The 133,186-nt window shown below is 51.4% G+C and overlaps 6 protein-coding genes and 1 long non-coding RNA gene across 19 annotated transcripts; 2 read left to right on the top strand and 5 right to left on the bottom strand.

The window, feature by feature from the left end:
* Positions 1-24,367: 24,367 nt before the first annotated feature.
* On the bottom strand, positions 24,368-30,016 carry HEXIM2 (HEXIM P-TEFb complex subunit 2). The gene is given in 3 exon segments (XM_015542734.2): positions 24,368-25,385; positions 28,024-28,137; positions 29,822-30,016. Coding segments are annotated over 3 exon segments (1,104 nt in total). The 3' UTR covers positions 24,368-24,590.
* A 6,780-nt stretch (positions 30,017-36,796) lies between these two features.
* On the bottom strand, positions 36,797-39,069 carry HEXIM1 (HEXIM P-TEFb complex subunit 1). The gene has a single exon (XM_007093843.3). It carries the CDS (start codon positions 38,263-38,265, stop codon positions 37,186-37,188), a length of 1,080 nt encoding a protein of 359 aa, XP_007093905.1. The 5' UTR covers positions 38,266-39,069; the 3' UTR covers positions 36,797-37,185.
* A 3,581-nt stretch (positions 39,070-42,650) lies between these two features.
* On the bottom strand, positions 42,651-49,091 carry ACBD4 (acyl-CoA binding domain containing 4). Of its 10 annotated transcripts, none has more exons than XM_007093839.3 (10): positions 49,011-49,091; positions 48,492-48,888; positions 48,106-48,226; positions 47,950-48,034; positions 47,569-47,689; positions 47,231-47,320; positions 46,847-46,956; positions 46,680-46,758; positions 45,963-46,093; positions 42,651-43,534 (listed from the first exon to the last, which is right to left on the bottom strand). In XM_007093839.3, exons 2-10 carry the CDS (start codon positions 48,577-48,579, stop codon positions 43,409-43,411), a joined length of 951 nt encoding a protein of 316 aa, XP_007093901.2. In that variant the 5' UTR covers positions 48,580-48,888; positions 49,011-49,091; the 3' UTR covers positions 42,651-43,408. The 10 variants fall into 10 exon arrangements, with proteins under 10 accessions (XP_007093901.2, XP_007093902.2, XP_042822983.1 ...); XM_007093840.3 differs by having other exon boundaries at positions 42,651-43,531; XM_042967049.1 differs by having other exon boundaries at positions 46,680-46,755.
* Positions 49,092-50,760: 1,669 nt separating this feature from the next.
* On the top strand, positions 50,761-68,701 carry PLCD3 (phospholipase C delta 3). Of its 3 annotated transcripts, none has more exons than XM_042967340.1 (15): positions 50,761-51,017; positions 59,538-59,699; positions 59,818-60,046; positions 60,334-60,463; positions 61,426-61,654; positions 62,111-62,312; positions 62,495-62,639; positions 63,905-64,057; positions 65,201-65,335; positions 65,439-65,589; positions 66,296-66,412; positions 67,018-67,184; positions 67,424-67,559; positions 67,635-67,784; positions 67,964-68,701. In XM_042967340.1, exons 1-15 carry the CDS (start codon positions 50,879-50,881, stop codon positions 68,050-68,052), a joined length of 2,334 nt encoding a protein of 777 aa, XP_042823274.1. In that variant the 5' UTR covers positions 50,761-50,878; the 3' UTR covers positions 68,053-68,701. The 3 variants fall into 3 exon arrangements, with proteins under 3 accessions (XP_042823274.1, XP_042823273.1, XP_042823275.1); XM_042967339.1 differs by having other exon boundaries at positions 65,427-65,589; XM_042967341.1 differs by lacking the exon at positions 50,761-51,017 and adding an exon at positions 54,298-54,565 and having other exon boundaries at positions 65,427-65,589.
* Positions 68,702-70,946: 2,245 nt separating this feature from the next.
* Positions 70,947-104,737, bottom strand: NMT1 (N-myristoyltransferase 1). Its single transcript, XM_007093832.3, has 13 exons — positions 104,645-104,737; positions 104,351-104,528; positions 92,989-93,097; positions 90,330-90,474; positions 83,168-83,286; positions 82,492-82,583; positions 81,504-81,620; positions 80,521-80,691; positions 79,607-79,715; positions 76,911-77,081; positions 76,119-76,286; positions 74,997-75,134; positions 70,947-74,332 (listed from the first exon to the last, which is right to left on the bottom strand). Exons 2-13 carry the CDS (start codon positions 104,479-104,481, stop codon positions 74,312-74,314), a joined length of 1,491 nt encoding a protein of 496 aa, XP_007093894.2. The 5' UTR covers positions 104,482-104,528; positions 104,645-104,737; the 3' UTR covers positions 70,947-74,311.
* Positions 104,738-104,875: 138 nt separating this feature from the next.
* DCAKD (dephospho-CoA kinase domain containing) lies at positions 104,876-131,808 on the top strand. 2 transcript variants are annotated; one of them, XM_007093830.3, is made up of 5 exons: positions 104,876-104,929; positions 122,585-122,817; positions 123,457-123,660; positions 127,109-127,196; positions 130,549-131,808. In XM_007093830.3, exons 2-5 carry the CDS (start codon positions 122,706-122,708, stop codon positions 130,838-130,840), a joined length of 696 nt encoding a protein of 231 aa, XP_007093892.1. In that variant the 5' UTR covers positions 104,876-104,929; positions 122,585-122,705; the 3' UTR covers positions 130,841-131,808. The 2 variants fall into 2 exon arrangements, with proteins under 2 accessions (XP_007093892.1, XP_042823776.1); XM_042967842.1 differs by lacking the exon at positions 104,876-104,929 and adding an exon at positions 111,743-111,828.
* LOC122233772 lies at positions 109,983-111,679 on the bottom strand. Its single transcript, XR_006211494.1, has 3 exons — positions 111,421-111,679; positions 111,208-111,344; positions 109,983-110,361 (listed from the first exon to the last, which is right to left on the bottom strand). It is a non-coding gene; the product is annotated as an uncharacterized LOC122233772 (long non-coding RNA).
* Positions 131,809-133,186: the final 1,378 nt, after the last annotated feature.

Here is a 133,186-nt window from a genome sequence, read left to right as displayed (position 1 = left end):
TGTCTCCCTCTCTCTCTGCTCCTCCCCCACTCATGCTCTGTCTCTCTCTGTCTCAGAAATAAATAAACATTTTTTTAAAAATTGTTTTTAATTTTTTTAAGATAATACATACATGTGCTCAGTTTACAAGAAAAGCAGTTTTAATGCATCTTTCCAGAAAAGTTTAGGGCATATACAAGCAGAGTGTGTGTGTGTGTGTGTGTGTGTGTGTGTGTGTGTGTGTGTTTGATACACAGTCTACAATTTGGCACCTTGATATTTTCACGAAATCGACACAGTCCTCCATCATATGGGTGTGTCACAATCTATTTCACTAGTTCCCTCCTAGTGGGTAGTTCGGTTATGTCAGTCAAACAATGGTGCCTGCAGGAAATATCTCGGTACATATATTTGTCTGCACTTGTGTGTGTAGCCGTAAGACAAGTTTATCAATATGACAATGCTGAGTCAAAGGTTCTGCACTTTTTAAAACTTTATCTATTTATTTTGAAAGAGAAAGAGAGAGAATGTGTGCCCGGATGCGGGGCTCGATCCCACAAACCATGAGATCGTGACCTGAGCTGAAATCAAGAGTCAGATGCTCAAATGACTGAGCCACCCGGGCACCCCAAAGGTTATGCACTTTTAAATTTGGGGTTGATTTTTGGGAATTTGGATAGATTTGGAATTGCCTTCCAAAAAGTTTGCACCAATTTGCAACCCCCAACAATGGAGGACAGTGCCCGTTTTCCCACATCCTCACTCTATTATATTATAGGTATTATAAGACCTTTTGATGTTTGGTGAGGCCTATTTGAAAGTCTTTGTCATAGGCCGGTAATGATCTGTCTTTTTCTCCAAGGCAGAGACTGTATATTTTCTATCCCTATACCTCCAGTGTAGGATCTAAACCATGAATGAAAGGAAACAGGATTGCATTTTGGTGGGGATGAAGGGAAGGGGTAGAACGTTAGAGCTAAGCAGGAAGTCTGTTTTTTTTAATGTTTATTTATTAATTTTGAGAGGGGAGGGAGGGGCAGAGAGAGAGAGAGAGAGAGAGAGAGAGAGAGAGAATCCCAAGCAGACTCCACGCTGTCTGTGCAGATGTGGGACTGGATCCCATGAACCATGAGATCATGACCTGAGCTGAAATCAAGAGTTGGACATTCAAATGACTGAGCCACCCAGGCAGCCCTAGGAAGCCTGTCCTTAAGGATCACTCTCATTTCCAGGCCTCAGTCAAGCCTCTGCCCCAAACCCAACAGCCCTCCTCTGGCAGGAGCCTCCCAGATTTTGAGATCTGAGATGGAAGGCCTAAATTCCTGAAACAGCTCTCATTTAGCTCTCCTGCATCCCAGGGATGGGCATCATCATCTCTGAGACCCCTAAAGACTAGAAATAAGGGGTGCCTAGATGGCTCAGTTGATTAAGCATCTGATTCTTGATTTCAACTCAGGTCATGAACTCACAATTTGTGAGTTCAAGCCCCACATAGGGCTCTGTGCTGACAGCACGGAGCCTGCTTGGGATTCTGTCTTTCCTCTCTCTCTCTCTGCCCTTTGCCCCACTCTCAAAAATAAATAAATATAAATAAAAAACATTGAAAAAAAAATTTAAAAAGGGGCGCCTGGGTGGCGCAGTCGGTTAGGCGTCCGACTTCAGCCAGGTCACGATCTCGCGGTCCGTGAGTTCGAGCCCCGCGTCAGGCTCTGGGCTGATGGCTCGGAGCCTGGAGCCTGTTTCCGATTCTGTGTCTCCCTCTCTCTCTGCCCCTCCCCCGTTCATGCTCTGTCTCTCTCTGTCCCAAAAATAAATAAAAAACATTGAAAAAAAAATAAATAAATAAACTTAAAAAAAAAAAAAAAAAAAGCTGGAGGGGTGCCTGGGTGGCTCAGTCAGTTGAGTGGCCGACTTCGGCTCAGGTCATGATCTCGCGGTCCGGGAGTTCGAGCCCCGCGTCGGGCTCTGTGCTGACAGCTCGGAGCCTTGAACCTGTTTCGGATTCTGTGTCTCCCTCTCTCTGACCCTCCCCCGTTCATGCTCTGTCTCTCTCTGTCTCAAAAATAAATAAACGTAAAAAAAAAAAAAAAAAAAAGCTGGAAATAAGTCAGGTGTTCAGCTATAGGGGTCAGTGAAACCAGCAATCCAATAGACCTTTCTGCAATGATGAAAATGTCTCATTCTATCGGTGCTGTCCAGTATGACAGCCACTGGCCATATGTAGCTATACTGAGCTCTTGAAATGTGGCTAGTGCAACTGAGGGAATGAATTTCAAATTTGACTTAATTGTAATTAAGTTCAGTGTAAATAGCCACATGTAGCTACTATACTGGACAGTGAAGGGTTAAATAAACGTAGTATATCTCCACAATGGGAAAATATGCAGCTGTAGAAGAAGGAAAGGAAGGAGAAGGAGAAGGAGAAGGAGAAGGAGAAGGAGAAGGAGAAGGAGAAGGAGAAGGAGAAGGAGAAGGAGAAGGAGAAGGAGAAGGAGAAGGAGAAGGAAGAGAGGAGCAGGAGGCGGCTGTCAGATATTGATATGGAAAGATCTCCAGGATATTTTGAAGCAAAAAGACAGTGCAAAACAGCATATATGCCGTGCTGTCTTTTGTGTAAGAAAGGGAGGTGGAGATAAGAATAAATGTTTGTATTTGCTTGAATTTACATGAGCAGGTAACAAAAGTAGTAACCTATAAGGTGCTGGGAAACAGGGTGGACCAGGCAGACGTGGGAGCAAGACTTCCCAATACATTTTTCTAAACTGTTTTGGTTTTTGAACCATATGCATTTATTCTCTATTCAAAAGTTTAAGTAGGGGCACCTGGGTGGCTTAGTCACTTAAGCGTCCGACTCTTGGTTTGGGCTCGGGTCATGATCTCACGGTTTAGGAGTTCGAGCCCCACAACCGGGCTCTGTGCTGATGGTACAGAGCCTGGCTGGGATTCTCTCTCTCTCTCCTTTCTCTGTCTAATCCCTCCCTTGCTTGTGTGCTCGCTCTCTCTCTCTCTCTCTCTCTCAAAATAAATAAATAACTTTAAAATTTTCCCTAAAAAAGTTAAGGGAAAATAAAAGCAAGTTGCTTATTGGCAACTTGTGTTAGATGAGGGAAATAATCCCACTGTCCTGTCTATGTGACCTCCCAGAGGACAGCCCAGGGGAAAGGGATGGGCAACACTTCATGAGCCATGCCCTAGGTGACACAAGTGCCCAAACCTGGTAAAGCATCAGAATCGGAATCTCAGCAGATGTGCCTTTTATGGTCCACCAGTAACTCTCCAGCAGACACTGAACTATCCTTGTCAACACCTCCCAGTGAAGAGAGGACAAGTCCTTAGTACCAGGCGCATGTCCCTTCCCTGGAGACAGCAATGCCTAAAGACTGGAAATAAGCCAGGTGTTCACAGATTCAATGGTCACAGATGTCTTCTGAGCATCAGCACCATGGTAGGGGCTGTCCACATGTCATTCAAAGCTGAACAGCAGCCCTGCAAGGCAGGCCTACTGCTCTGCTCTCTGAGCTCAGTGTCCTCTTAAAGGACTGATTTGTCCAAGGTCACACAGCTGGTAAATGTGAACCACAGGGCCAGGATCTGAACCCAGTCATACAACCCCTGAGCCTCAGCTTTCTCATTATGAAAAAATGACAATAGGACCTCATAGAATTGTTTTAAATATTAAATAAAATTTCAACTTAAGAGCCAACAGAGACTTTTATTTCCAACAATATGGTGGACTATATGTCCAGAGAAACGCTTCTAGTACAAAGCAACTAGAAATGCTAGATAAAAGATTAAAAGCTGTGTGTGTGAGTGTGTGCATGTATGATATTTTCAATGCAAGGCCAAGGTTGCAAGAAAAGAAAATCCTCAAAGGCACAAATCCAAAATGGAAGACAAAACCTGGGGCCTCATAAGGTAGGAGGTTGGAGCAGACATAATCCACTCCTCTCAAAAGTCAAGGGTGCCCAGAAGGTAAAATCTTTGGGTAAATGTGAGAAGCAAACAAAAACAAAAACAAAAACAAAAACAAAAACAAAAAAGCAAAAAAACCTACCCTGCTGAGAGAGACAGTAGGATTCTTGCCTGCCTTAATTTATCAAGAATATATAACCATTCTACAGTTATATGCACCTAATAACATATCTTCAAAATCATAAAGCAGAAATAGTGGGAAAAATAGACAAGTCCACCAATATAAAGAAAGATTTAAATGACCTCCCTCTGGAATTAGTAGTTTAAGCAGACAAAAAAGATCAGTAAGTACATAGCAGATTTGAACTGACAGGCTTACTTTAAGTGAATACTTTGAATTCTCCAGTCAACAATTATTGGCAAACACACTTTTGCTTTCAGCCACACATTTACAAAAGTGACCACGTAGTAGATCACAAGGCAAGTTCTGACCAATTCCAAACAATCATACAGACCTCACTATCTGACAGCAATTAAATTAAAAATCAATAATCAAAAGACAGCATAAAAGACAAACCCATGTATTTGCAAATGTCAAAATGCACTTCTAAATAATTCATGGATTGAAGAACTCCTATCAGAAATTGGAAAATATTTGGAATAGAAGATCAAAAATATTATGTATAAAGCCCTTAACACATAGGGCCCTAAAAATGGCAGTGAGGATGATGATGTTAAAGATGCAACAACAGTTTACAGAGTGAGAGGTGTCTGCAAGACAAACTTGGCTTTGTCTGTAAGACAAACTTGGCAGTGGTTAATTCTGAGTTCAAAGGAGGGGTAAAGACTGAAGATCTGCGTTTGGAGGTAACCACTGAGTCTGAGAAGAAGGGTCCCAGAGGATGAGTTACAAACAACCTGTGAGTGGGATTATTCTGGTCCCATTTTCCTAATGAGGCCACCGAGGCTGCCAGTGGTGAGGCAACTCAAGTCATCCGGTTAGAAAGTGGCACACCCAGGATTCAAATCCAAGTTGGCTGTCTTACTTTCATGCTGCCCCTGAGGGAGGGAGGTGGGGACAAGCTTTTTGGTTAACACCAGTCTGCCAAGAAGATATTTGGTCCCCTCTCGAGCTTTGGGGTGTCTGGTGGAGTGAGCTGAGAGGCCACAAACCACAACTGTCGCCTTCATTGGTTGGTTGGTCGATCTGTCTCTCTGTCTCAGCCAGCTCTGCTTGCTCACCCAAAAGTGAAAATGTGTGCTTTCATGTTTGAAACCCACACAAACTAGGGCAGATGAGGCCCTATCCAACCAGCGGCCAAAGGCCAAAGGGAATGGGGCGCACAGGTACCCAGAGATGCTGAGCAGAAAGAGAGGGTGGGCTGAGGGAGCCACTTGCAGCACCCAGGCCCACCAGGGCTAGGGGGCATCTACAATGGGGAACAGAGCCTGTACCTGGCACACAGTAAGTGTTGAATGAATGCTGACTAAAGGAGCACTTATGGAAGACCTGCTGAATACCAATCATCGTACTTGGTATCCTTTACTTTGATCCCCATGGTATCACACTGCGGTTGGTGTTACTAGCCCCATTTAAAATAGATATATATATTTATTCATTTTTGAGAGTGAGAGCATGAGCCAGAGAGTCGGGGGGGGGGGGACAGAGGATCTGAAGCGGGCTCTGCGCTGACAGCAGCGAGCCCAATGCGGGGCTCGAACAGATGAACCATGAGATCATGACCTGAGCCCAAGTCAGATGCTTAGCCAACTGAGTCGCCCAGGTGCCCCACCCCATTTTTTGCAGATAGGGAGACTGGGACTCAGAGGGTGACTTGTCCAAGGTCCAGGAAATAGCTGAGCAGAGACAAGAACCCTGGTCTGGGGGCCTAGCTCCCCTGCTGTTTTGCCTATAGCAAGGACAGCCAGTTTTTGAAGATCCCTCTCTCAGCCAGCCAGCTGACCCAGGGGCCACTGTGATAAAAGCCAAGGCATTGGGCAAGCAGCTGAACCTCTTCACTCATTACTCAATGACGATTTATGATGGGCCAACAGTGTCCCAGGCACCAGAACTAGTAGAATAGAATCCTCTAATTCTATGAGATTGGAATTAGACCCAGGCCTGCCTGGGAAGAGCTGACAGCCTACAGTGGGCAACATGAGGGGAGATTCTGTGTGTCAGAGGCTTAGTTAGTGAAGAAACTAATCTTAAACCCACTCATGACATTTGTGGGTCAAGGGCCCGAAGTCAACTGGAGCCCACTTTTAATTCATATGTGTGTGTGTGTATTTAATTCATATATATATATATATATATATATATATATATATATATATATATAATATAACTATTTGTTTTATTTTTTAGAGAGAGAGATCACAAAGGGCAGAGAGAGAGGGGGACAGAGGATCCGAAGCGGGCTCTATGCTGACAGAAGAAAGCCCGATGTGAGACTCAAACTCACAAACCTCCCAGTTTGTGATCATGACCTGAGCTGAATTTGGTGGATGCTTAACTGACTGAGACACCCACGCGCCCCTACATATCATCTATCTATCTATCTATCTATCTATCTATCTATCTATCTCTGTAGCTATCTATAGATATAGATATACATGGATAGATAGATAGATAGATAGATAGATAGATAGGAATTAAATTTTTATGGGTTTTTTATGTTTATTTTTGGATGTTTATTTTTGAGAGAGAGTGTGTGTGCCAAGGAGCAAGGGAAGGGCAGAGAGAGAGGGAGAGAGAGAATCCATAGCAGGCTCTGAACTGTCAGCACAAAGCCTGACATGGGGTTCAAACCCACTAACTGTGAGATCATGACCTGAGCCAAAGTCGGATGCTCAACTGACCGAGCCACCCAGGTGCCCCAATTCATCTATATATTTAAAAGTTATAGGGGCGCCTGGGTGGCTCAGTCGGTTGAGCGTCTGACTTCGGCTCAGGTCACGATCTCCCAGTTTGTGAGTTCGAGCCCTGCGTCGGGCTCTGTGCTGACAGCTCAGAGCCTGGAGCCTGCTTCTGATTCTTTCTCCCTATCTCTCTGCTCCTCCCCTGTTCGTGCTCTGTCTCTCTGTCTCTCTGTCTCTCTCTCTCTCTTTCTCAAAGATAAACATTAAAAAAATTTTTTTAAGTTATAAATCAAGACAACACAGATAAATTTTATCTTCTTACCCCAGTGAGAAAAATATACCTTCAAGAGGACCCAGAAAGCCAGATTCAACTGAACAATTCCAGGACTGGGGTGCCTAGCTGGCTCAGTCAGTAGAGCATACAACTCTTGATCTGGGGGTCGTAAGTTCAAGTCCCACGTTGGACATGGGACTACTTTTAAAAAAATTCTAGGACTATGCACTGGAACATGACACTTCAGGGTGAGTGCCCCCTTCCCTTCCCACTTCAGACTCTGTCCTGCTTAAAGAGGAGCCACAATCACACACACACACACACACACACACACACACACACACACACACACCAGGCTACATATCCAACCCCCATCCATACGCTCATAAACAGAACCCTTATGCACCTGGGCACACCAACTGTACAGTCTGACAGGAGAATAAACCTGGGACATAGCCTGTGCAAGCCCTAGAAACAGGGCTTGGGGCCCTCTGGGAAGGGAACCCCAAGACTGCAGGTACCTAAGGCATGGGCAAGTTCTGTACTATCCAATATGGTAGCCTCTAGCCACATATGGCTATTTAAATTTTGATTTAAATAATTTAAGGGCGCCTGGGTGGCTCAGTCAGTTAAGCATCTGACTTTGGCCCAGGTCATGATCTCACAGTTCGTGTGTGAGTTCGAGCCCCACGTCAGGCTCTGTGCTGACAGCTTGGAGCCTGGAGCCTGCTTCGGATTCTGTATCTCCCCCCCCTCTCTCTCTGCCCCTCCCTAGCTGATGCTCGCACTCTGTCTCTGTCAAAAATAAATAAACTTAAAAAATTTTTAAAAAATAATTTAAAAATAAATAAAATTTAAAAGCAAGTCCCTAAGTTGCAGTGAGCCACATTCCAAGTGCTCAATAGCCACATGTGGCTAGTGGTCACCATATTGGACGGTGCAGACAGAGAACATTTCCATTATTGCAGAAAATGCTACCAGACAGCACTGGTCTAGAAAGTGAGGCAATGCTCCCACTGGGCTCCTTGCCTTCTGGGGAGGGATACAGCTGGAGGAGGCCCAAGCTAGACCCTTTTGCCCAGATGTAAAGGTAGAACTGCCAGAGGATGTCAGGAAGTCTTCACAGAGAGGATGGCATTTGAGCATTTGGCCAAATATGTGGGAAGTGGTGGAAAGGGGGTGGTGAAGGGCCACTGAAATAGAGAAAGCATATGCAAAGGCCCAGTGGCAACAATGATCTGTTGGGAGAAACACAACAGATTTGATATGACTGAAATGCAGAGTGTGGACCTAGAAGGGAGGAGGATGGTAATCTGGAAGCATCCACTGCCAATCCTCAAGGTTCTGGGGCCATGCTAAAGTTATGAGACTCAAGCCTGGTAGCTGATGAGATCAGGTGGAGCAGGAAGGACCAGACCAGCTGGACACATCAGAAAAGAAAAGGCAAAATCGAAGACCAGTTAGAGATTTAAAAACAAAACAACAGACCATGAGAGAGAAGCAGAGGGGAGGGAAGGGAGAGATATCTTCTAGAGGAAAGACATGGCTTTGATGTAAAGGTGAAAAATGGCTGACACTTGGAGTGCAGGTGTCAGAGAAAGGGTGAGTCACAATAAACACAAAGGCGAAGTTACAGATTGGGAGAGAAGTCAATAGTTCCACATGAGATTCCTAGAAGCTGAAAGGCATCCACAGGGCCAGTCCAGACAGGAGAGTGGAGATTCAGGGCTGCACCAAGTTGGTAAAGAAGAAAGGGATGTGGAAGCTACTAGAAGGCTGAGCTCTCCTACGGAGGTGAACAAGTCCGGAGACCTATCTGCGGACCAAAACTGGGAGGATGTCTCCACTGGGGTTTCAGGAAGCCACAGGAAAAACCAGGACTCGCAGATTTTCCCCAGATAAACCACTTCCAGCAGGGCCGGCTCCTAGATCAGCCAGCAGGCACCAGCTAGCATTCGGTCATTTGTTGGTGAGGGAGGATGGGTGGAGCCCGGGGAAGCTTGACTCTGGGAGTTTTCAGGGAGGAGGGTGAGTCTCAGGCCCTGGGAGGAGGTCAACAGGGTAAGGACTATGAAGGCGTTGAGTTGGGCAATTGGGGTGTCCCTAGTGGCCTTCAGAAAAGAATAATGCTTTCATTAGGAACTGCTGAATTTCAAGGGCAAGTGTGGAGTTAAGAGGGAGAGAAGGGGAGAAACAGGGAGGGGCAGAGCCTAAGCCTACCATCCACAGAAAGAAAACACACATGTAATTAATGGTGTCATTCTTAACCTGTGTTGAAAATCTGATTGGAGTTTTTTACCGATAACTCTGGGTCAGTCCTTAGAGATTCAGGAGTTCCTTAAACCCCTTAAGTGGAGACCCCCATTCCTAAGAAAATAATATTGCTTATGTAGTATTTCTACCAGGGATGGGTAGCCTGAATCTGCCCAGAAGGAAACACCAGACACACCCAAAGTGAGGATCACTCAATTAAAAGAAAAGGGGGGGCGGTGCTCTACTCTGAAAAAATGTCACGAAAGATGGAAAAAGCCAAGGAATTGCTCAGATTAGAGCAGCTTAAAGAAACACGACAATTAAATGTAATGTGTGATCCTGGTCTGGATCCTACACTGAAGGGGGAAAATGCTCCCAAGGACCCTGACTGAATCCCTTGATAAAACTGCAATATGGACAGGAGATTAGTTACAAGTATTGTATCAATGTTAAATTTCCCAAAGTTGAAAAGTCTACTGTGGTTATAGAGAGAATGCCCTTGTTCTTAGGAAATACCCACTGAAGTATTTATGAGCAAACGAACATAATGGTTTCCACTCTCGGTTCTGGAGGGAAAAAATACACACACACAGTGAGAAAGGAAGCAAATGGGACAAAATTTTAACAACTGGTGATGGTGTACGGATATTTTGGTATACAGTATATTTTAACAACTGGGTAAGTGGTATGTGCAGGATCTTTGTATAGTTCTTGCAACTCTTCTCTAAGCTTGAAATTTTTCCAAATAAAAAGTTTAAAAAAAACCAAAACCAAAAACAAAAACTCTCTATCGAAACCACAAGCGTCCTGAAGTTAGGGACATAGATCCTGCTCTTGCCCAGCGCTGGTCCTGGATTGGCGCAGGGCAGACCCTCGGCCTAGGTCATGGGTCTACAGGGCAGAATGAGGAACACAGGTGGTGACCGGAAGAGCCGAGGCCGCCGCTTGGGGACATTCCTCGCCCCCGACGTTTTCGGACCGGACAGCTGAGGCAGCCGCGGACCCAAGCCCGGGTGACTGACTCACCCACTGGCGCTCCCTGGGCGGAGGGGGAGCCCCGCCCCGCAGGGAGGGCCCCGGCCAGCAGGTGCCGCTGTTGAGCCGGCCCTGGCAGACCCTGGCAGAAGCTCAGCGGGGACCTGGAGATGGTGAGCCCAAGGGGTGTCTTCCAGAACTCGGCCCACCGGGGTCTATTAGCAGCCTCGCTCATCCTTGCCCGGGTCTAACTTCCCACTCCCAGGCCCTCAGCTTCCCCGCACCCCCTCCCCCACCTTGGATGCCCCAAGGCAACTCCCTTGGATGACGCCTGGTGGAGGAGGGGAGGGGATAAGTAGGAAGAGGCTTCAGTCCTTGGCCCTAGAGTCCGAGTAGCAAACGAATCCTCCCTTTTCTCTGCCCCGTCTCCCTCTTCTCCTCCCCCTCCCCCATTCACTCCCCCCCTCCTCCTCCTCCTCCTCCCCCTCACCCCTCCTCCTCCTCCCCCATCCCTCCTCATACTCCTCCCCCTCTCCTCCTCCTCCCCCTCCTCCTCCTCTTCTTCCTCCTCCTGCTCTAGAGCAGCCCCAGGCTTTCAAAACAAACACACCCCTCCCCAGCCCATCCCCAGCCTGCCTGGGCCTTTCTCCAGTTGTTGCTCCTAGACTCCAGTTCCTTCTGCTGGGTCCAGGGATCTGGATGGAGATGGCCAGGGGGTAACAGGGTGCTGAGGACAGTAGGAGAGGCCCCGTGGTGTTATTTCTTCCTGTGTAGAAAGGAGTTGCTCTTGGGGTGCCTGGCTGACTCAGTGGGAGGAGGGTGAGGCTCTTGATCTGGGGGTGGTGAGTTCGAGCCCCACGTGGGGTGTAGAGATTACTAAAATGAATTTTTAAAACTTAAAAAAGAAAAAAAAACAGTTGCTTGCACAGCCCCGCTACAGTCGAGTGGACAGCGGTGGGGCGGCAAGGGGAGTCTTCCCCGCCTGGGATGGTAGAACTAGCCCTTTACTCCAGCTCTCTCCGGGCCTTCCCAGACTCAGGATGAAAGGGGCCTAGAGAGGTCATTTTGCCCGTCCCCCTGGGCCCAAGAAGGACTATAACTGTGTGAAGGTCTCTCAATCCTACATGTTGACTAATTTCTTCAACAACCCTCCACTGAGCGCCAGCTTTGTGCAAGGTACCAGGAAACTTCCCTGATGCGAGCACTTTAAATCCTCACCAAGACCGCTGGAGATGGGTGCTGTTATTCTAAGCTGACTTGTCCAAAGGTCCAGTTCAATCCAGTGCTCTGCTGTGGCTCCTTCTGACTCACCCAGTAGGACTGACCTGCTTTAGCTTTGAGGCCACCACTGTACCTTGCACGATGTCTCAGGTACAGTATTTGTCTTACCAGCTTCCACTGCTTTGTTCTCATGGGTCCCCCACCCTGACCAGACTGGGCTCCAGACCACAGCAACTGGAGACAGTGAAGCCTGGGGGCCTGGCTCTAGCCCTCACTATGCAGCCTTGAGGAAGTTTCTTAACTTCTTCAAGATCAGTTTTCTAATCTGTAAAACAGAGTCAACGGCAATACCCTCCTCATGGGTTTGACATGATGGTACAATAAGAAGATGCATATAAAGTGCCCAGTACAGTTTAACTTTATTTTTTAAATTTTGTTAATGTTTAGTTTTGAGAGAGAGAGAGAGAGAGGGAGGTGGCGCACAAGTGAGGGAGGGGCAGAGAGAGAGGGAGACACAGAATCAGAAGCAGGCTCCAGGCTCTGAGCTGTCCGCAGACAGCCCGACTCGGGGCTTGACCTCACAAACCACGAGATCATGACCTGAGCTGAAGTTGGACGCTCAACCGACTGAGCCACCCAGGCATCCTTACAGTTTAACTTTAAAAAGGGAAGCCCAGGGGTGCCTGGGTGGCTCAGTCACTTGAGCATCCAACGCTTGATGCATTGGGGGCTCTGTGCTGACAGCACAGAGCCTGCTTGGGATTCTCTGTCTCCCTGTCTCTCTGTCCCTCCCCCACTAGCACTGTCTCTGTCTCTCTCAAGATAAATAAACAACAACAACAACAACAACAACAAAGAACACATACCTAGGTGGTACAAAAGACAGACATTCAAGGGGATGCTACATGCCAAATGCAGAACAGCGGTGCCATTTTTGTGGGAGAGAGGGGCCTGAGGTACGTACAAGGGACTTAAAATGTTTTTCTAATTTTCTTAAGCTTGGTGGTTCCTGTCATGGGTATTCATTTTATTATTCTTATTGCTTTATACTTTTCTGATTGCCTGACATATTTCGTAGTTAAAAATCCTCCTCGGTGTTAAAAAAAAAAAAAAAAAAAAAAAAAAAAAAAAAAAACCAAAGCAGGAGAGGGAAGAAACTGCCTGATTTATCTTTGTCTTACCACCACTAACCTAGTGCCTGGTACTCAATAAATGTTTGGCGAATGAAGATCACTTGACCAGGAAAAGCCTCTGAGCCAGGGTTCAATGTCAGGTCTTCCCACACCAGATCCCAAGTCCAGGGCACACCCTACCACGCCTCTCCCCACCCTGCCACAAGTTGGGGGGTGGCTGTGTGGGGGGCGGCAGTAACGGAGGCCCCAGCCTCACTCAGCACTCTGTGTATCTGAACTGAATTACAGAGAACAGAGAAGGAAGAAACAAGACAACTTCGTGAATGGGCAGTCAGCGAATTCCGAGTCTGGTAGCCTAAATTTCTATGAATCACACTGCCAAAATCTTTTAGTAATTTGCTCCTTATCCAGCGAAACCTTTTAAGACCTACCTGTGCGGTAAACTCGATGCTTTTGTCTTTTTTATGTGAGTGCATTTGTCCTCTCCATGGGACAGAAAAGGGGGCTTTCTAAGCCAAGGTTTGGTTCAAACAGGATCGTGGGGCACATTCGGCTGGTGCGAGAGAATAAACAAACAGCCTTCGGCACATTAATTTTTGGCGTGCAAAGAGACGCCACTAATTGCGGGCGCGTTCTGTCTGTCTGTTAGGCCCCGTGTGGAATGCAGCCTCCGAGGAAAGCTCTTCTCACCACTCAAAACCCACCCAAGCATGCCCAGCCCTGAGAGGGGCTTCTAGGAATGCAAACGACAGGCTGCCTGTGCAGCAATAAACAGAGTTAACAGCACAGTGAACACACGGGAGGGGACTCACAGGCTTTGAGGATTGTTTTTAAGGAACAGAAACGGGTCCGATTCTGGGGGAGGCAGATTATTCGCTTACCTCGAACCAGAGCTGATAGTTTAAAGGGTTTCAGGGGCGCCTGGGTGGCTCAGTCGGTTAAGCGTCCGACTTCAGCTCAGGTCACGATCTCGCGGTCCGTGAGTTCGAGCCCCGCGTCGGGCTCTAGGCTGATGGCTCAGAGCCTGGAGCCTGCTTCCAATTCTGTGTCTCCCTCTCTCTCTGCCCCTCCCCCGTTCATGCTCTGTCTCTCTCTGTCTCAAAAATAAATAAACGTTAAAAAAAAAATTAAAAAAAAAAAAGGGTTTCAAATGACACTGTTGTCGCTGAAGCCGCCAGGAGCCCATCCGGTCATTCGTGGCATCATCACACACCTGTCTACACAGCAGATTTTCACCCTTACTGATAGGCATTGAAAAGCAAGGTGTCTGCGTGGCAACACTGATGGAGGCAGTGCTGGGCTGCATTTTAAGTAATAAAACGACGATTTCCTTCAAAACCACTCCCGTTCAGACTCCCCCTTTCAGACTCTCCTCTTGCCACCAGCTGCTCCCCACCCCCACAAGGCAGGCTGAAATCAGTTCAACAGCTATTCGTTCACTCATTTAACCAATTTAATATTTGGAAGAAGAAGAAAAAAAAAACATTTGTGCACTGTGTCAGATGCTGGGGTGGCAAAGATGATTGATAGGGTCCCTACCCTTAGGATCTCAAAGTCATGCTAACAAATAATTAGGATTCCATGTGCTGAGGGCAATGAAAGAGGGAAATTCAGAAGTGAGGTCCCCAAGGAGGGCAAAGACGGCTGCTTATCTACCTTCCCAAACTCCCCACCTCTCCTCCCCCAGAGGTACCCAGCTTGCCAGCCATGCCCAACATCCGCTTCCTGAACTCATTCCTCTGAGTCTTTGCCCTGCTGTTCTCTCTGTTAGGGCTGTCCTTTCCCACCCACACCTGACTATAAAGCCCTGCTTCTTCCCCAAGATTCAAATCCATAGGATAAGCCCCAAATTTAGGTGGGTGGTTCATCTGGGAGGATTCCATCAGGAAGGAAAACCCTGGGGATCATTTTTAATGTTTCTTTCCTAAGCAGGGGGTTCATTCCATTATTCTATATGCCTTTCTGTGTCTGAACTATTTCATCGTAATATATTTTCAAAAGAGATCCAGTGTAAGCTACACTTCCACCTTGATCCACTTCTCCTGCTACGTTTCCTTGTCAAGAAGCAAGCTCAAAAACTCCTTACTGTCCGTCAGAAGCAACTCTGTGTTTCTAAAGACGCACAGAAATGATTATTACCAATCTAGGATCCTGGGTCCCCCCTACCCCCACCTAGGGTGCAGAATGCAGTTGGGGAGTGATATGATGCTAGGGCTTTAACAATAAAAGCAATATTGCTATTTCTTAAGCTGGGTGGGGGGTACCTGGGTGTGGTTTTTTTAGGTCTTAAATATTGTATATAATAAATGAAACATTTGACAAAGCAACTCTATGCAGAGTGAGAGGGAACGGGAAGGAAGAGGAAGAGAGAAGGAGCTTCAGGGAAGTTGGATCAGGAAGAGCGAAGAGGTGGCTCTCGCTAGGCATGGAGGGTACAATAAATAATCAAGCTTGGCTTGCCAGCCGAGAGCAGAGAGCAGCGAAAAAGGCACAAGGCTGCGTCTCACTGTAGAGAACCATATGGCGGTGGCTAAGAGAATGGACGCAGGAGCTGGACCATCGAGATTCAAATCCCAGTGCAATCTCTCATTAACCACAAGGCACTGGGCAACTTAACTTCAATCTCCTCATCCTGAAAAATGTTTGTGGGGATCAAATGAGACGAAGTGTGTGAGGCTCACACGGGTTGGGTATCTAACAAGTGCTGAATTTCGCTGTTAACTTGTGTTCTTCCTTGTTAGTCAAGTGACCCTGAACAAGTCACTTCAGTCCTCCAAGACTCGGTCTCCCCAAAAAGACTCACGTGAAAGAAAGTACTTTGAACACTCCAGAGTGATTCATGAACAAGAGTTAGAATTAAGTAAGAAGCTATAGGTTTAGGGCAGGGGGCCGGTGGCTCCTGGTTGGCTCAGTTGGTGGAATGCATGACTCTTGATCTCAGGGTTGTGAGTTCAAGCCCCATGTTGGGTGTGGATCCAACATAAATAAACAAACAAACAAACAAACAAACAAACAAATAAGTAAAACAAAAAAAAAAGGAAAAGAAAAGAAAAGGAAGAAGCTATCAATAAAAAGACACAAGAGAGTGTAAGGTCCATGAGGACAGAGACTATGTCCATCAAGCTCACTGTGACATCCCCAGTGCCTGGCACAGTGCTAGGCACAATATGAACAGCCAGAGTTATGGACTGAATTGAGTCCCCCCTCCCCACAAAAAATGATATGCTGGAATCCTGACCCTCAATACCTTAGAATGTTCCCTTTTTTGGAAATAGGGTCTTTACATAGGTTATCAGGAGGTAATTAGGGTGGGCTCTAATCCAATATGATTCGTGTTCTTATAAAAAGGGGGAATTTGGGGGTGCTGACTCTTGATCTTGGCTCAGGTCATGATCTCACGGTTCAAGAGTTCGAGCCCTCTATTGGGCTCTTCACTGACAGCACAGATTCTCTCTCTCTCTCTCTGTCTCTCTCAAAATAAACATATAAACTTAAAAGAAAAATTTTTAAGGGGGGGCGGGAATTTGGACACAGACAGACACACATAGAGAGGAAACAGAGATTGGAGTAACCTGGCCAAAAACCACTAAAGACTGCCAGCACACCACCAGAAATTAAGGGAAGACAAGAAAAGCTTCTTTGCTTGCAGGTTTTGGAGGGTGCATGGTCCTGCCCTCACCTTGATTCCAGACTCCTAGTCTCCAGAACTGTGAATCGTACATTTCCATTGTTCCAAACCACCCAGTTCATGGTACTCTGTTCTGGCAGCTCTAGAAGACTAAACAGCCAGTAAACGTCTGTTGGATGAACAAATACTGCTGTTGGTGCTTCCGGTGAGACCGGCCATCTCTTGGCCAGCCTGTGTGTCCAGACAGGCAATGGAGAAGGTGCCTGTTCTGTTCTGTGTGTGGGCGGGGAGCCGCAGTGGGTAGAATAAGGCATGATTTGAACCCGGGTAGTCCAAGGCCAGAGTCCGTGCTCTTAATTTCCACACTAGAAAAGACTATCTGGCTCTAGGGAACCCTCCCTGCCCTAGCCTCCAAGTGGCCTCCTTCCTCCCTCCCTCCCTCCCTCTGCTCTGGGTGAGCAAGAAGAAATGGGGTGGAGGATAATCACAAAAGGCACTGAAAAGGGAAGCAAGGATAGCATTTGATTCTGAAACTCCTGGCAAACATACACAGCACTTGTTCACGGATGGATGCCAATGGCAGAAGACTTGGGTCAACCCCCAGTCCAGAGTTCCCCCCTGCCCAGATGGGGCAGAAGTCATCATCACTCACACGCTGCAGGTGGCTTTTGGCTCTGCTGCTGTGGCCAGATTTCAAAATCTGATTGCTGGAGGGACCCTCAAGCATGTGTTCTGGTCTTACCTCATAAGCCCTGGCACATCCATGGAGGCCAGGAATCTCCGGAGAGATTGATAGGAAATATCTCCTTCCTCTTTAAACTGAGCTCTGCCCACCCCCGTGCCTTCCAAACATCCTGACTCTCTGTCTGGTCTGCACACCAGAGGTCATGCCGTCTTGGAGTCCTCCTAGGGATGTGGGCAAGTGAGAAACACCCCTCTCACTCGTGGGACTCGCGGCCACAGAGAGCTGGGCAGATAGAACTTAGAAGCGTGGCTCTCAGCCCTGACTGCACAGGAGAATCCCCCGGAGAACCTTAAAAACTCTGACACCGGGAAGGCATACATGGAAGAATTATATCAGAATTTCCGGGGGTGGCACCCAGACATGGGAACTTAAAAATTTTTTCCCAGGTGATCCCAGTGGGCAGTCAAGTTGCGAAGCAATATTTTGGACAAAGGAGCACTGCAAGGAGAGAGAAACTGGACTCCAGCTGGATGGAAAGCAGCAGGGAAGCGATCATCTCAAAAGACTTCTAGAAAAGAATAGTGGTTGCCAGGGGCTGGTTGGGGGGGATGGGGAGTTATTGTTTAATGGACACAGAGTCTCAGTTTGGGCAGATGAAAAGAAAAAAGTTCTGGAAATGGATGGTGGTGAGGGCTGTACAACAGTGTGAATGTATTTAATGCCAGTGGGCAGTACCCTTAAAAAGAATAAGAGAGATAGAGTCACAGATTTAGAAAGATATTTAACCCACCCTAAAGACAGGGCATTGAATTAGGTAATGATGCGGCATCTGGGTGGCTCACAAGGTTAAGTCTCCATCTTCGGCTCAGGTCATGATTTCTCAGTTTATGAGTTCAAGCCTCGCATCGGGCTCTGTGCTGATAGCTCAGAGCCTGGAGCCAGCTTCAGATTCTGTGTCTCCCCCTCTCTCTGCCCCTCCCCCACTCATGCTCTGTCTCTCTCTCTCTCTCTCTCTCTCAAAAATAAACTTAAAAAAAATGAATTAGGTAATGTCTAGAAACTTCCTGAAGATACCTACACCTATGTCTATATCTGCATGTCTATCTATATCTTTATAGGTAGATAGGCAGATAATAGATAGATGTGCTTCAGGGGGAAAAAAAAAAGATATGCTTTGGGGAGGAGATCTGGACAAGCTGCTTTTAAATGTACTCCAGAAAAAATTTTTTTAAATCTAAGGAAGGATATCCAGGAATCTTTAGTAAAAATAAAATAAAATAAAAAAAAATAATTTTAAAAATAAAAGGTAATGAGAGAGAATAGAGCTATCAGCTATTAAAGCATATGATACAGCATAATTTTTTTAATGTGATTGGTTTATCAATAAACAGATGGAGAACTAGTAGAACAGAAAACTCACAAATGCACATGCGAAAGTAGTTTACGATAAATGTGAAATTTCAGGGCCACCTGGGTGGCTCAGTCGGTTAAGCATCAGATTTCGAATTTCGGCTCAGGTCAGGTCTTGATCTCACGGCTTGTGAGTTAGAGCCCTGCATGGGGCTCTGTGCTGACAGCTCTGAGCTTGGAGCCTGGAGCCTGCTTCAGATTCTGTGCCTCCCTCTCTCTCTCTGCCCCTCCCCTACTTGAGCTCTCTCTCTGTCTCAAAAATAAATAAACATTAAAAAATTAAAAAACAAAAACCATGTGAAATTTCAAATGGTGGTGAAACAGGTGTTAGGTCCACACTTGTGTAGCCATCTGTGGGAGGAGGGGGGAGGCCTCTAGCATCTGAAGCCCAGGGGAGGGAGGAGGAAAGGCAGCTGAGGAGTGCTGTCCAGGGAAGTCACGAAGCTGGAGTTGTTGGGGGGCAGGGGTGGTGGGGAGAGGAGGAGAGGATCCTCAGAGTGGGATGAGTCCAGGGAGGGGTGATGTCTGTGACTACAAATACAGCTGATGGGAATTAAAAGTGGGGCCAGTTGGACCAGGGGCCCAGAGGAAAAAGATCCTCTTTTTCAAAAGCCCAAGAGGGTAAAAACTGAGGCTAGGACTGCGAGGCAAAGGAAGGGAGGTCTGGCCAGAAGGGACTGTGGGGCCTCAGGACCCAATGGCGAGAGCCGGCCTGTCCAACAGCCACAGGGCGTGGTTCTGGGCATGCAGTGCAGGAGCCTGCAACCCTGTGACCAGGTAGGTCCTCACACTGTGGTAAGGGAGTCTGAATGGCTGGGGGGGGGGGGGGCCTGAGGAGGGCCCCAGAAGGAGAGCTGGAAGGAGTAAGAGCCAGGAGAATTAGGGCCCGTGGAGACCCTTTTCCCTTCCTTCTCTCTGGAATGACAGGCTGTGGCCAAAGCAGGCTCTGGATGCCCACGTGGCTCATAATGTCTCCCTCACAACTTAGTCTCCCTGGGAACTTCCTCTGGGAACGGCTAGGGTAAGGACAAAGCAGGGGAGGGCACCCATCCTGATGGGCAGGAGGCAGGAGGCAGCAGGTGCCTTGAGGGCTGATCTGGGCATCCTATGTTGGATAGGGTCCAGGGAGGATCTCTGGGGCAGGTGGTGTCTGGAATGCCCATGCTCACACAGTGACCAACTGGGAACCAGCTGCTCACCCTGTCCCACTGCCAGACCGGGCCGATGCAGTCCCCTCCCTTCCCTGGGTCCACAAAGGCCTTTCTGTTTGGGGGCAGGGGTGGACGTTCAGCCGTGGAGACAAGAGTGAGCTGAGCTCCAGGTGAGGCGACAATAACATCTCCTTGTCTGGGGGAGAGGGAAACCATGTTTCCCACTCCCAGCTGCCCTAGGGGCTCAAGGTCCAGGCAGCCCCCCTCAGCCTCCACAAAAGCCATCATCCTAGGGAGGCCGGTGGACAAGGCAAAGAGGAAACCCTCTCAAAAGATGAGGGAAGGGGATGGTGAGGGAAACTCCCAAGAACCACCTGGGAATGGAGCTCTTCACTTCTTGATTATGCAATACCCTGCAAGTAGTAAAATTTATGGCTGCTTCCATCCAAGAGCGCCTCCCACGCCACCAGCACTTTGCTAAACCCTTAACTTACTTTATCTCTTTGAAGACAGGAGCGAGCACAGTGGTCAACAGCTCAAACACAATCAGACAGAACTGGCTGCTAGCTTCTCAACCTCTCTGAGCCACAGTTGCCTCATGCATCTGACCCCAAACCCCACAGGATTAATCACACTGTTCCCCGGGGACCACCTTCACTGCCTGGACCCGGCAGGCAGGAGCCAAGAGGACCAAGGAGATGTTCTATTTTTCAGGCCGGGCAGCATAGTCCCAGACACAAGCCCCCTAGCCAAGGATAGGCCCCAGGGCCCGGGACCCTGGACTGGCCTGAAGTCTCCCATGTCCTGGGACAGAGGAGAGGAGGCCCCTGAGTTATAGAAGCAGAATGGGATGGATCACAGGTCTCTAGCCTCTTGATACAGTGCTCCCTCTACAATAGGCCCTCAGGTAATCTCAGGTCATTTTGGATACAGGCCCCTGGAGACCAGTCTTTCCCTCTTGGCTTTATCACCAGAATATGCAGAATAGGTAAATCCATAGAGACAGAAGGCAGATTGGTGGTTGCCTGGGTTAGAGAAAGATGGGAGTGGGGAGTAACTGCTTAATGAGGATGGGGGTTTCCTTTCGGGGTGATGATGTTGGAACTAGACAGAGGTGGCACTTGCATACATTGTGAATGTACTAAATGCCACTGAGTCATTCATTTTGAAATGATTAATTTTATGTTATGTGAATTTCACCTCGATTAGAAATAAGGGTACCTGTAGCTAAGAGATTAAAGAAGGAAGGGGGGGGTGCCTGGGTGGCTCAGTCAGTTAAGCAGTTAAGCGTGGGACTTCAGCTCAGGTCACGATCTCATGGTTCCTGGGTTCTCTGACATCAGCAGGGAGCCTGCTTCAGATCCTCTGTCCCCCCTGGCTCTGCCCTTCCCCCGCTTGTTCTCTCTCTCTCCTGCGGAGGCAGAGGCAGGTGGGAAGGTGAAGGAGGGCTGAGTTATGGGGGGAGGGGGAGATGTTGTACATTCTGATGTTGCAGAAAACAGAGCAGCTTGAGGTAGGGGGAAGGTAAGAGGGAGGGTGGTCTGGAGGATGCAGCCAGTTGAGGCAGCAGTTTGAGCTTTGGAACTTGGGGAGCCAGCTGCCTACAGGGGAAGGGGGAGAAGCAGGGAGGGAGTTGGACAGGCGCTAGTAACCTCTGAGCTGTTTGCTTCCTCTCAGAGTTTAGACTGGAAGCTCCTGGGGGAGGGGGCAAGGACCTCATCTTTTTAGCTGACTTTAATTTTCGTAGCAGAGCTTCGTCACAGGTAGATGCTTCTTTTAAAAAGCCTGGCACCAACGGGATGACATCAAGCATGTTAAGCAGCAGGAAGATTATCCACCGCCCACATCAGAGAAGTGAGGATGGCACTGGGCTAAGTGTGTGTGCCACTCAGGGCAGCAGGGGGGGGCTTGCCCAGCTTCCCCGGGGCCCAGAGGGCTTGCCTTGCACGCCCAGCATCCCGAGAGGGCAGCACCCACCGGGGTCTGGGGTGGGGGAAGGGACTGGGTGACACCATGAGCTCCTTTGTCAGACCCAGGAAGGAGAGTGGGGGCAGCTACAGGAAGTAGGGGGGTGAGGAGTTCCCTCCGGAATCTATCCCCCCACTTCCCTCCCCTGTGCTTGCAGGGTTCCTGCACATGCTCAGTGTGCCCACGAATTGGGTTGGCTGGGGGAGGGCACTGACTGGCACCCCCACTTAAAGGGCCAGTGCCATGCTTGCTTGAGCCCAACAGGGAGCAGTAAGAACTGGCCACCCTCTGCCCTCATACTGATTTCTTCACCTCAAACCCCCTTCTTCACTTCCTGGCAGACGCCTCCTGTCCCCTCTGGACACAGGTGTTTCCACCTGAGGTGAAGGGAGTCCTTGATGGGAAAAAAGGAGAATCCCAGGCCAGGGCACGCAGGGGTGGTGGGAAGCTTCACTCCTGTGAAATATCTGCCTCTGCCCCGCCACCCCCCACCCCCCAACCCAGGTAACCAAGAGGATCCTGGAAAGCAAATGGGCATGAGGGAAGTAAGACACTGAGAATTTGCTCTAGAAAGGCCTGGAGGGGGAAAGGGGAATGTGTCTAAGCCAGCTTTCCCCAGCCAAGGGGGTATGTAGGTTGCAGGGGAGGGGGGAGGCTGTAAAATTGGAGCTTCTGTCACTGTGGGGGACCGGGAGAAGCCCAGGCCTCAGGACGGGGCAGCCAGAGAGGGAAAAGGCAAAAGGAACCCACACCTGGCCACTACCTGTAGCCGAGCGGCCTCTGCCCAGTACTTGGCCCAGTACTGCAGAAGGCACTCCAGCTCAACCCTGGGGGCTCCAGGGCACTGAGGTCGGGGAACCAGATGGCCGGAGGAGGTGACAAGGGCTCTTCCTCACTGACTCCCCTCAGTGAAGACACTTTCCCAGCTCACACTTTTCTCCTTTGTTTTCTTCTTGTTCCATCCTGTCCTCCACCAACCTTGGGGAAATTAACCCACCTTGATGTGGCCCTGACCAAGAGCCCTCAACGCGTGTGCGTGCGTGCGTGTGTGTGTGTGTGTCTGTGTGTTTGGGTCTCTGGACAGGGGAGGGCCAGCAGCTAGCTTTCCTGTCTCTAGGCTCCTCAGCTTCTGGGCCAAAAAGGACTGAACTCCTCACCTGTCCCTTCCCCTGTACGGAGCTCTTGCCTACTCAGGGACACGCTGGCCAAAGCCAGCCTCCTGGGCACAGCCCCAGCACCCTCTCCCTCACACCACACCCACAGCCCTCCCCCAACACTCCAGCAGCCCCCTCTGGAATCTTCTCACCCTTCCTAGTTACACACACACACACACACACACACACACACACACACACACGTATATGCCTCTGGGTAAACAACCTTAGGCCAGGCCCAACCCTCTCCCTCTGGGCTCCCTGCTGAGGAATGCGGCAGCTGGGAGGCTGCCTGAGCCTTGCCCAGGGGGCCTCTGGATCCAGGCTAGCACCCACAGGGGAAGGCAGGCTAGGAATTCGGAAAGCCACACCCTCTCAGAGCCTTGGATTTCCCATCTGCAAAGTGGGGACAAGCGTTCCTCTGGCCCTTCCTGAACTGTTCAAGATCAAAGAGAAGGGGGCTAAAATCTTTGGTGAAGGTTCCAGGAGCAGAACGCCCCACCCCCACCCCACCTGCCACCAGGGACTAGAGATTCTGCTCTTTCTTGAAACCCATCCCTCCCCAGAATCTGTTCTCCCCTTGCTTCCTTCTTGAAGGCGCTGGCCAGGCCTGGGTGTGGCAGGGCAGAAATGAAAGTTGTCCTGGCAACACACAGGGTTCGTCAACATTTCCATCCCAGCGGCTCAGAGGCCTGAGCCCTTCTCTTGCCCAATGTGGCTTGACAAGATGAGCCTTCCTGGAATGGAAGCTAGGTTGGGCTGGCCAGGTCTCCGCCCCTCCCCGGTGCACGGGGCGGCAGAACCACACAGGCTCACTGGTGAGTTGACTAACTTCCCCCTCCACCACCCCAGCCTGACACTAGGCAGCCAACAAGGACGCCTGGAAGGGGTGATGGAAGTGAGACCGGGTGTCTGGAGAAGGCTGGGTCTGAGTGTTCCAGTGTGTGAGCTCGTTTCAGAGCCCAATACTGCTGGCACCTTGGTGGCACCTTATCCCAGCTGACTCAGCTTTCTATTACGCAGACAGGGGAGGGGCTCACCTCGGAGGGAAGGGACCACACAGGGGATGGGGCAAGAGGAGCAGCACACACAGATGTGCGGTGGGCACGAGGAAAGCCAGGCCACCAGCTCTGCTAAGGGCGGCTTCACTGCCCCCTCTGCCTCTTGGGCTTTTTTTTTTTTTTCTTTTTCAGGAGAAAACTTCCCTTGAGGGATACTTGTAAGTGCCCTTCCAGGAGGTCTGGGGGCAAAGGTGATGACTAACCTCCTGCCCAACCACTGGCTTCGAGATGTGGAGGTGGGTAGCGGGCTGTCAAGGTAAAGGAGACACAAGCCATCCAGATCCTCATCCAGCCCGGCCCTCCGAACTCTGGGGAGGACAGGGAGGATACAGGGAGCCTGGGAAGAAACCCTGAAGGAGCCCCTCCAAAAGTCCCAGCCCCCCCTCCTCCAGAGGACACCCCAAGCTCCTCACGGCAATCCGGCATCTTAAGTTCTGGCTGAACCGGTGGTTCCTGAGCCCCCCTCCCAGCCCTGCATCCTCCTCTATAAAACCTTCAGAGGAGTCTGATTCTTCCTGGACACAGAGAGCAGCATTCAGACATCCTGGAGGCCCTGGTAGTTCCCCAATACAGAGGTCGGCTGGCCTCCCAGGCTTGGGGCAAGGTGGGTCTAGGACCCCAGTCCCAAACCTCTCTGGGACAAATGTGCTTCGATTCTCAGAGCAGCCCTAGTGAAATCAATCCTAGCCACTCCCATCTGACCTCACGAAAATCATTTAATCTCTTTGAGAAAAATACGAAGACATCAAAGAACACATTATGGAAACGACAAGGTGGGAAGGCTGAACCGATTCTAGCTGTTCTCAGCGGACACAGGGGTACTGGGAGTGGTTTCCAACTGCCACCTGCCTCCCTGAGACCCAGCGGCCTGAGTGTATATGAAATGGGACCTTCTCCCTGGGTCAGCCTGGGTGAGGGGCCCCCCTAGGTGCCCGACTCCCCGCCGGGGCAGCTGCCCTTCCGGTTCCACATCTCGTTCTCCTGCCGGAGCCGCTGGTTCTCTGTCCGGAGCCGCTCGACCTCAGCAGCCAGCTCCTCCACCTGGCGGCAGGGCTGCGGGCCGGTGCACCCCCGCAGCTGTTGCAGCCTCCTGGTCTCCTCCTCGGCCTGCGACAGCCGCCTCTCCAGATCCAGGTAGTCTCGAACCAGCTCCTGCTTGCTGCGGTCCTGCAGGCGCTCGGTGTGGTAGCGCTCGTAGGCCTCGGAGAAATCCCTCTGCTGGAACTCACCGTGAGCCGGGCCTCGCCCGTCGCCTTCCCCTGCCTCGCTCTCCCCGCTGGAGCCTGGCTGGGAGGCCCCATGGGGCACTTCCAGGTTGGGCTCCTCAGGGTCTCGGTCATTCATCAGAAATTGGGTGGTGTTGTAGGGCGCCACGGGCTGGCCTTTGGCGAACATCTCCTCGCGGACCCGGGAGGCCCTCTGGCTCTGCCTCTCATCCCGCTGTTGCTTCTCGGCCCAGCTCAGCTCCAGGTAGGGCCGCCAGTGCCTTTTGCGCTTTGAAGGCCTCCTGCGGTGCTTCTTCCGGCCCAGCACAGCCTCCACTGAGCTGCCCCCTGGGCTCTGGGTCCGGGAAGCCCTACTGTTCCAGCCCAGGCCACTGCCAGCCCCAGTAGGGTCTTCCTCCTCCGAGTGGCTCTCTATCCGGGGTGTCAGGGGCAGGGAACTACCAGGGTCATGAGGCTCAGGGGGTGTCTGGGGGCTCCCAGGAGCACCAGGGGTCTAGACAGAGGACAAGGAAGAATAAATCACAGACAGCCTGTCCCCGGTGGTGGAACCCTTCCATAACCACTTGGCCTGAAGCCAACCTTCCCATAGCTGACTTGGGGTCACTCTCCAGCCTCTCACCCTCTGCAACTATTTGTTGGTTTGTGGGTTTTTACCTGTCTACTGTCTGCCCGCCCCCCCCAGCCCTCCCCGAGCAAACTCATGAAAACAGCAGGAATTCTGCCCATATATTTCACTCTGTAATTTCAGTACCTGTTCTGTGCCTCGCAGAGCACAGTATTCACTAAATACTGTTTGAATGAAGTAGGAGAAAGAGAATAGAGGTCGGAGACTGGCTCCTGATGCATTTGCTTGATCAGTCATCTTCCTAGGAAGCTTGTCTTTCAGACAGAGTTGGCTTCGTGGGGGAGCAACCTGTGCAGTCTCTCAGAGCCTTTCACCCCCACTCTGTTCAGAAAGGCCCCACGCTTTGCTTAAAGCTCTGCTGTCCTTGCCTTGAACTTAACAATTTTTTAATAAAGAACCCTTTGCACTGGGCCCTACAAATTATGTAGTCGATCTTGCTTCCAGGTATTTGCATAGCTGACTCTTTAGGGCTTAGTGCCCTCTTCAGAGGGGCTCACCCTGACCACCCTATCTAAAGATCTGCCCCCTCATCTTCCCTTCCCATTGTCAGGGGACCCAGTTAACATTCCATGTCGCATCTACCACATTACCATTTACCATCTGTCTTCTTCCTATAAGAATGTGTCTTGTCTGTCCAGTTCACCACTGTGTCCCCGTGCATGGCCCAAGGTAAGTGCTCAATAAACATATGTTAAATAACATAAAGCCCATAAGAGGGGGGGGCCCAAAAAACATAGGGACATGAGGCTCTCCTTTCTGTTGATCTAGGGCAAAGAAGACGGGGTGTATTTATTCCAGGCAGAAGTTGCTATCACTCTTTGACAGGAGCGGCAGGAAAGAGGCCCTCACTAGGGAGAGGAAGGGTGAACCTCCAGTGTGCAGCCGACAGAATCCTAGAACTTATCTAAGAGGTGGAAAGGATTCTGTCAAGAGCGTGTGTACACAGCATGTGTTTATCTCTGTTGTGGTAAGGGTGGGAGTACTCAGGGTGGGGGATGGAGAATGAATTGCTCTATGTTTGTGGTTTGGGGAATTCTAATAATAACTCCTGCCATTAAAGTGTTGCTCTATAATGTACACCACGGCTCAGAGACATCTGACATAGGTGCATACAAGCATAGCGTGTGCATCGGGGGATGCACGCAGCCCTGTGAGAGCTGGAGGTGCGCTGTGAGTGTTTTAGAGGCCCTGGAGTTCTCTTCTTCATCTGGGATGGAGTGTGTTACGGCGTCTACGCAGTACGTGTGTGTGTGTTGTTTGTCGTGTTGTATTGTTACTTCACCTGCAGGGAGATAGTAGATCAAGAACAGGCCTTATCTACACCAGTGTCTTGAGCCACCTGAGACGGAGTTTCTGCCCCACCCCAGAAGCAGCAAGGCCCAGGCAAGGTGGTTTGCTTGTGTGTGCACAATCGTTCACCTGCCCCCAGCCCTCAGTACGTGTCCCCCCTGATGATCCTTCCCCTCACCCAAACCATCCCTGCCCCTCAGCCCCACGTGCCGCCTCCCTCCTGAAGGCTTGTCCCTTTACCACCATTCCCACTACTGCAGATAAGCTGTGTGATCTGGGTGAGTCATATGCCCTCTCTGAACTTCTAACCCTGACCATGAACTCCAAATTAAACAACTCCAGAAAACACTGGAAGTGGCTAGCTAGGGTGGGTCAGAGGAGCTGAGCTCCTTCCTCACCTACAGGGACTCAAAAACTCGGGGAGAATAGGCAAGGTGGGGGCAGCAAGAGAGAGTATGGGCAGAGCGGGTTTGGGTTCCTGTTGCCAGATCAGAAGGTGATGTTTTCTGAGAGTCTGACACAATCTGTGTCTCCCTCTCTCCCGGATGATGTGTGCACCCCAACCCCTAACCTAAATTATGAACCAAATGCTCAAACTGTTTTCCCTGTGTCAGGCTTCGTTCTCAGCCTTGACAGATTGCAAGGCAGAGTTCTGTTGTCAGAAGTCCCTAAATTTAATCTTGGGGTGCCTGGGTGGCTTAGTCGGTTAAGCGTCCGACTCTTGATTTCGGCTCAGGCTATGATCTCACAGTTCGTGGGATTGAGCCCTGCGACAGTCTGTGTTAACAGCACGGAGCCTGCTTGGTATTCTCTCTCCCCCTCTCCCCTCCCCTCCCTCCCTCTCCGCCCCTCCCCTGCTTGTGCTTGTGCACAAGCACGTGCTCGCTCACTCGTATGCACGCGCGCTCTCTCTCTCTCTAAAAAAACAAAAACAAAACAAACTTTAAACCTGGACCTTTTGTTTGCTAGCTGCGTGATTCTAGAAAAGGTATTTCAGCTCTGAGAACCTTAGCTTCTTTGAAATGGAAGTAGTAACCCTACCTTGAAGGGCTCCTAGGATTTTATGAGATAGCACAGATTTGGCATCTGGCATACTGCCCACTGCACAGTTGGGACTCATTTAAAAATACTGGTTTTCCAAATCTGCCAACACATCTGAGACACACTGGCGGGATCCATGGTAGGGCACTCAGGTGGTTGGGAAGGTGGGGCTTACCTTGGCCTCCTCCAGGGCTGCGGGTGATTCTGTATTACAGTTGGTCTGGTTCGTAGTAGCCACCTTCTTCTGTTCCAAATCTTTCAGCAGATGCCTTTAACTAATGACACCTGCCTTAAATAACAGAAAAACCAAGTCTTAAAGGAGAATTTTCAGGAAGACTGGCTACCCAGGAATTTTTCCCCAAGGCAGCGGCAGCCATTTTGTACCACCAGACCTGCACACTGTCCTTATCAAACGAAGGCCCTGAAGGCTGCCTCCACACCCTGGTTTTCACACCTCCAGCCAGCAAGAGGGCCAAATGGGGAATAAGGGACCATCTTCCCAGTCCTGTTCCTCAGACCCCAGGCCAGGGTTTACATCCTATACTGTTCTTCTAGAAGTCGCTGAGGCCCAGGCTGGCAGTTAGGAAGCTCGCCCTGAGCTTCCCGCCCCCCCCCCCGCCCCAAAACCAAAAGGGGGAAGGACGCTGTCCTGGGAGGCAAGGTACAGCAATGACCTGGAGAGGCCGACAGTCGAGTGGGTCAGTGGCTGTAACAAGAAAGTATGTAGCAGGCTTTACAAGGGGGTCCTTTCCTCACTGTGTCCAGAGGCCCCAGTCTTGACAGCGGACCCCCTCCCCCTGCCTGCCCCCAGGCTGGACTCCAAAACCCAGCCCTGAGAAACACAGCTGTGGCCTGGGCCGAGCCTGGGGCTGAAGCCTTATCATCTCCTGGGCCTGGCCTGCCTCCCGGCTCCTTCCTCTCAGGACGGGAAACAGAGGAAAGGGGAAGAAGTCTTCACACTACATGCAGCTGGAAGGGAAGCCCAACTGGAATAAGGATGGATTCCTTGGAAAGGGGGAAGTGGTCCGAGAAAGGAGATTTTGCAAAGGCAGAACTGACCTATTTGCTGTCAAGGATTATGCACACGACTATATCTGTGTGTCTTTCTGTGCGACCGACCTCCTGTTTGTGCAGTTCCCAAAGCCTCAGCCCTACCTCTTGCTGCAATTGCAGCAGCTCTGGTCAAGCCGCTCAGGCACTAAGGTTGGAGAAGTTGGGGGGGCGGGGGGGGGGGGGAAGCCTGGCAGCGCGGTGCCTATTGGGGATTGTAGTTTTTCCAGCTTTGGAACACGGATCAAGATCCTGTCACGTCTACAGTCAGACCGAGAACTCCAAAACCCATATACCCTTGCGCGAGTGGCCTCCCGCGCTCACCGATGCCTTCTTTGATTGGTCAAGCCGTCTGCCAATATTTCCCCTTTCGTCAACGATTAGCTGTGCGGAAGCACAACGGGACCCGCCTTCCGAGCTCAATTAAAGAGTTCATTGATGGCGTTAATCTTTACGGGGCAGAAAATAGATCCGGCTGAGAGGGGCGGGGCTGTGGGTGCGGAGGGATCCTCGGCCCTAGAGGAAGGCGACGAGAAGGATCGGTGGCCGCCGCCGCCATTTTGGGCTGGGAGGAGGCAGCGGAGGGACTCGCTGCGCAGTGAGAGCACCCCGTGGGGGGTGGTCCGGGCGCGGGGAGAGGCCGGGCCGAGTGGGCTGCCTGAAGTGGTGGCGCCGGGAGACGGCGGGGAGTGGGACCGGGGACCGGGGGGGTGAAGGTTGGAGTCTCCCCGGCCGGGCCCGGTCCTCAAACCGTCCCGGCAGCCCCGCAGCCTCGCCTCTCACAGAGGGCGGGGTTCTTGGGCAATTACCGCGTGTTCCCCGAGACCCCAGTTGGGGAGAGACCGGGTGAAACAAACGACTCCGCTCTGCTCTTCCCACGGGGGACGCAGATCCAGAGGCCGAGTTCTGCCAACTTTCCCCACCCCCATGCGGCCTGGGTATGGTGGCGGGGCCCAGCGTTGCGGGACCCCCACTTCGAGGGGCGAGGTGGGGGCGTCGCCAGATTCCAAAGACTGGCGCCCCCGGGGAGGGCGGAGGTCCCAGCTCTGGCCGTGCGTCCTCCTGGCGTGGCTGGCAGCTGGAGGCCCCGAGGGCGCAGAGCCGGGTGCACCCACCATCTTCCCCCCCCATACACCAAGGCCATCTCGCGGCCCCGGCTTCGAGAAGGAAACAGTCTCTTCTTACAGTAGCAACCACCAATTCCTCCTGGAACTAGGTAGATAGAGGCACGTGGAAGGCTTTGCAAGCCCAATGCTTGGAAATCTCTGAGCGCTCTTGCCCTCAAGATTTCTAGCCAGCCCCGATTGTCGGAATGACCTGACCTTGCACGTCCCCAGCCAGTTTGGGAAACTCTAAAAATGTGCTGTTCACTTCTCTTGAAAGTTTACACCGAAAAAAAGGTTGGGTTTTGCCATTTACGGGGTTGGGACACAAAAAAACTGAGTGGCCACGGCTCTGGGAATAAAAGTGGAGTGGCCCATTTCGGATGCTTCAGGAACATCTGTTTGCGTTTTGAAATCCGAGCCATGAGTTTTAACCAAAACTTTTGGAGAAATGGCTGCCCTCCTAGAGGAAAGAACGAACTAATTCCAACATAATCTTTATAAGACTACAAATTCTTTCCAGTTTAAAGAACTTTTCTTCCACAAACTGAACAAAATGGGGAGTATTTTGCCACTGACGCATCGTTACTAGGGAACCTCTATTTTGAATTTCCAAGTACACTAATTGAAAATCACCTCTGTGAATCCCAGATGCTACCAAGATAGAAATTGCAGTTTTGAGCAACTTCATATATGTAGCGTTTGAGGGGTGGGGGGAGACCTGCTTTGAAAAAAATAAATACTCAACCTTACATTGACAGTTATAGCAGCTTCTTAGGATTGAAGTTTGATGTGAAATTCTTTTCTTGAATTACAGATTAAACCATCTTGTTTCCTCCTGCTCGAGATCCAAGTTCAGAGAGCTTTAGATACAGCTCAGGGATATCTTAATAATTTTGTTGCTAAAATACCAGTTAGAAATTATGTGTAGCATGAGAGTGACTGGGTAGTGAACTTTACCTTTGAGGGTATCTTGTAATGAATCTCATTGCCAATTACACATGGTCACATCATTCCTAAGCCTTTGGCTTGAAAAGCAAGAACCTTGAAAGGTTTTTGATAACTGAAGCCCTCCCCCTCCTCCTATTAATCATCTTTTAAGTTGTAAATGACAGTTCCATAACTTTATATTCTCCCCCTGCTCCCCAGATGTTCTCAGAGAAAGTCTTACAACTGGATGGTGACAAGGTGATCACCATTGACTTAATTTCTTAATCCAAAATTTGAACCACTGAATGAAGTATACTTGATTCATACTGTAGGTTGACTTGGCTTATGTCATGTTAATTTTACACTGTTCTTCAGATCAAGAGAAGATGGGTTAGGAAAAGCTGACTTTAACTTGGTAGGAGTTAAGTTAAATAGTCATAGGAGCTGAATGGGGCTTTACAGATTATCTTTGTAGTTCTTCTGTCAAGAATTTAGTGGAGGATCCCAGACTCTTGTGATTTATCCTCCATGGTGAAGTAATAGGGTTAAACCTTTGGATGCTACTAGGTAGACAGTACTGGGCCAGGTGCAGAAATGTGTTACTCATTTAGAAAGATGAAAGGTTATCATCTTTAAGGTTGACCCGGAAGCTTTTCCATTCCTTGATAAGAAAAGTTGGGAATAAACCCAGTTTAATAATGCTCCCTTGGTTATCTTCTGAGCAAAACACAGGACTGGAAGTTAGGAACTCCAAGTTCAATTTCTGTGTGTGCTACCACTGACTTGATTGGCTTGGCCGGAGGCCAAATCCTGAAGATGAGGCCAAACTGGTCATTTTGTTGCTGAGTCCATTGTTCATCTAATGTTCAACCAGACCTTCAACTTCCTTCTCGGCTCTCCCCTTTCAGATGAGTTGTTTTGGGGTTTATGACAAAGGCTACAAACCCTATATGCTTCAGTTTCCTGATTTGAAAATAGTATCTGTGTTGCCTCCCTCATAAATACCTTGAGTAACTACTCTTCAGTAGCTATGTAAACATTTACTTACTAAAACTTCATTATTTGGGAATCTAGAACTTCTGCTTCAGAGGTTATCTGGGGTATTTGGGAGGCCTGCCTTAAAGAAGTGTGGCCCTGGTTGCCCTTGGCGGCACAAAGGGGGGCCATCCAACTAGGCTGAATGAGGGTCAGTTTCTCAGGGTACCAAGCAGTTGTTACTAGGAAGACCTGGATATTTTACCCTGATGGCCAGCTCCTGGGGCCTGGTGGCTCTGTGTGAGCAGGATCCATGGATGAGTAGGATTGACTCTTGGAGCAGGTCCCCTTTGGCATGAAGCTGCTTGCTTCTGAGTGATTGGATTTCCACAATCATAATCAATTTTTTATTGTGTTTCGCTCTCACCCTCTTTCTCTTTGAATTTTCTCTTTTTAAATTGCTCAAGTGTTTGTTGTTTTGTTAAGTACACTTTTGGAAATAACTAGAGAGGTAACCTCTTAGACATTCCTTTCCATCCTCTAGTTTGGTCTCCTGCCTTTGCCTAACAGTTGTACTGGAGTTATCCAGGTATGCGAACTTCTGTGTTGAATCAGGCTTCAGACTTCAAATTAACCTCCTTTTCTGACCCTCTGGAGGCTAGCACAAGTTCTGCTGAGAGCTCACAAGAGCAGCGATGCTGTCATTTTTTCAGATGCTTCTGCTTGGGGCACTCAAGTTCCCACATTTTCCTTCAGGAATATCCTTTTTGCACACTGCAAACCCAGGGCTTTTTAACACTTCACACGAAGTCTGTGGTTGCGTCAAATAGAATATGAAGGATGAGAGTTCAGTTTCCTTCTGAATTTTTGCTCTTCTTGAAAAAACTTTTAGGGGAGCCTGGGTGGCTCAGTCGGTTGAGCGACCGACTTCCGCTCAGGTCATGATCTCACGGTTTGTGAGTTCAAGCCCCGCGTTGGGCTCTGTGCTGCCAGCTCAGCCTGGAGCTGCTTCAGATTCTGTGTCTCCCTCTCTCTCTGACCCTCCCCACTCATGCTCTGTCTCTCTCTGCCTCAGAAATAAATAAACATTAAAAAAAAATTTTTTTTAAAAGAAAAAACTTTTAAGCCAAATATAACTGCTCTTGGTGCTACGCTGAGAGAGAGCACTTTTTCAAAAAACTTACCAACAATTGCCTACAGCAGCTCACTCATTTGAAAGAATTTTGTTGGTGTGCAAAGGTTTATTAATAAACTACTAGGATTATTCTCTGCCCTTGACCTTGTTAACATCATTTGTCATAATTGAACCACCTCTGAGTAAAACCCAAGAAAAAGTTTATTCAGGAGGAATTGTGAGGGCTCAATTATTGATCTGTTTAAACTCAGCCTTTGTTTTTTTCAACAAGAAGTGGAATGAGGTTGTAAACTTTCCAGTATTCAAAGACCATTGGCTCAAATGGAACCTTTGCCACCTAGACTGTATATTCTGTCCCATTTGCAAAGTATGATGATTACCTTTTGGTCAGCCCACCCGACTGTTCAGGGCCTGAATTTGACATCTTCTTTCTTTTAAAAATTATTTTTCATTTCTAGCATCAACCATTTATACTTTGTGTGAGCAAGAATAGTAAAGTGGTATTTTATTCCAATGTTATCAAATTTGAAAAAATAATTTCAAAAAACAAACCTCACAAACTCAAGTATACTTAATACAAGTACTATCTCAGCTCTAGCTAACTTTGCTATCACAATGTTGTGAATATTTGTTGCCAGCTGTTCTGGGTGTAAGTGGCCAGGGAGAATTCTGTGGTGCATTACCTAATGTTTGACTAAATATAGCCAGCTCTTGATTTTCTGAAGGTAAACTATTCGCTTGTGGTTGTGGGATTTTTTGTTGTTGGTTTTTGGTTTTTGGTTTTTTTAATTTCTATGGATTCCCTCTTTGATTTTTTTTTCCCCTCTAACTTTTGAAGTGATTAGGGTCATATGTATTTACATTTTCCCAAAGGATTTTAGTTTTACTCTAGATGAAGTGAAAATTAAAATACTGATCAAATGGGCAACTGCTCTGGTCTTAAAAAGAAACAAAGGGCTGGCCCAGTCAGTGGAGCATGTGACTCTTGATCTCGGGGTTGTGGGTTCGAGCCCCACACTGGGCATAGAGATTACTGAAAAAAAAAAAAAAAGGAAATAAATAAATAATATCAATGGTAGCTTACTTTAGTATAACATGTTTTCATCCTTTAATCCTGATAGCAGTTTTGTAAAGTAGGCACAGGCCCATTTTGCTGATGAAGAATGAGACTCAGAGTTTAAGAGAGTTTTGTCCAGGGTTGCACTACCAGTATATGTTAAAGATATGACTAGGACCCTGGTTTTTTGACTCCTTTTAAGCTAGTCTAATTTTTATGTTTTCTTTCTTTAGAGATACCTGGTATATTTTTCTGAATTAAACCAATCTGAACCTCCCTGGTTTTCTCCCCAAAAAAAAAAAAAAAAAAAAGATATCTAAAGGGCCCTGTCTCCTGAAGGCCACTTTGTATTATGGGCTAACCCCCCAAAAGCTTTCCTTAGAGGAGGATTAAACTTTCCAGCCAGCTCTCTCAAAGTTGGGGAAGCACTTTGTCCTGGCTGGATACCCAGGCCACCTAGGAGAAAGGGAACAAACTGAAATTGCCAGTGTGTAAGCCTGGTCTTTTAAGCAGCTCAGTTAAAATGTTTGGAAGAGAGGACTTTAGTGAAAGACTAGAGATCTTCAAATGACTTGAGGACCATTTGTCAGCACAGCCCCCTTTTATAATGAGTAATTCAGAGTCTTTTCTCTATTGTGAGAGCAGTAGGCTAGTCAAGTGTTTCAGTGTAGAAAGTGTTGATAGAAAACTGAAATTTCCCACAAACCTCATCACTCTAAGAACATAATGCAATACATTTTATAAAGTGCCTTGGAAGCAAAATTTGGAAAGTGGCCTATCTCCAGGTAAAGTAATTTGTGAGTTACTTAAAACTGTGTATTTTTAAAGACTGGACTTAATTTGTCTCCTAAGAGTAAAACATAGTTGTTGTTGTTTTTCTGACGGTAAATGTATTTACAGAGTCTTTCCAAGACAAATAGTAGGGGAAACAAGATCATTAAACTTAAATCCGTTCATCTTCATAACAAGTTCTACAATCGGAGGTTATCACTGCTGCATCCTACAGTGCAGTCAAAATGAGGCTTCTCTGCACTATAAAGCCAGAGGGCAGTGTTGCTGCCTTTCCACCAAGCAGCCAGCCAGGTTTCTGGGACTACTGCATGACGTCATAGCAGAAGGAAAATTAAAAACACGAAGAAAACTATTTCAAAATAGACATTTAATGTAATTTTAGGCCAAAGGAAAAACTGATCATACATTGTCTTCAGTGGACCATCTGCCAGAATAGGGCCAGCTTAGTCCAGCTTTGAAGGCCCTGAGTCAGTTCTTGACCAGCATTAATTTCCCTTGATTCACTGATTTGTGAATGCTCATGCATCATAAGGTGCGTTTCACTCTTAGAAGTTCCTACCACCTCCACCATTCCATTTAGCTACAAAAGCAAGCTTTCCAGTGGGAGTTTGGGGGGGGGGGGTCCCCTTTTCCCTGTAGAGGTTCTTAACCTTCAAGAAGTTTAACAATCTCCTGATTCTCTTGACTGTCTCCCCAGAATAATGTACATATGACACAAGTCTACATAGAAACTCATGGGGTTCATGTATCCCAAGACCCCCTATGGTTTCTAAGGCCCCAAGTTAAGGAACCCCTGTGCTAATGATTTGAGCAATGCATCTGCTGTAGGAAAACACTGACACAGAGCAGGTGGAGATGGGCTGGATTAACCATGATGACAGGAAGAAACAATCGTAATTTCTTTTTTGTTGTTTTTAAGGAGCTGGAAGTTTACTGAATACACTGCAAGGGAATGGTGGCCAGGATAGCAAAAGAGAGATTGCCAACGATCATCATTTCTTACTATTTTGATTTGGGGGCAGAAATTAATTCTGAGGGCCTCCTTGCATTTTCAAGAACAGAACTACTCCAGAACCTAAGCAGCTATTAGGAGATTGAGGATAGCGACTGCACAAGGAATGTGCAGGATTCCCACTCGGCCCATAAGGACTTAATTTAGCTCCCCAACCAGAAGCTTTACATTTCATTTGCAGTGAGGGGGCATTTCTAATTTTGGCTTGACCCTCATGAAAAGGTGGACAGCTCCTGTTCCTTTTTTTAGTATAGGGAGCACCTAAGTATTAGATAATTAGGGTAAGTCCTTGGAATGCCCCAAACAGCCATTTCCTCTATAAATCCAATATTCCCTACCTCTAAACATCTTAACAAAGAGCTGCCACACAAGTTTATTCAACCATTGCTTGCACTAAAAAAGCAAGGGGTTTACCAAGAGCCTCTTTCAGACATGCAGGAGCTTCTTCAAGCCGTACTGGGGAGGTGAAGGGATTACTAAAAACCTATTTGTAGGAGTGAAATGAGACTGTCCTTTGTCTAACCTAACAAACTACCAAATTAGGTTGGCTGTTGAGAAGCAGAATTAAATTCTAAGCTTCTGACTGTAGCCACTTTCTGCTCCCCAAGCACCCACCACTGGATTATTTCTCCAGCATCAAAAAATTAAAACCAAGGCACTAAGCAAGCACACTTAAGTATTGAAGGTAATTAAATCTTTATATTTTGCCCGAACTGTATTTTGTAGCACACTAAAACCCATTCAAGGGAAAAATCAGCAAATTGAAAACTGTCCCATTAAAGATTTTTTCTGCAAACTGACTAATGATTTCTTTACCCCCCCCCCACACACACACAATGCACTTAAAATAAGCCAGCACTATTTGAATTAGCTCTAGAAATCACACTGAAACTGTTACATTTACAAATATTAAATTTATTATAACTAGAATGAATTTAATGGTTCTCAGATTTGGCCACCTTATAGCTCCGTTTAAGGAGGGGATTTTTAACAGAAAAATGCATCATAACTTGGTCAAATTACTTACACATTAAAAAAAAAAAAACCTAACTAAAAAGGAAAACAAGAAAAGCAACCCTTCAGTTTCACATAATTAAAGAACAGGAAAAAAGCACGCAAGCTACATCATAGCTAAATTTACCAAACCAACCAAAGCCGGGGGGATTTTCCCTTCTGATTATGTGTCATAAAAAGGTCCGCTGTCGTATATACACATGTGTATAATGTTACATTCCATCACTGTAAAAAGTCCCCTGTGCCCCCTCCCCCCCAAAAGTTTCAGTCTAGTCTCCAAACTTGGACAGAGGCGCTCGCTCCTGCTGCCGGTGCAGTTCGTTCTCCGACAGCAGCTGGAGGTTCTCGGCGCGCAGCCGGTCCAGCTCCAGCTCCAGCTCCCGCACACGCGCGTCGTCGCCTCCCAGCCGCTTGCTTTCCAGCCGCAGCCGGTTATTCTCGTCCTCCATGCGCGAGAGGCACTTCTCCAGCTCCAGGTACTCCTTGATGAGCTCCTGCTTGCTCATGTTCTGCAGACTCTCCGCGTGGTACCGCTCGTACGTCTCCGAGAAGTCCCGCTGCAGAAACTCGCTGCCATCTCCTCCCATCCCGTCGCTTCCCCCATCCTCCTCGCCCGCTTCTTCCATGAAGTCCTCATCGCTGGTGTCGTCGGATTTGGCAGCGGCCCGCTTGGGATAGAGACCGGTTTTGAGATCCGGCTCCTCCTGGTCGTGATCATCCATGAGAAACTGCGTGGTGTTATAGGGTGCGACAGGCTGGCCCTTGGCGAACATCTCAGCTCGAATCCTTGAGGCTCGCAGGCTCTGTTTCTCGTCGAACTTTTTCTTCTCCTCCCAGGTCAGCTTGTAGTACGGTTTCCAATGCCGCTTCTTCTTGGAGGGGCGTCTCCTATGTTTTTTCTTGCCCAGTTGCCTCTGCTGCTGTCCCCACGCCTCCTCGCCCCCTGCAGCAGGAGCCCCCAACTTGTTGGCCTCGGAGTCGTGACATGGCTGTGCGAGCGGCTCGGCCTCGGGCCTCGGTTCTCCCCCGGCTGCCGGCAGGGGGGCTCCGCCAGCGGACAAATCATCCCTATTCTGGCCCTTCTCGCTTGCTTCCGGGCAGTTAGCTTCTGGACGGACCGGGGTCTGCAGGGGAGGCGGCTGGGGCTCCAAGCTCCCTTCCCCCTCCTGCCCCGGACGGCCACCCGACTGGGGGGACGCTCTCGATTGCCACCTACTGTCCTCCTCGGGCACCCGCTCCTCCGCGCCTGGGGGGCGATCGGGGTTCCGCTCTTCAAGAACAGCAACAGCACCTGTACAGTTGCTAGTTTGAGGCTGGTGCTGGTATTCTGACAAGAGTGGCTCGGCCATGGCTAATAGAGTCCTCTTCTCGAAGTTTGAAAAATTTTGGCTGTAAGTCCTTAAGGAAAAAAGAGGCTTTTCTTTTCTTTTAAAAAACGTCCAGCAGAGTCCTCTTCGGTCTGTAATTCCTGCAGTGACGCCTTTAGCCAGTCCTTCTGTCAACAAACTCCAATTGCAACTTGGGAGAGCTCAAGTCAATAAAGGGTTAAGTGCCCACAACGCGGCCAGCTAAGCGGGTCCGGGGGGGTGCAGCAGCAGTAACAGTACGTAATGTGCAAAGGGGGTGGACCTCAAACCTCCCCGCAGAGCGCCCCCACGATCGAGGAGTTGGTGGCCAAGGAGATGAGGTTAAGTCCAACGGGTTAAACCCAGCCCCGAAGGGGTTAAAACTACCCGATGACGCTGCCTCCGAGGGGCCGAATCCACAAAGGGTTAAATCCCCTGCCGCAGAGCCCACAAGGGGTTAAAGTCCCAGAGCCACCTCCTCCCACTTCCACGGGTGTCGCTCCAGCCCGAGCTCCCAGTTCCCTAGGCCCGGCCGGAGCCTCAGCCGAGGACAGACAAACTCATCTCCCCTTTGGCTCGATGCTCGGTTCAGCTCAGATCTCCACCGCCTCCTCCTCTTTTCCTCCCTCCCTCCTCCCCCTTCCGACAGCAACTCTTCCGCCTCCTCCCCCGACTCCCCCTCCCAACCTGCCTCTCCACCTGCCAACTTCCAACTGCTGCCTCCCAGCCCTCTGCGCCCCTTTTATATAGAAGCCTGGCCGCCCCTCCCATGCGCATGCGTAACGGAGTCCCCATCTCAGGAAGCTGGGAGTCGTAGTTCTCATCCTTCAGGCCCGCCGTCCTCGCGCGCCGTGCGACGTAGCCAATCCCAGAACGCGTAGGGGGCGATTTCCAGGCCGCCTCCTTCTATCGCACATCCCTCGCTAGAGAAACGTGAGTGACCATTGGTCAGGAGTCACAAGTCTCGCCAAAGAAGGAAAGCCAATCATAGAGAAGATGGGGCGGGCTCTGGACCATACCATTCTGCTTCAGGAATACGAGAAGATTCGATGGCCTCTGAGGGCCTACACAGAATATTTTTATGAAAAGGTGAGTTTTAGAGGCTATTATCATATTCTGTCCTCAGCGGAAGGGTTCTGAAGGTCATAAACATTTGTTACTTAAAGCAAAAATGGTATATTCCTAAAAAGTAGTCCCTAAAGTGTAAAAGAGGATTAAATTCTATAAAGAGAGATATTGGCCTACAACTAATAATTCTTGATTCTTAAGATTACAGGAATGGCTTCAAGGTGCGTGTGGTTAGTGCCTGGGACTGACATTTGCGGAAGGATACTGTGAACACATTGTAAAAAAAACGAAAAGCGTATGAAGAAGTAAACAAATGAAGAATAAAAAGTGCCGTCTTAAAGGGACAGTGTGACTGCATTAGTGCAGCAACCTCGGACTAGGCCTCGGAGGATGAGAAGGCAGGTTCGAGTCCCGGGTGACTTCCACCCTGGGACTGGTTTTGGGACGCTCGGCGAAAGTGGCCGAGTCCCAGTCCAGGTCTGGTCTTTCGGGGCCCCCGCCGTCCAGGACCAATGCAAAATGGTGGGCCGTTACCGAGCCTCTCTTCTGGGCGGGGATCCGGGAAGCGCGGGGAGTGCATTCAAGGCTCCGGGGAGATCCCGGGGCGGGAAGGCCTAGCCCCCCGGGCCTCAGCCTTGGCTTCTGTCAAACAAAAATGGCCTCCTGGGGCCGACTTGATCTCTTCACTTCCGAGCCGACCGGGAACATTTCCTGAGGCCTGACAAGGCAGTCGGGCCAGTTGGTGGACCTCGATTTCGGGGGAGGGATAGAGCTCAAAATTAATCCTGAGTTTAAATAATCAACCCTGGCTAGCGGAGAGAGAAGGGGTACCATCCACAGAGGCCCTTCCTCATCAGTGGGCGCTGGGCGGCACTGGGAGGAAACAGAGCCGGAGTCTTCCCCAAGGAGGAGGTCTTGCCCGGAAATGGGGACAGGGGGATTCTGGCCCAGGACTGGGGTAGATTCATGGGGGAGGGAGGGTGACACAGGCTCGAGAAAATTCTCCAAATTCCAGGCTCCGGCCCAGAGGACAGGGCCCTGGAGTAGCCCAAACTCGCCGCTCTAATCGTTTAGGCCTAAAATGTCAGCGTAATCACAGCATCTCCCTCTTGACACACACCCAGTGACCTATTCTTGTTATTTCTTCCTTAATAGCAGTGTCTTACGTTCGACATATAACATTGTTTTTGCACACAGAACCACTTGACCCCACCACAGACCAATGAGTTAGGGTAGGGATGATTGTCTCCGTTTTAGAGGTAAGAAGTCTCTAGGACTCAGAGAAATGAAGTGACTTGTCCAAGGTTACATGACAACTAAGGGGCACTTCTTGCTAGAACGAAGGTCTCTGTGACCCCCATTTTCCATTTCCATTTCCAACAGCTTCAGTCTAAGGTCCTCATTTCTTCATTTAGCAAACACTTGTTAGGAGAAACTATGATGAATGAAATGTCATCTCTGCTGCTCATGGACAGTGTAGAGAAACCATTAAACCACAGTGAGCCAAAATGGCAAGTGAAGAAAATCCTGGTAGGATCTTTTGAGCCAAGCTGCTCAGGAGTTGGGAATTATGGACAGGATGCGTGGGGGAGGTGTCTTTTTGGCTTTCTCTGAACGATGAAGCATTTTCAGGCCTAGTAGCATGAAGAAGAACATTTTATAAAGAGCAAGCATCGCGTCCGAAGAAAGGACTTGTCTGGGAACTCAGTGGTTCCGTGGGGAGGTGGTGATGGGTATGCCCCAAGGGACAGGCGAGCAAGACTGCCTCTGGGGCACAACCAAATGTTTTGAAATTGCCCACACGAGCCCCTGAGCTTCCAAGAATTCAGGTGCATCTGAAAAGCCTGGCCTTCTTTGTGCTCCTTAATCAGTCCTGCAGGGCTCCCTGTAAGCAAGAGCTGCCCCCCACACTGAGAACTCCCTGAGAAAAGGGGTTTTGCAGAGAACTTGAATGGGAGTCAGAGACCTTTGTATTGTTAAAATTTCAGACTCCAGAGGACTCCTGGGTACTCTCATTCAGGGGGATTGAAAGGTATAGCTGAGCCCAGCCAGCCTCAGTTTACTGGGCAGGGCTCATTTGTCATATGTGGGGAGGGGTGGGCAGATGGATAGTGTGGGATTCTAGAATTCTGTCAAACAAGAGGCCAGGCACCTTGATGTTAACGGAGTTTTAAGCCATCGCCAGCCACTTTACATGTCTTGGTCATTTAAACTCTAGGACTGCCTTATGATGAAGAGATCTTCATCCTTATTTTACAAAGAAGGCAGCCCAGGTTCAGAGCAGTTAAGAATCTTGCCCAAGTCACACAGCTAGTTGTGTGCCCATGCCTGCATCCCCAGCACCACTTTGCTCCTTCTCCCGCTACCCTGCTGTTGTCCATCCTTCACACAAGGGTTTATTCAACCTCTGCTTGCGAAACTGGACTGGACCGCGGAGCAGGAAGGCCCGTGTGTCTGTTTTGAGGGACACCCTCCCCACCTTGGAAGAAAGACTGACAGTCAAAGAGTGACTGAGGCTACCAGTGGGTCGAATGATACCCAACCTTGGGCAGTGGTCAAGGCCAGGGGCTGATAGAGGGAACCTAGGAATTTAAGGGTCTCCAAGAAGGAGACTTCAGAACTACCTCTTCCTCACCCAGGGTAGGAAGGTCCTGGGGCCCAGGCGGTGGCAACTGTGGCCCTCTGCAGATGGGGACCCTGGCCAGTGGCCTGTCAGGGGCCAACACTAGGAGGCGCTCGGGGTGGCGGATTCGCCACCGAATACAGGCCACTGCTAGAGCCAGGGCGGCCGCACGGGGTGGGGGCGGGGGCGACAGGGCTGTCGGAGACCAGAAGGAGGCCAAGGCCGCCCGGCGATGAGAAAAATAAGTTCGGGGCCCGAGCAGCGGGCGTCACCCGGAGCTCTGTGCCCACGCGGGCGCTCTGCCCACCCCGACGGGGGCTCCCAAGGAGCGGCCCCGCCCCCACTCCTCAGGGTGGGGCGGGACTAGGCTCCCGCTGGGTCTTGGCCTTCCAGAAAGTTCCCTGGGAAAGCCCGAGCGCGGAGGTCACGGGCGGGGACACCGGGAACGAGCAGCTAAGGAGGGGGAAGCGGGCGGTGGGCACTTCCGGGGCCGGGGACCCGAAGCCCCTTCCCTGCGGCCCGCGCACAGGGCAGCGAGCAGCCGCCCTTCGGTCCCGGCGCCGGCTTCCTCTCCTCCCACCACCCCCCAGCTCGCCAGACGCCCCCCTCCGACGGGGCGGGGGGGGGGGGGGGAAGGTCGCGACATGGCCCCACCCCCCGGCCGTGGCGGCGGTAGGCCCCGCTCCCCTCCCTCGGCCGCCCCGCCCCCTTCGGGCCCAGGGCCCCAGTGCTCCCGTCTCCTGCCCCGGGAGGAGGGAAAGCCGCCCGCCTCTCGGGACCGTCCTCGGGGGTACTGGGGGTGGGGCAGGGAAGACTTGTGCCTTGCGCGCCCGGACCCGGCTTCCCGCCTCACTCCGTGGGGACCCAGAAGGCAGAAGATCAAGGTCTTATTTTATTTAGTGAAACATTTGTGAGTCTTCCGTGAAGACGTCCTGAGTGTGTATGTGCAGGGGGAGGGAGACCAGCAAAACGGAGCTCACTCCCCTGCCCCCAACTCGGCCGGGCCTCCTGGCCTTCCTCCCGCAGCCTCTCAGCCAATCGTTCTTCCAGGCCCCGGCCCAAGTCCCAACTTGCCCAAGAGCTGGGCCTCCACCGGGAGAGACTGGGGTGGGAGAAGAGTCAGGTGACCCAGAGGGTGGGGAGGGCGGAGGCTGAGACCCGGCAGCCCCGCCCCCGAGTCACGGCCAACTCAGAACCCGGGACGTGCACCACTACTGCACCCTCACCAGGGAGCCTGGGTGTTTGGGCGGGAGAGGAGAAGGTGTCCATGTGAAGCCGCGGGGAAGGATGGGCTCTTAAATGGCCCCCCGATAAGGGAGCGGTGCAGAGGCAAACACTGAATGGTGGGAACACAGAGTTAATGCTGTTCTCCTAAACCCTAGGAAGGCTCAGGGCACAGCAGGACAGGGGGCTCATAGCCACCTCAGTTGGCTACAGAGACCCCTCCACTGAGAGTCACCTCTTCTGGGTCCGAAACTGTCGGAAGAGCCACTGGACGATGAAGGGCCACAGGAGGAAGAAGAGCAGCGTGGGACCCGAGAGCCTGAGGGGCCATGGCCGGGCACCGGGCGGGGTCCTCTGCTGCCGAGAGGGAGGGAGTCAGGGGCCGGCCCAGGCTTTGGCACAGACCGGGCAATTCCTTAGGAACCTGCTTCCCGAGCTAAGTGGGAGTTGCGCCTCCCTAAGATCGCAAGAACTGAGATAGGGAAGGCCCTACCCCTGAATCTGCACCACTAGAAAGGAAAGGCTCCTGGGGTTCCCAGTGTGTCCCTGACAGCTGACCTCCAGTGCCCTCCCGCATCCTCCTCTGAGGGCAATCCCAGGTGCCAAGGGACCTGTAGGGGCTGCGCAGTGGAGAGAATGGCTTCTAGGCTGTTTGTACTGGGCCACAAAGCAGTGGCCCCGTTGGTGTGGCCTGAACACCCAATATTATAAAGGATGTGCCATATATTTCAAATGGTGCTCAGAGTTTAGCTTCTAAATCTCATTCTCTGCTAAAAGGAGCCAGGGCTCCTTGGAGAAGTGGCGAATTCCAGGTCCCGAGCAGGGAAGGCAGAGGTGAATGTGGGACATTTTGTACCAGAAAACAAGGAAACTTTTAAAGATTAGTGAGATCATGTTATAAGAACATAGGACCCTGCTTGAAAGGGTCTCCATTGACCAAAATTGTGCCAGTCTAAGCATCACAAAGAATAATTTCAGTTGATTGAGAGACTGAATCTTTAAAATCCATTAGTCCATAATGATACTCAAAGAGAAAGTTGGAAATTTGTCACTGTTGAGGTGGCTGTTCAATCAACTCCTTACTTTAAGATAGGTAATTAAAGAGAATGAATTAAGCACTTATTCTGCCTTTCCATAAGGCGCTGTACTTCAGGGAAATCCTAGATGAAACTCTACAGTAAAGTGTCACCCTAATAAATGTTAAAGGAATAAGAGAATTTAGAAGTCAGTGTTTCTTTTTTCCAAATAAATTATTGATCCAGGCAGGGCTTATCCATTAATTGTCAAAAATCACGTGGCAAATGGGGTCAGGGGAGCAGGACATGCCCTGGCTGGCAAGAGGAAAACACGACTTAACAGTAGTGAGATCAGACCGGCACTCCTCCTTCATCCACGCCAGTGGGCCGTGCTAGAATCATTAACTGTGGGACATCCAGATATGTGTCCCCTGATGTGCAGAGCATCACATGTGACATGATCTGGTCATGTAAACGGGCCAGGAGGATGTAATCAGAGAGACCTGAAGGGAACCTTCTCCTGGACCACTGGCCCAGTCTCAGTAAGTCAGTAGCAAGGAGAAAGCACCGGTCTAGATTAAAGGAGTCTTAAAGGACGGAGAAGCCACACGCAGCACATGTGCCTGGACTGGACAGACAGAGCAGCTGGAAAAGGCAATTTCGGGACAGCTGGGGAGATTTCGATTTGGATTGGGGATGTGACGATACGAAGTGTGTGCTAAAATGTTGTCCTCTCGGGCTAGGTAGTGGAATATTCTTATTTTTAGAGATGGAAAACCAGCTATTTCAGGGTGGAAATCTTCACAATCCTCAGCATATAAAATGAGTTAGAAGTAAAATAAATAAATAAAGCCTTGCGGGGGTGGGCGTTGAAAGATGGGTCTGAGGAAATTCCTGCCACCCTGGCTGACACCCACTGTGTCAAGGGGATTCAGGGTCACCCAGGTGATCCCCCACGTCCAGCAATTTAGCCGTTTCCTGCCCCCACCACCCCAGGCTTCTCAAGAACAGACCTACTCCGTCAATGGGGAGTCCCAGCTTTGGAGGGAGACAGACCCGAGGCTGCTCTCAGCTCCGTCACTGGATGTGAATAATAATAATAGTAATTGAAGTGTGGTGGACATTGCCTCATCTAAGCCTCACAGCAGCTCTGTGAGGTTCCTCTGGGCTGTGTGCCCTCAGGTGAATTACCCAGCCTCTCAGACACTTGGTTTCCTCTTCTGGAAAAGGGAAATGAAAAGCAAAGCTAGTTCCTAGGGCTGTGCGGATTAAATGAGATAATGAAGTACGCATTTGTTTGGCACTCAGTTGGGGCTCCGACTGGTGGCAGTGACTGATGCTGCAGGAGCTCAGAAGCAGAGGTGTGAGGGCCAAGCAGATCTAGGAGTAGAGGGGAGGGAGGGAGGGGCACGAGGGCTGAGCCACTTGGGAGCAAACCCTAAATCTGGCAACAGGGCCCCCCCCAGCCCCAGTGCAAAGAGCAGGCACGTCCTGGCCTTCCAAACTGTTGGAATTAGTGCTCATGTTCAGTTTCTATTCCGGCAAGAGCAGGAAAGGAGGGCCTCCCCCATTCTCCCTTCCAGGGTGGAAGCGCTTCAGTCCCCCTGACTGCCCTGCCTGCAACGGAGAACCACACCACTCTGGAGAAGGCAGAGGTGTGGGCAGGTGGGGAGTTAGGACGAAAGACAGAAGTGGCTCCACGAGGAGCCCAGAACAGAGAGCCTTGGAGTTCTGCCTCTATCTTGCCCTGGGCCCTGGGGGCGGCTCACCTGCTCGACGACGCTGGGCAGGCTCTCCAGGTTCTGCAGTCTACCCTGGACATCCCGCATGCTCTCCTGCAGCGCCCGAACTGTCCCCACCAGCCACGTGTCCAATTCCTGGGGCCCCAGCAGGCTGCCCTCTGCAGAGCACAGACACACAGGGAAGGGGACTCAGGAGGCAACTCAGCTAGGGACAAGGTGGTGGCAGGCTGGGGCAGGTCTGGGCAAATTAATAGTAGAGGGCGATCCCTTGTACCAACTGTGATTTCTATAAAATCCATCCATGTGGCTGAGTGATGGGCTGCCAGGGGTTTGAATCCCAGCACCGCCACTCAGCTGTGTGACTGTGGCCAAGTCAGAAGCTTCTCTGAGCCTCATTTTTGTCTCCTGAAAGTTAGGGGGAAATGTCATTGCCTTCACAGGGCTGCTTACTCAGAGGAATAAAGGAGATAATATTTATGAAAATGCCCTTAAGGGACACGGCACGTACGGAAATCCTAGAAGGGGATTGGGCCGAAATCATTGTCCTTTGACAGTCCCCAATGGGAGGCCTACAAAGATGGGGCCGGGCAGGGACTTTGCCCATCCAGGCTGGTGTCTGGCTGGCTGGCAAGTGCCCGGTGCTGGACTTTCACCTCTGCCCCAAGAGGGCAGTCAGGGGAAAGCCTGGGGCACCAGAATCACAGGGAATGGCAGAAGCGGGTGAAGGGTCAGACAAGGGCTCACCTTTCTCTGCGGGGAGCGTGGAGCTGTTTCTGGTGTCAGGCTCTCCTCCAGGGGCTCCCTTCTGCTCTGTCCAGACCTGCTGAGAGGAGTCACAAGATCCAAGGGTGGGAGTAGGGCAGCCAGGGCACAGTGGGGTGGGGAAGGCAGGGAATGAGGGGTAGTCTCACCAGCTCAGGTTCCAGCTGCTCCAGGGAATCACAGAAAACCTCGGAGTCCAGGTCCCTAGGTGGCTGGGACTCTGGGGAGGGGATAGGTGACACTGGTGACAAGACGGGGGCTATGGAAAAAGGCGAGGGGTGTTCAAGGAGTAAAGGCACCTGCTCTGGGAACACGAGAGATACTGCCATGGGAGGCATAGATGGGTCCCAGAAGTGAGGTCCTGGAACCAGGGTCCCAGAACCTGCCCCCTGGCCTTTGCAAGCACAGGAGGTCTCAGTGTCTGTGGGCATGAATGAGGTGTGCCATCCAGCCTTCTCCCCTTACCCACCCCACTGGAAGCTCCCCACCCACCCTCTGGCTTTGGCTGTCTGTCCCTCCCCCCAGGCACTGACCTGGATTTGGGAGTGCTGGTTCCCTGGGGGGGCAGGGAAGCTCTGGGGCAGCCCTGGCATCTCCATTCAGTGCCTGCTCTTTCCAACCTGCTGAGACATGGCACCCAGAGGTGGGGCTGGGAAAAGGCTGGAGCTTCCCAGTGAGATCAGCCCCTGCTCTTCATGAGCCATGGGCTCTCCCTGAGACCCACTCCCTCAGGGGCGCTGGTTGGAGTGTCTACAGGGACGTCACCTGGAGCCCTCTACCCCCAAATCCCCCTCCACCTGAGCAGCCCCCTCCGCCTGGACCTCAGAAAGTTCACTCAGCACTTGTGGAGCTCCCAACCTGGGGGCCTGACCTGTGACCCTTCTCAGGAAGGTTTCCGGGGGCCTCGGCATATCAGGGATCACCTGGTACAGGGGCTCGAAGTAAGCAAACATGTCCTCTGCCACCTCGCCCAGGGGCACCGTGTCAATCACCTGTGGGGCAGGGTGTCTGTTGGACAGGGGCCTGCCCCTCCTACCACTGTCCTCCTATCCCACTTGAACTGGGTCCCCTCCACCCTGTGCCCAGTCAGGGACAAGAGACAAGCAGGGTTAGAGAGATGGCATGTAGGTAGTAATTCCCACAGGGGTGTCAATGTGCAGGAAACCTAATGGGGGTCAGCCCTGGAAGGGTAGAAGATAGGCCACCTAGCTGGGACCTTGGGGATAGAAAGACGCCTGCAGCCTCTCCCTACCTTCTGTGCCACCAGCTTCATCTCAGTGATGTAGGCAGACATGGCTTCCTCCCTGCTCATCTTGCCCAGGCTGTTCCAGGCATCCCTGGGGGGCAGAGCGCTGTGAGAGGCTGGTTGACAGCTGAGGCTTGTTTGCTCGGTGGGTAGGGGGCTCACCACTTATATCGTCCTATTGGGTCCCAGAACCCAGGCCGGGGGACGAGGCAGGGCCCCATGGTAGCTTGCTTGTAGTAGCTATAGAATCTCAGCATCTCTTCGTAGGAGGGGCGGTAAGAGCCTGGGCAGGGGGTGGGGAAGTGGAAGGCAGAGCATCACCCCCAGCTCCAAGAGAGTGGAAGTGGGGGGAGAACCACCCACCCTTGGAATGGACAGAGATGGTGAGGGGTCCCACTCAGCTGGACTGGGACAGGAGGCAGAGGAGATCCCCAGGGCAGCCCAGGCAGGGACTTATCGGCAAAAACTGCAAGGATCAGAGCCTCCTGGGAAACCCCCGGCAAACCCCAATCTTCTTGACCCCCAAGTGCAGGTCCCAGCGCCCTCACCATTCTTAGGCAGGTTCTGAATGACACTGACTGCGGCCTGGAACTGTTTCTGGCAGTCCGGTTCTGGGCTTTCATTCTCGGTACCCATACCGCGCGCCTCTGAACCTTGGGGACCTACTTTTGAGCGACTCTACAAGAACAAGCTTCCGTATGAGCAGACCTCCACGGTCCACCCTGGCACACACCTCTGTAAGCCACTGGTCCACTTTCCAGAGGGGCAAACTAAGCTCTACACCCGAGTCAGGTGCCCCGGGAGGTCAGAAGCTGCAGCTGAGACTCCTTTTCCTACCCCAGGGCAGCACGGGTGGGGGCCAAGGCGGGCGGATAGGACCTCGGTGGGTGGGTGGAGGCAGGTGCCAAGAGCCGCTGTCCCTCTCTAGATGCACATTTCCAACTCCTAGACCGGAGAATGGGCAAGCCAAGAGGAGTCAGGGCGGGGCCAACACTCTCCCACCTTGGTCCTCCACTCCTTCTGCCCTGGGGTCCCCCACCCCAGCCGCCCGGCCACCCGGCACTCACCCTGCAGCGCCTAATACGCGGACTGAGATCCCGGTCTCGCCACTAGCCGGAGGCTTCCGACTGACCTCCGGGCCCAATCTGACCGGGATGTGGACGCAGGGGGGAAATTTAAGCCAATGAGAGGGCTCGTTTCAGCTTCTGCTTTTATACCTCAACCACTCAGCATGGCCCTTTCAAGATTATGCAAATAGTTTAGCTGTGGCTCTCCCAATCAGTAGAGGCGAATCCGCCGGCCGGCTCCCCAACCTTGGAGGACCAGAGGAGGGAGGCAGCGCCACCTGGTGGAGTTAGTAAAATGACACGGAGTCCTCGCGCCCCCTGGTGGAAACCTGCGTCTGTCCTCCGAACCCAGGTCCTGCAAATCTGAGCAACCCAATTCAGCTCCTTAGACCCGCCCTCCCCTCCCCGCCCCGCCAGGGGCTGGGGATAAAAAAAAAAAAAAAAAAAAAAAAAAAAAGGAGCTATGTCCTGGAGGAAGAGCGGGTTCTGGAGGGGTTCTGGAGGAGGGACATTGGAGCTGAGTTTTGGAACACGTAATTGTAAACCAGGAGAAGAATGAGAAAGGTAGTTCCCGAAGGAAGGAATTGCAGGATCAAAAGTACAGAAAGAATATCCAGACAGGGGTGGGTATCCAAACCAGTATGCCAGATCTCTGGGTCGAGGATATCTGAGAATGGGCTAGAGCAAGTAGGTGGCAAATCTAGGTCCTGAGAAACTAAGCTTTCTCTTTGAGATGCCACGCTCTTGGCCGCCGCCGAGTGGCGGTGTGCGCCCGGCTCTCCGCACCCAATTTAGGGTAATTGCGGCAGACAATGCTAAAATGATTAGTCTCCTGCCATCCCACCCTTCGTACAAATATTCTGATGGTTTCACATATAGTAAGTGAACACATGAAACGGTCACCAGGACCCACACTCGACGCTCACCCACGGGTTGATGTCACGGACATCTACACAGGGTGCGGCGGCCGTCCGGGGCAATCGAACGCCCACTGGGACGCTAATGCTTCCAAACCTCGAACCCAGAACCGGAGTTCTGCCGGGGATTCTAATGACTTAGTGCCACCCCATCTCCCACAGACCAGTCAGCTTTGAGACCGAGGGGCTGGCACCTGATGCCGAGAGGGTTAATCCAATGACATCACAGCCAGAGCCTTCCTACCCCCAACCACCACCTCCCTTTCTCCCACCCCTCCAGATGGGGCTGCCCTCCTGCTTGGCCCAGCTCTTGGGGTTCTCTCGGCTTTCCGGGCCGGTCCGAGGACCCTTGGCCCAGGACGAGCCGCCCCGCAGATTTGGCCCCCAGTCTGGCTCCCTTCCGAGGCCTCCTGCGGGACGGGGAAGGGGAAGGTGAAGAGGGAGGGGTCCTGAGTCCACATCGAGTCAGGGTGCAGAGAACGGAGAGTGTGCCAGAAAGCAATCCTCGTCTCCTCCGCCGCCCCCTCCCCCCAACAGGGGCTCCCGTCATCTGTGCGGCCGGGATCCGAGGATTGGGAGGAGAATGGGGAGGCGGACTCAAGAGCCGGGGACTCGGGCAGGGAGAGGGGACGCGAGCCGGCCCCCTTCCCTTCCCACACCTCGCAAAGGGGCACCTCCCGGCCTGGGGTCGCCACCCAGCTCCCCGCCACCGCCCCACGCCTCCCCCGCGCCGTCCTCGGCTCCGCCCCCTCCCTCCCCGTCCCTCCTTCTCGCGACCTCGTCCCTCCCTCTTTCCCTGCTCCCGACACCTCCTCCCCCCGACTCCTTCCCGGCGCCGCTAAGTTTCTCCGGTCGGGACCGCGCGCAGAGCCGGGGCCGGGCCGGAGCGGCGCCCCGCGCTACCCTGTCCCCTCGCGCAGACCCCGGGCCCGGCCCCGGCCCCACCAAGCCATGCTGTGCGGCCGCTGGAGGAGCTGCCGCCGGCGGCCCGAGGAGCCCCCGGTGGCGGCCCAGGTCGCGGCGCCCCTTCTGCTCGCGCCCCCGGACGGCGACACCAAGAGGCCCGGGCTGCGGGCACTTAAGAAGATGGGTCAGTGACCGGCGGGGGCGACTCGGGTGGGCGCCGACTGCCCAGAGGTCCGTCTGGGGGGGGGGGCGGGGTGTGCGGGCGAGCCGTCGCGGGTTTCCCAGCTGCGAGGGGCTGTGTGGAGCCGGGCGAGGGTTGGAATGCCAGCACCGTTCCGGCGGGGGAGGGGGGGGGTCATACCTGGGGTCACCCGACGTTCCCGGGAAGAGCGAGGCGCCCGGGTGGCCTTTGCTTCCCACCAGGAGGCGCCCGCGGGGCGTGCCGGAATGGGCGTTTGGGCGCGGATCGGGGGTCCCCGAGGACCTGGTGAATAGAGTGGGAGAGACAGGCTCGGGGTGTCCCTCACTCGCCTCCCCAACACCCTATGCCTTCCCGGGTCTGCGGGCGCCCCCGGGCATCCCGGGTTCTTGGCCGCCCTTAGGAAGGCAGGCGAGCTGTGGGGGAGTCCGGCCTCTCAAGCCAGCCCTCCAACCCTGCAGCCCCCACAGGGGTTGCAGCAGCCGCATAGCACTGGTAGGACTGGTCTGACTGGTGAGAATACTGCCCTTGGAGTCAGAAGGGCAGAGTTCCCGGCTCAGGTTTGGGGGAAGTCACTGCAGGGAAGAAATGTAACTGTGGCTTATTAAGCATCTCCCAGAGACTGGCCTGGCCCCGGGTAGTTACATCGGTGGCATCATTCAATTTTCCTCACCCTCCTGAGAGGTACCCGGTATAATTCCCCTTTCACAGATGAGAAAACCGATTCGGAGAAGGCGAAGAATTTGCCAATGACCCCACAGCTTGCTAAGGGCACAGGCTGGCATGGTGGCTGTGCCCAGCCACGCTGCCCCTGCGACCCTCTCAGAGTCTGAGCAAAGTGTGACCGACTGGCTGGTTGAGTGGCTTGAATGAGGTGTGTGTGTGTGTGTGTGTGTGTGTGTGTGTGTGTGTGTTGTATAAAAATGTAAAGCACCATGAAACTGAAGTGGTGTGTTGGAAGGGCTGTTAGTAAATAGTTAATGATGGAGAGAGGTGGGGTGTGGGGCTGGGGGAACAGGGCAGGGCTGCCCAAGAGATCAGTGTGAATCAGGGGTGCCAGTTGCCAGTCTTGCCTTCTCTTAGATACTGCCCCCACTTGTTTTTACTCTACCTCCTGTCACTCATTCGATCGGAATTGATTGAGAGCGTTGACTATGTCTGAGAGAGCCTGACACTCTCCTTAAGGAGACTAAGACACGTGATCTCTGCCCTCCTGTCCAATCATTCACGCATTCAGCAGACATTTATTGGGTGCCTACGGTATGCTCTGTCCTGGAATTCAGCAACAAACAAGATACAGTTCTGGCCCTTCGGCAAGGAGGTCAGACAATGAAGCAAAGAAATAAGGCTAGGGAGGGAGAGGGAAGTCAGATGCTGGGGAGCCAGCGAGAGCCCCGGTGGCACCCCAGAGCCGGAGGGAGATTGGAGGGAGGTCCAGGGGAGAGGCAGGTGGGGGCCGTGTCCTCAAGGCCCCTCCTTAAAAGGCCAGTAGGAGCCCCCAGAGGGCCTCAGGCAGGAGGAAGGGCTTGTGCAGAGCAGGGGCATGTTGTACATAGGTAGGGGTGAATCGGGGAGACCCAGAGGAGGAAGGCTGGGGAATCAGTTGGTCAAGCCATGGTGGTGCTCAGACTTGGGCCGGTGCAGCCCGAATGTGATTCCAGAACCACCTAGGGGGTGGACTGGGCTGGACTCTGCAGTCGGTGGGATCTGAAAGGTGTCTCGGGTGAATGGCAGTGTCATTCTTTGGGCTGAGGAGCAGCGGTGCCTTGGGGAGAGGAGGGTGGCCGTGGGGAGGTGAGGTGCCACCGAGACACCCAGGGCTGGCATTGGGCCAGAGAAGCAGTTCCAGGAGTCAGCCACCGCAGGGGCTGTGGCTGCTGGGAGGGCTGGGGTGATGCCCCTGCATACCTGCCTGCTTCTTCATTCCACACATATCTGCTCAGCCCTATCAGTGTGCCACGGGCACTGTGCCAGGGGCCGGGGCGCCAGAGATGAATAGCACAGCGCTCAGCCCTCGGGGAGCACACAGTTTAGTAGCAAGAGACACTTGAAGACAAATCATTACCGCCGAGCCCGGGACTCAGCGCTCACTGGCTGAGTAAAGCGGCACGGGAGCTCACGGCATCCCCCACCGTGACACCATCAGGAACTATGTGGGTGTCAGAATGTCACCTGGGCCGTCCTCCCTTCCCACCACTGCCCTGTCCTGCTGAGTGACTGCCAAGAAAGGAATGTCCAGTTTCTGGGGAATGCAGCTTCCCTGGGCCTTACTGACTCCAGGGACAGGGTGGAGACCACACCCAGGTGTCCTGGGGCCTGGCCCTTTGGGCCATCAAGGCCTAGGCCCAGCACCTAGGTAGCTTCCCCTCCCACAGCAACCCCAGCTCCTCCCAGGATGGCCCCCTGTGGCCACACCCCTTAGGCTAACAGAGAACAGATTTTATTTCAGGTCCCCTCAAGAGACCGGGGCAGGGAGTGGCCTGGAGGTCGAAGGCTCCAAGAGGCCCAAGGAAAAGAAAGGGCTTTTCAGGCCATCCTGGGGGGAACACCACTCCCACACTGAGTGCGAATCATCTGTGGAGCCTGGGGTCCTTCTCCTGTCCCTTCCCCCCTCGGGGGTGCTGTGGGCTTAGCCTGTCCCCAGGAAGCCAGAGAATAGCTGGAGAGAGCTTGAGTTCAGTGAGGCCAGACATAGTGCTGAGCTTGCATCAGTCCAGAACCTACTTAATCCTTGGCACCCCGGCGGGGGGGGGGGGGGGAGGGGGGGGGGCGGGAGGGGGAAAGGTGTTGCAGCTGTCCTCACTGGTGCAGACCCAGTGGAGAGGGTGAAGTCACCAGCCAAGGCCCACAGGGCTGAGAGGCAGCCGCCAAAGCCTAGTTTTCAATGGTGGCTCTTTACTGCCAGAATTAATGAATACTAATTAACACCTTTATAACACTATGCCGAGCGAGCTTTTCACATATTAGCTCATTTAATGCCCACAATTGTCTGAGGTTTGTGGTACCTTTAGCCTCATTTTACAAGTGAGAAACTGAGTTTCAGAGAAGTTCAAAGCTGGGAAGTAGCTGCGAGAGGATTTGAACCCAGGCGCCTGGCACAGAGTCTAAGTGAATGAGTGAGGGATTGATGCCTGGAGATGGCCTGCTACTCCCATCCCCCACCGAGGCCCTGCCAGCCTCTAGAGGTGTCCTCATAGGCTTGCCAAATAAAATACAGGATGCTCCGTTAAATGTGAATTCCAAATAAACAAAGAAATGATTTGGGACAAACTTATACTGAAACATGACTCGTTGTTTATCTGAAATTCGAATGTAACTGGGCACCCTGAATTTTATCTTGACAACCCTGTCTCCCCAGAGCCCCTGTCTGTGCCTGTGCCCCTGATGCCCCGCCCTGCCCCTAATCCTCCCAGCAAGCAGAGCACTGAGTGGGCAGAATCCTGCTCCCTTTCCTCCCCGGCCTGCACGCACCACTGATTGCCGCAGGGGCAAGAGGGCTCTCCCCATGGCCTGCCCAGGACGTCTTCTGCAGGGTGAGTGGGGCTGCCGTGGGTGGATCTGGCGGCTGGGGGTCCTGGCAGGTGCCTGGCCTGGCGGGGAGTGGGGTAGGGCCTGGGCCCCCGGCCGTTCTGTCTGAGCCGGGGGCATGCTGTGCCCCCTCCTACGACCTCTGCCCCAAAATGGGCTTCATGCTCGTTCTGGCCTTGCCGGGAAGGGTGCCGCCACCTTTGTCGCACTGCGTCTAGCCAGGGACTGGGGAAGCACTGCCTGCCTTTCCTGACTTTGTTGACTCTCCCAGGAATGTTATGGACTCTGGCGCTGAGCTCCACCGGGCTCTGGCCCCAGGTGTGGCAGCCAGCCCAGGCCAGGGGGACACGCTTGATACCTGAAGAGCTGGGGCTGCCTGCTGGCCAGAGGATTAGGGCGGGAAGGTGTTTGGGACCCCTCGGCTTGGATACCCCCTCCCAGAGCCACCAGGAAAAGCTTCTCTTCCTCTCCTCCCCCACTTGGCATGAAGCTGTCGGCCTTTGCTGTTCCCTGCATGTCTCACATTCCTGCTGGAGCCCGCGTACCCTTCCCGTGTGTGCACTGGAGCAAGCACACGTACACACACACGCGCACACACACACACACCCTATATGCACACACCAACCTACACACACACCTTTGCTGCAGACCTACCCTTTTTACACCCTGCTGCCTACCTATTACCCCTCTTGTCTACACACCCTGTAGCCACACAGCAGCCCCACCCTCACCCCCACTGCTGGTCTGCCCTGGCCCCTGCCCACCCACTGCACTGCCCCTGCGTCCCCCCTTGCCTTGGGTAACCCACACTGTTGTCCGCATACACAACTTACCCTGTCCGCATACCCAGCTTACCCTCTCATAATTCCAGTGGCCCATCTATGAAAAAGGGACATTAAGGATCAGAGATGGACTTGACTTTCCCATGGCCCCTTCCAGCTCTGCCACTGAGACAGTTTCCCGCCCTCGACCTTGGCCGCTAACCCAGAACGGCTCAGGCCTCAGACCACACACAGACCAAACCGCCCGGGCTGAAGGTGATAGTTGGGACACTGGGCCTGTCCATTCCTCACCTCCCCGTGGCCCGTCTCTGAGGGCTGAGATGAGCGGTTGGCCTAGAGAAGGTGTCTGAGCCCCACTGACAACACTGAACGAGGCTGGAGAAGGGCCCATCTGGAGGCCATGAGACTGACAAGGACAGACTTATGGGAATACCTGGCTCCCTCTTCCCTCCAGGGCCACTGCCTCGCTTTCCTTTATTATAATTTATCGAGTGCCTACTGTAGGCCGGGCCCTAAACTGAGTGCGCATTAGCTCATTCCAGCCACACACAGCCCTTCAGGGGGTTAGGTACCCCCCAACTCTCAATCCATCCTGGTTCCACCACCTGCCGCCCCAGGACCCTGGATAAGTTAACTGCTCTGTGCCCCTTGAACAGCTTTATTGAGATATTAATTCACATATCATACAATTCACCCCTTCAAAGTATACAATGGTTTCTGGCATACTGCGTTGTTATTTTTTTTTAACTGTGGCAAAAAATATATAATAAAGTTGGCCCCTTTGACCATTTCGAAGTGGCTAATTCAGTGGCATTAATTATATTCGCAATGTTATGCATTCACAGTGTTGGGCTAGTTCCAAAATGTTTCCATTACCCTAAACGAAAACTCTAGCCGTTAACCAGTAATTTCCCCCCTCTTCCCTTCCCCTAGGCCTTAGTAACGTCTAATTACGTTCTGTCTCTGAATTTTTTTTTTATTGAGGGATACGTGACATATAATCCATTTCTATGAATTTGGCTACTCTAGGTACCACATATAAGTGGAATCATATACTGTCCTTTTACGGCTGCAGGGTGAGACCAGATTTCCCCCTTTCTATGTCCGAATAATATTCTACTGTCTGTCTATACCACGTTTTGCTTATCCATTCATCTGTTGACGGACCTCTGGGTTGTTTCTATCTTTTGACTGTTGTTCATCATTTTTAGTGCTGTTGTTTCATGATTATTACTCCATCTGTTCAGTCAAGGTGGCCACAGCACTGGCCCAGCCCAGCTCCAGGTTCAAGGCAGAGATGTTTAGATAGATAACCCACGGAAACCACAAGAGGCAGACAGGATGCACACCTGCTCCAAGCAGGTAGGAATGAGGTTGAGGAAACATCTGTGTGTTTGGGGCCTGGCAGGACCTATAAATGTTTACTGGGTGCCTGGGCAGAGAGCCAGGTGCCTCCTAGCTTCACTGCCCGAGGCCTGACGTCACCCCCTTACCTCCGTTGGTCCTGTCCTTCCTGTCTGGCACCCTAATCCTCTCACTCTCTCAGGGGTCAGAAGCTCAAGCAATGGGGAAATAATTTCCCTACCCAGGGACTCAGCACCTGGCTTGGCCTGGCATTGAACTCCCATTCTGTTTGGCTTTTCCACTGGATGTGGGGGCGGCGGGGGCAGTGTGGTCCGAGGAGCAGTGTGGTCCAGGGGCCAGTGCCAGTTGGGCAGGCAGACTGGAATGTCACCCTTTCCCCCAACAGGCTCCTGAGGAGCCGGGGAGGAAGGTCAGGAGCAAGGGCCTTCTCAACGTGGGAACCTGTCCCAGTGGCGGGCTGATCAGAAGTTCAGGCTCCCTGTCTCGATGTTTTGTTTGCGGAAGATTCAGGACAAAGCAGGCCCTCAGTGACTCACCTCCATTTCCGGCCTTAGTCATTCACCAGTCCCCCTTCTCCCCACCCTCCCCAACTATGGGCTTGGCATCAGAGGGATGGCGGGGTCAGGGGAGGTGGCTCCAGCTGCAGAGCCTGGTTGTCAGGGGAATAGGGGTTCCTCTCCCACTGAGAGGAGGTAGAGGAGGGGCAGGCTTGGTTGCTATGGCATTACGGGTTCTGCTGAATGTCCTGCCCCCCAATCCATTGCTTCTCAGGTTGAAGGAATTCAGAAGCTGCCCAGATGTGGGTGTAGGGGGCTGAGGGTCTGGTGAGTCTCTTGGCTTGGTGCCTGCCACATTCTAGCTCCTTGTCTGGAAAGGACAAGCTTTCCTAGCTAGGGGGCACCAAATGGGCACTGACCCAGGGGGCTCGTCTAAATCCCGAGAGCCATTAGGGCCACAGGCTAACCCAAGGGGGGGACTATAGGCTCCTCTGGATGGTAGGTTTCTCCTCCTGGCCCTGAGGCCGTGATTCTCAGTCATAGTCACCCTCAAAGTCACAGGATAGGTTTTTAAACATAGATACCCAAGTCCCAACCCACACCTGCCAGACAAGAATCTCTGGGCTGTGGGTTTTGCAAACCCCTCCAGCTGATTCTGATCACAGCCAGGGTTCAGAAACCCTGGCCCATAAGGAAAGGACAGATAGGGTAAGGCAGGGGGCAGAATAAATTTAGTTCCCCCAATTGCTGGTACATCTGCCTCCCCTATCAAAACACTGGCTGTGAGTCTGGCTCTGGGATGAGCACTGTAGTGCAGCTATGAGACTTCATCCCTGTCCTTGGATTTATTAAAGTTGACCGAAATTACAATTTAGGTAGGGTGTTTGTTTTAGTTAAAGTAAAAAGTGCTGTTGGTGATCAGGGAGGGAGAATGCCCATTTGAGGACAAACCAAGGAAGGCTCCCTGGAGGAGATGGTGTCTGAGCTGGTCCCTGAAGGACTCCTGTGTGAGGAAGAGAAGCAAGAAGGATCCTACAAAGGTTCCAAGAGAATGAGAGAGGAATGTCCTGGGATGTAGACTTGGTTCCACAGGCCAGAGTTTACAACAAGCAGGGGTCTTGGTGCCACAAAGCCTAGAGCCAAAGCCAGTATTGGGGACTTGATAAGATAAAGGGAGGGGGGCGCCTGGTTGGCTCAGTCGGTTGAGCGTCCGACTTCGGCTCAGGTCATGATCTCGTGGTTTGCGGGTTTGCGCCTCACGTCAGGCTCTGTGCTGACAGCTCAGAGCCTGGAGCCTGCTTTGGATTCTGTGTACCCACCTCTCTCTGCCCCTCCCCCACTCATGCATGCTCTGTCTCGCTCTGTCTCTCAAAAATAAATAAATGTTAAAAAAATTAAATTAAAATAAAATAAAGGGAGGAAGAGAGGCCCACTGTCCTGTTCATTTGGCCCATACCGTGGTGTTTTAGGGGTTTTTTTGTTTCAATTTGATTTGGTTGCCAGCACTGCAAAATCTGGAGGCTTCCCATAGAAATCCAGCTTCCTGTTCTCTGGAAACTCTGGGCCCTCATCCATTCCTGGCTGCCCTCCTCCTTCCAGTATGCCGGATTCCCACTCTTTCTGTTGTCCCCTGGCTCATAAACCCTTGGTATTGACCTCTAGTGAGACAAATCAGAGCAGGGCAGCATCTTGACTGAAGTTTGGATTTTGCAGGAGGTACTACTGTGGCCTTCATTCTGTGCACAGAGAACATGAGGCTTAGAGCAGTCTCAGCTGCCACCCAGGCTGTGTAACTCGGAAGTGACAGAGGTGGCCTCTGCTGTCCTCCGTGGTCTTGGGGGGACAGCAGAGGTGAGCAGCTTGGGTGGCAGCAAGAAAGATCTGGGTTAGATAGTGAGACTACCTTTTTGATGGTCAGGGTTTCACGTCAAGGGAAAAGGTTGCTGGTGGCAGATTCTGGTCTTGAAGTCTGGAGGCCCGGATGGAAGGGAGTGGCAGAAAGGGTGACCTTTAGGGAGGCCTGAGTCCCAGGCGCTGCCTGAGGGCTTGCTCTGCTCTGGGGGCCTCCGGAGGCAGCTGCTTGGTGGAGGTACGGGCACCCTCCCCAGGGCGGCTGGGTGGGACACACCAAGCCAGCGAGTTCCTGGGGCGGAAGAGACTATAGCCAAACCCACCACTGGGGACGAGTTACGCTAAGGAGAGGAAGAGAGGGGCCTGTGAGGACTTGCAAGGCTCCAGGCGCAGGAAGGCAGGCCGGCTGCCAGCCGGGACGAGGGTGGAGGGAGCGAGGGCGAGGCCGGGCCCCGACGTCCTCCGGCCTCTCTCCCGCGCAGGCCTGACGGAGGACGAGGACGTGCGCGCCATGCTGCGGGGCTCCCGGCTCTGCAAGATCCGCTCACGGACGTGGCACAAGGAGCGGCTGTACCGGCTGCAGGAGGACGGCCTGAGCGTGTGGTTCCAGAGGCGCATCCCGCGCGCGCCGTCGCAGCACATCTGTGAGCCGGGGCGCGCGGCCGCGGGGCGGGCTGGGGACAGCGGCCGGGTCCCGCCGCCCTGACCCGGCTGCGCGTGCCCCGTCCTCCCCACCCCCTCCCCTTCCTCGCCCTCCCGCAGTCTTCGTGCAGCACATCGAGGCGGTCCGCGAGGGCCACCAGTCCGAGGGCCTGCGACGCTTCGGGGGCGCCTTCCCGCCGGCGCGCTGCCTCACCATCGCCTTCAAGGGCCGCCGCAAGAACCTGGACCTGGCGGCGGCCACCCCGGAGGAGGCGCAGCGCTGGGTGCGCGGTCTGGGCAAGCTGCGCGCGCGCCTCGACGCCATGAGCCAGCGCGAGCGCCTCGATCAATATCCTGCCCAGGGGGCCGGGCGTGGGGGAGGGGGGAGCCGTGTCTGGGGGCCCCGCGGGCTGAGCCCGGGGCCCCTAGTCTTCAGAACCGAGGCTGGTGACACCGCCTCCGTCTCTGGGAAGCTCGGTCCTGGCCCCGTGTAGGGAGGGAGTCCCCAGGCTGAGGGGAAGTACAGCCCCTAGACCCGGGAGCCCCCAGAGCCAGGCAGTGGTGGCGACCCTGTCAGTTACCTGTCGGCTGGGGGCGGTGCCCAGGCAGTTGCTGGTATTTCCTGAGCACCCACACCTGGATCCACTCCTATCTGCACCGGGCCGACTCGAACCAGGACAGCAAGATGAGCTTCAAGGAGATCAAGAGCCTGCTCAGAATGGTCAACGTGGACATGAACGACATGTATGCCTACCGCCTCTTCAAGGTGGGCTCCTGCCGCACTCTGACCTTTGAGTCACCATCCTTTGTGGACAGAGTGGCCTCTCCCAGTGGGAAGGCCCCATCTGGGCCTAGTTAGCCTTTTACCCTCCCCCGAGGCGGCTGGGCCAGGATGGGAGTACCCCGGCCCAGAACATTCCTCACCCTCAGGCAGAGCTGGAGGAGGGGCGGGGCTCGGGGCAGGGAGAGCCCTCCCATACCTCCAAAGGGAGCAGCAGAGCTATAGTTTTCATTGCTCGGAGTCTGCAGGCAGCCTTTGCACAGGTGACCACGCACGGCTTGCACATGGGAGTGCAAGTAGGAGTCAGCTCACAGGCACACGCGCGCATCCTCCTCCGCCGTGGCCCATGTGGCCCCTCCACGTGTGACCAGATACACCCCACATGTGGGAGCACAGACAGGGGTGCACGGGGGTGGGCTCCGCATCGATGGCCCAGCCAGGGCACGTGGCAGACGCCTATGTGACCAGCCTGAGACCCTGAAAGATAGAAGAGCCATGGCCCCGGTACACGGGGGCCCACAGCTCCATGTGGACTGCTCCACGTGCAATCGCACTTGTTTGTTGCCCTTTGACCCTGGGTGTGAATTGGAGACTGTGAGGATGGTAATGTACATGCACGGGAGGGGGAATTACGGCTCGTCCTGCCCTTGGGCCACTGCTTTTCCTCCCACATCTGGATTTTTGGGGGGGTAGGTCATGGGCATACAGGGACAGGCACTAAACCCAAGCGACCTTCCTTAGAATCCCAGCCCTGCAATTTACCAGCTGTGTGAGCTTGAGCAACACCCAGAGCCTCGATAGCTCCCGGTTTCTCTACCTGCGAAATGGGGGACATCTGCCTTCCTAGCATTGTAGGTGACAGAGGTGTCCGTGCAGGCCAGCTTTCCCAGGGTGTCGTCCCCCCCCCCACCCCCCACTCCTCTGAGCTCCTCCCTGCTGCCTTCTAGGAGTGCGACCACTCCAACAATGAGCGGCTGGAGGGGGCTGAGATTGAGGAGTTTCTGAGGCGGCTGCTGAAACGCCCCGAGTTGGAGGAGATCTTCCATCGGTACTCCGGCGAGGACCGCGTGCTGAGCGCCCCTGAGCTGTTGGAGTTCCTGGAGGACCAGGGCGAGGATGGCGCCACGCTGGCCCGTGCCCAGCAGCTCATCCACACCTATGAGCTCAATGAGACAGGTGGCGGTCTGACAGACAGGGTGGGGGTCAACACGGCCCCGTCTTGGCATCTGACAGGTCTGGGCTTCTAGCTAAGCGTGCGCTGCGATTACTGGCAGTGGGTGCCATCTTGGGCAGGCTACCTCGCCTCCTGGAGACTCAGTTGCCACATCTGTAAAATGGCATAGTAGTGCACCTTCCTCACAGGGTTTGGCCGAAGGTGAAGTGGCATGACTTCAGGGGGCACTGGGCTGGCTCGGTCGGTAGAACATGTCACTCTCGATCTCGGGGTTGTGATTTCGAGCCCCACGGTGGGTGTAGAGATTACTTCAAAGAAGTCAGTAGCATCGCTTGAGTAGAGTCCAGTCTGTAGATAGGTGCTCATTGGTACTAAGTAGAGTGAGCTTTGGGGGCACATGGGGCCAGACGTGGGGCTCCTCCCTGTGGCCTGACGTTCTCTTCTGCCCATCCCCGCAGCCAAGCAGCATGAGCTGATGACACTGGATGGCTTCATGATGTACCTGTTGTCACCCGAAGGGGCTGCTCTGGACCCAGCCCACACATGTGTGTTCCAGGACATGGACCAGCCCCTCTCCCACTACTTCATCTCCTCCTCGCACAATACCTATCTGACTGACTCTCAGATCGGGGGGCCCAGCAGCACCGAGGCCTATGTTAGGTACCATAGCAGGGATGGTGGGGTGAACACATCTGGGAGCCCAGCTTGAGGGTGACATGGGGCTCGAATCGCACCGTGGGCTTCCGGCGGGGAGGGGGGGGCGCCTACCTGGCTCGGTCTGCCGGTTGCTGTGCCCTGTGGCACCCACAGGACACCTTGCCTGTCCGTCTGTCTATCCACAGGGCCTTTGCTCAGGGGTGCCGCTGTGTGGAGCTAGACTGCTGGGAGGGGCCAGGAGGGGAGCCCGTCATCTACCACGGCCACACCCTCACCTCCAAGATCCTCTTCCGAGACGTGGTCCAGGCTGTGCGTGACCACGCCTTCACTGTGAGCTCCCAGGACCCCCATGCCCAGCCCCAGAGCCTTCCCGATGACCCCAGCCATCCTCAGTCCTTCCAGAAAAAACCCCCTTGCCCAGAGAATCACTCACTCACCAAGTGTTGCTGGGACAGCTGGCCAGTGGGGAAGAAGAAAGCTGAGAGGCTCCCTTCCCCTACTTTCATGTTTATTAAATGTGTTAAAATCACAAAATGTCTAGCAGAAAACTTTAGGAGTAAAAAGGACCTTTTTTTTTTGTTAATTTATTTTGAGAGAGAGAGAGAAAGAGCACAAGCAGGGGGCAGGGGCAGAGAGAGAGGGAAGGAGAGAAAGTCCCAACCAGGCTCTCCAGGGCAGCACAGAGCCCAACACCGGGCTCAAACTCGCAAACCATGAGATCATGACCTGAGCCAAAACCAGGAGTCAGACGCTTAACCGACTGAGCCACCCAGGCGCCCCAAGAGAGGACATTTTAATCCTAACTCCCAAAGGGAAAGCCATGACAGAGAAGCTGGGCATGGAATCTGCATAAAATTGTAACTTCTGTCAAGCTATATGCAGATCTTACCCTCAAAAATGATGGGCTTGGGGGTGCCTGGCTGGCTCAGCGGGAAGAGCGTGCAACTCTTGATCTCAGGGTCATGAATTCGAGCCCCATGTTGGGTATAGAGGTTACTAAAAAAAGTAAACCTAAAAAGAAATTAAAAAAAAAAAAAATGGTGTGGGGGGAAAAGTTTGTAACATAAACAACATGGTCAATGTCATTAACATATAAAGGGCATTTATAAAACAAAACCATCTTGGGGTGCCTGGGTGGCTCAGTCAGTTAAGTGTCCGACTTCGGCTCAGGTCATGATCTTGCGGTTTATGAGTTCGAGCCCCGCCTTGGGCTCTGTGCTGACAGCTCAGAGCCTGGAGCCTGCTTCCGATTCTGTGTCTCCTTCTCTCTCTGCCCCTCCCCTGTTCACGCTCTGTCTCTCAATAATAAATAAACGTTAAAAAAAATTTTTTTTAAATAATAAAAAATAAAACCATCTCTGCAGCTGCCCTCAGCTTCCCAGACATACCACCCTTTCCCTGAGACCGGAGATCTGCCCTCTGTCTCCCTCATGGACACACTGGCCCCAGACTATGTCCCACATTCTGCCTCCTCAGCCCCCCCAGTGTGCCTTTGCCTGCCTGTCCTGAAGGGGGTTGGGGTCCAAGTGTAGTGGGGGAGCCTGGGAGGGGGACGGGGAAGTGGCTCTGAGCTGCTGCCCCCTCCCCCTCTCCAGCTGTCCCCATACCCTGTCATCCTGTCCCTTGAGAACCACTGCGGGCTGGAGCAGCAGGCTGTCATGGCCCGCCACCTTCGCGCCATCCTGGGAGACGTGCTGGTGACACAAGCGCTGGACTGCCAGAACCCCGAAGAGTTGCCATCCCCAGAGGTAGTGAGTGCCCCCCAGACTCCCAGCCGGGTTGGGGGCGGGGACCCGGCTGTTGTCCGCCATCCCCCACTGCTGTGCCACCTCCCTGGCTCCGGACCCCTCACTTCTCTCTGCCTCAGCCTTCCTCTGCCCCTGCGCTCAGTGGCCATCTGCCACCCCGAGGTCTCGTCACGCTTCCCCCCTCCATCCTTCCCCACCCCCACCTCACCGCCACCCCACCCCCTCACCTGGCACCCAGGGCCTTCCATGCCCTCACCCCCACCCCGCTCTGCCTCCCTACCTACAGAGTCCCTGCAGACTCCGCCATTCCTACCTCCAAACCTTGGTTGACATGTCCCCTCCACCTGAAGCTCCCTTCCCAGCCATTTACTCTTGCCCACTGCCACCTGCTTAGAATTCTAGCTCAGTGATAAACCACCTCTTCTGTGGCCTTAGAAATTTCCTCAGCTCTCTGGCCCGAGGTGGTTTTTCCTCCCGAACCCCAGAACCTTTTTTCTGCCCCCTCAGGACATTTGTGTTTTCTCCCCTGCTCCTTGAGAAAACTCTCCTCCTCCTCGCAATCCAAATATGCAGAGAATGTTGATTCACCTTTGTGTCTGTGTGTGTGTGTGTGTGTGTGTGTGTGTGTGTTTTGATTTTTTTATTAGCATGAAACATGGTTAAAAAAATCGAGCTGTACAAAAGTATATACAATGAAAAATGGGTTTTTCTCTGCCCCTGTCCAATTTCACAGGAAGTAACCACCTTTAAGTTTCTCATCTGTCTTTCCAGAACTTTCCCATGTGTATATACCTATGTACATAGCTACCTTTCAAATGTTGCACAAAGAAGATCATATGATTACGTGTTCGTGTTCTATAGTCACTTCTTTCATGTGAGATATTTTCTGAAGAGGGCACCTTCTCTTTCAGTCTTGAGCTGCCTCAACCATTGTAAGGCCTGCCGTGTGGTCTTCTGTTTGGAGGGACGTCACTAGCCAGTCCCATGATGATGGGTCTATACGTCGTTGCCCATTTTTTCGTATTAGAAACATCACTCATGTTCTTTCCTGCTCCCCACCCCCAGTCAGCCCCTCACATAGTGGGGGTTGAATGGCTGACCTAGGGGCAAGAGGGCATCATCCTTCCATACTGGCCTCTCCAGCAGCTGAAGGGCCGGGTCCTGGTGAAGGGGAAGAAGCTGCCAGCTGCTCGGAGCGAGGACGGTCGAATTCTGTCCGACCAGGAGGAGGAAGACGAAGAGGAAGAAGAGGCAGAGGCCACAGAACAGAGGCGGCGGGTGAGTGGGCCTGGCTGGGCCGGCCTGGCCTGGGCAGGGAGGGGCTGCATGGGGAGGGGAAGGACAGGGGGGCCGGAACCCTGCCCTGAAGCTCATCTTCCAGGCCAAGCAGATCTCCCCCGAGCTGTCGGCCCTGGCCGTGTACTGCTGTGCCACCCGGCTGCGGACCCTGCGCCCCAACCCGGTCCCACCCCAGCCCTGCCAGGTCAGCTCCCTCAGCGAGCGCAAGGCCAAGAAGCTCATCCGAGAGGCAGGTAGGAGCTGGGACGTGGGGCATCTGGGGGCAGGAGGCCCCGTGGAGGCCTGCAGGCTCCTGGTGGGGGGTACCCTGAAGTTGGTGTCTGGAAAGGAGATTGAGAGGGCCTCCAGGGCAGTGAAGGGGTCAGGAGGCCCCCAGATCGGGGCTCGGGGAACGAGCACCCAGCACGTGGGCAGCACCGGGCCAGCATGGATGGAGGGAAGAGGGCCCAGGGAGGAGGGAGGCTGCTGCCTGCCTTTACTGGGCTCAAGCTTGGTGGCAGGGCCAGACACAGGCAGGGGTAATGGTGCAGGGTGATCAGTGGGCCGTGGTGGGGGCTGGGGGAGTCCCACAGCAGGTGTGCGGACAGGAGAGAGAATTCCAGAGCAGGTGATGCCTGCGAAGACCCCAGACCCCTCCAAGGCGGGACAAGAGCCGGGTTGTCAGCCTGGGGCCCCGCGTTCCAGGCATTGAGTTGGGGGATTTGGGGCTGGGATGCAGTGCTGCGTTGTGGGAGGGGTCCTTGGCTCTCTCTGGGTTTCGGTAGCCCCTTCTGGGAGGTCCTCTCAGCCCTGGGGCAGGGGGAGCCGGCGGGGTGGGGGTAGTTCAGCCTCTGTTCCCAGCTTGTCCCTGCGGTTGGGGCTGGGGAGGTTACAGGCCCTGGTGCTGGGTGAGGGACACCCCAGGGGCCATCACAATCCTGCGCCGACTTCCTCCCCCAGGGAACAGCTTCGTCAGGCACAATACCCGACAACTGACCCGTGTTTACCCACTGGGGCTGCGGATGAACTCCGCCAACTACAGCCCCCAGGAGATGTGGAACTCAGGCTGTCAGCTTGGTGAGTGGGGGCAGCAGGAGCAGGGAGTGGCCTCCAGGGAACCATGAGAGGCCCAGGCAGTGATGGGGCCATACAGCTTTTCAGAAGGTGGAAAAAATGTGTTTTCTTGGTAATAACAGTTATTAAAATAATTGTCAGGAAAGTAGGTGCGAAAACACAAATCAGACACATTTCTTCCTGACAGTGTAAAGTCTCACATTTTTCATGAAGGCAAAAGTTAAAAACCTCCATTCCCATGTGTCCCCCCCGCCCCCACACACACACCTGGCAGTCCCACTAAGTCAACACTGACAAGAGTGGGCTCTGGAGGCTGAGCCCCAACAAAGGAGCAAAGGAGGGGGGGATATGGTCCCCTTGAGGGCAGAAATGGAGATACAGAAACCCAAGGTTTCCTTGGGCCCAGCCCTGGCCCAGGCCTATGCCCAGCCCAACCCTCTGGCCGTGGGAGATACCAGGGATAAAGGGCCGGTGACAACGGGGGCTGGGACCCTTGGCTGCTATGATGCACCCCTAAGCCACGGTGGGAGTGGGTTGTGAGACCCTGAAACTGAGCAGTGAGAGGAGGGCCACTAAGAGCCCCTGCCTTGACCCTGCTGTGTCCACAGTGGCCTTGAACTTCCAGACACCAGGCTACGAGATGGACCTCAATGCTGGCCGCTTCCTCATCAACGGGCAGTGCGGCTACATCCTGAAACCTGCCTGCCTGCGACAGCCCGACACAACTTTTGACCCTGAGTGTCCTGGACCCCCCAGAACTACTCTCACCATCCAGGTCAGCAGCCTGGACCAAGCCCTACTCTGGGGTCCCAGCTGGTTCTGGAGAGGTCCTAGTCTGCAGGCGCCGGCCCGAACGGCTTGGTGTGAGGGCGGTCTGAGTCTCAGTCCCATGCGGGGAGGCTCAGGGTGAGTGCCGAGGGCAAGGGGCTTCCCACCCTAACAGAGGGGGCAGGCAGCCATGGGCCCTGGCGGGGGGCGGGGGGCTGGACCGAAGCTCCCCTTCATCCCCTTCAGGTTCTGACTGCGCAGCAGCTGCCCAAGCTGAACACCGAGAAGCCAAACTCCATCGTGGACCCCCTGGTGCGTGTCGAGATCCACGGGGTGCCCGCAGACTGTGCTCGAAAGGAGACCAACTACGTGCTCAACAATGGTGGGTGGGCCTGCCGGGGGGAGGAGGGTGGGCCTGGGGGCCAGCTGGCTCCTGACTGCCAGGCCTACACCCTAGGCTTCAACCCCCGCTGGGGGCAGACCCTGCAGTTCCAGTTGCGGGCTCCAGAGCTGGTCCTGGTCCGGTTCGTGGTAGAAGATTATGACACCACCTCCCCCAATGACTTTGTGGGCCAGTTTACACTGCCTCTCAACAGCCTGAAGCAAGGTTGGTGGGGACGGACAGGGATGGGGGTCTGGGCCTCCAAGGCCCTGTTCACCTGGGCTTTGCATCCCCTCTGAGAGCTTGCCCCCCGAGCCCAGGGGTGGGATGTGGTCCGTGAGCCCACGGCCCAGGCCCGGTGGGGTCGGGGACAGAGAACCTGAGGCATGTCCCCCTCCCCACAGGGTACCGCCACATCCACCTGCTTTCCAAGGACGGGGCCTCACTGTCACCAGCCACACTCTTCGTCCACATCCGCATCCAGCGCTTCTGAGAGCCGGACTGACCCACCCTGGGGTTCCTCGGGTGCCAGTCTACACCCCGTGGCGGAGGCTCTCTCCTCCTCCGCAGTAGAGGGGTGGTGGGAGGACCAGCCCCTCCAGCCTGCTCGCCCTGCCATTGGCTAGACTCCAGTCTCAACTGGGTGCTGGGGGGTGGCCTTGGCCCCTCCTGAGAACAGGCATCAGCACTTTCTCCTACAACCCTGGAGCCTTGAGATGGCCCCCACTCCTTGGATTCTCGGCCCACTCCCTCGTCGTGGCTCGTGAAGAGTGAGGCCTGTCGTTGCCAGATTTGAGGAAGACACATAAGCCTTGAACTCCTCTCTGCCCCCCCGGGGGGAGGCCATCCCAGCCTCCTTCCCCCAGAGTGTCCGGCCCCCTCCTTGTCCCCCAGCCCACACCAGGCCTTAGTGCCCCCGAAGGCCCTCCCCTGGCTAGGCTTTCCTGGGCTCCTCCCTCAAGCTCTTGAACCTGAGCTCCCTTCCCGTCTTAAGAAGGGAAAGCCGAGGAAACCTGGGAGTAGGTTTCAAGTTGTGCCACAGAAGAGCCCTGGAGCAGACAGAACAAGACCATTGGTTTAAAAAAATAAAGAAGCATGGGCGCCTGGGTGGCTCAGTCAGTTAAGCGTCTCTTGGTCTGTGAGTTTGAGCCCCTCATCGGGCTCTGTGCTGACAGCTCAGAGCCTGGAGCCTGCTTCAGATTCTGTGTCCCTCTTTCTCTGCCCCTCCTCTGCTTGTGCTCTCTCTCAAAAATAAATAAATGTTAAAAAAAAAATTTTTTTTATAAAGAAGCAAGTTTACCACTGCTGCACCCTGAGCCCTCTGAGGTCATACCCACAGGCCCATGAGGGATGAGGGCAGAGTCCCTTGGGTCCCCTCCCCCAGCAGGGCTTGGATTTGTCTAAAACAGCCAGGGAGGGGGTGGGAGGGGTGGAGGAGGTGTCACATCTCTAAATAGCCTGACCCCTCCTCCTGGCTTAGAGCCGCTTCCAGCATCACAAGACTATGGGGACAACTCACAAGCTCCTTTGCCCCTCAGCCTTGAAGGGCCTTCAATGGGAAGGGGGCGGGGGGGGGGCACTTCTGCCAGGGAAAAACCGTTACGGCCCTAAAGGGGATGGAGACAGGACTGACAGACCTCTGCTTTCTGGGTTCAGCTGTGTCAAGGCCCCTGTCCAGTAGACAAGTCCCAGAGACTTGGGGCTCTCCTTCCACCAGGTAACCAGCCTTTTAGATGAAGGCCTAGAAACCAGCTGGCTACTCTAGGATGCCCCGGGGTGGGGGGGGGGGGGGGCTTGTAGTGCTGAGACACCAGATGGCAGAATTCAGAGAAAACCGGCCAGAAAGGGGACTTCCCGGGCTTCAGTGTGGAACCCTGGCATTTCGGGTTCCATCAGGCAAAAGCACTCACACTGAACCAGGACAGAGCTTGAGGGCAGTTCCTGGCTTGGGATGGCGCTGGGCCAGGGCTTGAATTGGCCCCATGGAACCCAGGGCTGGGCAGTCTCTACCTTCCTGCAACCCACGACCCGATGCAAGAAGTGACAGCCTCCCCCTGCCCTCCCGCTCGTGCTCTCATGCTCAGTGGTGTTGGTTCTGATGAATTCGTGTCTAAAAGGATGCTCAGCCCCTGGAGGGGTCAGAAGCCTCCCTATCCAGGAACTGTGAAGGAACAGACCAAATAGCCTGGATACCTGGTTCTCAGGGTGTAGGAAGCCAGGAAGCCAAACCGCAGGCCTGGGGGGGAGGCACGGCAAGGCTGAGTCCACATACGTAGAGCAGTCAGAACTGTCCCATCCCTAGACTGTCCCCCAGAGGGCCAGCTGTGGTGACAGCCTGTGTGGAGAGTCCCATTGTCAGGTGAGCACCGGACCCTGGGCTGAGCCCCCCATTCCTGCTTCTCTTCTCTGGCTTGGCAGAGAAGTTAGCAAGACCTTAGTTAGCAGGTCTTAGAGAAGTTAGCAAACCCTTAGCAAGAGGGTTTCCCCAAAGCTAGGAAGTCGGCCTTGAAAGGGCAAGTCTTCAATGCAAGAAATTTGGTGGGAATGGATTATGGGAGGTGGAAGCAACAATATCACTTGTAACTCAGGTCCCTGGGTGCCCACCCACAGGGCTCCGTTCTCAGCCCAAATCTAAGGGTGGGAACGAAGGTGCTCGTGACCTGCTGGGGGAGGGGAGAGACACAGGGTGTTTAGGAGGGGTCAGGAGTCCTCTGGGAGGAGGTCCCGTGTCCTCTCAGGTTGCAGCTCAGGGCCCAGATTCCCTGGGAAGGGATTCGGAGGCACCAGCCACAGGGCACCTGAAAGCAGCACAGGGTCAGGGAATGGATGAAAAGTTCCAGAGGAAGAGAACGGGGGAATGGGAAGTCTAAATGCAGTCGCTGGGGCCCTTCTTCGGAGAGCTGGTTCAGTAGCTGTGTGGCAGGCCTGGCGACCCACAGGGTTACTCCTGATGGTTCAACAGAACCATCCGGCCACTGGCCCAAAAAGGGAGATGTGGGACAGGGCAGGGCCCGGGCCCTCCCTCAGGGGAGCCATTGCTGACCTGGCTCAAAGCAGTGCTCTGCTCTGCTCTCAGCCGTGGAAGCCAGGGACGGGCCCCTCCGCCAAGGTGCCCCACTGTTGGCCCAGAAGCCAGCTGCTCCTCTTACACAGAGTGAACCTGGGTCAGTACCAACTCCTCACCGGCGGATGGGAAGTCAGGGGAAAAGAGCCCAGTTCTGCCCTGAAAGGAGAAACCTTGCCAAAGGAAAGTATTCAAAGGCTGCCTCCACGGACTGGTCACGAGGGGCTTTCCTGCAGGGCCCTGTGGCCCTGGGAGAGGCTGCTCCAGCCTGGGTCACAGACTCTGTTCCACTGCCACCTGCTGACCAGAGGAATGCCAGGGCAGAGAGGTTTGGTTCAGCTGCTTCCTTTATTAGAAACAAGTGAGATGTAACCAGTGGAACTACAATGCGTTTGGTACTTCCCCGCCCTGGAAACGGATGCCCCTCCCACAGCCCAGAGAAAAGCCCAGACAAAAGTGAAGCTTCCCCCTTCCCTGTTCCCAGATTCGGCACCTTGCCTGCAGTTAGTATTTTTGAGTTTAATTGAATGAGACCGTCTCACACAGCCTCCTGGAGCACAGCCTGTTGGTGGGCCTGCCTTTGCTTTGCGGTGGGGCAAAACCGAAGACGACTCTGGTTCTAGGGCAGGCAGGCCAGGCCACAAGAAGGCTGACCCCTGGGTGGGTAGGCACCGGCCAGGGATGTGCTCCTGCCCCCTCTCCTAGCCCAACAGTCAGGCCCTCTCCCTCTCCCAGACTGCAGCTCTGTGAAGCTACCCAGGCCTTTGGGTATCTTTTCCGTTGGTTAAATGCTGGTCATCTTTGGGCAAAGAATTCAGACCACAGGGACCCCCACCCCTAGGCTTCAGTGAGCAGCAAGTGAGGGGGGCCATGACAGTTACATGAGAATTGCAGGCAAGGCCTGAATTTCCCACAAACCTGGGTGTCGAGGTGGCTTGGTGTGGGCCAGCCTTCAAACCAAACGTTAGCATCTTTGAAAGTAGGCATGTGCGGGGGAAACAACCCTAGGTACACCTCCATCCGGAACTGAGGCTTCCTTTCTAACCAGCTTTCTCCCCTACAAAGAGGTCGGAGGCCATGGGAATGTGCGAGGGGATCAAATGTAGAGTCAATCCAAAAGCAGGAAGCAAACGTCTGGAAACATGGAGTCCAAAAGCCCAGGGTGGCAGCAGGGTGAGGGCCATCCCTGGGAGAACTTCCAACAACGGCTGCCTGAAGCAGGTCCGAGGTGATGAGCTTGGAGCCCCCACCATCCTGCAAGGCTCCTCGTGAAGAGCCCTGAACCCCAAACAATGCTTCTCTCTGAGCTCTCTGACCAGAAGTCCTGGAAGGGGTTGAGTGAAGAACGTGGGATCTGTCTGGACAAAAAGAGAGACGAACAGCAGGCACCAAGCCAACTCCCACAGACCCGGGAGGCAGTGTGGAGGGCTGGGCAGGGTTCCTACCATGCAGAGTCCAAGGAGCAGGCCACATGGTTTTGCAGGGAGACACGGAGGCCTTTCCCGGAGATCTGTTTCTTCTATAGCAGCCAGGGACTCAGAGTTTCCATTCCAGAACCGGGTTAGCCAAAGCAAAGCTCACTCCAGGGGCTGTTGTGCACCCCAACTTTCAGCGGGCAGCTTGGACCGGGACCTGGCCCAGGCTTACGACGGGGAACCTTTCCAAGTTCCGGGTCCTGCCCAAGGTAAGAACGAGTCGGGCACTTTGTTCTTTGATATCCTCAGGTGCTCGCACAGGATGAGCTGCTCTGGGACTTGGGGCGCTTTGTGTCTGATGTCTGTGAGGCTGTAAAGGCAAGCCCCGGTCTCTCCGACTCCTCCTGTCTGCGGAATGCAGTGCACATCGTGCTAAGAACAGCAGCTTCTTTGGTCTGGGTATCTTGGAGTCAAGGAGTCAAAAGTCAGCCACGATCGCTGGTGCATGCAGTGGGCAGCACAGGGGCAACGAGGAGAAGGGAGGCCCCTAGAGGCCGCTGACGAAAATGCAACACATCGGAGCGGCGGCAGCAGTTTGCATAGTGGGCAGCGCAGGTGGCGCGGCCCCCAGCCCAAGCACACGATCTCCTCCAGCTCTGGGGACCCTGCCCGGCTAGCCTCTGGCAAACCTCGCCGGAACCCACAGCCTGAAACTCGGCTCCGTTAGCCTGCAGAGCATGGCCTCCTGGCTAAGGCTTCCTCCCCCCTACAAGAAGCCGAGAAGTGCAAGCAGCCAGGAAACCGGCCCACACCACCTCCCGTTTACTTTCTTCTAGAGCAGTTACACAGGCCTGGATGTGGGCTGCTGGCAACTCCACAGCCCAGTCCTCCCCAGGCTACCTGACTGAGCACAACTGAGGAAAGCCTGCACAGACAGCCCCGTGACCCGAGGCTCCATCGCCCCTGGGGAAACTGGCAGCATCAACAGCCATCACCACTACCACAAAAATCCCCAACACATCATCAGAGAAAACCAGATCAGACAATGGTGACACAAGATCATTTCTGCTGTCAAAATCCAGATCGGTGTCCGGCCACCGCTCCTTGCTACGACTTGCAGGTTGTGCGTCTTGGAAAGGAGCAGGAGAGCTGGCTAATGGACTGGAAGGCACAGGCCACGGGCTGGTGGCTGAAGGGCTCTGGGTATCGGCCCCACGCCATCCTTGGCCAGACACCCTAGGGTGGTCAGGGTGCTGGCTCTTCGCTCTAAGATGAGCCGAGCAAGGATTGCACTGGTATGGTCTCCACAAGGTCCCAGATGCTACAAGGAGGTCAAAGGTCCCCTTCAAACTGCCAGTCACCCCAGGCAGTGGAAAATCAATCTCACAGGGGACTCATCCGTATAAAGTTGGCAACAGCTGGCTAAAGAGCCCTTTAAAATCAGTTGGCAGGATGACTTTCCACAGGGAGCAGAGCGAAGGGGGAAGAAGGGACTCCATAAAAGAAATCTGTTTCCACAGATGGTCCCCGCTGCCCAGTTTCAGAATGCAGAAAAGAACCAGCCCCTGCAGGACAGCCTCTGAGTAGGGACAGCCCCACCCAGGACTCCACCTGCAGCCCTGGGAGTTCTGAGCCCTCCTCAAGGTCAGCACAGTCCCTCCACCTTACCCTGCCTTCTCGAAGATCAGCATTTCAGCCCATCCAGAAGGGAGACCGGTTAAGATTCCCCACATCCTCTTTCTCCTGCTCCCCTAAGAAAAGTCAATGCCTGCTTTTCAGAACGAAACAATTCACTGTACCAGTATGTGTTTGTCTGGCACTGTCCTTGCATTCTAATTTTGAGGAATGATCTGGATTCAGTTTTTCATTAGAGACCGAGCATCCTTGTACATTTGGAACATGAAAGATATTTAAAATATTTATATATATATAATATATATATATATACTTTTATTATTCACCCGTTAACTCCATAATATGCCAATCACGAGCTAGTTTTCAGCAGTTACATTCCCTTGATCACGGCTGCGTAAGGATGTGATTAATTGGAAAACAGGGAGACCAGAGACACGGCCAGAGGTGACATCGCGCAGCCTACGCCATCGTAATGCAATACAATTGTCAAGTTCAGCGGCGGTTTGGTAAAGCCGGTTCAGTTCTGTTCCCTTTGCCAGGGATTCTCACGTTTGTGAAAGTTGGACCGACAAGTGGTGGGGTTCCATTTTCTGGTTTGAATTCTCAGTGGCTTTATCCAGAATCTCACTGGCAACTGATTACTGTAACACCAGCCCAACCTAGGAGAGCCAACAGGGAGAGGCAGGGTTGAGTTGACAGCCATCCAAAGTCTGCCCCATTTTCCCACCCGGTTCAGAAGGTCCAAGGGACTGGATCTGCACAGTGCCGCCAGGAGCCGGGAGCCCTCACTCAACTTTCACGAGGGGCTTCGTACATCACCCAGCTCCTTCAAGGAAAGCAACCGCCAGCAACCTGAGCCACGCTCGTCATGAGGCCTCCCTCCAGCTGGTCTGTCACGCATTCTATAAGTGCTGAGGACACCATAGCCCCGGGCTGCCCTCTGGAGCCATCAGAGGAAGGGCTGAGGGTCATGCAGGGAATGAGGGCAGTAGCCCAGCACAGGAGACGCCTCAGATCCTCTGACTCTAACCCTCCCAGCTGACCTCGGACAGCTCGACCTGCAGTTCCCTGAAGCGGTCCCGAATGCCCTGCCTCCAGCCAGCCGAGGTGGCTCATCTCGTGGGGAGAGAAGCTGGAGACAGGGTTCCTGCTTTTGTATGGCTCTGGGGCCTGTCCCCTCTGCCACCTTCACACCTGCTGCAGAAAGGGGAATGTGGACTCTGCCGGTCTGGCCCTCAGAGGGAGGAGACTTTCCAGGGCCCGGAACGCCAGCTGACAAGGGCCCAGTCCCGTGGCCCCGTCCTGCTGAAGGAGCGGACGTACCTTCTCTGCCCCCATGCTGGGGCACTTCCAGTTGTAAAGGTAATACTGCAAGTTGCCGTCCCCTATGCCAAACTTGAGCTTCTCCAGAAAGGTTTTGTTCTCCATGAGATCCAGGGCATTGAACACGTCAAACCCTTTCTGTACAGCAGGGAAAAACAAGAACAGGTGAAGAGAGATCAAAGCTGCCTCGCCCTCCTGCCTCCATCATGTCAAAGCCATATGGCACAGGTGGCCAGGACAGCAATCTCCCTTCAGAAGGTCTAACTGCATCCACGTTAAATCCAGACTCCAGCCGGCACCCGCTCTCCATCGGAGGCGCTCAGGACACTCAGAACGCCACCACGCCCGGCCTCTCCTCACTGGCCCTCCGAGTGCACACTCGTGTACTCGGCGTCCGGGTCACTGCTCCTGCCTCCCCCAAACACTAGTCATTGGCACCGTCTTCTCTGGAGACCAAGCCCGGAAGCCCTTCCTCTGAGAAGTTGGCTCCTAGCAGCTGCTCAGCACTCCTGTCTCCCCCTTACTCCCCAGACACCTCAACTACTAGGCCTCAGTGTGCACCCTGTGACTTTAGGGCCGCTGATACACTGCTAGAGAAAGACGTTTCCTAAATCTCACCAAGTTGACCAGAAGTTCTCACGGGGCACAGACTAGACTGGCCACCATCTGGCCGGCCCACGGGGGCCGCTCTCAGTTGGGGCGGGACCCACGACGAAGGACTGACTGACGCTGACCTCTTCGGGTCTTTTTTCTTTCTTTCTTTTTTTTTTTTTAAAAGCCTGGGCCCCTCCCCCCACGTGCTACAGTCAGCCACTCCAATGACTCACCACGACAGGGACCAATCTCCCCATTGCCATGCTGGGGAAGTTGTAAGGAGAACCCCTTTACTCCCGGAGCAGGCCTGGCTGTTCAGGCTCCTTGGGAGCGTCTCCCATGAGAACGAAACTCACTGAAGTAAATCAGGAGTTCAGTGCCTTCACTTCATGTGGGTCCTCCTAGTTTTGAGCCGCTGGCTGAGGAGTGGTGGGCCCCTTCCTAAGCAGAGCGGGAGGCCAGCTGTGCTCACCACTGCTCCCACTGCCCTTCCCCACACGTGTCCAGGCCCTCCAGTCCGCTCCTCACCATTTTGGCGAGAACAAGGGCGTCGCTCATGAGGTCTAGAAGAGGGGTCTGGGTGTGGACGTTGTAGAAAGAATAAGCAGCCTTTAGACTCTTGTGGGTTGGGTGATTCATAATGGTGGAGGGAAGTGTATAAAAGCTCAGGAAATCTGTCACTTCACCGTTTGCATTCTGCAGGGAAAACAATAAAAGGCAACGTCACGCACGCGCGGTGATCCTGCAGCCTGGGAACAGTGTTTCCTATTGCTTCCGCACCACCCGCAGGCAGCTCTGCCCCCTCAGAACAATGGGGGCACACCGAAACAGCATGTGCAGGCAGGAGACAACACGCTGCCGAGGACACCCGAGGACAGAGCCGGGAGCAAGAGGCAGGCCGGACCAGGGGCTGACCCTGCTGAGCTCTCGCCCTGCCTGCAAACTGTCAGGGACCTCAGGCGGCTCACGCTCCCCCAGACGGTGTCCCTGATGCCTGGCCCGCACCACCTCAAGCCAGACGGCCAGGGAAACGAAGGCTTACCTGAAGAAAAGGGACCAGTTCTCTTCTACTGTGTCACCAGTGGGGACTGGGGGTTGGGATAAAGGAAAGAAGGGCCCGTGCCAAGTCCAGAGGGCACCATTTTAGCAAGTACAAGCTACAACTTCCATTCTTCAGGGAGGACCAAGCAAGGAGGGCCAAGGAAGTCTAGGATGCCAACACCGCCATCAACCGGCTGGGTCTTCAGTCACCGAGTGTGAGAAACCTAGCCACTCGAGGAGGATGCCTCACCCGGGCCCAGAACACCCCTCCCCACTCACCTCCACCACAAAAGTGTCGATGATATTCTCCTGGGGGTAGAACCAGTGCTCCACTTCCTCCTGGCTCATGACCGGTGTGAGGTGGAACTGCTTCAGGTACCTGGTGAGGAGCTGGTGCACTACTGGAATGTCCTTTTTTTCCATTGGTCGCAGTCCAGCTGTCTTGGGAGTCTGGAATGAAGAAAGACGACACAGTTATCAGCTGTGCCGTGAGCATCTTGGCTCCCTCTCAAGTCCTGCAGGAACCAAAAACTTCACAGTCTCCTTTCCTACCCTAACCCTGGATCCCTCCACCCAGGTGCTCAAGAGACAATCCTCAGTCACCCCTGGCGATGGCCCCTCGCTCACGGCCCCACTGCACTCAGGCCCGAGTCCTGCCTTGTCGGGGTCTCTGGCCCTCTCCCTCCTAGTGAAGGCTACCCTCTCTGGCTGAGGCTATCGCTTTGATCGCTCATCCATATGGCCCGGCCACCTGCTTAAGGAAACACAACCCATCACGTCCCTCCCTTGCTCTCAACTCCCTAACACGGAGCACAAGACAGTCCACCCCCTGGATCAGCTGGCAGTTCTGACTGTCCTGTCGTTCCAGCCCAGTGGTTCTTAATGGGGGCAACTGTGCCCCCGGAGGACATCTGACAATACTCTGAGACATTTTCAGTTGGCACAAGGGGGAGGGGCACTACTGGCATCTCGTGGGCAGGAGCCAGGGAAGCTGCTAAACATCTTACAATGAACAAGCCACTCCCCATGACAAAAAATGACCCAGCCCCAAATGTCAACAGTGCTGTGACAGAGCAAAACCCTCATGGATGTGCTGGGGAAGGCCCAGCCCAGTGTTACCCATCAGCCTAGTGGAGCCTTTCTTGGCTCCTTTCCTCCGAACCCTCGCCATCTCCCACTGAACTGTAGCTGATCTCCTCCTGGGCTGGTCTCTCTCCGGCAGACTTAGAGCATGTCACAGACCAGCTTCCAGTCTAGGCCCGGTGGAGCCCGTGGGCCCAGCAGAGTCCACAGCAGACGCCTGCTTTGTCTGTCTGTTCGGACCCTGCACCAGTAGGGCCTCCAGCAGGGCCTGCTGCAAGTTAAACCCTGAAGAAAAGCACCAAACTCCTGGGAGTTCATCTTAAATCAGGATCCCACCCCACAGCTGCTTTTTCTTAAGGAAGGCTTCAGTGGAATGAAGCCATGTGATGCTCCGGAGTAAATACTGGTGCCGACAGAACATCCCCAAAGGCCCAACACACAAAGGTGGGGTCAGCCAAGTCTGAAAGCCGGGGGGAGTTACAGTTTCTGTATCTGGGGGACTGCCTGATACAACTGCTTCCCTGTGTAGAAACTGCTTCTGAAAGAGTTCGAGGATCTCTCCCCACCCAAATTCTCGCTAACCCTGAGGTCTCCAGAGAACACTCACTGACCTCGTTTCTACATGGTGGCTCCCACAAGGACACCTCCAATCCTGCACTGAAAGGGCCTCTCACCCACAGGTGGGGAGATCCAGAGACACCTTCTAGCTACGACACCCCTGTAAGAATGCTCTTTGCCTGCCTAAAACTCAAGACAAGTCTGTCATAATAACAGAAAGACTTCCATCACAGTCCTCCCAAATCTGATCTTTGGGGCAGTATCTAACTGTGCTACACCGTCTCTCAAATCTGGACACTGTCGACCCGGGGCCAGTGCGAGAGGAGCCCAATTCCAGGGTGATTACGCCAGTCTGGTGGCTGACGAATCCAGGCGGGTGCCCCTCTGGTCTGCAGGTGCCCAGTGGCTCTGCTGCCACGGAATGGAAGAGCTCTGTGGGAAGACACGTGGCCTTCAGAGCGGGGGGGGGATCCTGAAACCACGCACAACTGGGGAGCAAGGAGCAGCATTTCTTTCATTGAGAAACTAGGTAACCTGAGACCCAGAGCAGAAAACCAGCTCACTCAAGGCTGCCTAGTCCTTCACCAGCCAAATTTGGATCGAGATGGGGGGGGGGGGGGGGGAGGGTGCAGAGGGGCTGGGATTAGAAATTGAGGCTTACAGGGGCGCTGGGTGGCTCAGTCGGTTGAGCGTCCGACTTCAGCTCAGGTCATGATCTCACAGTTCATGGGTTTTGAGCCCCACATCGGGCTCTGTGCTGACTGCTCAGAGCCTGGAGCCTGCTTCAGATTCTGTGTCTCCCTCTCTCTTTGCCCCTCTCCTGCTCATGCTCTGTCTCTCTCTCAAAAATAAACATAAAGAAAGAAAGGAAGGAAGGAAGGAAGGAAGGAAGGAAGGAAGGACGAACTCGAGGCTTCCCTCACAGGCTGGGGTCACCCCTCCTTTCCCTGCCCACCAGATGCTCTAGAGCATATTCATACTGGGCTCTGGGCTGCGCTGCAGGTCAGTGAGTAGATTCATCTTGCTCTTTATACTTCGCTAAGGCTAAAATCACAGAGGATAGATGTTCTCTGAGCTCATCAACAGATGACAGGGAAGCTAGCCCAGGTGCAGACACAGGAGAACTGAGAAAGCAAAACTAAAATAAAACCCTTGCTACAGACAACAGAAACAGCAGAGGCAGGAGGGTTGGAATCCAGAAACGACGAAGTGGGTCACTTTTCTGATGAGCTCCCGCTCCCAACACCCCGCCAAAGCCGTGCTGCGTTCCTGCCCAGGGCCAGGATCTCCTTGGCCTCTCTTGCCCCTGCCCAGCGCCCCAGGGCACCACTGGCCTCTGGCAGTCGGTAGAGCTTCATGGTACGCTGCATGGTCATATTTCTGCTCAGGTGGGAGAACTTCACTTCAATCAGCTTCCGAGGGTTTAGGGACCGATGCCAGTACCTGTAGGGACACAAATGTCCGGTCCTCAGAGGATTCTGGCAAGTCCCAAGGAGGGCGATGGCATGGAGCTCTCCAGATGGCCAGCAGGTGGCGTGAGAGACCCGTCAAGGCCCCATAAGCGCCAGTGGCGGCGCTGGGCACGCCAACATCCCCCCACCAGTAAGAGCAGACCTGCCACAGCTCTTCCCGGATTTCCTATCTGTCTTTCCTGATTTCAAAAGCCACTTCTCTGTTACAGCAGTTGTCTGGGAAGAGCCACCTTCACTTGTGGAATGAAGTCCATGGAAAGCCTTCTAGGTCTCGGAATGTTTATCCTCCTCCTCCCTCCTCTACTGCCTTCGCCTGCTGTTTCTCTTCTGAATTTGAGGCAGAGACTGTCCCTGGGTCACACGGGGATCCGACATGTCTCTTTGGCCCACATAATATTCAAAACAAAATTGTGCCAACCACCGAACACCTCTGGACATTTACCATCAAAATCCAGACTTGGGCTGGTCCTTAAAAACTAAAGCAAATCCCCAGCGGACTGCCCTCCCTTCTCCAAAAGGCAGGAATCAGTGGGAGCTGAGAATGGCTAAGCCCTCTGGACAGGGCACCCGCTCTCCTGTCTGTGCCCACAACCTCCCCCTTCACTCTTCCGTGCTCCCTACCTGGCTTCCGTGGGCGCCCACCTGCCACCTTATCAGACAGGAGACATGCTCTGGGGCGGGCACCAACTTAGCGCCGGCGCTGCGAGTCTGAAGCACGAGCTCCTCAGCTGGAGTGGGCACGCCCGGACTTCGAGCGCCCTGTAAGAGATCTTTACCTGCAGGTGCCAACAGGCTTTGGTAATACCACGCCGGCAGTGTAAACAGCTTGGAAGATGCCCTCCAGGTGAACTCGCCGGGTTATCTCCCGGATCAGGACCGGAGCCACCCTCTTGGAGCGCAGCTTCTTGTGGACACACAGGAAGTTGATCTCCACCATCTTCTTCTCTCTGGAGACAAAGGGAGAACTCCCAGTGACCAGGCTTTTAATGGGGAAGATACTCCCTCAAGCTGCTGGAGCCACCGTGTAGGGAGGGGGGCCTTCAGCTCAGGCACGCGTCCTGCCACCACCTGCACCCGACAGCTGGCACGTGGAGTCCCTCGACCCCGCCGCTGCTCTGCGGCACCAGGCAAGGAACCCACTCCCTTCAAGCAGACCGCGCTTTCCATGGGAGGTGGGGCTCAAGCAAACCCCTTTATCTGAAGGCACCGCCAGGATCTACCTCATGGATCCCCAATAGCAGGATGCCCACCTTTAGCTGGCAGGGCACCTCAGAGTTAAGTCAAGGGCTATCCGGGAATTTCAAGGGTTCTGACTCCCACTAGAATCTGAGGCCTGTAAGCCCAGAAGACTGCAGCAGATAGTTCTGATGTTTCCAGGGAAAATGTGAAGACCAGAGCTCGGAGGTCCCGTGAGGGTGTGGATGTTGAGTCACACTGGCTCCGGCCTGTTTCTGAAGCTGTTCAAGTGCACCACCACGTGACGGGTGCAAGCGCAAACACTGAGTCCCTGTGCAGGTAGCACGCTGGTCCTCAGGGTGGACCCTGTTCAGCCCAGGACACAAATGAGAGAACCAGCAACAACTCAGAGCAAAACACACGGTTCCTATGATGAATTTCTATCCCCAGGACCTGAGTTCCCTCCCTTCAAGGGATCTTCACCCTTCCTTTTGTGGAAGGTACGTATATCTTTTCTTCCCTCGCTCCCAGACCAAGCAGGATGGTGGGGATGTGGGGCGCAGGGGGTGGTGCTGGTGCTTACGTGTCATAGATGTGGATGTTTGCTGGGATGGCACTGATGAACCCGACCAGTTTCCGACTTGAGACCACTCGAACCCCGCAGTGCCACTGGGGGAGCCAGCCAGGCGGCCGGAGAGCCCTAGAAGAGAGACAGAGGCCATGGTGCTGCTGACCAGTGGGCTGGGCAGGCTGCTTGGGCTCCAGAGCTGAGTCTGTTCTAAGCTCCTGCTACACCTCCCTGGGGGTAACCAGCTAAATTCTCCATAGGGCCAAGCCCTCCGGGACACACATGGGATTGAGCCAGAGCCCCTTCCTGCAGCTCGGCCCATTTGGCTTACTTACCCACCCAATCCAAGCTGTCACACTAAGGACTTCGCACCCGATCCAATTTCTTTGTGCTCACTCACCATGACAGCTTACGCTGGAGGACGGGCCTCACTGGCTCAGACTCCAGTGGGTCCTGTGGTTGGGAGCAGATCACAGAGAACCCAGAGCTCTGGTCTCCACCTGTCCCCCGGACACCATCACCCCCTCTTTCTGCCTGCCCAGTCTTCCCTTTTCAGGCAGTCATCCCTCTCCATTTCGGCCTCAGGCCTCTACATTCCTGGATACTAAACATGGCCCCAGGAGGCTGGATGGCTCAGCCAGGCAAGGCCATTTTCATATAACCGGGCAGGCTCAGCAACTGGATAGAAAAGGACCTTTCTTTCTTTTGAAATCTCAGTAGGTCTCGTCCCTCCTTCCCCTCTTACACAAAGTCACCACACAACACACCAATCTCTTCTGGGTACTGATGCCACAAAGGCCTCCCTCACCCAGTCATTCTCCCTCAAATAAGGTTTTGACTCTTAGCTCCACTGAAAGCAACCCTCTCTCCTTCAGATGTGGGGATTCAAACTAGACACACTAGCTTGCGACTGAAGGCTGGTTCTTAGCAGGGATGAGAAAGTGGGCCCGCTGCGGTGGCCCTGCCCCACGCCCACCCGAGCCAGGAAGCCCTCACAGCTCACCACAGCAGAAAGTCCGGGGAGTAGTCGAACCGGAACATATTGTCATCATCCTCCACATAGTTCTCATTCAGGAGGCCATAGAGTTCTTTCAGCTGCAGAGAGACAAGGGGCGGCCTCAGAACCACTCTGCCCGACGTCCTGGGGCTCAAAGCTTTTCGGAGGAACAAGGTAAACTATCAAAAACCACGTTTCATCTCATAAACCCTTTTCACTCCAGGCATGGCACGGACTCTTTTGGAACAAGCACCCCAGCTGTACTAGGAAACTGAGCCACGGAGAAGTAGAGCGGCCGTGACCCAAGTACACAGAGGGGCAGGGCAAGAATGTCAGTGTCAGCCAACTAACCAGCCACGGCGTCGTTACGACAGGGAACAGATGAAAAGAGGAACGAGACAAATGAACACATGGCAGAAGGGTATTACTCTAGGGAGCTACAGAGCTTAACTCTCCACCTGCCCGAGAAGCCAAGGGCTATTTAATGGGGCATCTCAGGCAGGCCCCAGAGGTAAAAGACAGGGGACCGGGGTGGGAGAGGGGTGTGTCTGCTCCGACCTGCTTTGATTGGCTCTCAACAGAGTCCTTGAGAAAGTCTTGAGTAGTAGCTGTCTCCGTATGACAGCAGGGCTCACTCAAAGTGGCACTCGATCCACACTGCGGGCTGCCCAGGCCTACTCACCACACCACGGTCCCCCAGGTCCAAGGCATCCCAGGTGAAGCCCTGGGGCAGGGTGTAGGGCTCCTGGCGGATGTTGTCTTTGTCAGGCTCCACGGGGCCATGGGTGTTCACCACTTCTCCTGGAAGAAGAGCGCAGAGCCTCACCCTCTGTCTCCCGGGGGAGGCAAGCGGGGGCTCAGCTTAGACATCGACCGCAGCAAATTCCTCCTGTCCCCAGGAGCCCTCCATCTGAAGAACACTCTGTGCTTGGCAACTGCAGACCATCTTTCCAGCTACCCTTCGTCCCCAACTGAGAGCCAACTCGTGGCAAAGCTTCAGAATAATCACTAAGATCCAAGGTGCTTGGTTTTTTGGAAATTCTTTTAAATCTCCCTTCGGTTACTAAATGACAAACATTTATCTTGACTAATTTGGCTTCCTGCCTCCCGGCTGGTGTAAAAACAACTCTCATGGTCCTGGCTCAGGCCCATCAACCTGGATGGATTTATAAGGAGTTGCAACAAGGCTGCTTTTGTGTCGACAGCAACAATGTACCGGGCCCACTGCTGAACCAGATGATGGCATCGAGGCGCCAGGCTCAATCTTGGCCCTGCCAGCCTTGGCTTTCAGCAACGTGGGCCAGTTAACTGCTGCCGCCAACTTGGCCCCTCAGTGTTTACAGAGTCCTGCGAGTATCTTTAGGCTCAATCACTGAATCCACACAACGCTGCCAGGAAGTTACCCTTGACATGACATCCCCACTCTGGACGGACACCCCTCCTCTGTGGAGTGTGTGGAGAGCGCTTGGGGGTGTCAGACGATACAGGCCTGATACCCGCACGCAGCCCAAATGGACTCATGTGAGACACCTGAACAAATCGACCACTTAATTTTGGCCCTTGGAATTATTTAGTGTCTACAATTCATAGCTCATTCATAGTCACAATTCATAGCTCATTCATAGTCACAACTGGAAGAAGGCAACGTTTATCGTGCTTTGAAAACTGAGCCTTCAGAAGGGACCCACACTGCTTGCTCCCAGCATCAGGCTCTGTACACACTAGGCACTCAATTTGGGCTTTTCCTGACTTTCAGACCCCTGGCCCAAACATGTCATTCTAATGTGTAACAGGCAGCTGCAGACCCTCCCCGGTCACGGACCCATGGGGCAGGGATAGCGGAAACGGCCAGCTCAGGCTATGAGCTGAGGACAACACTGTTTGGGACTGACCATCTAACTTTCTCTCACTCAACACATTTCGTGAACAACACCCTGCTTCGGATGTCGTGCACTGGGATACGGCAGGGAAAAGACAAGGTCCCTGTTCCCACGAGATGTCCCATCTTCTGGTGAATATTTCATAAACAAATCATTACCAACACGCTAAGAGTCACAAACTGGAAAGCACAAGCAACAGCGAGGCCACATAGCAAGGAAGCGTCCAGCTACCTCCTATTTACATCAGGCTCCCCAGTAGGTTTGCTTGGGAAAGAGGTTATATTTTTCTACCCTAGTTTAGAAACTGGCCTTCTGATTTATTCATAAAGTGGCCCTTGTGAATTAATTGAATATAAGTCAATCTAATTCTAATTCACCACCATGCAAAATTTTGGGAGGCTACAAAGTTGAGGGCTAGACCCTTGGAAAGTACTAAGATTTCTACGCTAGTCTTGTTGAGGTGCTGGTTGATGTTCCCGGCCTTCTATTGAATTTATACCCTTTCTAAAATACATTTAACTCCAGAAACTTTATTTATTTGCGGGAGAGCACAAATTGGGGACAGGGGCAGAGGGAGAGAGAGAATCCCAAGCAGGCTTCACACCCAGCACAGAGCCCAATGTGGGACCCTGGGATCATGACCTGAGATCATGATCTCAAGAGTTGGGACACTCAACCAACTGAGCAATCCAGGTGCCCCTAACTTCAGAATCTTTTTATTTTTTTCTAAATGATTTCCATGGACAAGATAGTGGTGGTCTTCCCACTGTACTACAATAATCTCAAGGCTAAATCTTTTCAGGGGTACCTGGGTGACTTAGTCGGTTAAGCATCCGATTTTTTTTTTAATGTTTATTTATTTTGAGAGAGAGAGAAAAAGAAAGAGAATGAATGAGCATGCCCGTGCAAGAAGGGGAGGGGCAGAGAGAGGGAGAAAGAACCCTAAGCAGGCTCCCCGTGCTGTCAGCACAGAGCCCGATGGAGGGCTTGAACTCAAGAACCGTGAGATCATGGGGCACCTGGGTGGCTCAGTTGGTTGAGCGTCCAACTCCTGATTTCAGCTCAGGTCATGATCTCATGGGTTTCATGGGCTCGAACCCCACATCGGGCTCTGTGCTGACTCTACAGAGCCTGCTTGGGATATCCGTCCTCTCTCTCCATCCCTCCACAGCTCAAGCTCTGTCTCTCTCAAAATAAATTAAAAACAAAACAAAAAACTTTGAAATAAGTAAAAAAAAAAAAAAAAAGAACCATGAGATCAAGACCTGAACCAAATTCAAGAGTCAGACGCTTAACCAAATGAACCACTCAGGCACCCCAAGTGTCTGACTCTTGATCTTGGGTCATGAGTTCAAGCCCCGCACTGAGCTCCATACTGAGTGTGGAGCTTACTTAAAAAAAATAGGGGCACTTGGATGGCTTACTCGGGTAAGCATCCGGCTTGGGCTCAGGTCACAAACTCACGGCTTGTGAGTTTAAGCCCTGCGTCAGGCTCTGTGCTGATGGCACAGAGCCTGTAGCCCGCTTCAGATTAGGTCTCCCTCTCTCTCTTTTGACCCTCCCCTGCTCACGCTCTCTCTCTTGCTCTCTCCCAAAAATAAACATTAAAAAAAAAAAAAAAAAAAAAAAAAAAAAAGGCTGAATCTTTTCACTTATGCTGGTTACTAGGCACTCTAAGCAACAAGCATTTCCATTCATCACACTCCTTCATCACATGTTCATGGAGTCCCAGAATGTGCCAGTTCTGGGGTGGGAGCTGATGAATACAACAGCATAGGTCCTCATCATCACGGGCACCTGCCACCCAGCAAGATGAGGGCCCCCGACAATGACAAACCAGTTCTCCCAGGTTGCCTCAAGGCTGTTTGATATCTTCGACACATAGCTGACAAAGCAGAGTTACAGGAAATACTTAGAAAGCTTCATAGTCTAAGGTGCCAATGAAGCGCAGAAGTGGCCATAGGCTCCTGCAATGTTCTCCTGCCAGCCTAGCTTCAAGGCTTCCACCTGCAGGGAGTGACCTATCCTCCAGCTTCTCAGGGCTCTTGACTGCCTCCTGCTGCATCGGTGTGGAAGGCTGCCTCAGAGCATGCTGGGAGTGCAGCCAATGATCTCTAGACCACCCAAACCAAGTAGCCAACTGAGGGTGCTGGAAACTTTAAAAAAGAAAACCTTGGATTTTCAGAGGGTTTCTTTCTGTACCCTTTCCCCACAACGTTCTGTCTTCCAACATCAAAGATTCAAAACCACACAATGCAGCAACCATGAAGGACTCGGAAACAAAGAATGTGAGATCTGGGAGACTTTATCTTTTTTTTTTTTTTTTTTTTTTTTTTTTAAATTTATTTATTTTTGATAGAGACAGGGCACAGTGGGGGAAGGGCAGAGAGAATGAGACACAGAATCCGAAGCAGGCTCCAGGCTCTGAGCTGTCAGCACAGAGCCCGACGTAGGGCTCAAACTCACAAACCATGAGATCATGACCTGAGCTGAAGTCAGACGCTTAACCGACAGAGCCACCCAGGCATGCAGAGACTTTATCTTATTTTTAAATGTTTACTCATTTTTGAGAGAGAGAGAGAGAGAGAGAGAGCGCGAGCTCGTGTGTGAGTGGGACAGGAAGAGAGAGGGGGACAGAGGATCCCAAGAGGGCTCTGAGCTTACAGCAGAGAGCCCCACACGGGGCTCGAACCCACAAACTGCAAGATCGTGACCCAAGCTGAAGGTAGACGCTTAACTGAGCCACCCAGGCACCCCCAAATTTGGGAGACTTTAAACCAAACGAACAGGGCATGGATGAAGGTAAGAGTGGGGAGGCTTCTCTCTCGGAGCCCAGAGAAACTACGTACAAGTCCAAGTCCTCCCTTGGGTAGCTACTTATAAAAACTAATCTAAGGGACACCTGGTTGACTCAGTCAGTAGAGCATGTGGCTCTTGATCTCGGGGTTGTGACTTCTAGCCCCACGTTGGGTGTAAAGATTACTTAAAAATAAAATCTTTAAGGAGCGTCTGGGTGGCTCAGTCAGTTAAGCGTCCACTTTGTTTCAGGTCACGATCTTGTGGTTCGTGAGTTCCAGCCCCATGTCGGGCTCTGTGCTGACAGCTCAGAGCCTGGAGCCTGCTTCAGAGTCTGTGTTTCCCTCTCTCTCTGCCCCTCCCCTGCTCGCACGCTCTCTCTCTCTCAAAAGAATAAACATTAAAAATACATTTTTTAATAAATAAAATCTTAAAACACATTAAATACATAAAAAAAATTAAAACTAACCTAAGAGTGACGAGATTCCAATCCACGGAGATGAGGGGGAAAAGAGAGGGTTCCACATGCCTCTACTACAGTGGGAAAGTGGGGACTTTGAAAAAGTAGAAGGACATGATCTGAAAAGTTTATTTGGGAACAGAGTTATGCTTGTATTTGGGAACACAGAACGGTCACACAGCCTAAAACATGCTATTTAGAAGGCCCTTTGTGGTGAACTTAGGATGGCTGTAAACTTCTCAAGAATTCCAGGTCTCTTCAGTGGAATACAACCTAATCTTACCTCTCCCAACAAGGTGGGGAGTAAACAGTACACTTGATAGGCATGATCACTGGCCCCACCTCAGGGGAAAAAAATCACAGCAAGAAGCTGTAAGTCGCACTACCCTCAGGATACTTGGAAGAACTAGGCTGACATGTCAGCCACACGACCGAACGAAGCCTGTAATGTGGTGCTTTCTGCGGGGCTAACTCACTAAAACAACGGAATCCTTCATTTGGGCCTGACCGTGGACCTGAAAGGCAGACTGGTCAGGTGCTCAGGGCACTGGCCCTTCCCCAGCACCCCACACTGTAGATGGCCCAGAAGGCACACCCAGAAGAAATACAGCTGACCTCGCTCCACCTTCCTGAAAGCGTCAGGAAGCTCTCAGGAGCAAATGTGTGGCTTTCTCGTGAACTTTCTGACAACCCCTGGAGCACTCTCTATACTTACAGGAGGAGAAACTGAGGCAAACAACACAGTGTAACAGGACTAATGAGGAACAGAAGTCCATGGATCTCAATTTACCTCTTTACCGGGTTCCATGTCTATGAAGAATGAAGCTAAGTTACCCATTTGCAAATTCCTAATGAAGAATAAAACCAGACCAAAACCCCCAAGCCCCATCTGAAAACTGGGCCAAGATGCCTGGCAGCCACCACAAAATGCTGTCGTGCATCTCGCTCAGAGGCGGAGTGTGCTGCTGTCTGCATTCTTCCTACTCCTTGGTGGGGAGTAGTCCCTGGGACCCGTTTCTAGTAATGCCCTAGTAACAGCATTGCTGTGATCCAAAGCCTTCTTGGAGGGCTTAGCCAGTGGGCCTGGGGCCTGGCTGCCCTGGGCAGCCTGACAGACAAGCAGGTGGGTCGGGACAGGGTTCTAGAATAATGCCCGCTGCCGATTCACCGCTCCTCACCATCCAGGCAGTGTTTTTGCTTTCCACCCCCTGAGGGGCACACCTCAGCTTGCTTCTGGATTATGATTACACTGTCCAAGAACTGCATCTGCTCTAGAGTAGTTTCTGAAACTTCCAAAGTGGACACAAATCCTCTGCAAGTTCGGACTCCACAGGTCTGGGGTGAGGCCTCAGAGTCTGCATGTCTATAAGCTTTTAAGCAATGCCCACTCTGCTGGCCTGAGGATCACACTTTGAGTAGCACCTCCCCGTGTCGCATACTTCCCACCTCTGGAATAGATAATCCCCGTTATCTATTCCAGCTGCCCCTTTCCCCTCTCCCCTCTCCAGTCTCTGGTGCTACCCTGCCCCTGCCCCCTCCTCCAGACCAAACATCCTGGAGGCGATCAGTACATGCACAACCTGAAGGCCACTTACATTTGGTATCTGAACCCATGTTTTTTCAACATACTTACTTTCTCAGTCACAGAGAAAATAGAAATCGGGCCCCGAATTGTGATGTAACCACTCCAGAAACTTTTTGTCAACAGCAGCATCTGAAGTTAGCCATCAACGTTAGCTATGGCTTGGTCTCAGCAGGAATCTCTAACTCGCCTGTTATGTCATCTCTTTACATTTTCTGCCTGTCCCACCCCTTTCAGAGTTCAGTATAGCTGTTTTAAAGAGTGCCAACCAAACCTGCACAGGGTATTTCCAGGGGTTGAACAATTGTGGTTAAGCAAATGTCAAATTTACCTGCAGTCGGTAAGCGTGCACTGGCTGACAAAGGGAAGAGGCTGGGGACTCAGCCCAACCCAGGATGAGACATCTGCCCAGATAAACAAGACAGCCCCTCCGTAAAACTCTTTGTGGGAAGACAGACCCATAGGCACACATCTCCACTGACCGTGTGCCAATATACTGTTTTTCTTTGTGACTTACAGTAGATGACGATGGACTAAAAGAATCAGTATTTGTTCTCAACATGAACTCCTGTGAAATAGTAAGGTCCCTGAACATTAGTCTTTTCCATTCCTTTTTTTTTTAAGTAGGCTCCAAACCAGGGATACCTGGTTAAGTGCCTGTCAAGCGTCTGACTTCAGCTCAGGTCATGATCTCATGGTTTGTGAGTTCGAGCCCCGAGTCAGGCTCTCTGCTGTCAGCACAGACCCTTCTTCAGATCCTCTGTCCCCTCCTTCCCCCTCTGGCCCTCCCCTGCTTGTGCTTGCTCTCTCAAAAATAAATAAACATTAAAAAAAAAAAAAAAAAAGGTAGGCTCCACACCCAGCGTGGAGCCCAACTTGGGGCTTGAACTCACGAATGACCCTAAGATCAAGACCTGAGCTAAAATCAAGAGTAGGATGCTTAACCGAATAAGCCAGCCAGGCACCCCTAGTCATTTCTATACTACATTTTAAAGACCACCTTCTAAAAATAACCACGAAGGAAGTCCAGGACTCTACTGTCCTCCCTCACAGATTCAGCAAGGCATCCTAAGCACGGCTAAGATACATCCCTCGCCCTCACCAGGGGAAGAAAGCACATACATACCCAGTTTGGGGACAGGCTGTGTGTCCCAGAACTGGTAGCTTCGCTTGCTAGCCTCCTCCATGGTTTTGGCAGGTCCCTGACCCACTGAAAACAGTTCAATGGCTTTCTGTATTTCCTGGATCCTCTCTGCTGGCAAAGAGTTCATCTGGACAAGACAAAGTTGGGGAGAGAAAAGGCCCATTATGTTAACAAGCACTTTTGATTAATCACTAATTCAGTAGTTAAGGGGTGCAACTCAAGGAAGGGGCGTGGTTCCTCCATCCCAATCCCAGAGGTCAGGTGTCATACGACAACTGGGAAAAGAGTGGTTGGCGATGGGCTATTTGAAAGGTGGGTGCTTCCCACTGGGTTTCTCCTTCTTGGTCTCATGATGTCTGATGGCAAAAGGAATACGTGCTCAGTGTCAAATTTCAAACACTGCAGAAATGTGTAAAACATACAGAAAGTAAAAAACCAACAATCCCACCCCTTAAATATAATCCTTGTCATCAACAGTCTTAATTTAGGAGGTAGGGTGAAAAGAGGCAAATATAATTTCAGGCTTTTTTGCATGCAGGCTCCACACACACACACACATACACACACACACACATTTTCAAAAACTAGAACTGGATCATATGGTATTATTCTACAAGCTGTTCTTTAAACACTATGTCTTAGAGACCCTTCCATGTGGACACACAGACCTGCTTATTCTAACAACTGAGTCCACTTTGTGCCCGGACCATAGTATATTCAGTGAGTCTCTCACCGATGGGCATTTCTGTGGTTTTGTTCTTCAGCTTTACACACAATGCTGTAATGAACCTTCTTGTACATCTATTTTTGTTCACTGGGATACATATTTCTGTAGGAGAAAGCCTAAGAAAAAGGCGTGCTGGGTCAAAGGATATGCACGTTTGAAATTATATATCATCAACTTGCTCTCTAAAAACAGAGTATCAACCAATAGCGCAATGAACAGTGTGTTCATTTAACTAATATCAATTAATAACCAAGTGAGCACATGTTTCTCCTTACCCTCATCATAAGATTTGCCAAATCTTAAAACTCTACCAATCTAGGAGAAAAAAAAATATTGCTTTAATTTTCTTTCATTCATTGTGAATTTAACCATCTTTTCATACAGTGATGGAACAGTTTTAATTTTGTAAACTGCCTACTCATTTCATTAGTTTAAACTGGTTCATGTATTACAAATATTTTTCCAGCCTGTTGTTTATCTTTTTAACTTTTACAGAAAAGTTTTAAATTTGTCAATTTTTCTCTTATGGTTTCTGGGTCTTATGTCAGGCTTACGATGATATAAAAATACTCATAATTTCTTCTGATATTTTTACTTTACTGTTTTCTTTTCCCATTTAGATAGAGGACAGGGAGAACATAAACGAACATGTTTACAGTGCATCTTTCCTGGAGACAGGACTATGAGTGATTTTCATTTTCTCCGTCTTATTGTTTTTCCTAGATTCTTCACTGCTACCTGCTCTAGCATGCAGGTGCTGTGTAAATGGTGTTTTGTTAAATATTTCTAATTTCAAAGTGAATCACTCTGATACATGCTCGAGCTCAAATCCCCCTGGAGTCTTCTGAATACCCACCCCCAGACAAACAATGAAACAAAAGTCTCTAAAGCCAAATCACGGGCTTGGGCTAGAATCCCTGACCCAGAGATGTGGCTGAGCCACGGCTCTCATCTTAAGAACGAGGAAGACCCCCACCTCCCTAGTAGGGATGTTGAAGGTTTGGGGTTAATTTAAATGAAGCGCCGGGCAAGAACCTGGCCAACACGGTGGTCAATAACGGTGGGGATGTGGTTTTTTTTTTCATAGTGGATTTGATATTGAGAATGGTAAAAAATTACTTGAAGCCATTTCTCAATTACGTAGGAGATTCAAGATGGAGCGTGACATTCGTGGCACAAACACAGTAGGTATACTGGAGCGAGACTGGATTCCTTGTGAGGGTTAGACACTGTTTTGGAGGCAATTCGTAGAGAGGAATTATATGTTTAAGCTTCTCCTGGGGTCTACTCGGAAGGGGGCAGCACTTCACCTGAAATAAAAGGTGCTGGTGTTGTGTTGTGTTGTGTAATGTTGTTCTTTTAAGAAACCAACCAATCCCTCCCCATACTTCTGAATTTCAGGTCAGTGTGTCAGTCTTAGGCTTGTAAGGTCTAGGCCAGTGGTTCTCAACTGTGGGACTCACAGGTTCCGTTACAATGACCGTGGCGCTAAGAGAATGCTTGCAATATATAAAGGTTGGCCTTCAAAAGAACAGGCCTTTTCTTCTCCCACTGGCGAGGACCTGAGACAGAGAAGACTGAGAACCACTGCTCGAGGCGGCAGGGGCCGTTCCGACGGAAGTGCTCTATGGCACCTAGCACAGCACCACATGCAGCTATCCGTACCTGTACATACTGAGGGGGCAACACGCCTGGGGGTCAGTGTCTAACCTGCTGCATCTTTTAAGGTACGGACAGAAGTTTCATCACCTAGGTCTAGGGCAGCAGAGGGCAGCAGGGGGGTCCAACTCCTCCATCCTGAAGTAATGCCAGTGGAGACTGTCAATCTGAATTGTTCCTATACGTTCACCCCCAAACTCTTTAGTCTGAAAAGGCAACTCTCTCAGTCACAAGAAAACAGAGCCTCCTTGTTACCTTCACAGGCTGATCCTGGGCTGAATCTGTCTCACTGCCTTTCTCTTTCTTCTTTTTTTGTTTCTTTTTCTTCTTTTTGGCTCCAGTGTCATTGGCTGGACTCAAACCACTGTAAGACAAAGTAAATACTGATGCAGGGTTTTTTAAAAATCATTTGTTTTGAGCCACACTGACAAAGAGCTTTCTGTGGAGCCAGACCTTCCTTAATCAGGCCTGTTGGCTTCAGAAGCAGACCAGAGAATCCAGGTCCCAAAGGGGCATTTGGAGGACACCAGCGGACACAGCTCTCCTCACTCCCACCAGCTCTGGGGGTGGTGGGAGTGGGGTGGGAGGGGGCCTGCGCAAGAAACGCCCTATTTGTTTGGAAGGAACTTTTCAATTCTTGTTTCTATTTTATGTGTGTTTCTTCTCCAGATTGCCAGAGTGCTGGCTCCAGAGGCGAACGAATTGTTAGCAGGGCATTCGTACCACCAATACTTCCTTAGAGCCCTGAATTTAAAATGATGACAGCCCATAGCAGTCTTTTTGGAAAGCTTCCTCACCCCCACTCCCACCCTCCCACTGCAATTGGTCTAGTGAGCTTCCCCAGCTGGATCTGAAGCTCAAGGCGGTGCTGGAAAGGGAGGAAGGAACGAGGAAAAAGGCAGTTTTGCGTTGCTACGATCCGTGTCCAAGCCAGGAAGACAATCGCGAGAACTGCCTACATCAAGCCTGCAGGACAGAGGACGACGATCAGCTGGTTCAGGCTGTGTGATTACCCAGAACTGGCAAAACCCAGTACTGGGGATCTGGGGAAAACAACAATGAAGCACCCAGCCACTCCTGCCACAAAGAGATTACATGAAACATGCCTGTGAGCCTACTAAAGGCGACTTCCTTGTGCTGTTTCCCTCTGCGTGACACACCCAACAAATGCAGCAAAAACAGTCTCTTAGCCAGATTTAACCGTCTCTTACAGCCTTTTAACATTGTTTTCTATCAATAGCTTCACTGACACACAAATCATGTACTATACTGGGCTTCTTTGACATTTTCCATTCATTTGCTCCCTAATATTTTGTCCCAATTCTTGTTGATTTCTGGGTTTCCTTTATTTTATCTTTGTATTGGGTTTCCTTTATTTTATGGATGAATTTTAAGGCTCGCTTTGCATCTAGCTTTGCTCATTATGGTTGTACAGTTGACCCTCGAACGACATAGGGGTTAGGGGTGCCAATCTCCCACAGAGTCAAAAATCTGCATGCAACTTTCAATTCCCCAAAGTCTTAACTACTAATAGCCTACTGTTGACGAGAAGCCTTACCGATAACATAAAGTCAATTAACACAGATTTTGTAGTTATGTGTATTATACACTGTATTCTTAAAATAAAGTAAGCTAAAAAGAAAGAAAATACTGTCAAGGAAATCCTAAGGAAAACCCATTGATAGTGCCGTACCGTTACAAGTTTGCGGACCCATGTGGTCCAAACCCGTGCTGTGCATGGGTCACCTATGGCTGGCGTCTGCCATGTCTAAACTGATTTTGGCATTGTCAGCCTGGGAGCGATGCCTAAGGCGACTCTACCATGTTCGTTGGAAATCTTCCATTAAAAACTCAAAATGAGCAGTCCCACCCGAGACTACACTGAGCCCTAATCTGCAGGATCAGCTAAGCGCAGGGGGTTTGCTTTATATTCTAGATAATCAATTTTCAAAGAATTAAAATAGCATAAAATGTTTTCCATGCCATCATGGCAAATTCCATCTAAGCTTTATTTTGTAATTCAGAAAGTCTTCCTGGTCTTAAATGCCTTGGGGTGATTATGAATATTAATTTTCCTCTCACAGCAAGTGGTACTGTAGAGGGAGATGGCAACCTACAGCCACGTGCTGCCATTTCCTGTTGGACATGTAGGAGCACTGGCGTCTAGACTTCATGACCTTATATGTGGACAAAAGTTACCTCCAGCCTTTCCTGGATCTCCCGGACTTCATAATCTTTCTACATCATCCTAAACTCTGTTCAGCTGTGGGACTTACCTCTGTGAAAAGGGTTTCCATGCTAGAAAGTGTGTCCTTCCCATGCTAGAAAGCCTACAGTGACAGCAGCCTCTTATCCTGGAATGTATCAAGCCCAACTTCTCAGGCCCAGAGCCTTCAGTTCCCAACTAGCTCATTCACTCTCACCTTGCCCTGCTCTGTGATAACTGCCTACACCCATCTGCCAGGCCTCTCAATGCCCCTGACGTAGGGAGACTACGGAGTCAGGTCTACCAAAGGCTGGAGGTTACTTTAGTCCAAGGGTAAGGTCATGAAGTCAGGATGCAAGTGCAACTCCTAGGTATTATCTTTTTTTTTTTTTAATTTTAAGTTTATTTATTTTGAGAGAGACAGAGAGAGCGTGAGCAGAGGAGGGGCAGAGGCAGAGAGAGAGAGAGAGAGAGAGAGAGAGAGAGAGAGAGAGAGAATATCCCAAGCAGGCTCTGCAGGGTCAGCACAGAGCCTGACGTGGGGCTCGAACTCACAGAACTGTGAGATCATGACCTGAGCCGAAACCAAGAGTCGGAGGCTTAACCAACTGAACCACCCAGGCACCCCTCTAGGTATTATCTTAATGAGACACAGAATGCATAACATGAAAGAAAGACCAATAAAATTCAGAGGGGGGATAAGGTGAACTCCTTAAAACCAGATGCTCAGCAAAACCCTCAAGGCCATGGCAAAGAACATTAACCAGGAAGTCATTTATGGCCTAAAGAAAAAATTTTCCACTTAATAATTCAATGATGTTATCATATACAGGCCTATTTGCAGCCTATAACAACTTTAAGTGGTTTTTAAATTCCAGACATACTCTCACTTCATTCTCAAGATTATATAAAGCATTATGAGGTTTAAAAGCTGGTTGATTTAGGAAACAAAGCAGTATCCCACTGTTGATACAATTTGTAAGTCCTCATTCATTTCAGTTTATGGAATGAGTTCCCTAGTTCCTGTCTATGAATTACCATAAAAAATATTTTTTCAAAAGTTCTGTGGATAAAAAAGGTCACGGTGAAGAAGTGCTGTGTATTAACCAACTTACTAAACACAGTTTCACGTAAGGAAAATAGAAGAGATTACTTCCTCCGACTTTAGAAATCTTTACAAGAATGCAAAATCACTTAAAAACTATCTTCCTGCTTTTGCTCTGCTATTCAGTGGAGACACTTCTGTGTAACCATTGCCTCATGGACCCCATTTTTGTGGAAGGATCTTAGACTGAGCACTTGTTCTGTTTTATGCATCACCAACATACATGTCTGACAAACTCTAAGACTCAAACTACAACCAGAGAGCAAACTTCATTTCCCTTGTACTGCCTTGAATCTGCACATGTACTTACTGAGCAACAATCCTGTTTCAACTTGTACGTCAAGCATACAGACAGATGAAGAACAAAGGGAAGTTAAAAGCGAGAAGAGTCATTTTCACTGAGCTGCCAGGTACCGAGCTATATCCATGAGAACACATTATGAGCTCACCATGGTCTTACAGTCAACAGTCCAGACAGGATGACAATGGACTGGACTCAGAGAAGAGATTTCCAAAGAAATCCAAAGGGTTTCCAAAGGGTTAGTTTTCAAGCTGATTATAGCAATTTTAACTATTCATAAGAAACCAAGCTCAGAGGCCTTGTAAGTCTTCAAGAAGTGTCCTAAGAAGCCAATACCATTTCAGAGAATAGCTTCAATGTGGATTTGGGGAGAACCAAATCAGAGGACCCCACTGAAGCAGGCTAGTCCTTCTCTAAGAATTCGGCATCATTTAAAAAGGGACCTGAGGGCCATACCCAGTTGCTAGGCATCCCAGGACATCTAGGGATTCTGCAAATTGCAACAAATCTCAGAGAGCTCTCTAAACCTGCCAGTCACCTTAACGCACTCCAAAGAGATGGGCCAGAACCACAGAATACAAAAATCAAAGTCCAACTTTGGCTTATTTGGTTCCAAAATAATGAGGAAAGAGTTAGTGAAATTTGCCTTCCTGGGGGAAGGGGGTCCCTACAATGGAAACGGACATAAGAGTTCACATAAAAATTTTAAAGTTTACATTCTAAAGTTGATAAGCTCAAGACCAACCCTAGTGAATATGGGATGAATTAGCAGAATTAGCCAGAACGGGGAAGACAGCAATCAAAAAATTAAAGGGGCGCCTGAGTGGCTCCGTCAGTTGAGCATCAGACTTCGGCTCAAGTCATGATCTCACAGCTGATGAGTTCAAGCCCCAGGGCAGGCTCTGTACTGACAGCTAGGAGCCTGGAGCCTCCTTCGGATTCTGTGTCTCCCACTCTCTGCACCCCCGCCCCTGCTCATGCTCTGTCTCCCAAAAATAAATAAATGTTAAAAAAAATTAATTTTCAAATGTCATTAAAAAACATTTTTTTAATGGGGTGCCTGCGTGGTTCAGTCGATTAGGCGTCTAACTCTTGATTTTGGCTCAGGTCATGATCTTACAGTTTGTGGGACTGAGCCCCGCATCAGGCTCTGGGCTGACAGCACGGGAGCCTGCTTGGGATTCTCCCTCTCCCTCTCTCTCTCTCACTCTGTCCCTCCCCTGCTCGTCTCTCTCGCTCCCTCTCAAAATAAATAAATAACCTTAAAATACATATCTTTTTAATTTAAGTAGGCGCTGTGCCCAACACGGGGCCTCGAACTCATGACCCCAAGATCAAGAGTTGCATGCTCTACCGACTGAACCAGCCAGGCACTCCAAGAAATGTCATTTTTTAATGAACACCAAGATATTCTCAGTTCAAACACAGAAGCCTTACGGATGCTCTGGTATAAAGTCAGAGCTCAGGGAGGGAATAGAGAATGAGCCTTAGTGCTGATTTCTAGAAACAGAATGCAGTGCCAGGATGTATGAGTGGGTGGGAGGGAGGGGCAGGCTGACAAATGAGCAGCAGGAGCACAGAACTTCCAGATAATGCCACAAGCAGGAACGGTTCATAATGCAGGCCCCTTCTCCATCCTGGGTGGCAGGAGTGACAGAATCCACTCAAAATCCACACAAAGTGGGTGACAAAATCCACTCAAAGGTGTGTGGCAGGAGGGAACAGAAAGCTGTTCTTGTGGGTGACTGCAAGCTCAGCCACCAGGGCTGGAAGAAATCTCAGGGCCACCAGGCTTAACTTGCTGTTTACAAGAGAGGAAACCAAGGCCCAGAGACATGAGACAAACTGGTCATCAACTAACCAACTGGTACCCAGGGACGAGCCACCAATCTTGAAAGACTCGGACCATTCCTTCCCAAACACTAGAGTCTTGTTTCTATGGGAACTTATGTGAGACTCCTCCAAAGCCAAAAGAACACCATTTCATCACCCAGGGCCCTAAAACAAATTTCTGTGGATCAGAGGAGCACGTAATGCAAGGAGGAAACTGAGCCCTGCTTTATTTAGAATGCCTCCTCTGACTACCCTAGCTCTCACTGATATCTAAGATTATGATCTCCCAAACAACTTAATACTCTACATGTAATGTGTTGCTCCCTACCTTCCCAATAAGATTAAGAATTTCCTGAGCAAGGGATATCTTATACAGCTGCTTCCTACAGCACCTCCAGTCGTGCCGAGTGCAGTTAACAGTTCAACAAATGATGTGCTTGACTGCTGCTTTCCAGCATAACAGACTAAAATAAAACCCTGAAAAGCTAGAGCCCAAAAGAGGGTCAGCAAAACATCTCCAGTAATGTTTCCATAGAACAGCTGTGTTAATATTCTATGAAAGGAGCAGAGACGCTGTGCTCTTTTGGGCCACTGGTTGAGATTTTAAACAATCGACTTTCTTATTAAATTATCAACTTCCTTATTTGTCATCTTCTCCCTCCTTCAGATCTGTCCTATTCCTAGGAAAGTTAAAACAAGAAAGTGCCAGTGAAACTGTTTCAAATGGTTCCAAGGTCTTAAGCACAGACCATGGGTTTAGTTTTTACCAGGAGAGCAAAGAAAAAAAGAGTTCAGAAAATAAAATTCACAACTTTTTGTCACTTACTTTCTACCCCTAAAAACTGGAAGTTAATTCTTTGGGCCAAAATTCAAAATTTCCACAGAAACCTATTAAATAAACCCTAGCCTCTAGTATTCTTTTGATTCTACTTTTGGATCTCAGGAAATCCTTCCGCAAATCAATTTACTTACGAGGTGTGATATGTTCACCAGTAATCCTGTTGGTACTCAAAAGGCCCACGAGGTGAATGAAGTGGCATACGAGGGCACCCGAGAAGAAACCACACGGCATGACTCACTATCAAATGCCTATCCTCTGCACTGCTGTGGCTGCAGGCAACACCCCAAACTCTGCAGAGTCCCACCAATCAGTTATTTATATAGAGAACTGCCTGTGAATCCTAGATGATGGGAAAAGTTGAAACACTTTAGCACTGCCATCAAGGTACTCCAGGAGGCCTGTGAAAAGAACAGCAGGTTGTACGAAGAGATTACAAAAATTGCTTGCACTGCCATCCTCGGCCCTTCCCGGGACAGTTAGCCAGAATTTTAAGGGTGAACGAGCCAGTTCCTGTCATGGAGGTTAACTGGTTTCTTTAGGGGTCACAAAAGCTCTGAAATACTAAGCTGTTTAGAACAGGATTGAGAGAGAAGTGTAAATTCCACATCCTCTGGGTTGCTTTGGTGAGCCAGACTGTAACCTGGCAACTCCAAGGTCGAATCAAATGCTGTTCAGAGATCACTTTCAGTAATCTTCTGAGCAATGACTCAATGCTGGCAGAAACTTCACCCACTAGAATGGCCTCTGCAAGAGATACTCATCCATTAAGAAGAGTTTAAAGGGGCCGGCCATCTCCATCACCAACGGGATCCTTAGCCTGGGAAAGTCCACGGGTTGCTGAATGGACCCAAAGACAGGACTCACACTGCCGCAGAGTCAGGACGCAGAAACCAAGGCGGTGGGGGAAAGAAATCCAGCAAGTTCAGAATGGATCCTCCAGGGGTGTCAAAGGAAGCAGAGAAGCAAATCTCAAGCGCCACTACAAAAGCTAAATCAGTGTTTGTAAGTGAAGTCTGTTATGACATGATCCATGGAGAGGGCTTAGTGCAGCGACCAGCGTCCACGGATAACATTTATCAAACACTTAGCAACAGTGAAACCCCCTCAGCTGTCTCTCAAAGTCAGCAGCAGCAGAAAAAATTTTCAACCAAGAACTGACCCTGGCGAAGAATTTTATTAGTTGGCTTCTTTTTTGTTGTTGCCATTGCGGCTGCTCTCACTAGAGAACATCGTGTTTTGTGTTGCCTTAAATGCAACAATCCCAACAGCACCTTCCTTGAGGAATCAGAAGAGGCGCCTGCAGGGTAGAGATTTCCGACAAGGTTACAGAGAAGAATTGTGAAGGAGGTCCTCCTAAAGTTATTACATCTATGGCCCCCAAATCTATGGAGTCTGCAGGCGAAGGATTAACTGCAGATTTGGTAAAGCTGGGAAATTTCAGAGTGAGCACATGAGTTAAACAATGTGAAAAATCAGCAAAACTGGTCTGCCACCAGCAGCAGTCTCCCTGAAATAGGCTCTCATTTACTTTTCATTTCTTCTGCTTTCCAGTCTCTTCTCTTTGAAGCAGCCCTTGATTAGTTTCTTTTTTAATTGCCACTTAATTGGGAAATAAAATTAGAACACTTATTTGATATCAGTGATGAGGTTTCTCGTTTCATTTCTGCTTTGATCTAGTTTTGAAAAACCAAAAGCTGAAGGGAGAAATTACGAAAAAGGGACCTAAAAGACTTCTTGTTTCCAAGAGCTAGATGCAGCTACAGGCCATCAAATAAATATGGAAAGAACCACTCTCGGAGAATCTGAAGAATAAAACAAAAGCAAGAGAGGCTGGCTTTATGGCATTTCCTTGCAAAAAGCCCTCTGTTTTCTGTTAAGTTTCTTCGTAAGGGATAACAGCTCAGGACTAGTGAGGTAAACTTACAAGAACTCATCTCAACCTGTCCCGATGGAGAAAGAAAGCTGGACAAGGAAAGAGACATCCCTTATCAAAGGGACAACTTACCAGCATTTCAGAGGTATCAATGACACTGCAAAATAAATCCTAAAAGAATCCTAGGAACAAAATATCAAAGTCCTTTCCTGTTCCAATCATCCAAATCAACTTTACTTGTTTGTTAACCCAAAACTAAAATCTAACGCTAGCTGATAAGGTTTATCCTTTAATAACAATTCTTGGAAAGCCTTTCACTAAAAACAAACAAGCAAATTAAATCATACAGGTGAACTGTCAACTGCAGGGGGATACAGCATTAAGATTATCTTCAGCCTGACTCTTCTGTCGATTGCTCAGGGTAACTTATGTCAGGCAAGTAACTGGGAAGGAAATGCTGCCTGCCCTTGTCGGGTAGTTTTTAAAAACATAGCTGATAGAAAAACTGCAGATACATATAGATATATACGTATACCTTGCATGTAGGCATGTGAACACACATTTGTGTTTCAATGCATATGTGAAATTAATACTCATCAAATGTTTATTTATAAATTATGGAAAAACACATAATAAGAAAAGTGAAGAACTAAGTTTATATACAAAGGGACACAAGATACTAGCATGTCTGTATTTCCTATTATTCCAGTGCCCGAACGTAGCTTATTTCATTACTGTAAAGTACCATGAGCCCTTTCTAAAAGGAAGGCCTAAGAAAATGATTAGTTTAAACTCTCATTAACTTTTATTGCATATTGTATTTAAGACTCATTAGCATCGAAAGGAGGTATTCCCCTTCAATTTTTACATCACTTTTGAAAGCATTTTAAGTGATATTAAGTAAAGACAAGAAAAATTTCAAGAAGCCAAAACAAAAAACAAAAACAAAACAGTGGAAACTTTCCAGGGCAAATGAGAGGATCCCTGATTTCTGTAAGCAGTTCACAGAAAACTGTCGTAAGGCTTACAGTGAGACTGATTTGGGGAAAGAAAGTGTGTATGTAAGAAAAATGTGACACTCTTCCCCTCAGAGAGGAGAAATTCCACTAACATTGAGCCATGATTTTAACATTTGCCATTTGTTCACTCAGCAAAGACTCACTAATGCCCATTAAGTGCCAGGCATCTCAAAGATATGGTCCCTGTACTCAGGCACCTTACAGTCAGGTGAGGCAGGGACTGGACACATGTTATTTAACTGCTGTTATAAAAGCTACAAAAAAAAAAAAAAAAAACAAAAAAAAACCCAACACCACACACACAACAACAACAGGGTATGGGATAAGAGCACAAGCTGGGGGAAGGAGGACAGGGAAGATATGAAGAAAGAACATGAGGGAGGGGCAAGGCTGCATTTGGATGTTATCTCATTTAATCCCTACAACTGGAGGTGAAGTAACTTTCCCAAGGTTACAGGACAAGTGTCAGAATCAGGCTTAGAACCCAGGTATGAATGACCCCAAAATCCATGCTTTTCCCACTGTGCCACACTGCTTCTTCCCAAAATCATTTCCTCTGACAATTAATAAGAAAATATTGACTCCTCAGATTCAAGACCTCAGATCTGACCTTAGATTCCAAGTGTCAGAAGTAGGCTGTCCTCCAAGCTAGGTCGTCTGTTTTTCACCTGCCACCTCCAAACTCATTTACACAGACCTCTAGATTTGGGATGCTAATAAATTTGTTCATCCAGGCCATATATGCACGTGCAACAACAATAACAACAAAACACTGTCAAAGTTCTTTTTTAAGGTTACCTCTTTGTTGTACTATAAATAAACCAGAACTTCCTGTCAAACAGTTTTGCAAAGTGATTCACAGATCATAGAGAACTAAACCAATTAGAGAGCTATAGATGTTGGTCAGGGCAACAGTTTAGCAGAGAAAAATAAAAGCGACTACACACACAGCAAAGAAAAAGCCATACTTTCCCTTCTGAAATGACTTTTGAATTCAAGAACTCTCATCTATGATTAGGATTTCTACTCAGGAGGGCTGCACTTTCCCTTCTTCCTGTTCCTATTTCCTCTTTAAAAGCTTTCTTTTTTAGGAATCTCAAGTTTCAAGGCTTTTGTTACATTATTATCTGTTGTGAGTTATAGCAAAAGAACACACTCTTATAAAACCAGATCTAACAAACTTTCTTTTTTTCTACATTCTTCTTGTGATTTTTAATTCTGGTCAAAAAACATAAAAGCTAGATCTTTTCAACCCCAGGATTCATCACAAGCAAACTGTAAACTACCTAAATAATCCTTTGTTCTTCCATCTCTACAAGGCAATAGATTTTTTTTTTTAAGTTTATCCAAAGATTTCAACCTTCTACTTTTACCTACAGGACGACTGCTAATACTGCAAATGACATCATGGCTATGAAAATGGGACTACCATACACATACACACACACACACACACACACACACACACACACACACACTAAATCAGACCACCACAGACTCACCCAAAATTACACATAACTTTCCACTAAAAAACATATATGTAAATGTAGACAGACAGGGACAGAGTGAACTTCAGCACCAGCCACTGTAACAATATGAAGAAAGAAGGATGACAGGGTGTGGCTTATAAGAACAAAACCTGATTTGGAAATAGAACTCAACATTGAAATGCCTGATGAATTTCTTCTGCCCAAGCAACAAATATTACTAGGAGGCAAAACTGTAAAGTACAGGAGATGCAGTATTAAACCCACTTCCAAGCCCCCCGACCAAGATACATCACTCAATTTCTTGAAGCTCTGAGGCTATTTCACAAAGTTAACAGAGCAAAGATCCAGGATCTAATTATATATTGTTCAGGAAACTTATGGATTATTTGGAACAACGGGCACCGAATACATCAAAACATTATCATACAGTAATTACACGTAGGGTTTTTATAAGGTAAGTTTGTATTTTGAGTTTCTCCTGTAGTGATATTTTACAACATAATTATGGTTTGTACAGCCTGATTTATTTCCTCATTGAAGGTGAACTGCAGCGAAATGTTTTATTATTCGTTTATTGCTAATCACGTTGTTCACACACCTCTATAAGTAACGTTCCTTTGAACTGTTCTGTTACACTGACCCGTGTTGTGCATTGAAACCATCGTCCAACATGCTCTTTTCCCTGAATGCAGGTGAAGCACACGAGTGGAACATTACACAGAAGAACTTTTATATAATAAAAGTACTGAATGTCTCCGGCCCTTGATATACTGAGCACCCACCCTGGTAAATGACAAAGACAGCAACCAATCGCCAGGCAGGACCCCAACGTCTCAGCCAATAAGAATATGGGGGTGGGGTTACACTAAGCTCCCGGTGACTTCCCCGCACCCCAGAGACCCAGGTTGTGGGAGACTGGACGGGAATTGGACTCCGAGGATATCGTTACCCCCGGCTGTAGCTGTTGTCCTCCTCGTTCTCGCAGTCGCTGCAGTGCTCATGGCCGTTTCCGTTCCCTTCCATCATCTGCGGCAGCGGAGGTGCCGGCGGCTTCACTGCTGTCTCACTCTCGTCCGCCATCTTGAGTTGCGAGAGCCGGCCTCCGCGCCTCACTACATGAGGGGTTCCTATTGGACGAGAGGAACTTGCGGTATATTCTGGGTTTTGTAGTTTTTGGGGTGAAGAGAGACGTAACTGAGAACAGCTCATTCCCTAGAAACCGGAACAAGGTGGACTACAATACCCAGAAATCATGAAGAGAGGCTGTCCGGGGTGGGGGGGGCCAGCACTATCCGGAAGTCCTGGGCGTTCAGCCCCGTTTTGGGGAAAGAAGGGCCCCAAGGTTGGCTGGGCCGACACTCTGCGACGGGGCGGCCGCGTGGTATGCTGGGAATTGTAGTTCGATGCAGGCGTAGGGTTTTGGGATGAGGCGCCAAAATCCAAGGTTTGACCTAAGCTTGCCCTTGCTAGTGCCTGGACCACAGGTGAGCCGTTATTGGTTGCCGTTAAGGACCGTTATCATTCCCGGGTGAGTAGTAAGGACTGAGCCCTGTGGGTGCTACCCACCGGGAACCTGAATGCGTCAGGCCTTCTTGGAGAGCCTTTGCTTTAAGAAGCCAGGTTGGCTCCTGGCTGCCTTTCTTCACTCTTGATTTTGGGCGTCCCTTGGTCGTTGGTAGTTCAAGGCCCCTTGAGAAGTGGTGGATTGTGGTATGCGGAACACTGATCCTGAGTCAGGAAACCTGACTGCTCCGTCAAGCTTTGCCGCCTCTTGGCCTCCAGGTACTGGTCTCCACGAAGCTTACACTGTAGCCCTTTCATTCTCCATCTCTACTCTCTAATGAGCCCTTACATGCCAGAGTCTGTATTTAAGGCTTTTCGTACATCTCATGTAATCCTGTCATCAAGCCTAGAATGTGCATTGTACTATTATCTCCCTTTGGCACAGAGGAAGAAATGTAGCCCAGATTGGTTGGTAAATGGTAAACAATCCCATAGCAAATAAGTGGCAAAATCAGTATACAAATTTGGATCTGTCTGCCCTTAGGCCCTCTGAATTCTTTACCACTGCAAAAGTCCCATTGTCTGATACAGTTATTAGAAAGTAGTTGTAACATTTGGGGGCGCCTGGGTGGCTCAGTCGGTTGAGCGACTGTGAGTTCGAGCCCCGTGTCCGGCTCTGTGCTGACAGCTCGAGCTCAGAGCCTGGAGCCTGCTTCCGATTCTGTGTCTCCCTCGCTCGCCCCTCCCCCGCTCATGCTCTCTCTCTGTCTCAGAAATAAATAAACATAAAAAAAAAAAAAGAAAGAAAGTAGTTGTAACATCTTAATCTATTTTTAGCATTGACTGAACTGAATGCTTCAATCCCTTGGGTCTCACCCCTGTGACTGAGTAATTGCACCTGAACCTTGAGGCCAGGGCCCAAAGATATGGTTCCCATTTCTAGAGATCACCCGTGCAGGTTGGATTGTGGGTTGTAGGGGAAGGACATGTTCTTATCATCAGAGGGTTCCATGACCAAAAAAAAAAAAAAAATGATCTTTGCCTTTGGGAAACTCTTCAACATGGAAAGAGGGATGAAGTGGGAAGAAACACTTCCCATCTGACTCAGGGAAACCAGACAAAAGAGAGATAAATATTGTCAGTTCTTCATTTTTCTCAGTGGCAAGAGCAGAAGTGAATATGATCCAAAACAACAGATAATCTCCTCATTTATATCTGACTTTAGAAGGGAAAGACACCCGCTCAGACTGAGAGTTGTCACCCACACTCATCTCTCCAGGACCAAGACTGCTGTCAATATGATGTCTTGTACGCAGCTGCAGGCCAGAGGAGGAGGTCAAAGATTGTAATAACGAAGCCTTACATGTGTTAGATGGACTTAACGTCTAAGTGTTTCATCTATTTTAACTCATGTGATCTTGTAAAGTAGGTAGGGAAGGGGACTTTAAGAAAATTGGGCTTGCCAAAAAAATATATATGTGTGTGTGTGTGTGTGCGTGTGTGTGTGTGTGTATGTATATCACATCACAGTGAGACCTAGTGGCAGAAACAGAACCCAAATCTAGTGTTCTAATTCCCAATCCTGTATTTTCTTTTCTCACAGATATGCAGAGGTTGAACGAAAGCTAATAAAACATGACCAAGGAAGAGTGATTATAGGGTCCACTGTGGACCCTGCCATTCTTATAGTTCAAAGCTTAAGAAAGACACTGCCTTATATTTTACTGCAAACTGAGCAGATTTTGTTCGGTGGGGAGCTTTCCTGGGAGGTAGACAGGCAATGGGATTGTCCACGCTCAGAATGCAAATATCAGTCCAAAGTTCTGGAATCCAGCACCTCTGAGAATTTCAGAATTTGAGAGCACCTGAAATGCATTTATTTCCTTTTTCTCAGGATCTTTAGTTAGAGTCCTCACTTAGATTTTGTAGGGTCCATTATTTCTCCATAATAAAATTTAAATGTTACGTTTTTGAAAAGAAATTGAGGGGCGCCTGGGTGGCTCAGTTGGTCAAGCGTCTGACTTCAGCTCAGGTCATGATCTTGTGATTCGTGAGTTCCAGCCCCGCGTCGGGCTCCATGCTAACAGCTCAGAGCCTGGAGCCTGCTTCGGATTCTGTGTCTCCGTTGCTCTCTGCCCCTACCCCGCTCGCCCGCACACTCTCTCTCACTCTCTCTCAAAAATAAACATTAAAAATTTTTTTTAATAAAAAAAAGAAATTGAGTACATGTGATACTTTTTAAAAATGACCACTTAAAACTGAATATTGCCACGTGTGATTTTTTTAGTCACATTGGAATAGAATGATCACTAAGAGCAGTGCAGGGTGGAGTGTCCTAAATTGGGTCTGTGGGTCATTTCTTGGGATTCCAAGAGCTCTCCTATTTGCTCCTATTTTGAGCCTTCCACTTTCAGACAACTCTCATGGTGGAAACTTGGCCAAGTTCTGCCTTATGAAATTATGTGGAAGCATGCAATCCTGTGTCCCTCTAGATAATTTTGTTACGTGTTCTTCAATTAATGCCTGGTTCCCTAAAATTCTTTATTCCAAGGTAAACATTCCCAGCTCCCTGAGTGCCTCGTCAGATTAAAATAGCAGGCTTCTCCCATCTAGCTGTGCTGGCTCTTCCTATCCTCCCCATTTGGGCAGAAGCATTATACAAAGGCAGTGGGGTGCAGCAGGGCCCAAAGGGTGGCTGAAGAATGTGCCTATGAAACACCACAAATTCTGGAATTTACTCCTACTGTGGATACCCCCGTTATCCCTTCACAGTTATTACTGGAGACCATAGAATATAGTGATTAAGAGAACAGGCTTCAGACTCCCTGGGCTCTAAATCCTGGCGCTGCTTCTGCCTAATGAGTGACTTTAGGTAAGTCACTTACAACCTCCCTGAGTCTCAGTTTCCTTACCTATAAAATGAGACAATGCTGAGAAAACACTAAAGCGTCTAAGACAGTCAATACCTAATAAATGATTTCCCTTCCCGGGAAGTCAGCATGTCCTGTGATAACCAATTTTCTCATGATGTCCGTCACAGATCGAGGCCCTTGCTGTGCTCCCAGCCTACCAGAGATCCGTTTCTTCTAATGGGCCTAGGAGAGCCTGAGCCAGGTTGTGGTTCATTTATTCAACACCTCAGAGCGCTCACCACCTGTGAGTTCCATGGCAGGAACTAGAGAGTCAGGCATAGAACAACACAGTCCCTCTCCTGGGTTCACTCTACAAGTTGGCAGCTATTACAGACTGACAGTTATGGCTCAGTGTAAGACAGTGGGAACACCAGATGTAGCAGGAGCCTGGAGGGACCCTTAACCTGGGGAAAGGGGTTCTGGACCCAAAAGACCACTGAGCTGAGTTTTCAAAGGAGACACAGATAAACGGGAAGGGCAGGGGCAGAGGGAGTCCAGCTGCCTGAGACCGGGGTGCTTCTGAGGCACTGCAGCAAGAATGCTATGAGCATTTTGGAGGTTGAGACTGGAGAGGCAGTCAGGAGGTGGAAACAGGAAGGGACATGGATGCCATACTGAGGGGGTTGGGCTTTATCCTGAAGACTTTAGGAAGCTGCTGAAAGATTTTTTTTAATGTTTATTCTTTTTCGAGAGAAGGGGGAGGGGCAGAGAGAGAGGGGACAGAGGCTCCGAAGCAGCCTCTGTACTGACAGTACTGAGCCCAATGCAGGGCTCAAACTCAGGAACCGTGAGATCGTGACCTGAGCTAAAGTCAGATGCTCAACTGACTGAGCCACCCAGGCACCCCACCGCTAAAAGATTTTTAGCTGGGGAGAGAGAGAGGATCGAACTTTTATTGGAGAAAGATCATACTAGGCAGCAGCCTGGCTGTCCTAGGGAAGGGAGTGCTTCTCCTCTGAAGAACAGAGCTGGTGGGCTCAGTCACGAATAAGGGACAGGGAGATGGTCTTTGGTAGCTTCCCGGCTCCTCTGGAGCTCACTTTTAGGAAGGGTACCCTTCCTTCCTATGACAGCCCCTGACACATGGGCCTGGAACACAGTGGATCCAGCCTTCCGTGGCTTAAATCTGTGGGACTTAAGAGTAGCAGTCATTCCCTGCCCAGAAGACACTTACAGTGAGATTGGGAAAAGCAGGTGCAATTTGAAAACAAAATAACAAGGCCTGACTGGGTATGATTAAATGAGTTGGATAGATAAGTTAACTGAAGTTTGGGGTGGGGCAGGGGTGCAGGTCTCTGGAGTAGCATTGTTAGAAAAGGCTTCCTGGAGAAGGCAGACTTTGAGCTTGGCCTTGGAGGCAACTTGAGTGCTGGATCCTCCATTATAATTTCTGGGGGCTGTGTGGATCCACCCTTGAGCTGGAATCACAGCTGCAGTTTTACTTCTGTTTGTGTGGTTGTACAGTTTGCAACCATTTCCCTGTGGTTCCCCCTGGAACAGGACACTGTTCCACGAAGGGAGAGAATGCATTGGATTTTCCTCACCTCTATATCCCTTGGGCCAGCACGGAGTAGGCCCTCAATTAATATTTGTTGCATTACTTAATGTATGAGTGGTGAGAAGGAAGGGATAAGAGCTTCAGGTGTGGAAACATTACAAGTAAAGGGCAGAGAACAGGAACACACAGTATGGTGACCTATTGTGTTCGGATGGTGCTTTATTGCTCACAGAATGTGCTAGCACACTATTTCCTTTGATCCCTATCATCAACGGTCTTGTTTGATGCTGTGCAATGAGTAGGGCAGTTGTTATTCCAGTTTTACAATGAGAGAACAAGAAGTTCAAGGATTTGTCCAAAGTTTCACTGCTACTTAGTAGGAATTCAGACTGGCATCTGGTGTTTTAACATGAAGTCTGGTGCAATAACTAAATCACTTTCCTCCTGGATTTTTCTCAATGGAGAACATACAGTAGGACATATGTCGAGAGGGGGTCCCCAGGGGCCAGGTCACAGAAGGCCTTAAGTTTCAGGCTAAGAAGTTTGGACTTAATCTTGCAGCTGGTGACAACCTATGAGAGTTTTTTTTTTTAAGCTGTTTAATAAAGAATAAATATTAATGGTATTTGTAAGGTATGGTATAAATTTAATTGCATATTAATATTTATTTAAAATAAACATACAGAAAGTAGTTTAATTTCAAGAACCAAGAGTCAAAGACCCAGGAGTCAAAGGAGTCATCTCTCTTGGACTCAGAGGGTTGTTCATCAAACAACTTGAAGTGGTACTATATTCCATGCATCATGCTTAATGCCAAGGACACAGAGGTGACGGAGATACAGGTCATTGTCAGGATGAAGTGAGACCGTGTAAGCAGCTAGAGCCACTTTATTATTGCCATCCTGAATAAAGGAGGATATGTGCTTGAGCTGAAAAAAAATCGTTGATGGCATCACCTCCCAACAGCCAAGGTAGAGCTTCAGTTTCAAGATTGTGCCCGAGTTGAAGCCCCTGCAGCATCCTTCAACTTTTCCTGGGGGATCATCTCTGCAGAGATGAAGAGCAGAGATGAAGCTACCATTGGCCCATTGAACCACAAGGATGCCTACTTAAAAGACAAGCCCCTGGCCTGTATGCCAATAGATCACAATACTGTAAGGCAGTATCTGGGAAAAGCAGGATCATCTATAAGGGGTTCCTAGCAACATGCTCCAGGAAGAACTTGATCATTTGAAAGAGTGAAGGCATAGTCCTATCCCTATCATTGCCATGGCAGCCATGATTAATGATGGGAGTCTGTGTAGTCCTCGGATGTGTCGGGAGTAGGGGAAAAGTTGAGAACCACAAAGCCAGGGTATCTGTAAATTGTTTGGTTCAGGAAGGGAACAGGGCCATTAGATCTGGCCCTATGGAATAGGAATTAGAATTGTTCTGCCTGACCCCATGGATTAGAACAAGGGGAGATATTGTATTACCTAAGGAAAAACTTTCAGTGTCAGGACTGGACTTCAAAGACATCATGAAGTTCCCTTGAAAGACAGTTCCCTGACACTGGACATGGCTAAGTATAGACCCCAGAGATGATGTGGAGGAGATTTCAAACACTGGATTGGTGTTTGAACCAAATGGGCCCTTTGATCATGAGATACAATCCTATTTATTAGGTGATGGTGACATTAGGGAGAAGGGTGTCAGAGACTGGAGTAGTCATAGAAAAATGTTGAATTACTTCATTCTTCAATGTGTCAGATTCCTACTGTGCTGGGCACGGTTCTAGGCGCTTGGGGATATTTATTGGTGGTGGAAATAGACAAGATTCCTACTTTAAAGGAAGCAGAGAGTAGAGGTACAGTTTAGAGAGAGGGAAAGGAAGCAGGGTAATTAAGGACCCACCGATATGTGAGGCACCATTAGATGTTTTTATGTATTTCCAATGCTTTCAACAAGTATAGCAGCGATCATTATACTTTAGTCGAGTAAGTGACTTGCTAGGCTTGTTTGTACAGAATGAGCTCTGCAACCAACTGACACTGTAAGAAAGCAAATGGATTAACCTATAAAAATCAGTTTCCTCTTGTGTGAAATGGGGATGGTGACAGTACCCACCTCAAGGATTGTGAAAATTCAACGCGCTAAGGCCTCTAGAGGGCTCTTAAGGAGGCTGAAGTTTGGAGGTGCTCAGTTAACTGCCGCAGCCATTGCCAGAGGTTGCGCAGCTAGTGACTGCCAAGGCCTGACTTTGGAACTAGTACTTTCGGGGTTATTTTCCTCGGCTTGGGAGGACTCTGGCTCCGACAGAACAGTAACCCTAAGGTTCCCACCCGGCCCAGCACTCCCGGACTGTGCGACTTCCCCGCCTACCCCTCTCCAGACCCGCCCACCCCCTTCCGCCGGCCGGACGTCCGGTCCACGTGCGCGCCCTCCCGAGGCCCCGCCTGCCCGCCGGGAGCCACCCAGTAAGCCCCTCTGAGATTGGGCGAGCGACGGCGGCCCAGGCCGGGTCAGAGGCCTCGGGTACGTAGCGCGCCGCGCGGGGTGGGGTGGAAACGGCCGTGCCCCGGGGAGTGGGTGGGCGGGACGGTGGCGCCCCGGGGCTGGTTTGTTCTTTCCGGCTCAGAGAGCTGAGTCCACCCCCCGAGACTTGTCCCGGCGCCGGGCCTGGCTCTGGGCGCTCAGAAGCACCGCCCCAGGCCCCCCGGGCGTGCTGCGCGAAGGGGCGGACAGTACGCGCCTCCCCCCCCCCCCCCCAAGCCTTGGCGACAGTTTGTTGAGCACGTACTGTGTAGCAGCCCCTGGATCAAGCACTTCTGCATCCATGACTCGTTGCCTTGGCAACAACCGTACTAAACAGGGTGCTGTTTACATCTGTGGCGATGAAGAAAGGTTTACAACTAAAATTGTGGCAGAGGTTGTGGTTTCAAACGCAGGTTCAGTCCAAAGTCGCTACACTTCAGAACTTGTGGTCAGACCTGTTTGATTTTTGAATCCAGCCTCTGCCCCTTCCAGTTATGTGAACTCGAGTAGCGTTCCGACTGCCAGTTTGCTCATCTGGGAGCGGGCGGAATGAAAGTGCTTTGCTGGGTAGCTGCTGTTTTGCTGAGTGATCACCTCCACTTTCCTTTTCTGCGGGAGGCTGGACTGGGTATAAAGTTTTGGGAAGATTCCCCTCACCCGCACACCAGGCCTGGGTGGCATGGTGGATTCCCACTCATTAACTTGTAAAGAGGGTGGCCTGGCTTCCTGTTTTTCTTTCTACGCCTAGTTCCCAGTGGAGACCTTTGTCATTGAGTTAGCTTATGAAGTTTTCTTCCTCTCTTAGTTATGGGAAAATTATCACCCGAATGAATCTTGACATTAAATCCTAATTTTAAAGATGAGGAAAAATAGAAGCCTTGGATACGGGTTTTCAGCGTCTTGTTTCCTTCTTTCCTCCCTCCCTTCTTTCTTTCTTTCTTTCTTTCCTTCCTTCCTTCCTTCCTTCCTTCCTTCCTTCCTTCCTTCCTTCCTTCCTTTGTTGAGGGGTGGTGATGGCTGATTTTACCTAAATAAATCAGATGGATTTGGCTGGGTGCAGACCTAGGTCTTGGGAAAGGCAAAATGTTAGAACTCTGGCTGATGAATACAAAGTAGACTGGCTGGTTGGGGTGGTTTTCTTTGAGCAGGGCCCTAAGTTCCCACCGGATTCTCTTATGTCTTGTGCAAGGTCTGAACCTGTCCTCCTGGGTAATATGTTTAAAGGGTTCAGATCCTTTCTTGGTGCCTTGCCTTAGGAGAAAAGATTAAGGTTGATAACTGAAGGCAGGCAAGCAGTGAACTTTTGGTTTGTTTTGGAAACTACCCACTGGCACATTTTCAGATAACTAAAATTTTTCTCTGAAAGTTTCAGTAGTTGCAAAGGATATGATTTCTGGTTAATTGTAAATATTGACACTTTAAAAATAAAACTGTTACACCAGGCATTTAAACCTGTGCAGTGGAATCTCAATACCATAGTGATTTGATTTCCCATATCCTCTGGGGAAAAAAAAATATATACAAACCAGTTTTTAATTAACCTTTGAAATTTTACATTGTTATTTTTCTTCCTTGAACTTATATTTCCACCTAATTTCCTCCACAGAATTTTTTTCTCGTATGATAGATTTTGAAAGCCTTTGGTTTGTCGTCCTACATCTCTGCAACAAACAACAAAAAATATTAAAATTAAAACAGTTTTGAAAATTGTCTTGTGGTCATAATATTAAACAATTTCTTTTGACTTGAGTTTTTATAGTTATAAAATACACAGTCGATCAAAACTGGTTTTGATCAATTGTCAAAAACCTAAGTTTTATTTGAAATGCTTCTCTTAATAAGCTGAGTAGAACTTTGTAAAGTTCATGTGTGCATCCATGTATATTTGCTAGAATGAGCAGAGATTTTATTCATGGCCGTAAGCACTGAAGAAGTCTGTTCATGTAAATAAATATGCAGGACTTGAAGGCATTTTGTTGTGGTAATATTACTTAATTCTTTGAACACCCTCTGAGTTATAGGCCAAAATATCACAGTGAGCTGTCATTGAAATCAGTTATTAATGACCTGCCAGCAGACAGTTCTTTTAGGTCCTCCTTTAACTCTATTGACGGCAAAGATTTGGAAACCACCTGACTCAGCAGGAAGATTTATGTTGTGACTGTGGGCAGGCACATATCCGCGTGAATACTGATGTTTCAAAGTGCTCCTGGATGGTGCCAGGGTAATTTTGCACTAGGGATAGTGCACCTTTGCAAGATTTGGCATGGGTGACTAGTTGTGCCTTTCTTTGAAACCTAGGAGATGGGGGAGGGTGAAAGGGGGACCTGGGAAGGGAGAGGATGAAGACATTCCAGAGCTGGTCTGCTTCCAGAGGAAGAGGCAGGGGGCATTGAGGTGGAAATTTATTCCTCCTAAACTGTGCCTTTGTGCCCCTTGGAAGAGCTTCATGCATGCCTCAGGGGTTCTCATTCCCCAGTGTGAAGATCGCCTAGAACTCTGATGGGCAAATTTCTAACTTCTTTTTAACTTCCATTTCTTCCCCTTTAGAATGGGAAAGAACCAGAGAACCTACTGGTTGTTGTGTTGAACAGACAAGATGAGGGATGTCCCTGGCACGTAAATGGTGCTCAATTGGTGGGCAGCTACTCTTATACTCTGCTTCCTGCCTGCTGGAAACCTCGCCTTCCTATGTACTCTCTGCCTCAGTTTCCTCATCTGTGAGCCCAAGAAGTTGTTAGCCCAGAAATGTAGGGGTGGGAAGTGATGTGGAAAAGATTTTGTGATTCCCATAGTAGGCTTTCTGAAACAGGTATGCTCTTACTTTAAAATAGTTAATGTTGAGTTCCTGCTAACCTATGAGCTGGACATTTTCCTCCTGTGCTTTATGTGTTCATTCAACAGATACTTTTTGAGGGTCTTCTACTTGTCAGGCCCTGTTTTCAGCACCTTGGATACAGTAGTGCCCAGATTCTGGGTAGAGGCAGATTGCAATAAATGAACATGAAGATATGTAACATGTTGGGTGGTGCTAAGTTGATAGCTGCTGTGAAGAAAAGTGGAATGGTGAGGAGACTAGAGAGTGAAATGAGGGTGCTATTCAGGACAGTCTCTGATAGGGTGAGGAGGGAAGTAAGCCATGCAGCCCTCTGGGGGAAGAGCTTTCCATCTGGAGGGAACAATATGTCCAAGGGCCCAAGGTGGGAGTGTGCTCGACATAGTCAAGGAACAGCAAGGTGGCCAGTGTGTCTGGAGGGCTGAGATCAGGAGGGGAGTGGTAGGACATGTCGGGAGAGATGCCCATGGCCATCCGGAAGCCCCTGTAGAACCCTATGAAGACTTGGCTGGTGCTCTAAGTGAGAGAGGAACCATTGGAGGGTTTTGAGCAGAGGGGTGAAATTATTGGACTTGGATTAAAAACATTGTTTTGATGTTTATTTATTTTTGAGAGAGAGAGCGTGAGCAGGGGAGGGGCAGAGAGAGAAGGAGACACAGAATCTGAAGCAGGCTCCAGGCTCTGAGCTGTCAGCACAGACCCGAAGAGGGGCTGGAACTCACAAACTACAAGATCATGACTTGAGCCAAAGTCGGATGCTTAACCGACTGAGCCACCCAGCGTCCCCGGACTTGCATTGTTAAAGATTCACACTAGATACTATATTGTGAATAGACAACAGTTGAGGAGCAAAGGTGGCAATAAGAGAATTTCTTTGAGACTACTGCAGTAATCCAGGAGTACAAGGCCAGTGGATGGACCCTGTGGTGTCTAGCTGGGTTGTGCAGGTGCAGGGTGGGCACGGCCAGCAGGGGGCGCTAGTGAGCGGGATGAAGATTGTGAGCGAGGAGCCAGGAGGACACGAAAATTTTTGGCTTGAGCAACCAAAAGGGTGCAGGTGGAGTCGATTGCAATGACTGATGTGTCACACACGCTGGGGAAGATGAGGTGACTGTGACATACGTTACATCATTTAATCCTGATAAAACCCATGAGTAGTCATTATTAATCACGTTTCATACGCAAGGGAGTAAGCCCACAATGCTGAAGTTGCCCGAGGCCACACAGCTAGTTAAGGGACAGGGCTGAGACCCCAGCTGAGGCCCCCATGACTCTGAAGCCCGTGAGAGTTGGTCTTCCCTGTGATCCTTTTTCTGCATAAGCACCAGCATAGTAGTCCAGTGCAAACAGTCTCCCTGCCCACACATAAAAGCTCCCTGGACTGATGGTTTGTGCTTGGAGAGTGCTCGAGAAGAGTGACCTGTTCCCTCCCCTTCCCTTGGTGTTGGCAGAGGAGAAGGTTGAGGAGGACTTACCGCCAACACCTTCTCTTGTGGCTCCCTCCAGGTAATTGGCAGCTTGGAGGAGGTAGTGACTTAATAGGCCTAGCAGACGAGAACTTGGACTCAGGTTTAAACAGCAGCCTCTCACCAATAATGAAAGATTAGGAGTGGGGAAACCATAGATAAAAATAGCACTTACTAGTTAACTGGAAAACAATATATTTTTGCAACCTCTGGTTCCATGAGAAAATAATTGGGTCCCAAGGCGGGGAATGACTCGTTTTCATGAATGATTATATTGATCATTGAAGCAAAATGGATACATCCCTTTTGGAAAGCGATTCGAAGAAGTGTCTGGCAGGTCAGGCATGCCCAGTGTTAAATCCTGGGAGGCTGCAGGAGGAGGAGGAAAGGAAGCTGCAAGCTAATGAGGGAGCCAGGTCCTGGCCCCAGCACAAGCAGGTTGGGGCTGTTGATTGGGACACACAAAGACACAGAACTGGCTTCCAACTTAAGTCCTGAGCTCTCCCAAGGGAGGAAAAAAAGAATGTCCATTCAAGTATCAGTTTCTTATTCTGTTTAACCCATTGGGTGTTTTGTTTATTTCCTTTTTTTTACCCCCCAGGAGGGATTTACTAGCCTCAAGCAGCATATTCTAATGGAAAAGGGAGCAGGCTGGGAGATTGATTCTAGCCTCCCCCTTGCCACTGACAGGAGAATGCAACCCCAAGTATTTTTTCCATGGAATCATCCAGCCATTCATTCTACAAAGACTTTTCATACACTTTCTCATAACTAATAGGGAGCATGGGTGAGTGCTGGCACCGTTGTAAGCACTTTACATGTATGACCTCTTCTACTCTTCACAGGTACTCAGGGTGGGTGCCATTAGCTCCATTTTACAGGTGAAGAAACTGAGTCAAAGAATGGTCGAGTAACTTGAGCAGTATTACTCACCTGGTACATGATGGATAGACAGCAGACAGTATGCTAGATGCCGGGGACAGAGGGGTACAAACGACATGGTGGGTGGCCTCGTGGAGCTTATTTTATCTAACACGTTGAAAACGGTCATACAAACACGATGGGTACAGGGAAGGAAAAGAATGGCGCAGAGAGAGGTCGGGGGCCTGATCTGAGTCGGCAGGTGGACAAGGCTGCTCTGAGTGGAACTGTGGTGTGCCCTCTCACTGCTTTCAGGTCCTCGCTTTGACCTCCGTGGTCCTGACTGAAGACAGCAACCCCCATCGCTCTGGATATGCTCCCCGCTAACCTCACCACACACATTGTGAGCGGATTATTTACACCCGCTCCTCCCGCGGTAGCGTGGAGGCTTTGCTTGGAGGGGGCAGGCGCTCTACTCTTGCTTTGAGTGGTGCCCGGGGCACTACTGGTGGTGGCAGGGGCAACAGTGTTGCACATGGAGGCTGTGAGGTGGGAAAGAGACTGTGCATTCGGGGGCAGAAGGCGGGCGTGCAACAAGTTCCTTGATGGGGGGCAGAGAGGTCAAAGGGGGGCGGGCTAGGAGGCGAGGGAAGAAGGCAGTGAAGGGGTTTTGCTTGTTTGTTTTTAAGTTTATTTATTTCGAGAGAGCTAGTGAGCACGAGTTGGGGAGGGGCAGAGAGAGGGAGGGAGAGAAAATCCTAAGCAGGCTCGGCACTGTCAGCACGGAGCCCAGTGTGGCGCTTCATCCCACAACCGTGAGATCATGACCTGAGCCAAAATCAAGAGTTGGATGCTTAACCAGCTGAGCCACTCAAGCGTCCCAAAAGCAGTGAAGGTTTTAAGTGACGTGATCAGAAGTCCACTTTAAGCCATGACCCTGGCTGTCTTGGGAGAAGCTAGGCAGGGGACTGGAGAGTCAAGTCAAGAGGCCACTGCAGAGGTCTGGGCACAGGGTGATGGGACTTAGGTTCATAGGGTGGGGCCAGTGGAGTCAGAAGTAGGACCGGCAACCCAGGGCCATGGGGTTTTTTGTCTAGAGGCCCATGGAGAAGCCAGCAGCCCACTCTCATTTTTCCCTAAGAAACACTGCCAGAGAAGATTCCAAGAGAGACTTTTTTTTTTTAAAGATTTTATTTTAACTATTCTTTATACCCAATGTAGGGCTCGAACCCACAACCCCGAGACCAAGAGTCACATGCTCCACTGACTGATCCAGCCAGGCGCCCCAAGACTATTCCTCCTTCAATGTTTTTTTCTTCATCTTCTCTAGGCTGTTGGGGCCCAAGAGGTAAAAAATGAAAGGCAGGTTTGGGGAACCTCAATGAAAGGGACCCCTCCCCCATTTACAGAGCACAATAGAATTTGATCCTCACTTCACAGGCTGCAGACCCAGCCTCTGTGACTCAAGTCCCTACCCTTTCCTTTATACCCTGCCGTCTTTCCCCTGACAGGGAGAATGAGGGAGAAGAAAGGATTTGGTTGTGGCTCCCCTGGGGTTGGAGTCCTGCCTTGCTCATGAATTCAGGACTGGGATTACTTCCCAGAATCCAGCTTCCATGTCTCTTGTACTGGGCATTAGCTTTTCTCTGTTACCATGGGACTTGGGGTCGTCCTTCCTCTTCCAGCCAAGCCAGCTCTGGGAACAGCTTTTGGTATTGAGGAGGAGGATTCCCGGGCCACCAGCGGTCTTGTCAATCACTGGTCACCCAGGGCGAGCATCTATGGACTGCTCTGGAAGTGCTGAACCACAGAAGGGAGGAAGAGAGCCCCAGTGTGCCTCACAGCCTCCCCTGGGGCTGATGCCCTGTTAGCATCGGCCCCTTACTTACAGGTTTGGAGACAGGATAGGGCAGGGGCAGACATTTGGGGGATGAGCTATTTGTTATTTATGGAGCACTTAACCACCCTGGGCCAGGCTGATTAGAAGGCTTATTGCAGTCACACAGCTTTATGGCAGAGTGCCGAGGGGCTGGGACCCAGGCTTCTCGATTTCCAGTCTACAACCTTCCATTTTAGCAGCGGTTCTGGTGCTCAGCTGGCTGGGACGCTAGGGTAGAGCCTGGGTTTCTGTCCCTTTTCTGAAGTTTCACAGGGGATTCAGATCAGGACCAGGTTTAGAAGTTGCTGTGAGGTTCTCACTGCCTGCGTGTAAATGGCAGTGGAATGAGGGGAAATAAGTGGATTCTGGAGAAGGACTTTTGAGCCAGAGCAGGGAGAGGGTCAGGAACACAGGTTAAAGAGGTGGTCACTTGTCGCTGGGTGCCTGGGGAGGAGCTACCAGACAGGTCTGGGTGGGACTCAGAGGCAGTCGAAACCTCAGCCTTCTTTTCCTCCTGGCTAAGCCTGGAGGGGTGCTCACTGCCACACTCAGACGCGTGCGCACGCACATGTACGCACCCAGGCCCAGGGGGCGTACCACACGACGACTCTGGCTCACCTGCTGGTGCTGTGTTCTCCTTGGCTGGTTTCATTTGTTACTGTCTCCCCCTCCAGTTTTCCTGAGAGGCAAGACCTAAGTTTTCCTTTGGTCACCTGAGAGTCCCCGGCGCGGAGCTGCAAAGCGCAGAGGTGCTCAGTCAGCGCTTGGTGAAGGAATGAGTTATGGAGGAGCTTACTGGACGGGAACAGCTGGTATTTGTCCGGCCCCTTTCAGCCAGGGGCCCACGGCCTCCCAGGGCATGTGCTCCTTCATCCCCTTGGCCTTCCTGACAGAGGCCAAGCAGCTGTTGGTCTGTTTCCACAGATGGTCATCCGAGGCACAGAGAAAGGAAGAGATTCATTAGGTTGCCCCAGGAGTCTGGGACAGAGCTGAGCCTGGAATTTCCATCTGTGCTCTGGTTGCTGTCCATAAGACCTCACGCCTATCCTGCAGAGGGAGAGCACCAATAACGATCATCTAGAAATCATCTTGCTTTGGTTCTGAACCGATCCGCTTAGAGCCAGATTCACTGTCCTTCTTTTGTCTAAGTCTAAAGATAAATTAAACTTTCATTCCCTGAGTACGTTAAGGTAGGAATCTAGACTCAGAGGTGGGAGGCCTGAATTCCATTCAGGGCTCCATTAATAGCTGTGGCCCTGGGTAAGTCCCTTCCCCTCTCTGGTCCTTAATGAAGAGTTAGAGTCGATCCCAAGCCTGTGACACAGAACTGCCAAGGCAGCTCCATTGCTAGAGATTCTTTTTTTTTTTTTTTAAGTTTATTTATTTATTTTGAGAGAGAGAGAGAGAGAGAGAGCCTGCATGCACAAGTGGAGGAGGGGCAGAGAGGGAGGGAGAGAGAGAATCCTAAGCAGGCTCCTTGCTGTCAGCCTGGAGCCCGATGTGGGGCTCGAACGCAACGAACCGTGAGACCGTGACCGGGGCCAAAACCAAGAGTCAGACATTCAACCACTGAGCCACCCGGGCGCCCCTCGATCGCTAGAGATTATGATTCGGTGTGTCTCGGGAGGGGTCCTGGTCCCGTGAAAGGGCAGGAGTTGGGGTCCCATGCTCCTTGGGGCCCCTTCAGCCACGTCTGGCAAAGTTGGATGACCAGGTGACAGAGGCTTGCTTGCAGCAATGAGGGGCCAGAGGCCAGTGGGTTTTTGGCCTTTACGCTGTCCCTCAGCCACCACCTGTCCTCAGGTCCCATTCCCGTGCTTTCAGACCGGCCTTCTGCAGAGGAGAAGCAAGCTCGCGGCTTTAGGGACAACAGCACAGAGCTGGGATTACAATGCTGTTGCTGGGTTTTCCATTTCGCAGCTTCAGCTGAGTGAACAAAAAAAAATTTTTTTTGACAACTGAACCCTGTCCTTAAGTCTTCTTTGTGTAAGCTGGAGGGAGACCACCTGGGGGCGACGCCAGTCCCAGATTGAGGAGCGCTGCTTCGTAAACCGTTTAATAATTGAGTTAGATCTCTCCATTTGGATGACGACTCTAGTGGGTATTTTCCTCTCTCCGCCCCTGGCTGCCCTGGGAGGACGAGCCTGGGCAGATTTAAACTTCTGGGCTGGTCCCCCCACCACCCACATCCGAGCAGCTGCCTCCCCCTGTCACTTGGTGTGTCCTCAGGGGAGGCAAACTCATTTCGGTATAAGCTCAAGCAAAGTGTAATTAGGACAGTAAATCTGCCGTTTTATATAAAAAAAAAAAAAAAACCAGCAAAACCCATGACAGATTTCAAGGTCCTAGAGAAGTGATTTGATGCTCAGGGAGGGGTGGGAGAGACCTGGCCTTCACTTTAATTTCTTCTAACCTGGGAGCAGACTCCAAGACACGGTAACCCCGTTTACTCCCCAAAATGCAACATGACTTGAAAACAGTCTTTTGTGAGCGGTGCCAGGGTGGAACAGCCGGTTGAGTATTCGACTTTGACTCAGGTCATGATCTCGCGGTTTGGTTGAGCCCTTGCATTGGGCTGTCTGTTGTCAGCACAGGGCCCGCCTCGGATCTTCTGTCTCCCTCTCTCTGTCCCTCCCCAGCTCGTGCTCCTCGCTCTCTGTCTCTCTCTCAATCTCAAAAATAAATAAACATTTACCAAAAAAAAGTCTCTTGGGAGATAGTCTGAGGTTGCAAGAATGGGGACGTAACTTCACGAACGTCTCTTTTAGTCTCTGTGCCTCGCGGTGTGACTTCAGCGCCTGCCTCCCGTCCTCACTTCCTTTACGGGACACTTACTGCGTGAAGGGCTTTGTAGGCATTTTCTCAGTCTGCAAAGAGCCTTATGAGATAGGTTCCATCACCCCCATGTTACGGACGAGAAAACTGAGGTTCCGAGAGACAGGCGACCTGTCCAGGGTTGCACAGCATTGTAAGTGGAGGAACTGGATCTGAAAAGGCCCATGCGCCTCACCTCCTCTATGCTGCTGCTGCTCAGTCCGAGAGAGCCGCAAATTCCAACGCCAAGTTCTCTCCCGCAGCCTGTCATCCTTCCCTCACATTCCTCCTGGGCAAGATCCATACTCCTCTAAACCTCAGGCCTAATCACCACCAGCCACTGCTTCCGCTGAGCTCTCCCGTCTGGGCCACTTGTTGGTTGAAGCGGGAGGATTCTTCTGTCTAAACTAGCCACCTAGACGGTCTTAGTGTTGGTGCTGGGGGGTGGGGGGTGGGGGGGTGGGAGGACATTCTTCCCTGTGAGCCTCAGTGTCCCAGACTATAAAGTGGCCAGAGACAGGGGAGCTCTGTGGGCATCTGGAAAGTGCCTTGGGTTCACCACGGAGGGACAGGTGTGCCCTTCTTAGGGGAAGTTCGCCTATAGCGGGTACCGCCGCCTCCAGAAAGCACTCTGCGTCGCAGCACCTGACCTTGTTCTGCCTACTCGGCATTTTGATTGCTAAATTTATACCGTGTTGGTTTGCCTTGTTTATGAGTGTTTTCTAAAGACTACTGGAGGCCTGTCCTGAGAGAATTTTCCATCTTCGGATGGATCCAGAGTTCCCCAAGCTCAGAACTCCACACTCTGCGTGGGCAGGCTGCGTCTCCCTTCCCTTCCTGTGCCTCCCTCTCCCCGGGTCATTCGGGCATGACACTTATCAGGCCTGGTGTCGTCCACAGGCAGGGCAGGTCGTTCTGGTGTTCCTGGGGTGGGCCATCCCAGGCAGCCAAGCGTGCCCTACTCCGGTAATTCCCCGCCTCCCGGCTCTGCATTCTCGCTGGCCTCCTCTTTCCTGGGAAGATGTTCCTGGTGGGCCTGACAGGGGGCATCGCCTCAGGCAAGAGCTCGGTGATCCAGGTGTTCCAGCAGCTGGGTTGTGCGGTGGTTGATGTTGACGTCATCGCCCGGCACGGTGAGTTGGAAGGTGGTGGGTGGGATGTGCACAGCAACTCCCCTGTGCCCCTTTCTGCCATCTTGTCTCATCTTTGTTTCACCTTTTTATTTATTTATTTTAAAAAAAGGTTTTTTTAATGTTTGTTTATTTTTGAGAGAGACAGAGCATGAGTGGGGGAGGGGCAGAGAGAGACAGGGGCACAGAATCCGAAGCAGGCTCCAGGCCTGCTGTCAGTACAGAGCCCGACACAGGGCTCGAACTCACCAACTGTGAGATCATGACCTGAGCTGAAGTTGGGACGTTGAGCCGACTGAGCCACCCAGGCGCCGCTGTCTCACCTTTTTATAAGCCCTTTCAAGGCCTCGGAGGAGGGGGCAGCCTTCTCCTTCAGGCCTGGTCTGATTTCCTGCTCCCTGCCCCTCACTTCCCCTCTCCCCGCTCCATTTCCTCTCCCCCCTCCTTCACCTCACCTTGTGACCAACGTGAGGGGTTCTGCGCACTCTGCTCTCTTCCTTAACTGCTTTCCCTCCTCTCGTTTTCTGTCCAACTGAAAGAGGCACCCCTGGGTTCCCCCATCATTTTGCCCCTAGTCATTCGGGGGCCTCTGGCTAGCCTGGAGGCTCTGGAGAGTGACCCAGCCCCCTCCTCATGCCACAGTTGTCCAGCCAGGATACCCCGCCCACCGGCGCATCGTGGAGGCCTTTGGCACCGAGGTCTTGCTGGAGAATGGTAACATCGATCGCAAGGTCCTAGGGGACCTGATCTTCAACCAGCCCGACCGGCGGCATCTACTCAACACCATCACCCACCCTGAGATCCGCAAGGAAATGATGAAGGAGACCTTCAAGTACTTCCTCCGAGGTAAGAGCCGGGGCCTGGGACAGGTGCGGCAAAGCCCTCTCCTTCCAGGGCCAGGGCCCTCCTCCGCTGCAGAAAGTCTGGCCAGGGACAGAGGCGCTGGCTGTCCTGGCTGCCAAGTTCACACTGTTCCTTTGCACCCTCCACGCAGAGCCCTGTGCCAACCCCCGAGGAAAGGTGCACATGTCCCTCAGCATTTAAAGAGGTTGACAATTGAATGAGAAGAGACACTTGAGGCTTTTGAGCCGCGATCCCCAGGAAGTAAGTTGATTTTTCTGGCAGGGATGGGAGTAATACCAGCTGACGAATAATGGAGTCTGGAGACTGGAGTTTAAGTCCTGGTCTCACAGCGTCTAACTGTGTGACTTTGTTGAGTGAGCCAGCCCATCCTCTCCACAGTGAGGCTAATAATGCCAACCTCGAGAAACTGTTAGGGGAACCGAGTCCACATGAGTGACTGTCGATCACCACACAGTATAAACCACGGTCAAAGTCAGATTTGGTGCTGGTCGAGCTGCCTGGGAAAGCTTACAGACTGGACACTGGGGAGGGTCCCAGATGGCCAGGGCGGGTGCAGGGTGGGGGGGTTCTAAGCAGAGGATAATCCTTTGGGGCTAGGGCTCAGTGGAGAGAGTTAGCCTGACATGTGCCAGGACTGAAAGAAAGGAGAGTGAAAAGCCAGAGTCTGTGCTCAGTTGGCCAGAAACTTCTAGTAGAGGCTGTCAGCCTTTCCCATGCTATAGCCACGGTGCCAGCCCTGTTCTATAGGACAGTGTTGGGCAGGGGTGACCTGATATCATGCAGGATGGGGTCAGTCACCAGCAGTGGAGGAGCAGAGAGCAGTGGCATGAGATCGGGCGGGAAAGTTGGCCGAGGGGCCCTGTAGATCTGCCCACCAGCCTTTGGCAGATGTGTCTGCCTGCCCGGGCATCAGAATGGAAGGCCTGGCTGTTTGTCTCCCCATCATCAATCATCATGCAGAGATTTCCCTTCTTAGAGGGCATGGGGCAGCCTTCTAGGTTTTCTCCTGGCTTTTGCACTATGATCTTGGCCAAACGCCTTATTTTATTCTCTCAGGCATCAAGTTCTTATGTAGGGTTGGGAGAGGTTCCACATTCCTCTGGCCCGTACCTCCCTTCAGAAGGAAAGAGATGACAGGCATCCATGACGTTGACCTCCCCCGCCCCCATCCCTCTTCCCCTGCTCGGGCCAGGGCAGGGATAGGCTCCAGACATTCTCCCTGCTGGACCGGCTTGCTCTGCATCTCGCCCCTTGCCGCAGGCCCCCCTCCCTCTCTCTTCCCTCAAGGAGCGTCTCTGGACTTTTTCTGCCTTTGTCCTGCCTCTTGTGTCTGCGCCAGGACCCCTCCTGTCCCCCACCCAGGAGCGAAGCCTTCTGCCTTTCAGTCCTGCCCTTTCGCATTCGCTCCCTGGCCAGTTGCAAGTACATCTGCAGGGCTTTGAGGCCACAGCGGCTCTCCCCTTCTGAAATTAAGCATCGGATAATGTCACCCGCTCCAAAGTTCCCCTGCTGTGTCATCCACCCAGCCTCCCCTCTCCCCAACCACCACCACTTAAATAAAAGCTAGAAAGCTCTTTTCAGCTCGATAAGGTGAAAAATGGGGACGACAGCTGTGGCTTCCACAGTCCCAGTTTTTCCCTGATGAGTATAACAAATACAACTGTCAAAGTTGGTATAATCAAACGTCAGATAAGATCACCAGCTGTTGGGGAGGTCTCTGTGTAGGCAGACGGATGTCTTAATAGAGTCAGGATAGTTTGCAGAGCTTATCAAGCAGGAGGGATGTGACAGCTGAATAGCCCTTTGCCGGTGAACCAAAGAGCTGGCCACGAGCTGAGCTCCCGAGAGGGGCCCGAGGAGAAAGGACAGTGGGGGGGAGAGGGGAGGTGAGGCGGAGCAGGAAAGGGAGATAAGAGGCCCAGAGAGGGTCTGGTCTTGGCTCCTGTTCTGAGCTGGGAGGGGAACGGGGGCATTGAACGGCCCCCCTTCTTCCAGGGAATGGTGGTAATAATAACCATCATTTACGGAGCACTTGGGGAACGTCTGGGTGAGGAGGCGCCAAGTGGCTTACATGCCTTCGCTCGCTTGGTCCTTACCACCTTCCTGTGAGGGACGTGGCCTTCACTCACAGATGAGGTTTGTGAAGGGGCCCAAAGTCACATGGGAAAGTGGGGGGCTGCAAACCCAGGCGTGTCATCGGAGCCCACTCTCCTAACCCCCTCGTTCAGCTGAAGGTTTTTCTTGGGCTTCCTGAGCAGCAGATCGTGGGGAGCAGGAAAGCCAGCAGCTTGGGTCCTCACCCCTGTTCCCTGCGTCACCCGGAGTGCCGGTTTCCCCACGACCCCCCCGAAACCGGTGTGATGTGTGTCTGGCTCTGGTTGGAAGTGTTTGTGGCGGGAGGCCATCCCAGCCAGGCGGGTGTCTGTGGGCAGAGGCAGCGCCCATCCCTTTCTCTCACTGCTCCCAGTCCCCCGCCAGCGTTTTGCACATACACAGGGGACGCTGGCCCGAAGGGAACTGGGAGTGTGCAGCTCATGGTGTTTGTGTGGGCAGCCTGGGCACCCGCCCTCTCACTGTGGGTCTTGACTGGCCTTGGCTCGTACTGGGAGGGCCAGCCAGTGCCCTTTCCCTCACTGGAGCAAGTTATATTTTATTAGTCATAACCACCCACCACCTCCAGACCAGCCTCGGCCATCCCTGGCTGGAGGCCGCCTCTTGTGCCAAGAAGCAGCCTCTTTCCTTTTGGGGCTACTACTGCTGCCCGCAGATGAGCCTTTTATGAAGAGTTGGTGGAGAGAGCCATACAGGACTCTTCTTTAACAGAGAGCCGCACTTTGGTTTGTTTGTTTTTTTGGGGTTTTTTTGGTTTTTTTTTTTAGCAAAGATGGGTGACATAGGGCAGAAAGGGCCAGGTTCCTCCTGGAAACTCCCCAGTCTCCTCCAACTCTGGCTGTGTCATTTCCTTGCTCACAAATAACAACTCTTTAGGTTCAAGGTCAAGGCGAACTCAACCCTCTGTGCCTCCCCTGACCACCTCACCAGCTTCGTCGCCCATCGTGCGAGGCCTCTACGGCCAGAGAAGCAGAACCTCGCTGCTCCGCGCGCTTTGCTGGTTCCCCCCATTCCTGGAACCCTCACCTCAGGAAACTCATGTTCAAGTACCAGAAGTCCCACCTGGTTTTCAGGACCAGTATAAACGCCATCCCTCCTGCAAGGTCTTCTCTGCTCATCTGGTCAGGAGTGGCCCTGTAGCATTCTGTTACGGATGGCATCAGAACCGGCCAGCATTCAGGTTATGCCTATCCTTGCAAGGTCTCCCCTTTGCTAGAGAGCTCTCAATGGTAGGGGCCAATGGCTTCACCTCTACTCCCTAGCCTAACACAGTGTTTGTTTGCAAAATTAAACTGTGGGTTTCCTGGCTTCTCCCCAGGATATCGCTATGTGATTCTGGATATCCCCCTGCTGTTTGAGACCAAGAAGCTGCTCAAGTACATGAAGCACACAGTGGTCGTGTACTGGTGAGTGTGTGTCAGGGCCAGGCCTGACCAAGGCTGGAAAGGTGGGCCCCCGGAGTACAGCGTGTACCTGAGAAATGGCCCACATCGCTTTGCCCTTACTCCACTGGGCGACCGGGAGGCACTGGGGGTTTGGGCGATTGTGTCCAGAGACTGTAGGTACCACTTCTGCGCCTGACCCAGATATGCCCCAGGTAGGCGTGGGAAGTGAAGGCCCCCAGGTTTCCCTAGTTGCTTGGGAAGGGCTCCCCCTGCTGGCCATTGGGGGCACTTCGACCCCGATGCCCTGAGCTACCGTGTTGTTACTCACTGGATCCCTTTTCCCTCCTCTGGCATTTCTCAATTTTCAGACAGCTCCCACATTTATTACTTCACTCAATTTACCTTTCAGCATGAGGTGTCCAGAGCAGGAGTTGATGCTTCTGAGTTATAGGAGAGAAAACCTGAGGGGGAAGCTACTTGAGGGGGTGTCCAGGGTCACCCATTGGCAGCGCCTGTGAATGGACGGTTGCCGGGAGGGATCTGTCAGAGTCCAACTAAGGAAGGAGCTTTGTTCTCAGAATCCCTCAGGACACGAAGCAAACCAGAATCTAGGTTTGGCAAACAGAGCCAGATCAGACTGTCAGAGAAAATGAGTCACAGTCCCAGTGGGGTGAGAGTAGATGAGGCTGCAGGGTGTCTCTGCCTCCCAGAAGCTTCCTGGATGCCACCCACAAGTACAACAGACACAGAGGTGGGCACTTGGCTCTGTGGGTATTTTGGGCACAGGGTGGCTCTCCAGAGACTGGTGCGTGGGAGGCTCCTAGCACACGGGAGGTGGGGCCCGGAGTGCTCATGCCCTAAGCATAACCCTGCCCTCCCCCGCAGCTGCCCACCGAGGCTGCCACTTAAAGCCCAGTCTGACTCTGCTGAGCCCAGTGTAGGGACTCAGGCATCCTCATAGCTCCCCCGCTGGCCCACATCTCCCCTGTAAACCTGCAGCTTCTCTGGGTTCTTTAGGCCCTGTTTGTGAAAGACCGTCAACTGAGGCCAAGTACGCTCTATGAAGACTTTGCCTTGGGGTCTTAATACAATTGGAACTTTGCGCCAAGGGATCAGAAAAGGGTGGGGGAATCTTCCAGTGGAGGTGAGAACACTGGTCGTATCTGCAGTCACTAGAAGACCCACGCCTGCCCTGTCACCTTTCTCTCACCGCACTTTCCTTCCACCTTTGTCTGTTCACTAAGAGCAGAGAGAGCTGTGGTAGCCTGTTTTTTTTTTTGTTGTTGTTGTTTATTTATGTTGAAAGAGAGAGCAAGTGGGGTAGAGGCAGAGGGAGAGACAGGAGAGAATCCCAAGCGAGCTCTGCACTGCCAGCACAGAGCCCCATGTGGGGCTCAAACTCATGAACTGTGAGATCATGACCTGAGCTGAAATCAAGAGTCAGATGCTTAACTGACAGAGCCAACCGGGCGCCCCCAGATTCAGCCTGTTCTACAGATCCTTCAGGGCCGCTCATCAGCCAGAGGAACCTTTGCTGGAATCCCGAGTGCTGTTTGAGAGAGGCTGGAGACATGTGAATGAGTGATTATTCACTTTTCATAAAAGAGATTTACACTTTACAAAACTAAAGATCCCCTCATGGATTCGTTGAACTATCCGACTATCCCTGGTGCCTTTGAAATAATATGGGGCATTTACCAAAGTGTGATTATACTGAAACATGATTATTCACATTTTTGAGGAATTTGCCAACTGAGGAGTAAGTGTTTGGGTAAAAATCTTATTACCATAAATAGCGTCATTCCTTAAACTAACCATATGGGGCTGTGTCTGAGCCCCAGGAAGGGCTGTCTGGGAGCCCTGCCTTCCCATTCCAGGAAGCCCTCTGCTCTAGGCCCACACCTTCTAAGGATGTGCCCTTACAGGTGGCCCCGAGCCCCCTCCATGCTTTCACCCAGATTTCCGCAGCCCCAGATTTACAGTGTCCCTAAGATCCAGTCCTTGTTCTTAACCACACAGGGGTCGGCCCCACGACCCTGAGAGGATGCTGTCCCCATAACAAAGGAAATGATGAGAAGTCCTATTTATTTTTAAGGCCAGTATAGATGCCATCTTTCTACAAGGTCTTCTCTCATTGGCCAGCCAGAAATGACGTTCTGGAGCCTTCTGTTCTGAGTGGCATTGGAATTAACTGGTGTTCAGGTTGTGTCTGTCCACGGAAGACACATCCCAGGAGGGCCTCTGGTCTAGGCCACACCTAAGTGGAGACCAAACCGTAGTGACCAAATCCTCTCATCTTACGACTGGGAGAACCCAGGCCTAGTGGCAAAGCGGAGAGACCCCAGATGGCAGAGAACAGCTGCAGCAGCCCACCCCCTCTTGTTCTCACCGAGGGGCTCGGGCAGCCATAGAGCTAGAGAGGGGTTCGAGATGACCCCACGGGATAGCCTGGTGGTTCCTGTGTAGCCAAAGGCAAGATGGGAGTTTCCCGAGGAAGGACCTAGGTGGTAATATCAGAGGGGGCGAAAGACGTACTCTTTGAATTTCCTTTGGTTGGTTTGTTTGAGATTTTATTTGATTTTAAGTAATCTATACACCCATTGCGGGGCACGAACTTACAACCTCAAGATCAAGAGTTGCATGCTGTACTGACTGAGCCAGCCAGGCGGCCCTTTTTTTCTTTCTTTCTTTCTTTTTTTTTTTTTCATTTTATTTTCTTTGAATTTTTTTTTGGAGCTAGGCGACTGGGTGGTGGTTGGCTTAATCTGCGGTGCCTAGCGCTGTCCCAAGGACCAGATCCAGCTCTCAAGTCCTTGCTCTAAGGGGAAGCACATTGGGGCTTGCCTGTCCCACTCTGTCACTGGCATCGAGCCCAGCAGCCACCACCTCGGCTCTAAATGTGAAGGGGTGAGGGTGGTGAAGCAAGGAGAGGGGTCTTTGCGGTGGCTCGGGAAGCTATTTGGGATGCGGCAGGCCCAAGCCCCAGGGGAACTATAGGAAGCGGTCGGCTGGCGGGCACAGGCCTTTCAGTAAAGGTCACCCGTCCAGGGATCCAGGATGTAGCTGATGCCAGATGACCAGATCTTCCCGTCTTACAACTGGGAAATCTCAGGCCTAGTGGCAAGGCAGCAGGACCCCAGATGGCAGAGAACAGCTGCTGCAGCCCTTCCCCCTGCTGTTTACGCCAAGGGGCTCAGGTAGCCCGCCATGCTGCCGGGGTCCTCAGAGAGTGAGGTGAGGCGGGGGTAGCCCCCCTCCCTGACTGTGGGCCCGAAAGAGGGTTGAGGGAAGGGGCTGCCCGCCCCTGTCACTCGCCAGCGGGAGGGACGCTGGGGCCTACAATGCCTGAGCAGCCCTCCTGCCTTGTCCTTAGTGACCGGGACACACAGCTGGCGCGGCTGATGCGGCGGAACCACCTGAACCGCGAGGACGCGGAGGCCCGGATCAAGGCCCAGCTGCCCCTGAAAGACAAGGCCCGCATGGCCCACCACGTCCTAGACAACTCGGGGGAGTGGAGCGTCACCAAACGCCAGGTGATCCTCCTGCATGCTGAGCTGGAGCGCTCCCTGGAGTACCTGCCACTGAGGCTGGGGGTCCTGACAGGTCTAGCCGGCATTGCGGGCCTCCTCTACCTGCTCGCCCGCTACCTCCTGCCCTCCCCCTAGCTGGGCACTCCCAGCGCAGGAGGCCCCAGGCCTTGATCGCCTCAGAGGCTGAAGCAGGTAACAACTGCATCCTGTTTCCTCCCTAGCCCCTCAGCACACACGCCCTCTGAATCTGGGCTGAGCCCTGCACTGGGCCGACCCTTCTTTGGAGTGCATCCTGTCTGAGGCAGAGAAACAACCCTCTGTCAGTCGATACTCCTCCTCACCTTCCCTCGGGCCCCTCCCTCTGGAACCACGAATGGTATCCGTGATGGGGCGTGAAAGCGATGGTGGGAAACTGTGTCAATTTCTTGGGGGTGCGGGTGAGAAGCACTCTCTGTGTGGCCATCGGCAGTGTTTAAGCTGGGAGGTTCCCTGGGGCCTGAACCCTCTCCAAGCACATGCCCCATCATGACCGAAACCTGCCACGTGGAGCAGGGAAATAATTTTGGACCAACGGCTGCCACCTTCGGACAGGATTCTCTAGGTTGAAGCCCCGGGCCGGGATGCAGTGAGAACTCCTTCGTAGGTAACGCTGTAGCTGGGCCCCTCGGGGGATGACCCACTGCCCCACCTTGGCGTTTCTCCCGCATTCCCCACACCTGCTCACCACCTGCCACCAGTCTGCCTCCCACTCCGTGTCCTCTTTGCCCTGAACTCTTGGTAGCCCACACGCAGCAGGCCGTTTCTTGCCCCTGTGCCTTCTCTGTGCTGTTCCCTTACCTAGAATACCTTTTGTTTCTCTGCAGTGGGTTAACTCCCAGCTCAAGCACCATCTGAAGCCCCAGGCTGGGTCAGGTGCTCTGGGATAGCCTCCTTCTCTCCCCTCCGCCGTGTTTTACTTTAATCCACAGAACTGTAATCCGCCAAAAGCTGGGTGGTCTCTCCTACTAGACTGTAAGCCCCTAGAGGGTAGGGACTGTTCATCTCTGTGTTTCTGGCGCAGAACCTGACTTGCCGTGGGTGCTTAATAAAGTGTTGATCTGAAATGCCCTGCGCTACTGTTTTTCCTCTAGCACCGTGGACTGACAGGTTCCCGATGTGGCTGTGACCAAGGGGTTACGCTTGGTCTCCTCCCACACTGAGGCCTGGGTCCCTCACCTCTCCACCTCTCCGGTAGCCCTCTGACTTCTCGTGGGGCCCCGGGAGGATTCCCTCTAGGCCCAGGCGTGCCCTGTGGGAGGTGGGTGGAGGTGCTGGGGCCGGCCTCCCACTTCATCTTCCTTCCCTGACCAATTAGACCAGCACACGCTTCAGCTCTCTCTTGCCGGAGCTGGCAGACCTGCTGAGGTGCTGATCCTGCGGCCAGCAGCCTATTAAGGCCACAAATGAGTGTGACAAATGCAAATGCTGTGGTGGCCATATTTAGTGCCCCCTTTCCCAGAGCTGCTTATACCTCGGAGGCCAGCTCATTAAGTCACCACACACCCCCGAGGGGCAAAGAAAGACTCAGCAAGGAGGTGTCTGGTTGTGTGGGAGTGGGGCGGGGGGTAGGGGTGGCAGGGCAGGATAGGACCCAGTTCTGTGGGACCTGGCAAGAGGAGGAAAAGGAGAAAAGGCACGGACCCCTTACAGCGCCCTGTCCCCCCAGTCGTTGAGAAAATGACTCCTCATGAATGCCTGTGACGTTCTGGACAGTGTGCTGTATGCGCAACACCCTATAGCTAACATAACCGATCACGGATTCCCGCCCCAGAGAGGTGGAGGGATCTGATTCAGGTCACAGAGCCAGGCTCCGGACCCCTGCTGGCTGTACCCCTGAGATTTCTCAGAGAGCAGCAGCCTGGGGATTGCATCCGGGCTCTGCCTCCTTTTTTTTTTTTTTTTTTTTAACTTAAGAAAAAAAATTTTTTTGAGAGAGTGAGGCCTTTCCCAGGGGCAGAGAGAGAGAGGGAGAGAGAGAATCGGAAGCAGGTTCCCTGCTATCAGCAGCAGAGCCCAACAATGGGCTCAGTCTTTTGAACCATAAGATCATGACCTGAGCTGAAATCAAGAGTCGGCTGCTTAACCTACTGAGCCACCTGCCTACCCCCCCCCCCCCACTGCCTCTGCCTCCTTAATGTGACCTCCTGACTGGAGCTTCTTCTATCAAGTTAGCTTCAGAATGCTTCCATCAAAGGACTTAAATGGAGGACAGTGAAAACCCTTTGCAAACTGTACAGTTCCAAAAAATTATTTCCTACCCTGCAGAATCTGATGCAAAAATGTCAGAGCATGGCCAGACTGGAAGGTGTACAGAAAACGCCAGCCAGTCCTCCTGGTACCCTGGTCCTGCCACCCACTCCCACCTCCCACTTCGCTCCTTTCCGCTCCCCTTTCCCAGGCTTTGTAGCCCAAGGCAGACTTAGAAGGCCTACTGGGGGCGCC

The sequence above is a fragment of the Panthera tigris genome, chromosome E1 (assembly GCF_018350195.1).
Source record: "Panthera tigris isolate Pti1 chromosome E1, P.tigris_Pti1_mat1.1, whole genome shotgun sequence".
In the NCBI taxonomy this organism is placed as follows: domain Eukaryota; kingdom Metazoa; phylum Chordata; class Mammalia; order Carnivora; family Felidae; genus Panthera; species Panthera tigris.
The sequence above is the reverse complement of the archived record's forward strand: the minus strand, read 5'-3'. Positions and strand labels throughout refer to the sequence as shown.

What these genes read in the sequence shown, in the direction of transcription:
- HEXIM1 (XM_007093843.3), bottom strand. Translation starts at nt 38,265, where the DNA reads ATGGCCGAGCCACTCTTGTCAGAATACCAGCACCAGCCTCAAACTAGC.
- ACBD4 (XM_007093839.3), bottom strand. Translation starts at nt 48,579, where the DNA reads ATGGGTACCGAGAATGAAAGCCCAGAACCGGACTGCCAGAAACAGTTC. An exon ending in CCAATAGGACGATATAAGTG is followed by an intron (nt 48,035 to 48,105) that starts GTGAGCCCCCTA and finishes TCTGCCCCCCAG; the next exon opens with GGATGCCTGGAACAGCCTGG. An exon ending in TGAAGCTGGTGGCACAGAAG is followed by an intron (nt 47,690 to 47,949) that starts GTAGGGAGAGGC and finishes CCTGCCCCACAG; the next exon opens with GTGATTGACACGGTGCCCCT.
- PLCD3 (XM_042967339.1), top strand. Translation starts at nt 50,879, where the DNA reads ATGCTGTGCGGCCGCTGGAGGAGCTGCCGCCGGCGGCCCGAGGAGCCC. An exon ending in TGCGTGACCACGCCTTCACT is followed by an intron (nt 62,640 to 63,904) that starts GTGAGCTCCCAG and finishes CCCCCTCTCCAG; the next exon opens with CTGTCCCCATACCCTGTCAT. An exon ending in GAACTACTCTCACCATCCAG is followed by an intron (nt 67,185 to 67,423) that starts GTCAGCAGCCTG and finishes CATCCCCTTCAG; the next exon opens with GTTCTGACTGCGCAGCAGCT.
- NMT1 (XM_007093832.3), bottom strand. Translation starts at nt 104,481, where the DNA reads ATGGCGGACGAGAGTGAGACAGCAGTGAAGCCGCCGGCACCTCCGCTG. An exon ending in ACCTGGGGGACCGTGGTGTG is followed by an intron (nt 82,584 to 83,167) that starts GTGAGTAGGCCT and finishes GTCTCTCTGCAG; the next exon opens with CTGAAAGAACTCTATGGCCT. An exon ending in CCAGCATGGGGGCAGAGAAG is followed by an intron (nt 74,333 to 74,996) that starts GTACGTCCGCTC and finishes TGGCTCTCCTAG; the next exon opens with GTTGGGCTGGTGTTACAGTA.
- DCAKD (XM_007093830.3), top strand. Translation starts at nt 122,706, where the DNA reads ATGTTCCTGGTGGGCCTGACAGGGGGCATCGCCTCAGGCAAGAGCTCG. An exon ending in TGACGTCATCGCCCGGCACG is followed by an intron (nt 122,818 to 123,456) that starts GTGAGTTGGAAG and finishes CTCATGCCACAG; the next exon opens with TTGTCCAGCCAGGATACCCC. An exon ending in CACACAGTGGTCGTGTACTG is followed by an intron (nt 127,197 to 130,548) that starts GTGAGTGTGTGT and finishes CCTTGTCCTTAG; the next exon opens with TGACCGGGACACACAGCTGG.